General features: G+C 63.4%; 7 protein-coding genes across 12 annotated transcripts; 4 read left to right on the top strand and 3 right to left on the bottom strand.

Moving 5' to 3' along the window:
* Nucleotides 1–31880: 31880 nt before the first annotated feature.
* Nucleotides 31881–52080, top strand: EFNA3 (ephrin A3). The gene is made up of 5 exons (XM_038382940.2): nucleotides 31881–32133; nucleotides 49271–49560; nucleotides 49950–50015; nucleotides 50248–50325; nucleotides 50966–52080. The coding sequence occupies exons 1-5, from the start codon at nucleotides 32018–32020 to the stop codon at nucleotides 51085–51087; spliced, it is 672 nt and encodes a 223-aa protein (XP_038238868.1). The 5' UTR covers nucleotides 31881–32017; the 3' UTR covers nucleotides 51088–52080.
* An 8478-nt stretch (nucleotides 52081–60558) lies between these two features.
* Nucleotides 60559–66438, top strand: EFNA1 (ephrin A1). 2 transcript variants are annotated; one of them, XM_038383439.2, is made up of 5 exons: nucleotides 60559–60704; nucleotides 63254–63549; nucleotides 64039–64104; nucleotides 64517–64567; nucleotides 65008–66438. In XM_038383439.2, the coding sequence occupies exons 1-5, from the start codon at nucleotides 60613–60615 to the stop codon at nucleotides 65121–65123; spliced, it is 621 nt and encodes a 206-aa protein (XP_038239367.1). In that variant the 5' UTR covers nucleotides 60559–60612; the 3' UTR covers nucleotides 65124–66438. The 2 variants fall into 2 exon arrangements, with proteins under 2 accessions (XP_038239367.1, XP_043357823.1); XM_043501888.1 differs by lacking the exon at nucleotides 64517–64567.
* A 6631-nt stretch (nucleotides 66439–73069) lies between these two features.
* On the top strand, nucleotides 73070–77119 carry SLC50A1 (solute carrier family 50 member 1). The gene is made up of 6 exons (XM_038383438.2): nucleotides 73070–73222; nucleotides 74774–74851; nucleotides 75108–75231; nucleotides 75455–75616; nucleotides 75958–76077; nucleotides 76426–77119. The coding sequence occupies exons 1-6, from the start codon at nucleotides 73152–73154 to the stop codon at nucleotides 76525–76527; spliced, it is 657 nt and encodes a 218-aa protein (XP_038239366.1). The 5' UTR covers nucleotides 73070–73151; the 3' UTR covers nucleotides 76528–77119.
* A 2021-nt stretch (nucleotides 77120–79140) lies between these two features.
* Nucleotides 79141–79983, bottom strand: DPM3 (dolichyl-phosphate mannosyltransferase subunit 3, regulatory). Its single transcript, XM_038383045.2, has 2 exons — nucleotides 79885–79983; nucleotides 79141–79535 (listed from the first exon to the last, which is right to left on the bottom strand). The coding sequence occupies exon 2, from the start codon at nucleotides 79500–79502 to the stop codon at nucleotides 79224–79226; it is 279 nt and encodes a 92-aa protein (XP_038238973.1). The 5' UTR covers nucleotides 79503–79535; nucleotides 79885–79983; the 3' UTR covers nucleotides 79141–79223.
* Nucleotides 79984–80166: 183 nt separating this feature from the next.
* TRIM46 (tripartite motif containing 46) lies at nucleotides 80167–103790 on the top strand. Of its 5 annotated transcripts, none has more exons than XM_043501886.1 (10): nucleotides 80167–80427; nucleotides 93911–94166; nucleotides 94629–94972; nucleotides 95519–95662; nucleotides 96275–96370; nucleotides 96587–96840; nucleotides 97184–97305; nucleotides 99628–99927; nucleotides 101606–101903; nucleotides 102272–103790. In XM_043501886.1, the coding sequence occupies exons 2-10, from the start codon at nucleotides 93917–93919 to the stop codon at nucleotides 102645–102647; spliced, it is 2184 nt and encodes a 727-aa protein (XP_043357821.1). In that variant the 5' UTR covers nucleotides 80167–80427; nucleotides 93911–93916; the 3' UTR covers nucleotides 102648–103790. The 5 variants fall into 5 exon arrangements, with proteins under 5 accessions (XP_043357821.1, XP_043357820.1, XP_043357822.1 ...); XM_043501885.1 differs by having other exon boundaries at nucleotides 80167–80574; XM_043501887.1 differs by lacking the exon at nucleotides 80167–80427 and adding an exon at nucleotides 90202–90295.
* KRTCAP2 (keratinocyte associated protein 2) lies at nucleotides 86881–90263 on the bottom strand. The gene is made up of 5 exons (XM_038383465.2): nucleotides 90135–90263; nucleotides 88208–88362; nucleotides 88031–88094; nucleotides 87545–87611; nucleotides 86881–87070 (listed from the first exon to the last, which is right to left on the bottom strand). The coding sequence occupies exons 1-5, from the start codon at nucleotides 90136–90138 to the stop codon at nucleotides 86950–86952; spliced, it is 411 nt and encodes a 136-aa protein (XP_038239393.1). The 5' UTR covers nucleotides 90139–90263; the 3' UTR covers nucleotides 86881–86949.
* Nucleotides 103791–112760: 8970 nt separating the features above from the next.
* On the bottom strand, nucleotides 112761–119417 carry LOC119847990 (mucin-1-like). The gene is made up of 6 exons (XM_038383305.2): nucleotides 119148–119417; nucleotides 118555–118628; nucleotides 117875–118017; nucleotides 117254–117378; nucleotides 115822–115968; nucleotides 112761–112900 (listed from the first exon to the last, which is right to left on the bottom strand). The coding sequence occupies exons 1-6, from the start codon at nucleotides 119394–119396 to the stop codon at nucleotides 112883–112885; spliced, it is 756 nt and encodes a 251-aa protein (XP_038239233.1). The 5' UTR covers nucleotides 119397–119417; the 3' UTR covers nucleotides 112761–112882.
* Nucleotides 119418–120731: the final 1314 nt, after the last annotated feature.

The raw sequence follows: 120731 nt of genomic DNA, 5'->3' as shown, positions 1-120731 counted from the left end.
CCCCCACACTATTCAGAGGAAACATTAAGAACAGTCCCGCTTCATCACATCTCTCCCCCCTTCGAGACCGAACTGAGCAGGGTCACTTTAGCCGATGACCTGGGGAAGTTTGAAGCCACCAGCGTTCCCATGGATGCCCCAGCATCTCTCCCGTTCCTTGGTGGGAGTTACACCAGGCCCTTCCAGTTTCACGCCCTCCCTTAGGTCGGGGGTGGTCGATAACACTCACATGCCGCATGTGGGAAGGTTTATGCCCGTGCCCTTTTGCCACCCCAAAACCCCCGGGGATCAAATTGGGATGGGGTCTTCTCCCAGCGCTCCAGTCTGGAGGCCTGCGATTCAGGCTCTCTTGGTTAAGAGCCCCCATCTTGGCCTGGGCCACATACTGTTCACTTAGAGAACTAGCATGGAGACATCCCTTTCTCAACAACCTTGTCTCCCCAACTAGCTGGCCAAACACAGCCACTTGGTTATAGGACGGTTTAACTTTCTTAACAGCTTTCACTTCATCTGAGACCTTCTCAAAGCCATCCACACTGGATCCTTCAACAGGAAAGTCAGTGGCTTCATTCACAACCGAAAATTTCTGGCTGTTAGGAACTGAAACTTCCTTGATTAAATCACTTTCACACCCTTCAGTGGCAGTGAACTGCTTGCAAAGACTCCAGGAGGATTCCTTTCCCCAGGGGCTTTTCTATGCAACAATTCACCCTTCACAGAAATTCTGCCCTTGCTCTAGAGGGCTTGCTCTAGAGGAACACTTTCCTGAGCAACAACAGACTCTTTCTGGGTCTCATTTACATCCAGAATCACTCTGGCCCATCAGGTGGATTTCTACACAGTCCCCTTTCAGGCAAACTTACAGACTTCCTAGATAAAAGGTTAGAAGCATTCGCCTTCCCTTTGCCACACACAAGTTCAGGAATCTTTTCCTTCTTGCTACAGGTTTCCACACCCTCAGTAGGTAACAGGGTCAAATCACTTTTCTGCTCTCCTTGTGCCCTGGCTAGGATCTCACCCTGATTAGACAGAGTTGCTACACCCTTTCCCAGCCACACACTAGCAACAGGCAAAATACAAGCACCAGAATTGTCTGGTCTCTGGGATTTTACATAGACACTAACTGGATGCGACCTAGTTACAGGGCCATTCTCCCCAGCAGACACAAATTTAGGGCCATTCCCTTCCTGGGTTTTAGCTGAATCCAGAACCAACTCTGAGACAACTTCACTATTCTCAACCATCACAGGCTGAAAGGCACCTTCTGCCTGCTCCACAGACAAAAAAAAGCCGGACACACTTTGTCCTTTCCCAGACACACAGCTCGGGATCCCATTCCCCTGGTCCCAGCACACAGGGCTGTTCACAGACAACTGCTTGGAGACCGGGGTAGCTCCCTCCACAGGCAAGTCAATACCCCTGACAGACACAGGCACGTTCCTTCCCTGTCCCAATTCTCCACCCAGCTGACAGGTAAGGTCCAGGGACACTCGTCTTCCACTCTCCTCGCCTTCCCACGCTGCTGACTAGACACAGCCATCAGCTCACAAGGCTGCCTAGGCTCATCCAAACTTTCCTTACCAAGCACCTTGCCACTCCCGACAGATCCCCTGCCCTGCCTGTGTCTCCCCCCACTCAGCTGGGGTCTCAGCTCCCACTGTGCTCAGCGCTGCCCTTGCTGTCCCCGTGGGGGTAGGCAGCGAGCTCGCTGCTTTCCTCACTGCATCAGAGCCAGCGTGAGCCACAGTGAGCTCCTTGAGCCCCGTGTGCAAGGGCTGGGGAGCATCTCTCTGTCCCAGGATCTTGCCACCCCAGGAATGTCTCCCCATCGACCATCACCTTCCGCTCCCACTGGGGGTCCAAGGGGCCTGACCCCAGGAAACTCCACATAGACTTATAGGTTGGGGTCAGGAGTGGGAGCCTGTCCATCTCCCCACCCATCTGGCTGACAGAGTCTATGGCCTTGGGACCCAGCAAGGGAGCTAGACACTGGGGCTTCTCCACAGGGTCCCCCTCAATCAAATCACCAGACTGCTCAAAGGCAGTGAGGGGGCATCCACACCCCCCCCCCTTAACCAGGGGAAACAATTTAGTGTTGAGATTCCCTGCAGAACTGGCACCCCGGGTTCTATTCCCGCTCACCCCTGGGAGGTCCCCTCTGCCTCTCCGCTCCACCATCGCCAGTTCATGCTGCTGCTGCGTCTCCTACAGCTCTTTCTCGGGCTCTCGCTGTCTCTCACAGTCCTCTTGCTCTCTCGGACTCAGCTCCAATCTCATCCGTCTCCGATCCCCCGAGGGGGAACCCGATCGTGAAGACCCTCGTCTGGTCGGGGACAGGAGTCTTGGGGTTGCCTGGCTACCACTCCAACTGCTCCCAAATACTGCTATAACCCCATTTGGAGTCAGGAATCTGTTCCTTAGGGCGGTCATCCTCCTCCAGCTGCACGATTAACTGTGCTTTGGGGAACTTTCCAATGCTCAGCCCTCTCTTTTTGCACAGGGCTACAATGTCCTTCTTAAGGAGATGGTGACAGGCCCTCACTCTGCTCTTCCCAAGTTGTTGTGGACTCACAGGCCTGTGTGCTCTCAGCTCCCCACAGTTTCCAGGGAGAACCCCTAGTGTGCCAGCCCTTCTCGAGGTCACCACCTCTTTGCCAGGGTTGAGCTGGCTCCAAGAGCATGCCCCCACCTGCCGACCTTGGCCTGACACAACACTCCCCCTCCCTGGCATCTTCTGGCTGGGTTGCCAGGCCCTGTGCAGGGAGGCCATTAGCAGCTGGTCTGTGCCCCCTGTGCAGGGAGACGCTCTCAGGCCAGGGGCTCCAGGAGCCAAGGGCAGGGCAGATGAGGAGGGGGCACATGGGGTTCTGGGGGCATGGGGGCAACACAGACCTTTCCTCGCTGTCTGTCGTGGCTCTGGCTTGGACCAGGGGTGCTTGGCACTGGCTCTGCCCCTTTGCCCCGCCTGGCCCTGGAGTCCAACTCTCTCCTCCCTCTTCCAGGTGAGCATCTGGCCAGAAAGCCACACCTGTGCCCCACTCCCAGCCTGGGCACTGGATGGAGCTGGGAGCCTTCTGCATGGTGCCAGCCCCTCCCTGCTCGCCGGGCTGACCTACAAAGAGCAGCTCTGCACAGCCTCAGCTGGCTTTGTGCTGGTTCAGCATGTTCCTGTGGAGAAGCACCGGGAAGGGCACTTGTGTGCGTATGTGGAGGGGGCAGGGCAGGGAGTGTGTCTGGGTGGGCTGTGGACACCCCCCTCCCAGGAGGTTGAGCCTCCTGGGCCCAGCTGGTCATGGGGCTGATTGGTTCCCTCCCCAACTGCTGGGACAGGGGCAGGCCCTCCAGCCATTCCCATGGCACTCCCCAGCTGAATTTTCCATGTCCCAGCACGGGGGTTCCCTGGGCCTCACACACATCCTGGTCAGGAAACGTTTCCTCACCAGCCCCCTGGCTCTCTGCGACCCCTCACCCGCCAGCCCTGTCTGCCCTGCCCCATCTGGTTCACCTCCTAAGCGCAAGACCCCAGAGCAGGGGTTCTGGAGCTCTGCCCCATGCCTGGGGGGGATGCTGCAGCCAGCAGGGGTCAGACTGTCTCTGCTCTCCTGCCTCCCCTCCATGTCCAGGATTCACCCCCGAGGCCGTTAGCTGGGTTCTTGGGCAGGGGCTGTCTCCTCTTGGCTCAGGGTTAGCCAGCGCAACCCGGCATTCCCAGCCCCTGGCTCAGCATGGGCAGCCCACGGGATTAACCAGCCCCACTGTGGGGACAGGGAACTGCCCCACGGCCCCTCTTGGCATCTCACCTGCTGCTGCCCACTCAGCGAGTGCTGGGGAGCATGAGCCCCATCCCGCCCTGGGTGGCAGCACCCTGGCATGAGGCTCAGGGGATGACAGGGACACCTGGGGGAGCAGAGTCGAGGGTAAAGGGGGTGGCAGCTGAGCCCATTGGGGCTGGGATGGGGGGGTATGTGGGGCTGAACCCAGACAGTGAAGGTGCTGGGGCTGGGCGGTGCCTAGAGTGGGCTCAGTGCTAGGAGCCGGGCCCAGGGCTCTGGGCCAGTCGTCAGGTTTGGGGCAGTGGCCATGGTCCAGCTCAGAGCCAGTTGCTGGTTGCTGGAGTGCGGGTGAGACCCACATCCAACTCCCCGACCTGTGGGCCCACACCCAGGATGAAGGGCTGGACAGGGCGGTGCTGGCCAGGACCCCGAGCTGCCTGGCTACAGCATGGCTGCAGGGGAGGCACCTGCTGGTGATTCTCTCTGGGGCTGGTGCCACTGGAAGGGGCCTGAGTCCACTAGCACTGGGGCATGCAGAGCCTGGGGGGTGGGGTGGGGGGTGCAGAGCCTCCTGAGGACCTAGATCCAAAACACCTGCTATCATCCGACACACCAGTGGGGCAGCTGCTGGGGGCCACGAGGGGCTGAACCCCCCCAGAGCCTGGGTGTGGCTCCTGCTGCCTGCTCCAAATGCTCCCTTGAGCCCCACAGGAGCTTTTGGGATGAGAACAAAGAGCCACAAGCTTCCCACTGGGTGCTGGCCCCACTCTGGACATGGGGCAGCCCCAGAGGGCTCAGCAGGGAGCACTGTGTGTCGGGGCATGGCTGGCCGCCAGACACAAGGCGAGCAGGAGTTTGTGCCCAGAGGCCTGGTGAGACAGTGCCCCCAGACACACCTGTCCACACGCACACGGTGCCCCATGCCCAGCCACCTGGCACTCGCACTCCAAGGGTGACGTCAGCCCTTGGCCCGTTACCCTGCTGTGCTAACGATGCGCGACAGCTAATTGCATGAGGGCGGCACGGAGGGAATTGACTCGCTGGCTCCAATCAGATTTTCAGCTCAACCCACGCGGGTGCAGCTCTCCCAGCTGCTGAAACTGAGCCTGCAACCGCTGCCCGTGTGTAAGCGACCAATCCCCATTGAACCTGCAAGGAGCCTGGGCCGCAGAAGTGTGCTGCCAGTGGGCATACAGTGGGCACACTGCAGGGTGAATACAAGACCCCCCCCAGGGGGCTGCATGGATCCGAGCCCCTGCCAGGACCCTGCAAACTGCTTCTCCCCTGCTCCAGCCTGGCTGCCGCACCCACCTGCCTGGCACGCCACAGCCGGGTCCTTGTGCGACGTGGCAGGAAGCAGCCTCCCCCCACCCACTGCCCCCGGCCCCACTGTCCCATGTGCTGGCTGCAGCGCGGACACAAAGGGTAGGAACCGATGGCCCGGCCAAGCGTGGTGCCCTTTGGGCTGCCCGGGCGATGCAGTGATGTCAGGCCATAGCTGTCAGGGTGTGTTTTCCGCCCCGGCCCTGAGCCCCTTTGCCTGTGGGGCCGGAACATGCGTCTTTGTCCGGGAATTAATGCTACTTGTCGGGGCCTTTTCTCTCGCTGCTTCCATGTGAGATGGGAATTGGCAGGTCAACAAGAGGCGCTGGCCTCTCCGGCGCAGCTGGCATGCTGCGGGGTGCTGCAGGCCGGCAACCTGACCTCCTTGACTGACAGGCAGCAGGACAGCTGGACAAGGGAGCTCAGCCACTCAAGGGGAGCCCTGACAGCACCGTGCTGGCAAGGCCAGGGCTCTCAGCCACTCTGCCAGCAGGGGAGGGCTGGGGGCTGGCACCCACAAAGAGCTCAAAGTCCTGGGATTCAATAGGCAAAGAACAGCCCCTCGCTTCTTGGAGACAGGCCTGACTGCGCTGGGGGGCCGCCGGCGGACAAGGGGCTGAGCCGACTATGGCCGCTCCAGGGAGTCCTGGAGCAGAGTCTGGAATGGGGGGGTTGGGAAAGAACTTGGGATGGGGCAGGGGAGACTCGGGAGATGGGGCCCAGGGGGAGCAGAAATGAGGGAGGGGCAGCCCTCCTGAAGCAGCCCCATGTAGTGCTTGCCACTCCCCACCTCAGCACTAGCAGCCCCAGGGTTGGAGGGCAGCTGTCACCATGGTGGGGCAGAACCCACCCTGGCACTAAGTGGCCCCTTGGTGCCCCCCAGCATGGAGCCAGGAGCACGCAGGCCATGGCACAGGGCTGCCCTCTGTCCCCCAGGCACCCCCGGGCAGGGTGAGGTGCCAGGCAGATGCTGGGGGGCAGCAACCCCTGCAGCTGCCCAGGATGTGCCCGCCCCAGGGCGTCTGTCTGGAGGGGAAGGGGGGGGCTGTGTCACACTGCCTGCGACTGCCAGGAGATGGGGAAATGGCTCCGTGTCACTATGGAAACTGGAAACTGGCTCCGTCACCCACCGAGGGGAGCTGAGGAGTGTTATGAGTCCCGAGGGGGGATCACAATGAGCACAGCCCCCTGCCCGCCGTGCCTCCCTCCTGGTGTTCCTAGTGCATCAGTCGACCCCACCTGGTGTGCACGTCTGGATGTGAGAGTGTGCACAAGTGTGTGTGGGAGTGAAGGTGGCACTGCGTGTTCATGTTCCTGAGGTCTGAGTGTGCACATGCAAAGAGGGGTGAACAAGCATGTGCACAACTGTATGCTTGTGTGAGTGTCTCTGTAGAAGCATGTGCATGTGTGTATCTGCAGTGGGTGTGCACACACGGGTGAGTCTATGTGCACGCATTTGTGTCTATGCATGTCTCTGCATCTGTGGACATACCTGTGTGTCTGCCTGTCTGAGTGTCTGCCTGTCCGGGTGCATGCCCAGGTGCTGAGGCTGCTCTCAGCTCCCTGCGCTCCCTGCTCTAAGTCTGATGAACAATAATCCTGCCGTGCCGGAGCTTGATCCGCATTAACTGCCCTTGGTGGTGGAGCCCTCGTCAGCCCTGCTGGTGCTACTGCATGCCAAGGGCCCCGGAGAGGCTGCTCTGCAGGGAACCAGGGCTCTCCTCCCTGCAGATGGCCCTGGCGAGCTGCACCAGAGCAGCGTGGAGGAGCTGGGACTGAGTTTCTGGGATGGGGGGGTCACCTTGCATTACCCCACGCTATCCCACTGGCCCTACATGCTTTCTAATCCCTGTGTGGAACAGGCGGGGCCGTGCCCCATCATGGAACGCCGAGCACAGAAACAGGGCTAGCCTAAGGTAACCCAGCAAGTCAGTGTCAGCTGAGATAGAACCCAGGAGTCCTGGCTCCCAGAGCCCCCCTCTCACTCTAACCCACTAGACCCCCCTCCCCTCCTGTGACGAAGTGGGACTGTTCTTAATGTTTCCTCTGAATAGTGTGAGGATGCCTCAGTTTCCCCTAGGCAGTTCTTAAGTATCTAGGTGGTGGGATAAGGGGATATGATCACTGCAGAGTCCTAGAGGGCAGGTGTGTGCAGGGGTCTGGACACAGAAAATGGCCGACACCCTGTTTCCTGGCAACTGATGGCCTGGCCCTTCCCCCCTGCAAGGTGAGAGCGAAAGGGTTGGAGAACAAAGGAATCAGGTGCCCTCCTGGCCCGGAGAAAGGGACAAAGCCCGGGGGGGGGGGGGGCTGGAGAGAGTTTCAGTTTGGGGCTGGCTGGGGACATGGAGTGAAGTGCAGACGTGGTTGTCTGGCTCACTGACCCCCAAAATGGACCTAGCTGAGGGGTCCTGTTCTCTGCACCTACAAGCTCTGTGTTAGACCATGTTTCTGTCGCTAATAAACCTTCTGTTTTACTCTCTGGCTGAGAGTCCCGTCTGACTGCGGAGTTGGGGGGCAGGACCCTCTGGCATCCCCAGAACCCCGCCTGGGCAGACTCGCTGTGGGAAGCGCACGGAGGGGCAGAGGATGCTGGATGCTCCGAGGTCAGACCCAGGAAGGGGGGAGCCGGGTGAGCTGTGTGTCCTGCAGACAGGCTGCTCCCAGAGAGGAGACTCCCCAGAGTCCTGACTGGCTTCATGGGGAGCAGTTCCAGAGCATCACCCGGGGGCTCCGTGACACCTCCTAGATCCCACCTTCAGAGGCCTGCTGGTGCAATGTGTCTCTCCTCTCCAGCCCCTGCTCTTGTTCTGGAGTGGGGGGAGACCCTCCAGAGAACATGGGGGGGAAGTTGCTCTGAAGGGGGATGAGCCCCATGGGGGAGGGGGAATGGGCTGTGGTGGCTGCTGGCTCCTGGCTCCAGGGCGGGCGGATAAATGGGCTCTTCCCAGCGGGTGTGAAACAGCAAATGGAGTGTGGAGACACCATTTCCCTGCGAGTGTGAACGGCCCCGTCTGGCTGGAGTCGGCACGGGGGTGGGGCAGAGTGCCCTGACCCCCAACTCCCCTCAGTGCTGGAGGGCCTGACCTGACCCCCAACTCCCCTTGCTTAAGGGCAGTGCCAGGCCCCCCGGCCGCATTGGCTTAGAGAGCAGGAACCTGGTGCGCAGGCCAGCTGTGGGGCCTGGCCAGGCAGTGGGGTGGGCACATGTCCTGCTTTGGTCAGCAATGGGGGGTGCAGTGCAGCCCCTGCCCCGGAGAGGGTGGGGACTGGGAAGCCAGGCCAGGTCAGGGGGGAGGGGGCTTCCCCCCAGGGGTCCATTAGAGGCATTTTTGGTTAATTATTGACACCTGCTTCCTCTGGCAGCAGCACCTTCCCCTCCCAGGGCTGGGACCCAGGGCGGCTAATTGGCTCCTAATCCCTGGGCTGGGGAGTCGGGCTGTGGGCTGCAGAAAGGCCAGAGCTACGGTGACGGTGACGGTGACGGTGACGGCAGATTTCAGAGTAGCAGCCGTGTTAGTCTGTATCCGCAAAAAGAAAAGGAGTCACTGCAGAGCAGCCAGTGGGGTATGAACGGCCCTGCCCAGGGTGGGCTTTACAGGGGGCTGCTGGGGGCAGCTGTGCAGGGCCAGGGCCACGGCGGGAGTAGTGTGGAGCTGTGGAGGGGAGTGACACGGGGCTGGGGCCAGGGCCATGGCTGTAGGGGGGTGCACTGGCAGGGGGCCATGGCTGGGGGGGCTGCATCAGTGGGGGGCCGTGGCAGGAGGGTGTGCTGGGGGATCAGCAGGGGGCCATGGCTGGAGGAGCGCACCGGCGGGGGGTTGTGGCTTGGGGGGACAGCAGCGGGGGGCTGTGGCTGTTGGGGGGCTCACTGGTCGGGCCGTGGCTGTAGGGGGGCACATTGGCAGGGGTCCATGGCTGGGGGGTGTCACTGGGGTGGGGTCAGCGTGGGGCCATGGCTGGAGGGCACACCAGCAGGGGGCCGGGGCTGGGGTGGTCACTGGGGTGGGGTCACTGGGGGGCCATGGCTGGGGGGGTCACTGGGGTGGGGTCAGCGGGGGACTGTGACTGGGGGAGCACACTGGTGGGGGCCGTGGCTGTGGGGGGGGTGCATTGGCAGGTGGCCGTGGCTGGGAGGGGTCACTGTGGTGGGATCAGTGAGGGGGCCATGGCTGGGAGGCACACCGGCGGAGGGCTGTGGCTGGGGGGGCATCACTGGGGTAGGGTCAGCAGGGGGCCATGGCTGGAGGACCACACTGGCGGGTGACCGTGGCTAGGGGGGGCACACCGACAGGGGGCTGTGGCTGGGGTGGGTCACTGGGGTGGGGTCACTGGGGGGCCATGGCTGGGGGGGCACACTGGCAGGGGGCTGTGGCTGGGGGGGTCACTGGGGTGGGGTCAGCGGGGGACTATGACTGCGGGAGCACACTGGTGGGAGGCCGTGGCTGTGGGGGGGTGCATTGGCAGGGGGCTGTGGCTGGGAGGGGTCACTGCGGTGGGATCAGTGAGGGGGCCATGGCTGGGAGGCACACCAGCAGAGGGCTGTGGCTGGGGGGCATCACTGGGGTGGGATCAGCAGGGGGCCATGGCTGGGGGGCGCACCAGCAGGGGACCGTGGCTGGGGGGGTCACTGGGGTAGGATCAGTGGGGGGCCATGGTTGGGGGGCACACCGTGGAGGGCTGTGGCTGGGGGGGGTCACTGAGGTGGCGTCAGCAGGGAGCCATGGCTGGGGGGCGCACCAGCAGGGGGCCGTGGCTGGGGGGGGTCACTGGGGTGGAATCAGCAGGGGGCTGGGGGTGTGTCTCGCTGTGTTTACATCTCGGCTGGGGCGGGCCCTGTGCCAGGCTGGCGGGCACTGCAAGTTGGAATCGAGGGGCACCAGCACAGCTGATGGTGCTGGGCAGGGAGAGCTGGATCCCTGCTGGGGGCGGGGGCAGAGTCAGGGGCTGCCCAGGACACCAGCCCAGCTGGTGCCCATGACCCGCGACTCTGGCAGGGGCTGTGTGGCACTGAGAAGGATCCCACGGGGGCTGCAGCCTGCCTGACGCCTGCCCCAGCCTGGCTGCTCTGGGAACAGCCGCGGAGGTGCCTTGGGGCAGGTCTAGGCCTGAAGGCTGGGCCCCTTTGGAGTGGGGGCCGCGAGGACGGAGACGTGCCAAGCCACAGCACTGCTGGGCAGAGGGGTTGCTGGCTGGCTGGTCTAGTGGAAACAGGACATAGGGTGGATGGACCCACGACAAGTCCACTGCTCTGGGATTGTGGGGCATCAATCCCCACTCGCTAAAGGCAGGTGGGACCTGACCAGGGCGGGCAGAGGGATGGCATCTGCCCCCAGCGTGGCCTTCGGCACGGAATGGCCCCACCAGTTAGTGGGAGGGAGCAGCAGGTTGGGACTGGCTCTGTCTTGGGCCCTGTTGGGGGAAGGCAGGAGGGTTAGCAGGTCACTGATCTTTCTGAGTGGCCAAGGATGGAAGCCGGATGCTCCTGGCAGTGCTCTATTCCCCATGGCTCAGGCTGTGCACAGCCCCCAGGCCAGGGTGTGGGTACCTGAGTGTAGGGCATGTGACTGCATGTTGTGTGTGTGTGTGTGTGTGTGTATGTCCTGGGTCGCTGCGTGTCTGGGCACACGATTGGTGCCAGTGCACATGTGTGAGCGCCCCATGGCTGTTCCATGTATGTCTGGGAGTGCCGTGTGTATACGCTTGCATGGGTACTCGTGCGTGGCAAATGTGTCTGTGTGCGCTGTGTCTGCATGGGGAAGCACGTTCCCAGCCTGTGTTTGCTGGAGCCAGGCTCCGTCCTGCTTCATGACGGGCACTGTAGCAGGCGCTCGCCAGGCTGGAGGATCCCGGCTTTCATTAGCGGCACCCGCTGCTGTGCCGGGGGCTGGTGCCGCATCTCTCCGAGCCGGTTCTCCGCGTTCATTCATCAGGCTGCTGGTTCCGTTTGATCTTCCCCAGGCGCAGGAGCTGCTAACGAGCCTCCTTAGCCAACGGCAGCTACCCACTACCTGCCTCACCCAGCACCCCACTGCGTACTGGGGCCACACCAGCTCCAGGCTCCCTGACCCACACGGTGAGAGCTGGGCTCCAGGACCCCTCAGCCATTGGCAGCAGCGAGTGCTGCTGGTGAAGCCTTCCAGGTTCCCCCCAGCCCAGGTCTCCAGGTTAGTGCCTGAGGACCCTGGCTTTATCTCGGCGAAGGAGCCTCACTGCTGGGCACACTTGGAGACAGCAGCTGAGTTTCCCCCCCCCCAACCAAAGTGCTGGTGGGATGGTCGGGAGGCGCTGGGTGTCCCCAGTTGGCAGCTCTGCAGGGATTGTGTATCCAGCTGGGTCTGGGGAGCAGCCTGAGGGAGGAGGGGGGCAGTGGGGCCTACACTGGCCCTGAAGCCCAGATTCACCCAGTGACTTACAGCAGGCAAGTAAATCTAGGATGTCTCTGGGCTGAGCTGGGATTGCACCCGCGGCCACCCGTGGGCAGCAGACAGCAAGCAGGAGGAGGGGAGGCAGGTTTGTGCATAAGAGTCCCAGCCCTGGACTGGACCCACTACCTGCCACAGCGCCCCTTGGCCACCTGTGACCTGCACCCACTCCCATTCCTGCAGCAGCCCGCAGGCCTTGCAGGTGAGCGCAGTGACCCGGGCTGGCCTGTGGCCGGCAGCACTTAGAGCTGGCAGCCGATCAATGCGCTGAATTATTTAGCATGGGCGTGGGAGGCGCGGTGACAGCAGCTCCGTCCAGAGTGCCAGAGCCGGCCGCGGGCAGGGCTGCGCGGAGCTGCTCGCACATACAGGGTCACTCTCACCACACTGACTCTCTGTGAGACAGGGTGGTGACAGCGGGTGCGCGCCATGACCGCTGGCCGGGGAGCACATGCATGTTCAGACTGTCACGTGTGCTGCTGGGGAGCACACGGTGGCCCCTCTCTTTGGGAGGCAGGGCCAAGGCTGCTCCCCAGGCAGGGGCTGCTCAGACAGGTCCAGGGTGCACCCCTCATCATAACACAGCAACAGGGGGTGCCTCCCCTTGGCCTCTAAGCACCCCACCCTGCCCCGGGGACCCTCAGCCCTGGCATTAGCCTAACCGGCCACCAGAGGGCCACGTGGCCCCTGCCAAGCCTTGGCCCCACAACCGCTCCAAGGGGCGTCCCCCTCTACGGGGCAGCCCTGTGCCCCTTTCCTCCCCACACCCGCTTGGTGAGGCTGGGTGTCCGGGTTGGAGGCTGAGAAAGTGGCCTGGAGCTGCCTCCACCTCAGGCGGAGAATGGCCCGGTCCTGGCACCATGGGGCAGGGCAGCCCCCAGCCCCGGGCTCTGGCACCGCTGGGAGCCGTCTCAAGGCTGCCCTTGAGAGACCAGCGAAGGGCCTGTGAGCCTGCTACAGTCCAGGCGGGCACAGCCTCTGCTGAGCGGCTCCAGCTCAGTGCAGCTGGGCAGCAAAGGGGCCATTTGTTTTCATTTGGGCCCCCGCTGGGCTGCCCCGTTGACCAGGCGAGCGCTGATCTATGGCTGCCGTCCCCCAGTGCGCGGCAGGGCTCTCTAAAAAGCCTCTTATAAGCGCCGCATTATTAAAAATCCCTCGCGCCATCACTCACGGCCCGGCTCTGAGCCTGGTGCAGACGCTGGAGCACAGCGATTAATATGTCAGGGCCTGAAATCTCCCCCCAGCTTTATTTGTTATTTCCCAATCGCTCTCAGCCACGTAATCCTCCCCCTTCCCCCCTGGTATTTATTGGCTTGTTTGCCTCCTGGTGCCGCTGGTGGGGCCATGCCCAGCCCATGAACACTTGGACCCCTTAGCCTGGCCCCAGGACAGCTGCTCAGCTGGGCTGGATCCCAGAAACTCCTGGCCCTGCGGCCGCAGGGCACCAAAAAGGCCGGGGTTTTGGGACATATGGAGGTGGCACCAGCTAAAGGGCTTGGCTGGACAGCTCCAGGGGGCCGGGCAGAGACCCCCCCCAGCAGGCGCTGGAACCTTCTTGCCCTGGCTGGGGAAATATCACCCCCCAGGGAGAGGGGTGAGCTCAGAGCACATGGCAGGAAGGCCCAGAGGACACCTGGGTTCCAGGCCTTGTGCTGGTCACATGACCTCCTGGGTGCCTCAGTTTCCTCACAAGCCTCTGCCCACGGGGTGTGGTACTTGCGGATTAACGTGATGTTGGTGCTGCTCTTTGGAGGTGAACAGAGCCCTGTAACCACAGCGGGTCATCACCACAATGCAGTGCACCCACCTCCGGGTGCTCCACCGCCACCAAAGCCTTGGTCACTTGGAGAGGGCTCTGAACCGAGCCCCCATTTCCCCCCCCCCAGTCTGCCTGCCAGAACCCCAGAGCCTTGGTCTCATGCTGGGAGTGTGTGTCAAAGGCCTCAGGCATTGGGTGGGGGGGCCTTTACTGAGGATGTGGGGGGGGGATCTCCCAGGACCGGGGACAGGGCCCCAGCACTGGGGGAGGGGCTGTGAGCTGGGGCGGGTTTAGAAGCAGGGATGGGGCCCCAGCACTGGGACACTATTTGCCAGGGGAGAACCCCTGGCCATAGCCGGTCCTGCCCCAGCCTCTGGGCATTTCCAGGCAGTGGCACCCCCGGGTTCAGCTGGCGCTGGGTGAGGATGCCCATCCCTCTGCAATGTCCCAGGCCCTGGCACGGGGCCCACGCTGCCACCTCCCCACCCCCTCTCATCTAACCACCCCTTGTCTGTCTGTCTGTCTGTCTGGAGCCTGTGGCGGAGGCTCTAGGACAGTGATGTGGGAATCAGGGTCCCCAGACCCTGCAGGCATCTGGTCCTGGGGGGAGGTCTCCTGGCTACCCTGGCCTCTCCCAGCAGGGGGCGCTGTGGGGGGGCAGGGCAGGAGCCCCAGCTGTGGGGGGAGATCCCAGCTACTCCAGCGTGGCCTCTCCCAGCAGGGGGCGCTGTGGGGAGTGGGGCAGGAGCCCCGGCTGCGTGAGCACTCGCAGCTCCTCGCCTCTGCCAGCTGCCTGGCACAGGATGAGAACAGCCCCGGGCTGGGAATGGAGACGGGGCAGAGCTGACTGGCGCAGTCCCTGCTGGAGGGTCTCACACCCACACAGCCGCTCACACCCGGGTGTCCCTGATACCCTCAGCCCAGGCTGTGCCAGGTGGTGTCCTCAGCCCCATCTCTGCTCAGGACCCCACAGATGCTAATTGTGGCCTGTTCTCTGCACGGCTGGAGCGGTGTATTGATGCCGCCTGTCACCCACTGTCGGATTAACCGTCACTTAGGCGCCGGTGCCGGGCAGCTCACAGAGCTAAAGACTGGCACGGAGCAGGGCTCATGGCACAGCTGGGGCTCCAACTCTGCAGGGCTTGCTGGGGGGTAGGGGCTCTGTGTTACAAGAGGCAGGGCTCAGAGTCTGGCCCCCCTTGGAGTTGGTGTCTGGGGGGGACTGGTCTGCAGACACATGCTGCGGTGCTGTGCTCATAGCTGTGTCCACACAAGGGCCTGGAGCATGTTCCCAGAGTCCCCAGCTTTGCTGGCACTCCAAGTCCCCTGCCCACATTGGCCGAAGTGCTAGCAGGGGCTTGGTGGTTCATGGAAAACTGTATTAAAATTACAGGCGATTCCCCTTAAATTGTAAGGGGATTCCTGGTCCTGCTTGCAGGCTAGGGTGCTCATAGGGAAGCCCTGGGTTGGGGCAGTCTGCAGAGGGCCAGTCTGGAGCGAGCTGGGGCAAGTTGGGAGCAGCCTGCTTTGTCTCTCTCTGTTGGCGTTGTTGTGAATTCTCGATCTGGATAAAGACAGATTCTGTTGCCACCTTCGAGCACAGCATGTGGGGATTTTTTTCTAATTGCTGTTTGTATGCAGTGCACAAAACAGGTTTCAGACCAAGAGTCCCCCGGCTCTTCTTGTCCTTTGTGTCAGATCTACCCTCAATCCTGACCTGCTGACCCCCGCTACGCTACTCCAGCCCTGCCACTGCCCCTCAGTCCTGCCCCTTGCTGCCCAGCATGGCTGCCCCTGATTGCTAGTCCAGAGACGCCCGGCTCTCTCAGTCACTCCTTGCTGGGTTCTGCAGTGGGAGGGTGATAGTCTGGGAGCTGGTTATGTGTCAGAGAGGGAGGGCAGCTCTCAGGGCACCTGCCAGGCAGCTCCGGACTCTTTCCCTCATTCCTCCTGGCAAGCCCAGCCGAGTCCCTGCGGCTTCTCCAGAGTGGGGGCTGAGGGAAGCTCTGGCTGCGGCTCCATCACTCTTCACACCTTGCCTGGCATTTTCTTGGAAGCGCTCACAGCTGTGCCCGCCCGGCACCTGGCCCTGCACTTCCCCACCCCTCCCGATGCCTGGTTCGGCTTCAATCTCATGCTTGTGGGCGGCACCCACCCAGAGACAGTGCGGGGGTGCTGGCCCCGGGGGTGTGACGAAGCGGGACTGTTCTTAATGTTTCCTCTGAATATTGTGGGGGTGCCTCAGTTTCCCCTAGGCAGTTCTTAAGTATCTAGGGGGTGGGATAAGGGGGTATGATCCTTGCAGAGCCCTAGAGGGCAGGTGTGTGCAGGGGTCTGGACACAGAGAAGGGCCAACACCCTGTTTCCTGGCAGCTGATGGCCTGGCCCTTCCCCCCTGCAAGGTGAGAGCTAAAGGGTTGGAGAACAAAGGAATCAGGTGCCCTCCTGGCCCGGGAAAGGGACAAAGCCCAGAGGAGGGGGGGGCAGGAGGGGGAGGCAGTTTGGGGCTGGCTGGGGACATGGAGTGAAGGGCAGATGTGGTTGTCTGGCTCACTGCCCCCCCAAAATGGACGCAGCTGAGGGGTCTTGTTCTCTGCGCCTTCAAGCTCTGGTTTAGACCATGTTCCTGTCGTCTAATAAACCTTCTGTTTTACTGGCTGGCTGAGAGTCCCGTCTGACTGCGGAGTTGGGGGGCAGGACCCTCTGGCTTCCCCAGGACCCCGCCTGGGCGGACTCGCTGTGGGAAGCGCGTGGAGGGGCAGAGGATGCTGGATGCTCCGAGGTCAGCCCCAGGAAGGGGGAAGCCGGGTGAGCTGTGTGTCCTGCAGACAGGCTGCTCACAGAGAGGAGACTCCCCCAAGTCCTGACTGGCTTCGTAGGGAGCAGTTCCAGAGCATCGCCTGGGGACTCCGTGACATCTGGCTAATTGATGTACCTAGGGTGGGGATAGATCTAGGGGCGGGGTACTGTGGGGGTGCAGGTTGGGGGGGAAGGTCTGGGGGTGCAGTCCCTGTGTGGGGGGGCAGGGTTGCAGACAGTCACCTTCCCCGTCTGGCAGTAGTGGGCATGTAGCTGACTCAGCCAGGTGCTGCAGCGGGATCGGGGGGTGGGGGGTAGAAGCTGGGGTGGGGTGTCAAGGACTGATCTGGCCCAACCCTACTGAGCCAGGGATTTCCCTCCCCTCTCCCCCGCGACCTGTAGCATGAGCATGGGGAGCAGCTGGAGCCCCAGCCTGGGCTCCCCTCCCGCAGGCTTCCCCCAGCCCGGGGTGCGCAGAGCTGCTGCAGTGCTGGGGGCACTGGCCTGGCTGTGAACTGCTGCTCCTGCGCCCAGGGCTGCGGAAAGCCGCAGGGCTGTGCGAGACGCATGCTGCTCTCGCTACGCCATGTTTATGGCTGCTCCTGGCCCAGCTGTGTGCGGTGCCCAGCCCTGGCAATCCATCACTGCTCGATCCACCGCTAGCCCTGCTCCTGTGAGACGGCCTAATTGGCTCCTGAGCGCTGAGCCCTGGCAAACACGCAACTTGTGGCCTTGCCCTGCTGGGGGACGTGCAGTGTGGGACAGGGCAGGTGGTGTCCTGCCCTCTCTGCAGGGGGCGCTGGCTGCCCTCCCAGCCCCTGGCAACATTGGTTCACCCACTGCCAGGGTGCTAAGCCTGCCCCACCCAGGCCCTGGCCGCAGCACCCCCAACCCTCACGTGATCCTCCATTGCGGCTCCCCTGCCCAGGCCTGGGGACTTCAGGCTGAATGGCCGGAGGAGAGGGGGTGGCAATCGCTGTGCCAATGGGACAGGAAGTGGTGGTCGAGCTGGGGCCATGGGAGCTGTGCTGGGCCTGCTGTGTGGGGTGTACACACGCAAATAGAGTGACGATGAAATACATGTCTCGTCCCTTTGCCCCCCATCTGCCCCACAGCTCCCTCCGTCTGTCTGTCTCCCCCATGTTCACCCCCAGCTGCCAGGCCTCTCCCATCACACCCATGTCCTGTGGGGGGCAGTGCCCTGTAGCCATGGCATGCCCATGCTGGGGGGGCAGTGCCCTGCGGCGTGTCTGTGCTGGGGAGCAGTGCCCCATGGCATGCCCGTGCTGGGGGACAGTGCCCTGCGGCCATGGTGTGTCTGTGCTAGGGGGACAGCGCCCTGTGGCATGCCCGTGTTGGGGGGGCGGTGCCCTGCGGCCATGGTGTCTCTGTGCTGGGGGGGGTGCCCTGTGGCATGCCCGTGTTGGGGGGGCGGTGCCCTGTGGCCATGGTGTGCCCATGCTGGGGGGGGCAGTGCCCTGTGATGTGTCTGTGCTGGGGGGCAGTGCCCCATGGCATGCCCATGCTGGGGGGGAGTGGTGCCCTGCGTCCCTGGTGTGTCTGTGCTGTGGGGGGGCAGTGCCCCCTGCATGGCTGTCTGTGGCGGGGGCGACACGCTCCCAGCCGGCGGCACGGCTGATAATCATCTCACATGCGCTCCCTTCCCGGACCTGTAATTTAGGGCTGTTGTCAAAAATCAAATTAGCAGCAGCAGCTGCTCGTGTTGCGGGGACAGGCTGGAGCCGGGCGCTGTGTTCTCCGCTCTGACAAGGCCCCGCACCCCGCCTCATCCATCACCCGCCTCCCCCCCGCCCTTCGCCGCTTAAAGGGGCAGCGCTGCCCTGCCCATCCCGTGCCCCCCACGCTGTCTGGCGCAGGGCATGTGTGAGCCTGGTTCATATTGCAGGAAGAGCCCATGTGCGATGAGCACTGATGCGGACGCAGTGCGGGGCAGGTTGGGTGGCAGGTGATAGTGGGGGCCGAAGGGGGACAGAAGGGATAATGGAGTTAGCAGGGGAGAGTGAATCCTGCACCCCCCTCTGTCCACCTCATCCCCTGCCCCACTGAAGCTGGGCCGGTTCATGTCCCTTACTCCATGTGTCCCATCTCTGCTCCTCGCCAGCCATGCATGGCACTGCCGGTGGGACTGGGTGGGCGGAGATGGGCTGGGCGGGCATGGTGTAGCAGGGTGGGCAGGAGTGGCTGGGTGGAGCCGGGTGGGTAGGGTGGAGCCAGGCAGGGCTGGGGGATCAGCTGGGATGGGGCTGCCAGTGGATGATAGTGGGGCTGGGCCGGAGGAAGCAGCCACTGCCCGTGTTCCAGGCCCGTGGGCTGCCACGGAGGAGGGACATGCTGAGAGAGGGCTGGGCACTCTGCCTGCAAAGCCAGCCACCCACAGGCCTCCACGCCTGCATGGCTAGCCCTAGCCAGTCCTGGGCCACTGCACTTGAGGGCAGGGCAATCCCAGCCTCCCCCCTGGACATAGCCAGGAACATACTGCCAGGCAGCTGCCAGGTGTATTGTGTTTTTCTTGCCCCCAGCTGGGGTCCAGCCCCTGCCCCAAGGAGCTTGCAGTCCCAGGAGCAAGGGAGAGGGACACATGCACAGGGCTTGTGATTGGTCCTGGAGCATGATGACCTGTGACTGGCTCCGCCCAAGGGCCTGGTGGCCTCTGATTGGCTAATCCTGGGGGGGGGGCGTGATGGTCTGCAATTGGTTATAACTACGGCTGTGGGTTGATGGTGCTGGCTTGGGGGCTCCTGCCCCTGTGACATGGGCACAGGCACCAGCACCTGTCATGCAGAGGCTCCTCCCAGCCCTTCCCGATGACTGTCCCCAAAGCATTGATGAGAGCAGTCTGGGGGGGGCTGGTTGAGTGGGGTGTGTTGGGACGGAAGCCCCTGAACGGGCCGCACTGGGTTCTGCAGGGCTGTTACTTTGGGTGAGATGGTGCCAAGGGGCCACTGGAGCCAGGTTGCCCCCAGCCATGCTCCAAGGCTGGGGACAGGGCTCTTAGTGCACGGGGCAGGTGCACTAGTGAAAGGATCCCTGTGCACAAGTGGCACATGCTCCCCTGGCCTCCAGATGCAGCGCCTCTCCCCCCTGAGGAAACAGAAGTGGCTAGATCCTGGTGAAGAACCTCCCGGCTCTGCAGCGATTCTGGAGTCAGGAAAATATGCATGATTGAATCCCAGAGCCCTGGTGGAGACTGATCTCCTCTGACAGGCCAGCACGCCGGCTGCGCTGCCACCCGACAAAGCACTCACATGGCGGGTGCAAAACTGGCAGGGCCGTTGGTAGCTTTTTTGCATCATTAATTAACCCTCCTCTGTGATTCTGCACTATTAAACTCCCCATCAATTAAGTCAAATCAGCGAGACGCTAATTAAGAAATCAAGCCGGCTTTTTCTCCAGGAGCAAAGCTCACCTACAGCCCGACCCACATACCCAGCCCCAACAGGCAAAGCCGGCTTCTCCCTCTGCTCAGCAGAGCCGGCCTGCACATGGCAGCTCACAGCCTGTCAGAGCTGGGGGGCAGGCTTCTGCCTGCAGCCCCAGTGGGGAAAACAGCCGTTTCACACGCACTGCTGGGTCAGCTGGACGTGGCCCCGAGTCCACAGGGACACGTACCCAGGGCTGGGTGCTGCTCGGTGACACTGCGGTGGGGCCTATGTGAACCCCCCTCCTGCTGGCCCCACACAAGTCCTGCAGAGGGTCTCGAATTCAGTGCAAGGGGCGTTAGTGGCCTGAGAAGGCAGGCCGGCACAGCCAAGGTGCAAGGGCCCCAAATCCTCTGCCTGAGGCCTGGCCTGAGGGTCTGGTGCCTTGCGGCCATGTGTGAGTAGCACCCATCCCTCAGCTGGTGGCAGGGCCCTCTCTCTTGTAGCCTCCCAGCCCTGGCAGTACCTAGGGCTTCTCCTGACTTCTGTGGATCAGCAAGCACTGTGCCCTGGTCAGGCTTCAGCCCCTGTGGACAGACAGACAGACACCTCTGCAGAGTCCCTGTGCCTCCCACTTGCTCTCCAGAACAGTCACTGCCCTACTGAGTCTGCAGGCAGCTCCCAAGGTGTGAAGTGCGAGCAGCTCCCGCCCGCTCTCCGGAGCATTACACTGCACAGGTCAACCCAGAAATACCCCCCAGCCCCTCGGCGGGGTCCCTGCACCTGAGCTGTGCCAGTGCCCCCAGACATCGCTCCCCCTGCTCAGCACCTCGCTGGGGTCCCCACTGTCACGGAGTCCCCGGCAATGCTCTGGAACTGTTCCCTATGAAGCCAGTCAGGACTCTGGGGGAGTCTCCTCTCTGGGAGCAGCCTATCTGCAGGACACACAGCTCCCCCAGCTCCCCCTTCCTGGGTCTGACCTTGGAGCATCCAGCATCCTCTGCCCCTCCGTGAGCTTCCGCCTGTGAGTCCGCCCAGGCGGGGTCCTGGGGAAGCCAGAGGGTCCTGCCCCCCAACTCCACAGTCAGACGTGACTCTCAACCAGACAGTAAAACAGAGGGTTTATTAGATGACAGGAACATGGTCTAAACCAGAGATTGTAGGTGCAGAGAACAGGACCCCTCAGCTGGGTCCATTTTGGGGGGCAGTGAACCAGACAACCACGTCTGCACTTCACTCTATGTCCCCAGCCAGCCCCAAACTGAAACTCTCCCCAGCCCCCCCCTCCTCTGGGCCTTGTCCCTTTCCCGGGCCAGGAGGGCACCTGATTCCTTTGTTCTCCAGCCCTTTAGCTCTCACCTTGCAGGGGGAAGGGCCAGGCCATCAGTTGCCAGGAGACAGAGTGTTGGCCAGTTAGGTACACTGGCTCTTTGCTCTGCATCAATTACACCCCCTTATCCCACCACTTATAGACTGAGGAAATGCCTAGGGGAAACTGAGGCACCCCTACAGTATTCAGAGGAAACATTAAGAACAGTCCCACTTCATCACACCCACACATGTGCTGTGCCAGTGCCCCCCACACACACTGCTCCCCCCAGCCCAGGCCCTTGCCCTGGTCCCCAGCCCCACACAGTTCTGTGTCCCCTACACATTGTCTGCACCTGCTGGGGCCTTCCCCTCCCCTCCAGTTTGCATCTGGTGTCTGTCAGGAAATGGCTCTGCTGTCTGGGTCGTGCACGCTGCACCGGGCGCGGGGCTAATGGAGCGTTCTGGATGGAGCTGACGTGCTCAGAGATTTCAGATGCTTCCTGATTTGCATTCTCGCTAAATCGCTCTGCAAAAACTTCCCTGCCAGGTGAAGGTGGCGCCTGCAGAGGGAGTGGAGGTGGCAGGGCTAGACTTTGGGGACCCAGGTCAGAGCTGCCAGCACCACATGGTCACCTGGTGAGTCTCCGTGCAGCCCCGTGCGCCCAGCATCCTTGTCCTCCCTCAGCCCCACACAACCTGAGCCACCCCATCTCTCCTTCAGCCTGGCATGGCCCTACCCCCGACCAGCCCAGCCCCAGGAGCCCAGCTGGGCCGGCACAAATGCCCTGGTGCCCTAGGAGCACCCCAGTGCCCTGGGTTTGGAGGTGCTACTGCCTCGTGCCCTCCGTCTCTGGGGCAGGCAGCGAGCAGGCCAGGCGGGGCAGGGTGGGTGTGTGTGTGTGACCAGAGCTGCAGAAATGTGAGGGGAGGCTGCAACTGGGCACTGGTCCCCACTGGTTGGGTTGTGAAATGGCAGAGCTCCAGGCTCCTCTTGTCAGCTCCGGAGCTTCCGGCCCTCCGCGGGCAGCTGCATAGCTGCCGAGAGTGTGTGCATGGAAGAGTCGGCACCGGTTCAAGGTGCAGCCAGGATGGGGCAGCGCTGGGCTTTGAGTGGGTCTGCAGTGCCCTGGGCCGGGAGAAACAGCATATCCCCAGCCACCAGGGTCCCACACAGAGCACTCGCCCAGCACTCTCATACAGCTACCTCTGGGGTGCAGCATGGGAGCTTACCAGGTGCTGAGATGCAGCCATGTCTGGGGTGTGGCATGGGGCTGGACTGGGGTTCATGAGGGACCGGCTTTGCTCTAGAGTCCCAAGCTCTGGGGCCGTCGGGGTTGGGAATAGCCCTGGCTCATCCTGGGCCCCTGTGGATCCAGGGGGCTCCTGGATAAGGGGTCCACCCCCCAGGGGTCCCAGGGCAGAGTCTGCAATGGGCTTACGGGTAGGAGGGCTCATGCGGCCCAGGACAGCCTCTGCAGGCTTGAGCTCATAAGTAAGAGGACAGCTCAGCTCTAGAAGCCTGCATGGCCCTTGTGAACCATGCACAACTGCCTCTCCCACGCTCCCCTTGCACACCTGTGCCAGTTGTTTCTGTCTCTGGTTGGAGCTGTGCTGGGGACTCTGAAAGGCACCTGGGTAGCCGGGCTCAGGGTGTTCAGCCCTTGCCATACACAGGAGCAGGGGCCCTGTGGCCTTGAAGCCCTTATGGGGGAGTGACCAGGAGGTTCCTTTACCCCACGCTGCGTAGCTTGTGAATGCTCTGAATTGACCTCAGCTATTTGTCAGCTCTCGGGGACTATTGATTGCACCCCTGCCACCGGCTGCAGCTCAGGGCTCGGCTCCGCTCCGATAAACACTCCCCTCCGCCTGACTCTGATCTGTTCTCACGGCCACGGGCTGGATGGGAGATGAAAGTCCCAGGCCTGTGCGCGGGATTCAGGGAATGAGCCACACTCACCCCAGCCCTTCTGCTTTTGCCAACGCACTCCCAGTGTCCCTCGCTCCAAAACGTCCTGCCCGGGCTGCCCCAGGCTGGGCACCACCCCTCCCAGTTTTGTACTCTCCCTCGCCAAGCCTGCCACAAGCTGTCTGGGGAGCTCCGTGGCCACAGCGCCACCTCGCCCAGGAACTTCTCAAATGGGGGCTGGCGCCAGCTGCTTTGGAGGAAAGTGCCAGAAAGGCAGGGATGGGATACCCTCCCCTGGGGAAAGTTCCCACCCATCAGTGGCTGGCTTTGGCCCCTTCCAAAAGGCCTGGGTCACTTTCACCCTTGCCGTTCCCCTTTCCCTTAGAAAGGTTTGAGCCTTGTTTTGAGTCCTGCTGAGCTCTTGGCCTGCATAAACCCTGTGGCCATGAGTTCCACAAGTCAATTGTGGGCCAAGTGATTAAATCTTCCATTTCGCTGCGCTGTGCTGGGTGTCTCTCCAGGCTGCTCCCCACCCCCATGGGAACATTCCCGTTGCTGCTCCTTGCACCAGCGTTCACCACTCTCTTGGGTTTTCACCAGGGGGGCTGGGCCAGCCCCAGGGTTTGCTCCTGCATTAATGGTACCTCCTGTGGAAGCTCCTTGCAGAGAATGCTACTGACCCAGCCCTGCTCCCCACAGCACAGCGCCCCCTAGTGCTGCACTGGGGTCAGCACTGACTGCCAGGGGAGAGCGCCCCCTGCTGACCCGGTGCTGTACCTTGCAGCACTGTAGCTGCTCTTGCAGATCTCGAGGGGAAGCAGCAGGGCCCAGAGACCCTCTTTAGCCCCACCCCATGAGGGGTCTGCCTCTGTCCATCTCACCCTCAGAGCCCCTAGTTCCGGGCTGTGCCCCTGCCCTCCTCCAGCGCGCTGGTGGGTCGGGGTGCTCTCAGGATGGGCCGGGGGGGCTGAGCGGGAGCAAGCTGTGATGCGATTAGCTCTGGGGAGGAGTGGTGCCCTTGTGGCTCTGTTCAGTGTGCCAGGCTGGGCGCTCCTGATGCTGAGGAGCTCTGTGTGGCATTATGTGTGCGCCGCGCTCCCTCTCTAATAACTAACCCCATTGAAATGCAGATTCCCTGGGCGCGCTCTCAATGCTCCGGCTATTGAAAGAGAACAGAGGAGCTGGGGCACCCTAACGGCCCCTGGGACATAATCCCCAACCTCTGCACTGCTTTCCATAATCCCCTTTGATTGCTGGGCTCGGGCGAGGTGGCGCTTGGCTCGGCTCTCTCAGGACGGCCTGTGAATCCCCGCGGCCGGGCTGTGGGGTTGCGGGGAGCGAGCCCAGCTGGCAGGGTGTGCGGGACTGCAGACTCCCCATCCCGTGCCCATGCAGGAGGCTGTGTGCTCCCACGCTCTCAGCTGGCCTGGTGCAGAGATGCCCAGCTCCTCCCAGACCCAGCAATGACAGGGACCTGGGGGAGCAGTCACTAAAGTAGGGGTGCTATATAAAAATAGAGATGGGTGTGGTCAGGACTCCTGGGTTCTATCTCCAGCTGTGGGGGGAGGGAGTATCGGTTAGCATGGGGGTGGTGGGGGCGACTGGGGATCATGGGTGCTGCTGTTCCCAGCTGTGGAAGGGAATCTCAGGACATTCCCAGGCTTGAGACCCCGGTGGCCGGGGTCCATTCCCCTTTGCCAGATGTTGGAGAGGGCCAAGACCCCAGTGCTTTGGCTGCCGGCCCGCCGGCCAGTTCTGAGACACTGACGCGGCACGACCAGCCATGAGGCCTTCATTCAAAGACTGGCACATGAAGAAAAAAGGACCCAGGAAGTGTGGAGGACGCTGAGCCCAGAGCACTGGGTTCAAAGGGGACTGCAGGCTGGCTGGGGTGTGGGGAGGAAGGGGGCGGTGGGAGTCAGATTCCACTGCAATGGCTGAGTTCCCTGGTTCTGCTGTCACTGCAGCAGTGCAGTGTGAGAAAGGCTTCTGTGTCCCCCTCTGACAGTGTGGCGGGGGGGGTCTCACCCTGCAAGAGGAGGACCTGGGGTCTGACACACCCAGGGTAGCTCCTTGCAGCCTCTGTCGGTGGATGGGCTGTGTGTCTGAGCATGTCAGCCAGTATGCGTGCCTTCTGTGGGATGGCGGCGTGCACGCATGTTGTGGCATGCCTGTATGCTTGTGTTTTCATGTTGCTGGTGTGACTGCACATTTGCACACGAGTCTTGGTCCTGGGTGCCTGCATGTGTTGTGTCTACCTGCATGTGAGTGGCCAGGCATGTGTCTCGACATGTTTGCACGTTATTTTCATGATGCTCTTGTGTCAGTGCGTGACCCCCTGTCCCAGCCTGCTTGGAGTGCCCTCCCCCCAAACGTGTAACTAGCATGTTTCCCCGTGTCCTGCTTGACACGCCCTGGCAGGCTGGAAAGGCCAAGCTCAGCATGTTCTGGGATTTGTGGGCGTGGCTGGTGAATATTTCATGCCCCCATTTACTGAGCCTGGTCTTGGTTACACTCCTACCTTCTCCTCTCGCATTCGCTCCATGTTTATTTATTTAATGAATTATTTATCCCCCCTTGCTCCGCTGCTCCTGATCGCGGCACAGTCAGCTCCTCTGTCAGCCCACCCCCCACCCCCCCGCTCCTCAGGACCAGCGCGATGATTTATTGAATGCTGTCTCTGCTTTGCCGTTGCAATATTCTGTCACCGGAAGCTGTGGTTAAATATTAACCAGGGCAGGAGCCAGCAGCTCCCTGGACGGCAGCATCTCCCAGGTGTGAGGGGGGATCCCAGCATGGAGGTGCCACAGCTCCGGCCCCGCTGTGGTAATGCCACGCTGCCGTCTGGCAGGGCAGGGCAGCCTGTGCCAGGCAGGGGACTCCCCTCTCACCCCACAACGCCAAGAGCTAAGAATCTACCACGCGGGGGGCCAGTGGGGCCCTGCGGCCAACAGGGGAGCGCTGAGCTGGGCCCAGGGCTGCTGGCCCCTCTGCATGCTCGGGCGTGTCTGCCCCCCTGCTCCCGCCTGGGACTCACTCTGGCCTTGTCTGACACGGACGATGGTGCGAGCCAGGCCTGGCGCAGGCAGGAGCAGGGCTGAGTGCGGCACGGGGGGGGGGCAGGGCAGGGCCCTGTGGCCATGCGGTGAGCTCCGGCAAGCCAAGAAGCCCCACAGCTTGTTGGGTCGCCCGGCAACCCAGCTCCCCATGGGGCCAATTTGGGAGCGAATGCCACAGAGAAACAGCCTCTAATGAGGGGCTGGGAGGAGCAGCTGGCGGGGGCCCCTGGGATCCCAGCCTGGCCCCGGGACCAGGCTGCCCCAGGCGGGAATAACAGCAAGGCCCCAGGGTTGTGCAGGAACCAGCAGGATGGAGCCGGCTGGGCCGTCCCGGGTGCACCCTCAGAGCCTCGAGGAGGGCCCTGCTGCCGGGGAATCCTCAGGTCCCGGGTTTGGATTCTGGGGCCTTTCCACAAGTCAGACCCAGCGGCCATGTCTGTGGAGCTTGGCCACCCTGCCCTCTCCATGAGACATGCTCGGGGCCATGATCCAGGCGAGGGGCCCCTCCCGGGAGTAGCCAGTTCTCACCAAGGGGTCCGGGCCCAATTGGGACCTAATTCCCCCCTGGGCCCGGCCCCTTGGTCCTCCTGTGGGCAGCCCGTGGAGGCCCAGTTCCCTGCCCACTCAGCCTCATACGGGCCAGACTCCACCCCTATTCCCAGAGCCCCAGTTGCCCCTTTGGCTGCTGAGTAGGAAGCCGTGGGGCCAGCTGTTCTTCCCTCACCCCCAGGGCCCGAGGCCCACTCTAAGGACCCTGGCCCAGGGCTCTGTGCCCTTCTATGGCTGCCCTGGGAGACGCGGCCTCCTGGGGGTGGGTGGCAGGATCTTGGCTCCAGGCCACAGGTGGGAGGTGTAGCCCCAGGATGCAGCAGCCCCAGCACAGGGTCTCGCCCAGCCCCACCCCACCCCGAGTCCCACGTGCGCTGCCATGTGCGTGGGGTGGGCCCAGAGATGAGGAGTGGGGAGAGGTTTTCTGACATCACTGACTGGCAGGGGGGGAAGTGGGGGAGGAAGGGAGGTAGAGGGAGAGGTCAGAGAGCCGCATTCCAAGCAGGGGGGACCGCAGAGGGCAGGCGGGAGGGGCATCCAAGCCGGGGATGGGGAAGCCCTGTGGCTCATATGGAGAAACCCCCAACCCCACAGGGCCATGGCAACAGCCCCTTCCCTCTCCCCCAGCTCCTCCCCAGGGCTGGCCAAACCAGGGGCTGCAGGGCCCGAGGGCATGGCCAGCCAGGGGCACGCCAGGGGCTGGTGCTGGGAGCTCTCCCGCAGGAGAGGGAGCCAGGGACAGCGCCTGGAAACCCTCCCTGCACGTGGGAATGGGAGCCGCCTGCCACAGACGTGGGGAAGTGACTCAGTGCCGAGTGACAAACAGCCTCCCCCTCACGCTGAGGCCAGACACATGGGCACCTGGGCTCCCTCCCCACTAGGTGCCAGCTGCTCCGCCCCGACCTGCAGGGACCCACCCAAGCAGTGCCCAGCCACCTCCTGCAGCCTGCCAGGGAGTGTGCTGGGCAGCGGGCAGGGAGCAGGGCTGGCCCTGCTGCCAGTGGGTGTGTTTGTGGTTGGCCAGGCTTAGGGGTGCGCGTGTTGTGGTGTGCGGTTGGCTCTGGGTGGAGGGAGCAGGTTTTTGTGTGTGTGTGTGTATGTGTGTGTTTCCGGTGTAGATGTGCTTTTGCTGGCTCTCTCCCTCTGTAGGTGTGAGTGTGTCTGTGTGTGTGTGAGCTGGGAGAGCGAGAGATTTCTGTACAGACAGGCGTGTTTGTGTGTCTCTGTGCAGAGGCACGTGCAGTGCTGTGTGGGGGCGTTTCCATGTGTGTCACCATGCAGGGGGTTCCATGGGGAGGCGTGTTGCTCAGTGTTTGTGGCATTTCCTTGGGGAGGCATGTGTGTTGCCATAGGTGTGGGGTGTTTCTACATGGAAACACTGCACACAACAGTTCCCAGCCCCTGACTGACAGAGGCTGGGACTGGACAATGGGATGGATCATAGATTCATAGATTCATAGATAGATTCATAGATACTAAGGTCAGAAGGGACCATTCTGATCATCTAGTCCGACCTCCTGCACAGCACAGGCCACAGAATCTCACCCACCCACTCCTACGAAAAACCTCACCTATGTCTGAGCTATTGAAGTCCTCAAATCGTGGTTTAAAGACTTCAAGGAGCAGAGAAGCCTCCCTCAAGTCACCCCATGCCCCATGCTACAGAGGAAGGCGAAAAACCTCCAGGGCCTCTCCAATCTGCCCTGGAGGAAAATTCCTTCCCGACCCCAAACACGGTGATCAGCCAAACCCCGAGCACACGGGCAAGATTCACCAGCCAGACACCACAGAAAATTCTTTCCTGGGTAACTCAGATCCCATCCATCTAATATCCCATCTCAGGGGATTAGTCCTATTTACCCTGAATATTTAAAGATCAATTACTTACCAAAATCCCATTATCCCATCATACCATCTCCTCCATAAACTTATCGAGTAGAATCTTAAAACCAGATAGATCTTTTGCCCCCACTGCTTCCCTTGGAAGGCTATTCCAAAACTTCACTCCTCTGATGGTTAGAAACCTTCGTCTGATTTCAAGTCTAAACTTCCTGGTGGCCAGTTTATACCCATTTGTTCTTGTGTCCACATTGGTGCTGAGCTGAAATAATTCCTCTCCCTCTCCTGTATTTATCCCTCTGATATATTTATAGAGAGCAATCCTATCTCCCCTCAACCTTCTTTTAGTTAGGCTAAACAAGCCAAGCTCCTTAAGTCTCCTTTCTCCCAGAGCCTGCTTTCTGGCTGGGTGGCAGAAGGGCCCCGGGTGGTGGTTCCAAGCCCCAATAACTCTGCTGCAGAGACCCCTGGATGGAGAGTTCCTGGAGTCAGCCCCGGTCCTGCTGTCAGCCCAAGTGTTTCCGGCTATGGCTGCCATGCAGCATAAGCCCAGGATTAGTAGAACTCAAGTTAGCAGCCCCTGGGTTTATCTAAAGGGACGTCTCCAATGCATGTCCTGGCCCGCTGCCTTGGGCTCACGGGGCACAGGCTAAAGGTCTGTGCAATTGTGGCATAGACCTTTGGGCTCGGGCGGCAGTTCTGGGACCCTCCTGCCGTATCTACATGCATTCGTAACCCAGCTTAGGAGTTGTTCAACCCTGGATTCCAATCTGGGGACCCAGCATCTGCACTGTGATAATGTGGGCCTGAGTCCAGCCCCCCATAGCCCCGACTTCCTAGCACCCTCCCAAAATGTGGCTGCTCCAGCCCTTTGTGAGAAAACTTGACTGTCCAGAGGACAAAGAAAGTTTGCCTGTGGTATTATCGGATACTTTTGGCGGACTCTTGGAGCAGGAGTCAAGTGGGGCTGCATCTTCACAGCAAAGCAAGAGGGCTTGAACCCTGGGTTCCAGCTTGACTCAGGCTCAGACCTTCCACCCCCCGGGTGCTGGGACCCTGTGTTTAACCCTGGGTTTGCACGATTTGTGCGTAGACGGAAGGAGCTAGGCTTGAGCCTGAGTGCGACCCTGGGGCTTACATTGTAGTGTATGCTTCCGATGAAGTGAGCTGTAGCTCACGAAAGCTTATGCTCAAATTTGTTAGTCTCTAAGGTGCCACAAGTCCTCCTGCTCTTTTTGCAGTGTAGATGTACTCTCAGCATTCCAATTCCCAGTGCGCATGCAGAGGGAGGGCCCCTCCACCTGTCCCTCCTGGTACCCCGTGGAGAGAGGTGGCATCGGAAGCTTCCTACCGTCACATTGCTCTCAACGAAGCACCAGCCCAGCCTCCTGCATCCCCCTCCTCCAGCATCCCCACCCTGCAGGCAGACTGGAGCCAGGTCCCCCCTCCTCATGGGAAAGGTGCCATGTCCCATCCCAGTCCCACTGAGCCAGCCAGTCCCTCTGCCCTGGGGCCAGATGGGAGCCAGCGCCCCCAACAGGGGCCGTGCAGCTGCTCCTCCCCTGACCTAGGCCGTTTCACAGTGTGGATCCGCGACTGCAGAGAACAGGAAGAGTCGTGGGAGGTGACACTCCTGGGCTGGATACCGTCCCTCACCGCCCAGGGCCATTAGAGGCGGCAAGCAGGAATGGCCCAGCACCCCTAGGGGCCTGGCCCAGCTGAGGCAGCCCAGACACCCTCACCCCTTCCCTCCTCTCTGCCCCCTCTCCCTGCCCCATGCTCCCCACTCCCATCCTGTTCCCTTCCCTCCCGCCCCCTCCCCCAACGGCCATTGGGAGCCTCTTGCACATGGTGTATTTTCTTCACTTCACTTCTTCAGATGAATAATTAATAGAGGCTTTTTTGGTCTTTCTTGTTTCACCAGCTGCCTTCCACCGCCCGGCGGGGCTCCTGCCAACACCTCACCCCCTCCCCACTCTGGAGGTGGGGTGTCCTTCTCCGCTCGTGGGCTGGGGGCTCCAAGGGCTGGGGACAGAGCTGGGCTTGTGGCTCACAGCTGCTGGAGGAAGAGGTGGCCCTGGCTCTGAACTGCCGGCCATGGAACCAGCAGGAAGGTACATCTCTCCCAGCCCACGACTGACACAGCCTCCCGGCCACCCACTGCACAGAACGGGAAACTGAGGCTGGGAGAAAGGCAGGGACTCACAGGGCGGCGGAGCTAGGAACTGGGTCCGAGGGGCCTGGCAGGTGCATTTGGAAGGATGAGCCCGACACTGGGGAGTCAAGGAACCGGCCCCAAGGGGCAGCCACCCCACACCCTTGCTTGCCTGCGGCCCCATTAGACTGGGGGAGGGGGATGCAGCATCTGCTCAGCCTGGTTTCCAGGGCTCTGAGTTCCTGCGGTGCCCCGGACTCTGAATGGACTCGAGTGCCCAGCACGGCACAGAACCAGGCCCCTTTGCTGTGTCCCGGGCTGGGCAGCCCAGGCCAGGGAGCACTGTGGGGCAGCCCCCCGTTGGAATGGGCACAATGCACTGTGGGGTGCTGGGAAATCGCATTGGCCTTCTCAGCTCCCCAGGGTTGTGCCATGTCAGTTGCCAATCCAGCGCTGGCCCGGGGCCAGGAAGCCTTCCTGTTGTAAGGAGGTGTCGTAACCCGGCGGGATGGGCAGCGGAGGAGGGGAGGGAGAGCCAGGCACCAGGAGGAGTAAAGTGCTGAAGTTTACTTCTTCCCGTTCCAGTGCCTGGTGTTCCAGGGAGCCACCGCTCCTGGGGCTCGCCAGCCCGCCAGAGCTGCCCATGGCGATGCAGGGCTTAGATCCTTCAGCAGCAAAGGGGTTTATTACCTTGATTTTAGTTTTTGAAGCCGAGATTTGCAGCCTGTGATGGAGCCTGGGACAAGGGATTGGGGGAAAGAGGCGGCCTGAGCCAGTGGGCAGGGAACTGGTCTGGGACTCAGGACACCTGGGTTCTGGTTCTGCCACTGAGCTGCTGGATGCCTGGGGAAATCACCTCTCACTCTGGGCCGCCCCCCAGCCATCTGTCTGTTCGGGTAGAGGGTGAGCTCTTGGGGCAGTGGCTGGCTCCCCTCTGCGTGTAGCACCCAGCACAATGGAGCCTTGGAGCCGCTGCATGACAGATGATTAATAATAAAGCGTCACAAACGAAGCAGTTATGGAATTGGGCACAAACCCGGCCAGGAAGGAAATGTGTGAAGACAAACAAATGCCTCTCTCTCTCTCTCCTGTCCTGCAGGGGAAAGTGCCGGTGGGAGCTGCAGTGGGATGTGGGGAAAGCAGTGAATAAGAATAGAACCCAGAGCATCCTGGTGACCTGCTGCGACCCAGGGACCATCCCTGTTTTAAAGATGGGGAAACTGAGGCAGTGGGAGGGGGCATGGTTCACCCAAGGCACAGCTCAGGCCATCAGTTGCTCCAGGCCACGGCCCAGAGCAGGGGGCCCAGAGGGACCCTGCGGTGGGGGGTCAGGAGGGTGCTGTCAGCACGCCCAGCAGCTGGCCCCACAGGCAGCCCAGCTCAGGTCATGGCCCCCTGGCACAGCGGGGAAGCTGAGCCAGGCCCTCAGGGCTCCAGCCCAAGGTGCGCCCCATGGGCGGGGGAGAAGGGTAGAACTGTGTGAAGGAGGCGCCCCGCTCTAGGCGGGAGGGGGCAGCACAGACCCCGGCCCCAGCCGTGGGCGCAAGGCAGCGCGCGCGGGAGGCCCCCCGCCGGGAACGCGCCACGGGAGCGCGCGGGGAAGGGGCGGGCCCGGGAGCGCGCAGGGGGCGGAGCTCGGCGCCGCGCTCAGGAGCTGGCGGCTCCGGCTCGGTTCCATTCATTGGGTCGCGCTGGGCGCCGCGGAGGACGTGGGGGTTTAGCGCCGCTGCAGGGGCAGGATGGCTGCTCGGCTGGCCGCGCTCCTGTCTCTGCTCCCGCTGCTCCTCCTCAGCCAGGGGCCGGCGGGGACCGTCTGCAACCGGCACGCCGTGCACTGGAACAGCTCCAACCCGCAGTGAGTCCCGGGGGCCGGGGCGCGTGCAGCGCGGGGCTCTGGGGGCGGCTGCGAGAATCGCGCTGGAAGGGTCCTGCTCCGAGAACGTTGCTGGGGTCCATGCACTGGGGGCTGGGGCGGCTCTTGGGGGCGCGTGTATTTGGGGAGTGGCGTTTGCGCGCGCCGGGGCGCTCCAGGACACCCCCCGGTGGAGCTGGTAGCAGGATGGGGGGAACCGTCGGGCTGGGAGGAAGCGGCTCCCCGTGTGGGCCGGGGGAAGCCTCGGGGTGTCCTGAGTCGCCCCCTGTCCCTGGCTGGCCTCTGCCCTGCCTCCCCTCCCCCCGTTGCTCTTAATGCTGCCCCCCTCCCTCCTACGAAGGGGCCGGAGCCCGGGGTGATGGGGCTGCGAGGGGCCGGGGGCCGTGCGCGGAGAGGCAGGGGGCGGCCCCGCAGCGCCCGGGCATGATGCGTGGCGCGCCCAGCGCCGGGGCGAGCTGTGCTAAGGGCCCCCCCCGGCTATGGCGCTTGTGTCCCCCACCCGGGCCTCGACGTTCTGCTCATTGCAGGGCTGGACTGTCCGGGTGGGGGGCTGGTCTGGGGCGCCCCCCGCGGGCGGGTGGAGGGCCCCAGCGGCGCCTGTGGGTTTAGTCGCTGCCTGTTCTCTGCGGAGTTGGGGGGGGGGTGTTTATTGCAAACGGAAGGTGCCTGGGGAGCTGGTGCCAGAGGACCCGGAGCATCCGCAGGGTCTGTCGCCTGGGCGGTGTCTGGGGAGCGTGGGGTGTCACTAAACGGCCTCGCTTCCCAGGGGTGAGCTGGGGCTGGACTCGCGGCCCCCTGGCCCTGCTGTCCCGAGCCGTTCCCCTGGCTGGGGAGAAGGGGTGCGGCTGGGAGAGAGCCCAGGGCCGGGGTCCCCTCTGCTGGGCTGTCACTGAGCCCTACCTAGCATGGATGGCCCTGTCTGAACATGCCCCGGGAGGCCGGGCTGCGTGGATCCCGCAGGTGAGTCAAAGCCACGCGCCAGCCCACGCCTGCCTGGGGGAGTCTCTGCGCCCGTGTGTCCGGCCGTCTGTCCCCTGTGCGCACAGACAGACGGCGTCTCGCTCCCTGACTGTCTGGGGGGGCGACACCCACTGGCTGCAGGCGGCCTGTTTGCCCTGCGGGCCGGGCAGGGCACTGGAGCGGTCCTGGCCTCCACAGGGCTGCTGGCGTGGCCCCTGGGCAGCGTAGGCGAGACCCTGGAAGCGAGCTATCTGCAGATACCAGCTGATAGAATGGGGTCTGGGGGGCCACCCCCACTCTCAGCTGGTCTGGGCTGTGCTGAGGCTGGCTGCTTCCCTCTGCCATGCACAGGTGACCTTTAGGCTCGACTCCTGGGGCCCAGCTGCCCTGTCCCCCAGACGTGGCTCCGTGGGGCGGGATGCAGGCGGCCCGGGCAGCTGGAGGGGTCACGAAGCCAGCGCTTCACACCAGTCAATAGGATTTGTAAGTGAAGATCTGACGATTGTTGGTGTGTTCGGAGCTTCAGGGAGCCCAGCTGATCGATGGCCGGGAGCAAAGCAACTCCCCCACCCCCGCCGTATGGTTCACACCCTGTCGCTCGGGGCTGGTGGGCAGCTGGCAGGTTGCAACCGGGAAAGCCCGGGTCCTGCACTCCCATGGTAGAGCCAGTGGCTAGTCCAGGCCCCAGTGGTGCAGGGATGGGCAGCGCAGCGGGGGCTTTGATGGAGATGTGAAATGGGCACAGGCTGGCTGGGTGTTTGGGGGTTTCCCACTAGCCTGGCCAGGGAGGGGCTGGAGGTGCACAGACCCAGCCACCTTGCCCTGCACTGGGGGGGCAGGAGGGGACACTGGCTCTTAGCGAAACACACCCTCCGCCATCCTGGTTCTCTTTGCAGGGGGAATCGACAATGAACGGGAGAGGAATCCGGGTCCAATCGGAACGTCTCTCTGCTGTGCCAGTTCTGGGGGTGCCCCCCAGTCTGTCTGGCACTCCCCCACTCTCTGTGTCTCTTTGTCCAAGGAGGGAGCGTTCCCTGGGTAGCGCCTTCCCTTCCCATTCAGATTGTGTCGTGAGGCGGAAGTGCAGGCCCCATAAATTGCGCGTGTGTGTGAGACGTGCAGAGCTGAGGAGTAGCACAATGGCGAAGTGGCTGGCTCACGCCGGCACGGGCGCCTTTCACAGGGACCTTCCCGCTCGCCCCTCCCTTAGCCGGGCCCTGGTGAGCCCGTCCCAGGGCTAATGCCAGGGTACCCAGCACCAGATTTCCCAGCTCTGCCTGTCCGGTGTCCCTGGAAGTTCCCTTGGTGTGACAGGCTCGGCCTGGTGCATCCTCAGTGGGACTGTGCCCATGGGGTTCTCCCTGCCTCTGAGCTGCCTGGGCTGGAGGGATCTGGGCTGTCCACCTCGGTGATGACATGCCTGTCGGGAGAGACAGCGCTGGCCCTTCCGCCCCTCCGAGCCCCAGGGGAGGGGGAGGAAGGTACCCCAAAGCGATCTGGTCAGCCCCTCTCTCGCAACCCCTGCACCCCATAGGACCCAGCGTGGGGCATGACAGGAGCCAGCTCCCAGGCTGGGGTGGCTGCGGCAGTCCCATTCCTGGGCGCGCTGAAGCGCTGATATTTATGGCCAGGGAGTGCGGCAGGTCGGACTCGGTTACAACTGTGCGGCAAAGCGTCAGGATTAGAGAGAAATAATGGGGGGCATTTGGCTTCCTGGGCTGCGGTGCACAAATCCTGGCACCCCTGGTGGGATCATCTCCTTGCGGGGCCTGCAAGCCCCTCCTTCCAGGGGAGAGTGCCAGCTGCAGCTGGTGCCCTGCTATCCTTCCAGCCCCCTGGTCCTGGCACGCCAGAGCTGCCGCGGCTCCTGCATCCCGGGTTGCCGAGACGGTGAGCTGTGGGGTGTGACTCCCCGAATTCAGCACTCATCCCATCCCGAGGCCCCTGGTTCTTCAGACCACCAGCAGCCGTGCTTATGTGTCCTTTGGGGGGGGTTACTCCCTCTGCTCCTCCCCCTGCCCCCCAGGCTGGTGTGTCTCCCTCCACGGGGGCATGAGGGGGTTATCGGCTTCAGCATCCAATGCCCTGCCCTGACCCCATCCTCAGCAGCATCACAGACCCCCGGGGCATCAGCCCCTCCCTTCGGGTCCTGACCACGCCCGCTCTGAGCGGGACCAATTGCTCGTGCCCCTGCTGGGCACCTGCTGCCCTCTCCTCTGCTCACCCAGCTGGATCTAGGTCCAGGAGTGGCCAAGTCAGAATCCAGCTCCTCTTGGCTCCTGGGCAGGGCGGGCTCTGCTCTTCCTGGTCCCTCTGCTGGGGCTGCCCACCTCGAGGGCCCACCCCTCAGAGCCCCCAAGGGAGAGGGGGTGACTCCTCACTGCACTTCCCCCCCAACCACCCCAGAGCCTTAACAAACAATGCTGGGGACCCCACGATGGGGGCTGGGGTGATGGTGCTGGGATGGGAGACCCCAACCTCTGCTACCTGTGCCCAGGAATTGAGGAGGGTGTGGCACAGCATACTCTGTCACATTCTCTGCTTGGGGGCGGTTCTCTGCCTGCATCTCACCCTCTGGCCCAGCTGGGCTGGGCATTCGGTCTCTCAGCCTGCATTGCCCCAGCTGGTGCTTGGGTTTGCTGCCCCCTCATCTCCCTGCCTGGGCAGATGGGTTTGACTTGTCTGTCCCCCACCCTCCCTAGGCAGAGGCCTGTGTGTGGCTGGCGCAGTGCTGGGCAGGCTGTGACTGCAGGTGCAGAACGAGCCTGGAAGCTGTGGGGCTGCTCCTGAGTGTGGAGGGGAGGCTTTGTGGGGGAGGGGAGATGCACACCCCTGCCCCTCCCCCCCGGCCATCGTGCCAGCCCGCAGGTTCCCACCCTGTTGACTTTGCTGGGGGTTGAATCCGTTGTGGGGGGTGGAATTGGCTCCTGGGGGCTCCTCCTTTTGCAGCGTTTCTGGGGTCCCTGGTGCAGAGCAGTGGGGAAGAGCTGCGCGTCACGGAGCGGCTGGGTTGGACCCAGCTCTGTCTGGGTGAGATGCACATGGGGAGCGGGGTACGGCTGCCTGGGGGCTCCATCTCGGGCCGAGGCAGGTGTATGCTCCCTGGGGCAGTGGCCAGGGCCAGGCAGGGCATAAACGCAGCTGAACCCTGTGAGTGGCCAGACCGTGCGGGGCTTGATCCCAGTTCAGGGAGCAGACACTCCCCCCCCTCCCCCCAGGCCCCGAGCAGGCAACTGGCACCAGATGGAGTTGGATGAACTGGAGCCCCTGGGGGCTAAAGGCTGAGCCCCAGCCAGCCAAGGGGGGCAGCCCATGCTAGACACAAATATTGGGGTATGGGGATTCCAGCCACTGGGGGGCTGGGCTGGGGGAGGCATCTCTCAGGACACAGGAACCCCAGTGCTGTGGGCGGGGGCTGAGCCGGGGAAGAGGGTTCCCAGGGTTTGGGATGCAGGGATGGCGGGCTCTGGCACATAAGGGTGGGTGTGTCTCTTGCTGGTGTCCTAGAGGACCCCAAAAGGCCATTGAGTGCAGTTCCCGCACTTGAGCAGGGCCAAGGAAACCTGGAGCATCCCTGGCAGAGCTTTGTCTGGGGGTTGGGGGGGGTCCCCAGCCTCCCAGCTCCAGAGCATAATTCACCTTCAAGCCTGATGCCTGCCCTGCATCTCCTTGACTGCTGGTCAGCACCTCCCTGGCGTGTCCTAGCTCTTCATTGTGACAGCCCTTCCCGGATCTGCAGGCTGCTCACCCATCCCCCCCAGCCCGAACGTGCCCCGTTTTCTTGTCAAGGGCCCCAGACCATTGGGCCCATCTGTCAGCCTCGCTCCCTGCCGTAGGCGTGTATGTGGGAGTGGGGTGTGGTGCTGTCATAGGCAGGGCAATGGGGCAAAGGTGGCCGTTGGGGGCAGGCCTGTGGGGTTCTGGGAAGGGGACAAGCTGTGCTGCTAGCAGAAGGGGGGCACTGCCCCAGCAGGCTGGGGGGTGCCCTAACTAGGAGTACATGGCACGCCCGGAGCCCAGAGGCTTCCCCCGGGTGCGTCTGGGTCAGCCGAGTTGCTGTCTCTCTCACCTCCTGGCGCCCCTGGCTCCTGCCATTGGGACACGCCCCTCTCCTCCCCTGGGTGCAGCCCCTGCCTGCCCCATACTTGCTTGGGGGGTTTGCTGTGGGGCTCTGCCAGCCCCGCCCCACAGTGGGAGCACAGGCAGCCTGCGTCCAAGGCAGCTGTCCTGGAGTGGGTGTTGTGCAGGACTGGGGGTCCCTCTGCTCCAGGGTGCTCCTGAGAGCAGGGCTGGGCCAGCCCCAGAGCCAGGCTTTAATCTCCCCTCGTCTAGGCTGCCAGACATGGCTGCATCCGCCCCAAAGGCAGGGCTAGGGGGCGTCATTGGACAGCCCATCTGCACCCCCCCCAGTATTTCCATCATTTCACCTCCATGGGGGAGGGGAACCAAGCTCACCCCAAACAGCCACTCAGAGGGGAGGCCTGGTGCAGGCAGGGACTGTCCCCATCTCCCTGTGCAGCCGGGTCCCTGGGGCTCCCCACCCCAGCCAGCTGTGTGGAGCCCCCTGACAGCAAAGCAGCCCCTCCTGCCCGTGTCTGTCAGTCTGGGCTGTTCGTACCCCTGCAGCGACCCCTCCCCTCCCCCAACTGCATGATGCCCTGGGCAGACGCCCCATGTGCCAGGAGGCAGCAGCTCGCCGTGCATGGCGGGTGTCGATCCCACCATCCTGAGGCCCACATGAGAACGGGGGATGGGGATCTAGCTGCGCAGGGCCAGGGGGCAGACACATGGAGGGGGAGAGCCCAGTGACCCTGGGCATCCAAGTGTTGGGTGGCTTGGGCTGAGCGGGAGGCTGGTTGTGGAGTCCTGCCGGGCAGGGGGCGGGGGACGGCTTGGGCCTTGTGTGCAGCCCCCCAGCAGCGGTTCAAGGTAGCTTCTCTCTGGCTGGTTCTGTGCTGAAGGCAGCAGGAGCGAGCGAGGGAGACCTGGAGAGAGCCCTTGAGAGCAGCAGCCTCTCCACCCTTGGGGTGGGAGGGGGCTGCTCTCCCCGCTAGCCCCCTGGCAGCACTGTGCCTGCTGGGGGGCAAGGGGGCTCCTCTACTTGGAAATGGAGCTCGTGGGTCAGACCAGTGACTCGGGAGCCAGGACTCCTGGGTTCTATTCCCCAGCTTGGAGGAGGGTGTGGGGTCAGGGGACTCCTGGGTCCGATGAACGTGCAAAGCATCCTCCGGCATGAGCCCCCAGCGGATTGGGTTGGCTGGTGGCTCCAGTCCGGAGACCGTCCCAGCAGTGAAGGGCAGGCGCTGGGGAAGGGCCAGTGAGAGGATCCCTTCCCAGAGGAGGGGCGCGGGCAGGCAGCCAGGGTTACCGTCACAGTGGCTGGCCGTGCGCCCTGCATCACAGGGACCCCTGGGGGGAACTACGGGTGCTGGGGGCTGCTGCACCCCCTGGCTGGAGTGAGAGCCCTCTGCCCCTTCCTGGGCGCCAGCCTGCCCTGTACTCCAACTCAGTGCCACAGATCATTGCCCTGTGCAGCACCGGGGGGGAGGGGGGAACAGCTGTGGGGGGAGCTCCTGGCTACTTCACGGTTGGCCTTTCCCAGTGTGGGGCACTGTGGGGAGTTGGTTGGGGGTGCTGGCTGTTGGGGGAGCTGTCAGGAGAGGACCTGCTGGGGAGCAGAGTGTCCTGGCTGTGGGGTGGCTGTTCCCAGCAGCGGGCCCTGTGGTGCAGGATACTGGCTGTGGGGTGCGCTCCAGTGGGGGAGGGGGGGCTGTGGGGCACGCTCTAGTGGGGGAAGCCTGTGGGGAGATGGCTGTGCGATGTGCTCCGGCGGGGGCGGGCTGTGGGGCAAACTCTAGTGGGATGCTGTGAGGTGCTGGCTGTGGGGCGCACTCCAGCGGGGCAGGGGAGGGCTCTAGTGGTGCGGGGGCTGGCTGTGGGGCACATTCTAGCAGGGGGAGAGTGGCTGTGGGGCACGCTCGGGAGGGGAGGGGGGCTGTGGGGCGCTACTGTGCAGCCCCAGGGAGGGGAGGGTGATGTTTTCCACGTTACAGCCTGTAATTACCTGGCCTGGCCGCGTGGCCCATCCCTGGGATCCCACGCACGGTGGGTGTGGCTCGGTCCTTGACTCAGGGCAGCTCCGGCATGGAGCCAGGCTCCTTTCCCTTCCCGGGCTCCCACAGCTTGGAGGGGACTGAACGGCACTTGGCCAGGTGGGCAGCTCTGAGGTGCCTTATGCTGGCATCCCTGTGGGGCACTGATCCCTTCCTGAGGCAGCCTGAGTGCTCCCTCCCGTGGCCGGATCCGAGGGCTGTGGTGCCCTGGCTGCTCTGGCACCGCCTGGCCTGACAGGCGGGAGTGGGGGTGTGCTGGGTGCCAGGCTGTGGGAGGAGCTGGTGCCCCTGGGGTTAAGGGTGTTCACCGAAAGTGCCCAGTGAGTCACGGCATGTTTGCAGGGCTTGGTGGGGGGAGGAGGGTGCTGCTGCATGGCAGGGGGTGGGGTCTGAGACCAGGGCAGGCTGCAGGCTGATGACCCCCGGGGGTTGGGGGCATCTTATGCTCGGGGCTGGTGGGGAGGGGGCTGGTGTCACACCTGGGAGGGACGTCCTTGCCTCGTGTGAGCAGTGGCAGGGTGCAGTGGGCATGGGGCAAGCTGTGAGGGGGCACGTGGTGCCAGGATGCTGTGGGTATGGAGTGGGTTGCGAGGGGGTGCACGGTGCCAGGGTGCCATGGGCAGGTTGCAAGGGCGCCTGTGCCAGTGCCATGGGTGTGGGGTGGGTTGCAAGGGGGTATGTCGTGGCAGGGTGCCATAGGCATGGGGCTGCTTGGGAGAGGGTGTGCAGTGCCAGGGTGCTATGGGCATGGGGCATGTTGAGAAGGGCCACATGGTGCCAGGGTTCTATGGGCATGGGGCCTGTTGTGATGGGGGCACATGGTGCCAGGGTGCTATGGGCATGGGGCGTGTTGTGAAGGAGGTATGCAGTGCCAGGGTGCTATGGGCATGGGGCGTGTTGTGAAGGGGGTATGCAGTGCCAGGGTGCTATGGGCATGGGGCGTGTTGTGAAGGGTATGCAGTGCCAGGATGCTATGGGCATGGGGCGTGTTGAGAAGGGGCACATGGTGCCAGGGTGCTATGGGCATGGGGCGTGTTGAGAAGGGGCACATGGTGCCAGGGTGCTATGGGCATGAGGCATGTTGAGAAGGGGCACATGGTGCCAGGGAGCTATGGGCATAGGGCGTGTTGTGAAGGGGGCACATGGTGCCAGGGTGCTATGGGCATAGGGCGTGCTGTGAAGGGGGCATGCGGTGCCAGGGTGCTATGGGCATGGGGTGTGTTGAGAAGGGGCACATGGTGCTAGGGTGCTATGGGCATAGGGCGTGTTGTGAAGGGGGCACACGGTGCCAGGGTGCTATGGGCATGGGGCGTGTTGTGAAGGGGGCATGCGGTGCCAGGGTGCTATGGGAATGGGGCATGTTGTGAAGGGGCACATGGTGCCAGGGTGCTATGGGCATAGGGTGTGTTAAGGGGGCATGCAGTGCCAGGGTTCTATGGGCATGGGGCGTGTTGAGAAGGGACACATGGTGCCAGGGAGCTATGGGCATAGGGCATGTTGTGAAGGGGGCACACGGTGCCAGGGAGCTATGGGCATAGGGCGTGTTTTGAAGGGGGCACTCGGTGCCAGGTTTCTATGGCCATGGGGCATATTGTGAAGGGGCACATGGTGCCAGGGAGCTATGGGCATAGGGCATGTTGTGAAGGGGGCACATGGTGCCAGGGTTCTATGGGCATGGGGCGTGTTGTGAAGGGGGTATGCGGTGCCAGGGTGCTATGGGCATGGGGCATCTTGTGTAGGGGGCATGTGGTGCCAGGGTGCCATGGACAAGGGGCGGGTTGCAAGGGGGCGTGCGGTGCTGGGGTGGATCTGCTTGCTCCTGTCCAGGCCAGTAATTGAGTCACTGCCTGTGGATTGATCCTTTAATTAAAACCCAATTAAAAAGCTCATTGATCTTGTTAGCGAAGCCGGGAAGGTTTGGGCTTTACCAGAGATTAAAAGGATTGTAGGGCGCTGGGGGAACTGGTGGGCTCTGGGGAGCTGGGTGGGCGGGCGGCGCTGCTCTCTTCACACCCAGCCTCGACCCCCCCACCCCCAGCACCTCGGCACCCCCACCACCAACACCTCAGCCAAGTGTCAGGGAAGCCTGGGATGTGGCAGCCGGGGGTGGGGGGAGAGGCCCTTGGGGGAGCGTGGCCATTGTGCATGCGCGGGGCGTGTGACTTGAAGATGGGCCAGGAGCGTGTCCGTGTGCTCGCGGGGGGCTCTGCGTGTGCACGGCTCTGCGGTGACAACGCGTGTTGCATGCACAGTGTGTCTGGAGCACCGTGCGCGTGTGTGTGGCTCTGCCTGCCCCGGGTGTGTGGCTGGACATGTGGGCGGAGGGGTGTCTGGGGGGGGGCTGCTCCCTCAGCGAGGGCGGGGGGCTGCTGGCGACTGGCGTGTCTGTCTGTCTGTCTGGCAGCAGGTCTGTGCTGCCGGCTTCACCTGGCCCTGTTGGTCGATGCGGCTTTGCCTCTCGCTGCCGCAGGACATGGCTGAAAGGGGCACGTAAATCAGTGGCACTTTTTTGTTCACCAGCCAATCGATGAGCCCTGGCTGCACCGACAGGACCCAGCTCCCAGAGCCAGACAAAGGGGCTGCCTGGCTGGGGAGGGGCCACCCGGTGTCTCCAAGGGGCCTGAGCTGGGCCCTGCAAGAGGGGGGGCGCCCGGGGTCTCCTGGCCCCAGGGAAATGAGTGCTTCCGGTGCCACCCAGGCCCCTCCTAGCTGTGCCACTGCTCCTTGGCTTCGGTGAGTAGCCGCCACCAGGATGACATGCCAGGGCCAGCAGGGTGCGTGGTGCTGGCCCGGTCCCCGGGTCTGGTCCCGCTGGGGTGGCCCGGCTGCTGGGAGCGCTGCACTGCACCAAGCGTTAGCCAGCGTGTAGTCATCAGCCCGTGTTTATCGCAGCAGGTGGGAGCAGAGCAGCCGCTGGGCTGTGGCTGCCGGGTAGCCAGTGTCCTGTCGGTGCCAGGCTGGGAAGGGTCCACCAGGGGAATTCATCTGCCCGGCTCCGACAGGATGACGGAGGGTGCCCCGGCCTCGCAAAGCTCTGGTCTAGAAACGCAGTCGTGCAGAAGTGATGCAGCCCATTCCGCTCCTGCGCTTAACCCTTTGGGAGCCGCGCTCTGGGAGCTGGCAGAGCCCGCGTGCTGCCAGCAGCTGTGGCCTCCCGGAGACGGTCAGTCAAGATCGATCATGGCCTGGGGGGCAGGCCCTGGAATGGCAGCCGTGGTTTGTGCAGTGTCTGGGGCTGCCCGCCCCGAGGGTGGGGGTCCTGTGTGGGAAGGGGCTGGGGCACCCCTTCCACACCAGGCCAGAAGCCGGAGCAGGATGGGGCTGAAAGTGGAGCCTGAGGATGCTGCCTTCTTGGATTGGGACACCCCGGGCCCATGTGCCCTTGGCTGCCCGGGCTGGGCCGGGCTCTTGCTGAGTGTGTCTGTCTGTCCCATGCACTCCCCGGTCGTGCTGTGGGTGCAAAGCTGGAGGGCAAGTAGGGGAGAACTTGCCGCTGCTGGGACAGCTCACGGAGCCGGGACTCGGCGCAGCATGACCCATGGTGAGAAGCAGCCTGCTCGTTCCAGATTCCCGCCCAGCTCGTTCAGCTTCCTGGCCACTCACCTGCTGGGGCTCGGGGTGCGGGGAGATGGACCAGTGCGGGAGGGAGGGGGCGAGTCCGCCGGTGGGACCTGTGATTCCAGGGACATAGGGCTGTGGAGTCGGCTGCTGGGTGCAGAGCCCTGCTGGGGCTGCGGCATTCATGGGGGCAGATGGTGGCTGGGGCAGCAGCTTCTCAGCGTCTGTGCGACGTGCCCAGGATGCGTCACCGAATTTGGTCCCTGGTCGGCTCATGAGCTGGGCCGGGCCGGGTGCTGGCGGGGGGCGTGACATGAGCCCTAGTCCGTGCCCCCAGCAGCAACAGCCGCTTGGTGTGAGCCGCTCAGCGCCAAAAGAGTGACCTAGAACGTGGGGCAGGGGGAGAGCCAGGCGAGCCGAGCCCTTCGCAGCAGGGGGCGCTGTGGAGAACGGGGGGGGACGTGCTGGCGGCAGGGGGCGATCCCAGCCACTCCCAGCAGGGGGCGCTGTGGAGAACGGGGGGGGGAGTGCTGGTGGCAGCGGGAGATCCCAGCCACTCCCAGCAGGGGGCGCTGTGGGAGTGGGGGGAGATCCCAGTGCCTCCATTATGTGCAGGAGCTCTCACCCTTGCTGCCCCATTGAACCCCAGCGGACTCTCCCCAGCCCTGTGAGGGGCTTGCCCACAGGGAGGACCACACTGTGCCGGGGCACTTGGAAGCGCCCCAGCCTCGCCCCCGGTGCACCATAGCAGTGTTGTCAGCACAGAGCCAGTGAGACACCTGCCCCCCCCCACACCTGGCAGCCCGTCTCTCCAGCAGCCTCAGCTGGAGGCAGATGGCACCTGAGAAATGCCCCCTCCCCCTCCAGGGACCGTGGCCTCCCTGCAGGGCTAGCGGAGGGGCTCCTTAACGAGGCTGTTTATCAGGAGCTGGCTCTAATGGGCCCCGGTGGGAGGGGCGCTCTCGGGCAGAGTGGGGAGAGGCTGGGCTGCTGTGGTGCCGTCCTCCCGGGGCAGCCCATGATGGAGGCTGTTGTTCCTGCTCACGGTGGCTCCGTCCTGGGCTGTGGGGCCCTGGGGGCTTGTTCCACGGCTGGGCCCGGGCAGGGGCCCTGGGCTCTGGGGGCCGCCAGCCAAGACATGCAGTGAACCCTGTGGGGGAGCGGGGCTCCTTGAGCCGGATGGTGTCAGCACAGGGGGCTGATCCAGCAGGACCCCTGGCTGGTCAGTTGGGCTGGCGGGCTCCCGCCTACCGCCCCGGGTCCCACGCAGAGTTAATTACACGATTCTCTCCGGGCTCGGGGCTGTTTCTTTAATAACGAGCCTTTTTCTCATTTCACACTACATCAAAGGCAGCACACGAAAGGTCTCTGGCTCCACGCTGGGGCGTCACCTCGCTGGCTGGCGCTGGGGGAGGAATTACCCATCAGCGCCGGGCCTGGCTTCGGGCCCTTGCTCGGTGGGGACTGGCAGGGTTGTACAGGCAGCGCGCGGGCGGGGCTGTGGGGTCTTTGCACCGTGTGGCATTCACAGGGCCAGGCCCTGCTCCTGCTGCCCAGCCGCCCCCTGGTCCCTATTGCTTCGCTAGGGACTGTCCCGCTGCTGGGCCAGATGGGGTCGCACAGGGTGAGCCAAAGCCCCCCTGGTCCCCTCTCCCCAATAACTGCTGCCTGCCTCTGTGCCCTCATCTGGCTGCTGCTGCTCAGCAGTGTCCCCTGCTGGCCACCTTCCCTGGGCTGAGCTGCTTCTGCGGCTGGTAGCTGGGGCCAGTGGGGACGGGGGTCTGCCTCCGCCCCAGAGGGGAGCACCCCGGGTAACCAGGCACTGCCATGGGAGCTAGGGGAGGTGGGTGATCGATGACTGGGGGGCAGTTGCTTGGGAAGTTGGAGGGGGTACAGCTGGGTCCCTGTGTCTCCCCAGAGCTCTGGTGTGTCCTGGGCAGGGCACCCATCCAACGATGTTGGCATGAGTCTGGCTTCCACAGGCCATGGCTTGCTGCTGAACACACAAGACTCCTGGTTCTCCTAATGCCTCCTGTGCTGTGGGGGTGTTCACCATCTGCCCCCTTGCATCTGTGGTGGCTTGGGGCTCACATGACATCCGGGGTGGGGGAGGGGATCCAGCCTAGTGCCCGTCTCGGGGTGTCAGGCCCCAGCTCCGGGCTGTGCAGCCCATGGGGTATGGCTCCCAACTAGGTCACTCCATAGTAGTCAGCATCCAGCACGCTGGGTTTCGGGGAGCAGAGATGGGCAGGGATTGCAGGGGATGGAGCCATCCGTTTGGCACTTGGCATTGCTGCTCAGAGAGACTCTTTCTTCCCCACTCCCTTCACGGGCTCAGGGAGATAAGAACGGCCATCCTGGGTCCAGCTAACTCCGGGTTCTGTCTCTGACAGCGGCCAGTGCCAGATGGTTCCCAGGAGTGAACAGAACAGGGCGTTATCCAGTGATCCATCCCTTGTCGTCCAGTCCCCGCCTCTGGCAGTCACAAGTTGAGGGACTCCCAGAGCATGGGGGTGCGTTCTTGACTGTCTTGGCTAACAGCCATTGATGGACCTATCTTCCAGGAACTTGTCCAGTCTTTTCTGAAGCCAGTTGTACTTTAGGCCTACACAACATCCCCTGGCAATGAGTTCCACAGGTGCGTTGTGTGAAGTACTTCCTTGTGTGTTTTAAACCTGCTCCATGGTTCTCATGTTAGGTGAAGGGTTAAATAACATTTCCCTCTTTGCTTTCCCCACACCAGTCGTGATTTACAGCCCTCTGTCATATCCCCCTTGGTCAGCTCTTTTCCAAGATGAACCAGTCCCAGATTTAATCTCTGCTCATACGGAAGCTGTTCCATCCCCCTGATGGTTTTTGTGGCCCTTCTCTGCACCTTTTCCAATTCTAATGCATCGTTCTGTGATGGGATGTGCCTTCTGGGCATGGAGAAGGGCTCCAGGTGGGCTTGGCCCAGGTGTTGCTGGGAGGTGGTGAGCCGGCCGTTTGAGGTGGGAACCTGCCCTGACATCCATTGCAGAGCGCCAGAGACGGCAGCAGGGTGGGTCGCCCTGGGGATCAAGGAAGTCAGGACAGTTCTACCAGGGCCAGAGGCAGCTGGTCTGCTGGAGCAGGCAGAGAGGAAAGAGCATGAGGGGTGTTTGGGAGCCACTGCCCCTGTGCCAGCTGGGCATGGGGTATGGAGGTTCGGCCCCTTTTGTTTGAGCTGCTAGGGCCTGTGTGCATGTCCCTGTCCCTGTCGCTGGCCAAGCTGCATGGAGGGTTCTCCCCATCCCTCAGTGGGGCACGGGGACCTGGGCAGGGGCTGGTACAAGCGTGGAAGCCCCGAGTGCTACTGGGCTCGATGGATGCACCGTGGCTCCTGGGACGAAGTGGGAGGGTGGAGGGGGAGGCTTGCAGGGACCTGGGAGCCGTTTGCAGCAGCCAGATTGATAGCTCCGGTGTCCCACTCCTCTCTGCCCAGTGCACCTGGGGAGCAGCAGGAGCAGGGAATGGAGGGAATGGACGCAGTGGGTGAACCAAGGGTAGGGCTCTGACTTGCCCCTTCCCAACCATAGGCTGGGCACCCCACCTGACAGCACCCCCAGGAAAAGCCAGCCTGGCCCCCTGCTTGCATGTGCAGAGCAGGGACACACGGCTAGATGCTGGCTGGCCGGACACACCCTGCTTTGTGCCCAGCGCTGCCTAGAATATTCCCATTCCCTTCCGGCCATCTCGCTAGCAGGGCGACAGAGACAGAGTGGAAGGTGCTGCGATAAGAGCCAGGGCTAGAGCGATCCCACACCGGAGTGGTGAAGAACCCAGGAGCTGCCCTGAACTAGACACTGGCTTGGGCCGATGGTCAGAGTCCCCGTGAGCTAGGAGGGGCCCGGTGCTGGGTGGGATGAGACGTAGTTCTGGTGGTACCGGGGGGGGGCATAGCCTGGGCAGGACGCGAAGGAGCCGCTTGGAATGGGGAGAGCATGGGGGTTGTGCCAGCATCTCCTTGCCTGGCCAGGAAGCCTCACCAGCGATCCAAGCCCTGGGCCTGCTCCATGGGGCAGCATTCAGGATGGGTGGATCTGTGCCCCTCCAGGAGCTGGGCTTTGTGGACTCAGTCCCCTCTATCCTTCTTGTCCCATTTCTGGCAGCCCCTACTCTCACCTGGGCCGGGTGGTGCCCGGGCATGCACCAGCCTGCAGGAGCAAATTGCCATGTTTTGGGGGGTCAGTGCCTGTCGGAGAGTTGTGGAGCCCTGATGGGTGGATTTGAAATTCCATTGCACGGCCCGGCTCTGTTTGGGACTTGGATGCAGCTGGGACAGAGCGCGGGATGGGATTGAGCAGGTGGGGGGCCGGGGTGCGGGAGGCAAGCAGCAAATGCTCCGGTGTCCCCAGATGGGCCCCAGGGCAGTCAGGACCATGGTGTAAATGAACCAGCCTTCGGCCCCATTGGTCGAGCTCCCAGGCTCCTGCTCGGACTCAGCCAGCATGCGCTGCAGCCAGGACTGCGGGGTTCCATCCATCTGGCCCCCGCTCAGCCCAGAGCAGGGAGCAGGATCGTGGCCTGAGCCCAGTGCCAGGGCTCCGGTCTGTGTGCAGAGCCAGCACCTCGCATCGCCTGTTACCGGTGGAGTGCGGGAGTGGCGGGTCAGCGTGTTAGCTGGGAGGATTATCACAGGCCGGGGTTTCAGTCAGGCCCGGATTAGGAGTGCCGGAGCCTCTCCTGAGTGGATCTGAGGGGATTGCCGCTGTAATCGATGTAAATGAGGCTCCCGCAGGGCCACCCTTTACGGGATTAACACAGTAACGGGATTAGCTGAAACAGGGTGAAAAATCCTTTCTCTGAGCCGGGGCGTGTGGCAGGGCCCGGAACCCCCCCCCCGTGCTGCGCTGCACTCCAGAGTGGGGGCTGGCAGTCAGGGGCCACCCTCCACGCCTCACCAGCTGGTGGAGGGCAGGAGAGGTCTGGGGTGTAGCCCGTTGGGCTAACGTCCCTTTATGTTCCCTGCTTTGCATTCTGTTCGGGCTTGGTTTGGTTCTGTTCAGTAGCGATGCAAAGCACCTCCAGGCCTGTCTCCTGGCTACATGAGTTAGCCCCAGGCACGAGGCCTGTACGGCCCAACAGACACCCCAAGTACTGGGGAGCTGGGAACAGAGGGTGTCATTCCTCTATCATCCGTAGACTGGGCTCCAGGGGTAAATGGAGGGGACAGCCCCAGGCAGGCGCAGGGGTGGGGGCAGCGGTGCCTGCTGGGGGTCATGGGGGGACACTGAGCTGGGGCTGGATGGGCCAGGGGCTTTGGGGGGCTCTGATACCCCTGCCCATGACTAGGTGGGCAGATGCTGCCCAGAGGTGTCCCCTGGGCACAGACAGAACCTCCTCCCCAGAGAGCCCAGCTCCATTCCCATCCCTCGGCACCTGCTGCAGGGGGCTGAGGACCCTCCAGCCTGGGTGGGGGCTGGGAGTCAGGGGGCTGGATGGAGCCTGCACTGTGGGGTCTGTGCAAAGAATTGGGGGGCCTTGGAGGTCATGGCATTGGGGGAGGGGATCACTTCTGGCACCGGTGCCCAGCATCCCTCTCTCACATGGTGCTGGGCCGCGTTAATCTCTGTTCCGGGTCAGCCTCCCACCAAGACCCTGGTAGCCGCAGTGCGGGCACCACGGAGGCAGCCCCTGTAGGTCTGGTCGGGGGCGAGAGGGGGTCTGTGTGTAGACTTGCCTGGGGGAGCTGCCTGGGGGCTGCTTTAGTGTAGGGGGAGCCTTACCGAGACCTTGGTCTTCTGCTGTCGGAGCCGATGCAGGGGGGCAGGGAGGAATTGTACAGACTCAACCCCCGCCAGTCTCTGCCTGCCGGAGCCCCTCAATTCCGACCCCCAGACCCCTGCTCCCCCAGCCCTGGGCTCCCCTTGACAGCTCTGCCAGTGCCCCTCAATCCCAACCTGCAGCCCCTCTCCTGAGTCCCCGCTCAGACGGATCATGGTGGTTTTGAGGCTGATTGTGATTCAGTGTCTGGAGGGGCAGGCAGGTGCCTGAGCCGCTCCCCCCACTTTGCTCGCCTGCGGGGGGGATGGGGGGAGTTTCCCAACTCTATGAATGTGAGGATCGGTGCTGCCTCCAGTGGCAGCTGGGAAAATGGCCCCCATGTAGGCCCCCCCTTCCCCACCCTGCCCTGTGGCAAGGCCCTGACACTGGAAAGGGCGAAGCCCTGGCCTGGGAGAAACCCCTGGGGCCTTGTACAAAGCCAGGGGTCTGGGCAGCTGAAGTTCACAGCTGGGTCCCTGCCCCTGTCTGAGATCTGTCTGGGTGGAGGTGGTTTGTACAGACGGCGCGGGGGGGGGGGTTGGGCACAAGGATGTGGGTGAGAGTCCCTTTCCTGCAGGTGTGGGGCAGGGCCTAGGGTGGCACAGCTGGAGGCTAGGCCAGGGGCCCTGGGTGGGGGGTAGTATGGCAGGGTGGGGGTCCTGAGGGGTCCTGCCTGCCCCCTGACACTCGCGCTCTCCCCCCAGCCTGCACCAGGAGGGCTACACGGTGCAGGTGAATGTCAACGACTACCTGGACATCTACTGCCCACACTACAACGACTCGGTGCCCACGCACAGGATGGAGCAGTACGTGCTCTACATGGTGAACTCGGAGGGCTACCGCACCTGCAACACCAGCCAGGGCTTCAAGCGCTGGGAGTGCAACCGTCCTCATGCGCCCCACAGCCCCATCAAGTTCTCGGAGAAGTTCCAGCGCTACAGCGCCTTCTCACTGGGCTACGAATTCCACGCCGGCCATGAGTACTACTATATCTGTATGTGGGGGCCAAGGGGGTTCTGATGGGGAGGTGGGGATCAGCACCACCCCAGGAGTTGCACAGGGAAGGGGGGTCAGCCAGGAAGCCCCATCCCCTGGGCAGCTGCAAGACCAGAGCTGCCTCTGCAAAGCAACAGGTTCTGCATTTTATTCAGCACTCCCTCCCCAGCCTCAGCCTGCAGCCCCAGGGAGTGGGGGGGAGCAGGATCTGAGGGGGGTTGTATTGCTGCCCATGAGGGTGGGAGCGAATCCACAGCTGTGGTGTTGCCCCGTGGCACCCCAGCAGCCTCCCTAAAGCAATGCCAGGCTCCCCCTAGGGGCAGCAGCCCCCTGCCCTGGCTGGTGGGGGAGCAGATGTGATCTCAGGGCTCCCTCATTCTCTTGCAGCAACCCCGACGCACAATCACCGCCGGGCCTGTCTGAAGATGAAGGTGTTCGTATGCTGTGCCTCCAGTGAGTACAGCCTTGCACGTGTGTGTGCAAATGCCCAGGGGGGTGGGGGCGGGTGAAGGGGCAGCGTGTCCGTGTCCAGCAGGGGCTCTTGGGAGGGAGTTTTGGGAGTGGGGGTGGCCCCAGAGGCAGCGGCTCCCCTGGTTCATTAGTGTAGGGGCTGGGGGTGAGCCCCTGAAAGCTCCCGGGGTGTCCCCCTGGGCTGTGACTCTTCTCCCCTCTCTCCTGCCTGCAGCCTCACACTCTGGGGAGAAGTCGGTGCCCACCCTCCCGCAGTTCACCATGGGGCCCGAGGTGAAGATTGAGGACTTGGGTGAGTGCAGGGCACCAACGCAGCAGTACAGCATGGGGTACTGCCCCCCACAGCCAGCACCCCCAGGCCACCCCCACAGCACCCCCTGCTGGGAGAGGCCAGGACTGGAATAGTCAGGAGCTCCCCCAGCCAGGGCTCACGCCCTGCCCCCTGTATAGCGCTCTATATACACACACACACACACACACACACACACACACACACACACACACACACGCGCACACACACACACACAGCCAGTGCTGACACCCTGCCCCTGAGACAACGTTCTATACACACACACACACACACACACACACACACACACAGAGCCAGTGCTCACACCCTGCCCCTGGTACAGCGCTACACGTTCACACACACACATACGCACAGCCAGTGCTCTCACCCTGCCCCCCCATATAGCGCTACATGCACACAGCCAGTGCTCATACCCTGCCTCCTGAACAGCGCTGCGCACACGCACATGCGCACACACACGCACACCCCCGAACTCCCTTGTAGGGTCCCAGGCCCAGTGGGAACTCGTCCACGCTGCGCGGAGCTTAGCTCTGATCCTGCCAGCTGCGGGGTGGGCGGGGGGTTGACTGCCCCATCCAGTGTGGCCCCAGCCGCGCCCCCCTCACTCTCTCTCTCTTCACAGATAACTTTAACCCCGAGAACCCCAAGCTGGAGAAGAGCATCAGCGGCACCAGCCCCAAGCGGGAACACTTGCCCCTGGCCGTGGCTGCTGCATTTTTCCTAATGTCACTCTTGGCCTCCTAGCCTGGTGTCGGCCGGCCTCGGGGTCTGGGCGCGGCGCCATACAGTAGCTGCCCTCGCCCCCGGCGCTGGGACTCTGGCAGCAGCTGTTTGGAAAAGACGGAAGGGGGCAAGTCGGGGGGGAAGCCGGGCCCCCCACCACCCTGACACAGAACCGTGAGGCCCTGCTGCAGCCGGAGAGCCACTGGAGCCCCCCCACTGCGGGGCTGTGGCAGCAGACACCAGCCTGAGCGCCGGAGGGATGTAGACTGGCCTGGGAGCTGCTGCATGAGGACAAGGAAGGAGCCTGCCCTGCCCCCTCACCCACTTGAGCACGGGATCTGCCCCCGGACTCCAGCGACTGGCTCCTGTGGAGACTCAACTCCGCCCTTCTGGGAGTCGGGCACCCTGCATGGCACTGTCCTCCAGCACCGAGCCTCCGTGTCACAGCCCACACCACGTACACCGCGCCCTGGCTGCCTCCTGCCCCGATGGCAAATGCACGGGGCGTCTGTGCCCGCAGCCCTGTTGAGCCATCCCATTGCCTGGTGGCTCCACGCGGCTGGGCCGGGGGTTCTATGGTGCCAGCAGGCCCCGGATGTGGTTCAGGAATGCCCATGCTGTGGGCTCCCTCCAGACGTTGGGCCTGGTCTGTGTAGCCAGCCATGGGCAATGGACGAGCAGCGCTGGCCCCAGTGCGTGGGCTGTGGGGGGCAGGGCTCCCCAGGCATGGGGGCTGTACATACCTATATAGAGATCTATACATCCTGTACAGAGAGCAGCTATCGAGATAGATCTGTCTATAAGGCCCGTAGGCAACAGCGTGGGCCCTGGACCGGCCTGTACATAGTCAGAAAGTGTTGGATTCTCCTTGTCTTCTGTGAAGACCCAACCTATGCAAACGCACAGACACTTTTTGGGGGACAAAAAAGCAACTCGCCCTTTTTTCAAGTGCTTTGGCTGGTGATTTTCATATTCTGCTCTTAGTCTATAAAAAATAAAAGGATAAAAAACCCATCCCCTGGGCTGCTTGGATTGGGGCCACAGGGTCAGGCGCCCTTGGGCGCAGCTGGCAAAGGCCTTTGTCAAGCACTGCCAACTTCCTAGACCCAAGGCAGGCCCACCCCCCTGGCTGGGCCCTCTCACCTCTATAGCTCCCCTTGCACACTTGTGTGTGACAGCCCTGTGCACATGACCTCCTAGTGCATCTGCCACCTGGGTCTGACCCTGGCATTCCAGGATCTGGATGCCCTGAAGTCTGAATGGGTCCAGGAGGTGCTGTCGCCCCCAGCTCTCTGGGGGCTCTTGCTGGCTGCGTTCCCTGGGCCCTGCCAGGGGGAGCGGGTTCAGTCCAGGGCAGGGCCCTCCCTGTGCAAACAGCAGCTCAAAGGGCTGCTCGCCTGCTTTGTCTGTGCACAAAGGGGCCATTCATGCCCCTGCACTATGTGCTGGGCGCCTGGGGCTGGCTGGCAGCGGGAGGTGACTCCACCACCCCGGTACCTGCTCCCCTCCTTGCCGTGCAGGGGGTGGGGGCGTGTGCCTGCTCCAGCTCCCTGACCCTCTTGGCTCCTCCCCAGTGCAGTGGGCTGGGGGTGTCTCCAGGCCTGGGGAAGGCAGGAGTGGGGGCGGGGGCTGGGCTGGCTCAGGGGCAGAGTGGGCTTGGGGCAGGACACTCATACCAAGCGCCCACAGTCTCCTGTCACCAGGGCCTTGCCAATTCCTGGCCCAGGAGCCCAGAGCCCAGCATGGGAGCACCAGCCTCAGGTAATGCTGGGGGGCAGGGAAGGTGGAGCTGGCCCCACCAGGTAATGGGGAGGGAGGTGCAGCCCCCGGGGAGAGGCATAGGATGTGGGTGGGGGCTGGGACGGTGACCCATGGCACCTCCATTGGGCCCGTGCTCCATCCTCATTGCCCCAGATCCTGACATGTGGCAGGGGTGCTGGCTGGTTGCAGGGTACAACAGCCTGGGTCGGACTGGCCCCAGCGCCCCAGGGCAGAGCTCCCTTGAGCTGTGTGGCTGGTGCCAGGCCGGGTGCCATGCGGTGTGGGTGGGGCTGGCTGATAATGGCAGAGTCGGGAGAGCTGGGGCCCAGGTAAACCAGGCCCTTCAAGTCCAGCAGGGCCCCGCCTGGGTGGCGTGCCGCTCCCCCCACCCGCCCCTGGCCTGGAGAGCTGGGGGGAGGGGAGGGGCAAAGCCAGCCTAAGACCTGCCCCCCTGCAGTGGGGTAGGGGGGGCTGGAGCCCTGGTTAGCCCCTGGGTATGTAAGTGCTGAAACTGGGGGGTGGGGAGGTGCTGCACCCCCGGCTTGAAGTGGTTCCCATCATATCCAGGGTTACTTTGGTTCAGTGGCTCTCAGCGCCCCTGCCTAGGTATGTCCGTGCGTGTGGCCACTCATCTGTGTGTGAGCTTTATGTTGTCATGCAGACGAGCATGCGTGTGATTGCGTGTCCCTGCACAGGACCAGTGCTCTCCCTCACCTAACCCCCTCCAGCGACCCCAGGCCTGGCAGAGACAAGAGACACCCCCTCTGGATAAGAGCTGGCACCTGATCCATGGGTGCCACCAGGTAAGTGGCCCCTCCACCCCAGAGGGGCTCAACCCAGCTGGGGTTAAGTGAATGCACCAGGCATCTCCTCCTGCTGTGCTTGGGAGTCCTGGTGCTGGCAGTGCCCATGGCAGAGGGGCCCAGGTGCTGACTCACAGCTCCATGCCCGCTATGCCTGGCACCCCTCGCTGGGGCAGTTGGGTCCCATGGGGAATCCAGAACTCGCCACCAGCTCCCCACCCCTGCTGGCCACACTCCCTGTCTGGGCCAGTCTGTTGAGCTCCGGGGGTATCTTGCTCCTCCCTGGGTCTGGGCAGCAGCATCCCTCACATGCCCCAGCTTTTCCCTGCTTTTCTGCTAGCACAGGACCCCCTGCAGTCAGAGGACCTCTGAGTAAGACATGCCCAGCCTGGCTGGGGCTCCCTACCTCCTGGGAGGGGGGGGCAGGAATGGGAGGGCAGGGAGTGGATCTGGGTTTATAGTTTGCAACCCAAATCCCTCTTCCTGCCTCTTTGCCCCACAGTGTGTGTGGGGATGGCACGGGGGGGAGCTGCCACCACACTCCCCTTCAGAATGGCTTGGGCAGGAGGGGGATTGGGCCAGGCCCTGCACACCCGGCCCTGCTGCCCCAGCTGTCTCCATCCGGGGCTTAGCACCAGCTTGGTCCAACCTGTTTAAACTCCCCCCTTGAATGCAGATTAGGCCTGGAGGAGCGGAGCAGGGTTCAACCCCTGGAGGAGCCCTGGACCCCCAGTGCAGGCCCCCGTTCCCAGCTGCAGCTCTAGGGGCTCCCAGCCAGCTGCCTTGGCTAGCCCCACAGCTCTGACACCCTCCCCTGCCCAGGGCAAGGGCATTTGAGGGACAGCGGCTCCTGGAGCAGGGCGGGAGATGCCTCTGTTGGGAAGCTCAATCCAACCCCAGGGTCTGAGCCCTGCCTGTGCTCCTGCCCTGCCCCCCACAGCACCCCCAGCTGGGAGAGGTGATGGCTGGAGGAGGCAGGGGCTATGGCTAATGTGTCCTGACACTGTTCCCCAGTAACACAGTAACCTGGTGGGAGGAATCTCACATCACCCCACTGACTGACACGGACCTGGCAGTATGCTGGGCCCCTGCTCCTGTGCTGAGCCCCCTGCAGCCCCCTCCACTGCCTGACAGACCCTGGAGGGATGCAGGGCCCTGGCCCAGGGCTGAGCCCCCAGCAGCCCCCTTTGGCAGAGGAACTTGGTCAGAGCAGCAGATGGCGAAGGGGAAATCTGGTCCCAGGATCCCAGCTCCTGCAGTTGGTAATTCACTAAGTGAGACTACAAAACCATTACTGCATCCAACCAGCGCCTGGCTGGGCATGGGGGCAGTACTGGCCTGATCCTGGGGACAGCTCTGGCCCGGCTTGATCCCAGCTGGTATATCGGGGCAGAGGGTGCCCAAGTGCTGTCATGGGTGCCCTGTGCTGTCCAGTGGGTGGTGCTCGCTGGAGCCTGCCACCCCATAGCTCCCCACACGCAGCAGCTGGGTGTGCAGGCAGCTGCCTCTGTGGGGCCAGCCTAGGCTTGTCTGGGGCGTGGGGAAGAGCCGGCAAACCTGCCAGACGGGTCCTGCGGGCGGGTGCTCCAGCCATGAAAGGAGTTTACCTCTGGCTCAGCTGGGGAGCTTGGCGTTTACTCACACCTGGCTGCATGGCCACCCTGCTTGCCCTGAGCCTCCTGGACTGGCTCGGCCTTGCAGCCGGCACAGGCCTTGTGACCTGTAAAAACCTGCACCCAGCCAGGCGGTGCTGCGTCAGGCCTGGCGTGTTTGCCAGCCCTAAAGCACAAAGCGTTTGTTGTCTGCACCTTTACGTACTAGCCTGACCCAATTCCCAGTTAGGGGGTCTCTGCATCTTGGTGCTGGCCAGGCCTGGAACACCACAAACGTCTTTCCCACCCCTGGCTCCTCCAGCAAACAGGCGCTGAGCGCTGCTGGGGCTTATGAGTGTGGGGCGCACCCCAGCCTTGTTGTGGGGCTGGGGGCTTTGCTGCCCCTGTTGCTCCAATGAACCTAACCCCATCCCTGCCCAGAAGCACCCCTTCCCCCAAGCAGGCTAGCCCTGCTGCTCCCTGCCCCACGACTGGGATAGCCCTGCACCTGGGAGCTCAGTTATAGCAGGGGGGTGCCCAGTGCTCAGCGCTCAGCGGGGGAGCAGCCTGTTGAGGGTCTGGAAGACCCATCTTCCCCTGGGAGCAAAGTCAAAGGAGCAAGTGTGGATCCAGCACCCCCCAAGCCAGCCCGTTACCCAAGCCAGGCTGGGCATGCAGCCATCTGTCCGTCCACGGGCCAGGCTGGGAGCTGCTGACGTAACCAGGGGGGTCATTTCACAAAGGAGAGGCACGCGCTTTCCTCCCTGCTGCTGGCCCCTCGGCCTCCGCCATTCTCTGCTTCCCGTCCATCCGTCCCACTCTCCTCCCGGCTGGCATGGGGCTCCCCTTCCCTATCCCCACCTGGCCTGGGGTGGAGAGGCCTCCCAGGGGGAAAAGCTAGGCAATTTGCAGTGTGTGTGTGTGTGGGGGGGTTGCCTTGGTGCTGGGGGGGGAGGGGGAGCTGAGTCACAGGCCCTGGGGGGAGTATTAGCTCCACTTGCAAAATCCCTTTTGCAACATGCCTGGAACTTGGCTCCTTTCCCCGCCCTGGCCCAGCGTCCCCTGGCCATGGGGCAGCCCCATGTGCTCTGCAGGACTCGGGACTCCAGGGCAGGTTCCAGCCAGTGGTAGGGCCCTGCTGGGCTCCGTGGCCTCCAGGAAATCAGTGGCACTGCACTTCCTGTATGGGTATGAGCTGGGTATGGAAATTGCAAGTCCTTCCAGACCAGGGGCTGCACGGGAACTCCAAGGAGTCACCTCCCTGAATGCTGCGCCCACTGGGAGTGGCCCAGTGGGGCCCTGAGGAGCTCTGAGCCCCCATGGCACCATGCTGGCACCATGCACACATGCCCGAGCCTCGCTCTCATTGGGAGGGGCAGCCCCTAGCTGGAACCTGCCTTACTAGAGAGCCTGAGAGAAGAGCTGGGGGGAGGAGGCCTTGGGAAGCTGGTCCCAGGTTCCTCTCTGGTTGTGGGGGCAGGGAGCCACAGACCCACCCGGACTGGGACCCTGGCAGGAGATGAGGAATGTTTTGCACAAGGGCCTTGCTGGTACCAGGCTGGCAGCAGGGCCTGTAGGGCAGTTTGGGCACCAAGCCACCAGTTAAACCTCCAGCACGTCAAGGAGCCTGCCCCCGCCCCCTGCCTCCCTGGGCCCGCCCCCTGCACCGGCTTCCGTGTGGTGCCACCCCCAGGTCTCAGCTACCTGCCTGGCTGCACGGATCACACAGCAGCCCTGGCCTTTGCTCCCGAATTAGGCGCTGGGCCAGCCGCCTCCCCCATGTTCCCCAGACCCAGTCACGTCACCGCTGGCAGGGGCCAGCTGCCACCTGGGCACTCTGCTCTACCTGCTCAGCTATAAATAGCCTGCAAGGTGTGGGTCCTGGCCCCTTGGGCACCGCCCGCTGCATGCGCCACCCACCATCTTTGTCTCACCATGTTTACACCTTGCAAGCTCACCTTTGTCCTGCACACGTCACCTACCATGTGAAGGGAGAGTCATGCCTGAGTGGGCATTGCCCTGCCCTGGCACTGACCTCATCCCTGCCCTCGCTTCACCCCCCAGCCAGGTCGGGCCCCCAGCACGGTGGTGACCCTAAACCAACCCTGCCTCCATCCCTGTCCCGCTCCTGTGCTTTGCCCAGTGCTGCTTCTGCCCTGCCAGCATTGTGGAGAGACACCCCTGCCCTGCCAGCACCCAGGATCCTGGCCCCTGGATTGGGGGAGCTCATCACACACCCCAAACCTCACCTGTATTGGAAAACCAGGGGCTGACAATACGATCACCCCCTTGATCTGCCAGCTATGGGGCACGGGCCTCGCCATGAGGCCCTGAGCCCCCACCCCATATGGCCATCCCTACTTCACTCAGGGCTTTGTCCCTCCACCCCCAGCACTCAATCCTTCACCCCACTCCCCACAGAGCAAATGACGAGGCCCCCGGGTACGCCAGCTACCCCCACCCCCACCCCCCGCATGCATGCATGGGGTGATGTCCTTGAAGTGAAATCATAGCCATAAATCCTGTTATCACCAGGCTACTGCTAGCCATGGGGGAAGGTCGCCCCAGCACAACTGGGGGAGGGACAGCTGGGAACCAGCTGGGTTATGCCTAGCCTCAGCTCACCCGTTGTTTGTGCCAGTGCTGGCCGTGCTGGTGGGGGCCTGGCTGCTCCTTGTCCCAGGAATAGGGTATCCCAGTGGTCTTCAGGTGGGAAGGGGCCTGTCCTGGCTTGGTGTGTCTGGCTCTTTCCTGGGGCAGAGGCCCAGGGAGCTGGGCAAAGGCTGGCATGACAGGTCGTCTCACAACTCCCTTTGCCCACTGCTTCAATTCCTGCCAGGCTCGGCAGCTCCGGAGCCTGGGGCAGGGGGTGTCTCAGAAGGTGCCTCATGAACTGTTATCACCACCAGGGCATCAGGGCTGTCAGTGGTTTGTGGGGAGGAGCTGGGAGTCAGGACTCCTGGGTTCTATGCTTTATTGTGACCCTGACTCTCTGTGTGATCCTGTCTGCACTTTGTGCCTCAGTTTCCCCTGTTAGCTGTACAGTGGGGCTAACCCTGCCTTCACCCTGGAGGCTGTAGGATTAAAGCATTTTGTGCCCCATGGGGGCCACCCCAAAGGTCATTACTGGGAGATTATGAATGCATGCAAGCAGTGGCTGCCCAAGCCAAGCCAGCTTGGTGGGAGCCGGAGTCCTGCTAATGCAGTAATTAGAAGTTATGGGCTGGTTTCAGGGCTGGCTGTGAAGAGGGAAGATGAAAGAGACCATGGTGAGGGCCCCCCACCACCACAGGAAGGAGCAGCCAGCAATAGTAGCTGGGTGCAGATGCAGATGGGGCAGGTGCTGGGGTCTTGGCAGGCAGCGGGGGCCTATCTGGGGGATCTGGCACCTCACTGACCCAATGGACCCAGGGTAGTGGAAGGAAGGCCTGGCCTCATTCTGTGGTCATCGCATCCAGCTGCCCATGTGACATGCACATTTGAGGCATGCCCTGGGGGTCTGGGTGCTTGACCCTGACCGGGGCATGGCCCAGTGGGAGGTGACTGGTGTGGGAAGGTGTGTCAGGACCCACTGCCCTAGAGAGCCCGGTGACAGCCATGGTGCCAAGACTCAGAGGTGAAGTTGTCTTACCAAGACCTTCTAGTGGCTCCAGGGACCAATCCCAGCATGGCTGCAGCCAGCTCCAGGCCGCCTGTACCACGTGGGGCATGCAACATTACCCACAATCAATGGCTCATTATGTAATAAACAAGGGGAAAGTTGTTTTGCAAACGTGGCTGAGTTATCAGCTCACAAGACTCCAGTGAAGCATCGCTCGCGAGGCTTAACAAGAATGGAGCGGTGTTCGGGGCAGATGCGAGGCAATAGTGCGCTGCCATGCGCCATTCAGCTGGCTAAGGAGACATGGCTCTGGCCTGGCTGCGGGAATGGCTCTCCCAAGGGCCCCAGCGCTGCAAAGCCCCAGCCCTGGCTGGAGCAATCTCCCTTTGGCAAAGCAATTCTACTGGGAAGGTATTTCACAATATCAAACAAACGGAGAGCAAATAGGAGTGGGGGTGGGGGAGCTGGGCATGTTTGTGGCTGGTGCAAAGCCCTGGGAGAATAGACGTGGCTGATAAGGGGGAAAGGAGGTGGGTGCCTGTTATCCAGCTGCCTGCCTATCAGAATCTCCGCTTTGTCCCCTACATCTTATCAGCTGCTCCCCAAGCCCCACTTGTCCAGATGTTTTTGATGTCCCCAAAACACACCAGATAAAGCAGGTTCTCTGGGAGGTGTGTAGGGACAGCATTGCCTGCAGGCCAGCTGGCTGCTCTCCAGGATCCCTTCACCCATCACTGACATGCAGCCACCTCAGGGCCAGGGAGGGGTAGCAGTTCTAAGGCCGCCTGCCTGCAGTCCACAGCTTAGACAAACCCCTGGCAAAATTCCCACTGGCTTCGGTGGGACAGGAGTTTGGCCTTAATCTATGCCCAGCACCAGACCAGGACTCTTTGGCCAGGAAGTGAGGAGCCCTGTATCCCTGCAGTGAGCAAGGGCTGCCAGGGCACCTCAGAGCGGGTGCTCAGCCCTGGCTGAGTGGCTGGCAGGCTGCCTGCACCAGGACAGGCTTGTGCCAAGTGACACCAACATGAGCCAGGGCTCACTCGCGTGCTGTCTAATAACACAGGGGAGCCGTGTGGGCACCAGTACAGGACACAAACCCACCCCCAGAGATGGGACCCAGCTCCTGGGGCAGTGTTCCCAGGTGCCTGGTTTGTGTTGCTGTGTGGGCTGCTGTGTTGCCTTGTGTTGTACGTGTGTTATTGTGGTACTGCTGTTTGTGTGTGTCACTCTCTAGGTTGTTTTGCCATATGTGACTCTGTGTGTTGTCCTTTTGCTGTTGGCTTGTTGTCTAGTGTGCTGTTGTTCTTTAGCTCTGTGTGTGACTCAGTGCATTATCATTGTGTTGTGTGTTCTGTGGCTGTGCGTATGTGTTGTTATGTTGCTCCATACTGTGACTGTGTTTCTCCATGGGCTATTGTGTTACTCTGTGTTGTTTTTGTTTTGCTTTGTATGGGTGTATTGCTCTGTGTTGCTGCTCTGAGTATAGGGCCCCAGGTGGTGGTGGTGTGTTGTTCTGTGTTGGGTTGCTCTAAGTGTTCTCCTTCAGGGGTTGCTGTGTGGCTCTGTGCGGTGATGAGGAGGCGTTGTTTTGTCCTGCTGCCCAGGGATCGCTCTGTGTGGTTGTTGTGGTTCTTTGTGTAGCATTGTGCTGCTCTGATTGTACAGCCCCGTGTTGTTGTCTCTGCGCTGGGGGCGGGCCGGTTCCTCCCGCCCAGGGCGGGCCCCGTATATAAGGCGGAGCGCTGGGGCGCCCTGCCCGGCACACAACGACCCACTGACCAGCCCCATGGCGCTGCTCTGGGTGCCTCTGCTGGGGCTTTGCTGCTGGCTAGCGGCCGCGGACCGGCACCCGGTGTTCTGGAACAGCTCCAACCCCAAGTGAGTGCGTCCCGCCTGCCCCCCTCCGCCAGAGAACCCCGGGTAGCCCCCAGCCCTGCTCCAGCCTGCCTGCCCTCCGCCGGCGCCCGGCCCCGGGACCCCTGAGCCGCCCACCAGCCGGGCTCCAGCGCGCCCAGGAAGGAGCCAAACGAAACTGGCCTGGGAATAACCCGAGGGTGCCCGGCTACGCCCGACCCGTGCTCCGGTCACGCGTGGGGGGATCTCGGCTCAGGCTCCGGCGGGTGCCGGGCTCTGGGACCGGCCGCGCTCTCTGGTCTCCCCCGCGCCCCACGGCAGAGTTTGTAAAGACGTGGGGGCGGCCCCCGAGACAGGCTGGGAGGCGAACGGGGAGCCCGGGGAGGTTCGGCCTTTGTTTGCGGCGCGCAGGGCTGAGAGCTGAGCCGGGCTCGCCAGGGGTTCCCGGTAACGATCCTTCGCCCAAGCGGCGCCTCCCTCCCCACTTCGCCCCCGGCTGTGACCGGCCCCTGCCAGCGCGGCTCCGCGACGGGACCTGGCCTGAGCCGGGTAGGTCCGGGAGCCCCGGGGCGGGGAGCTGAGGGCTCCCCAGTACTGGGGCCGATGGGGGGGGAGCGGGCTGGCTCAGTCTCCAGACTCAGCTCTTGCATTGGCACGGGAGGAGCCGAGTAAAGTCCCCCCCAGAGCGGGCTCGCCCCACGGGCTGCGGGAAGGGGGCAGCCCTGGCTCTGGCAAACCCTCTCCCGGCTCAGTGTTTAATCCCGGCCGCTGCAGCTGGCAGGGCTGAAGTTCACCCGCCACGGGCTGTTTGTGCCAAGCGCTGGGGGGGACCCAGCTGGCTTTTCCTTTCCCAGGACCAGCTCCCTGCTGGACATGAGCCTCTTCCTTCCCGGGGCTGGCGGGGGGCCAGGGGAAGGCGCCAGGGGCACGGGGAAGCGCGTGCACCGGCAGGAAGCCTGTTGACAAACACATCGGTGGGGCAGCTGCAGCAGGCAGGATGTGGGGCTGGCCGTGGCCAGGCTGTGCGGAATCTGCCCCCGAGTCAGCGCCAGGTGTGGGGCTGATGGGGCAGGCGGGTCCCAGGGGATTTGGGACCCTCTGTCCGTGCCAGGCGCTTGCCCTCGGCCCGGGTCAGCTGGGGGCCGGGGCGCTGGTGTCCCCTTCCCAGGGAAGATGGGAGCGAAGCTCCTGGCTCTGACAGGCTGGTGAGCGGGGGAAGTCCGGGCTCCGCCGGTGGAATTACCCGCTGGAGACGCGCCTGGTGGATGCTCGCTGAGAGCCACCCCCAAAACTCCCCAGCAGGAGGGGCCGATGCCCTCCCCCGGTGCCGGAGCTCTCCACCTGGGCACTGGAACCAGACAGGGGGGCCTCCCCAGTTGCGTGGGGCAGGCGGGGGGCTGTTGCTCTTGAACCACTCAGCTGCCAGCCCCAGCTTGCCTCGGGGTGCGAGGTCGCCAGCTCACTGGCCCCAGGAGTGGGCCCCAGGAGAGAAGCTGCTTCCCACCCCTGCCCCAGCCCTTGTGCTGTCTGCTGCACCCTGCCCCAGAGGTGGCTGCAATTCTGGGGGTGTCTGTGAGGTACCTGGACTGCAGGGGCTGGAGCAGGGTTAGGGGCTAGCTAGTTTGGGAGAGGGGAGCTGCTGCCCCCCCCGTGGTCTCTCAGGGAGCAGAACCCAGTCCCCCCCTCCCTCCCCGTGTCACCATGTCCCAGAGCCTGCCTGCAGCGGGAGGGGCAGCTCTTGTCTGCCCCAGGCATGGGAAGAGGAGCCCTAATTAGGTGATGAGATGGGGGACCAGCATGGAGTGGAGACTGGCTGTCTGCCCTGGCTAATGGGGCAGCTGTAACAGCTGCTCAGACTCCTGGCTCCCAGGGGATGAGCAACAGGGCACCGAGGGGGGGGGCAGTTATTCTCTGGGACATGCCTCCCCCCCAGGGGGTGTCTCCCTCCTCCACAACCCCCAGCCGCCCCCCCGCAGCATCTCCACTGAGCAAAGACAGCGGCTCTGTGACATCATGGGGCAGGTTTGGGGTGGGCCCAGTGCCCACTGGGGGGAGAGATGGGCCTGCCTGGGGGACAGGGTGATCTGTTCCCAGGAATCTCCCCTGGCAGAACCTGGAGATCCCAGGGCAGCATTCAGTTCTTCCCTGCTCCAAGGCTCCTGGCTTGGCACCATGGGGAGCAGTGGGGCTTGGGGGTCTCGGAACCCATGCTGGGCACTGGAGGGTTTAACAGGTTGTCAAACCAGGGCACATTATTTTCCCATCTGTTTCTTCACCTCATAAAATGCCCCAGATGGTGTGTATATGTGTCGGGGAGGCAGATAGAGTGCTGGGAAATCAACCCCCAATCCAGTGGCTGCTCTGTTACCCCCATCCCCACAATCTGCACTGGCCCCTCTGCATCTGGGGCATCTGCCCCTTCCCTCCCCCCTCCCTGGATGTCTGTCCCCCATGGTGCGGGCTGGGTGGGAGCAGAGGGCTGAATTCTTGTCAGCACAGTCTCACCCTGCCTGCTCTGTGCTGGCCGCCCTGACCCCTGCGTGCTGACCGCTGACTGCTCCTCCTGGCCCCAGGTTCCTGTTGGATGACTACACAGTGGAGGTCCGGCTCAACGACTACCTGGACATCATCTGTCCGCACTACGAGGAGGGCAGTGCGCCGGCCCGCACCATGGAGCGCTACACTCTCTACCTGGTGGAGTATAAGGAGTACATGGCCTGCAAACCCCACTCCAAGGAGCAGATCCGCTGGGAGTGCAACAAGCCAGCCGCCCTGCATGGCCCCGAGCGGTTCTCAGAGAAGTTCCAGCGCTTCACGCCCTTCACCCTGGGGAAGGAGTTCAAGGAGGGACACAGCTACTACTACATCTGTGAGTGCCCAGGGAGCAGGGCCTGGCTGGGGCTATGGTGGGGGGCACAGGGGCTGGCAGGGGTGGGGCCTGACTGGGGACACGGCCTGGTGTGTGTGGGCCTGGCCAGGGCTATGGGTGGGTGCACTGGGGCTGGGGGTTGGGTCTGGCTGGGGATATGGGTGGGCACAGTGGGGCTGGGGGGTATGAGGCCTGGCCGGGACAATGGTGAGACACATGGGCTGGGGCGGCCTGGCCAGGGCTGTGGTGGAGGATGGAGGCCAACGGGGAAGGGGAGTGCACTGGTTCATGGGAGGCGGGGAATGATGTGAGGGTGACATGGTCTTTAAGGTGTTGCGTGTCCTCCACCCCTCAAGGGTCTGCTCTCTGGCCCCAGCTCTGATTGGCCCGGGAGAGACCCTGACTCCATGGGCCTCTCCTGGCAGCAGAAGAAATAGCCCCTGTGGGCATGGAGAGCACAGCTCTGACCCACCTGTCTCTTGTTTCCAGCAAAACCAATTCACCACCATGGTGACGGCTGCCTGAAGCTGAAAGTGACTGTGGCTGGCAAAGCCAGTGAGTATCTCTGGGGTCTTGGTCCCGCCCTGCCAGGCACGGAGCCCTCCCAGCAGCCTGGCTGCACCACCATGCCCTGTGTGTCCTCCAGGTGTCCAGGGAAGGGCAGCCTGAGTCACTGGGACCCTCGCTCCCTGCAGCTCTGGGGGGAGGGTCACAGCCCTGCGTGGGTATAAAATGTGTATCCCCATCGGATCTGCCAACATGGTCCGTGGCTAGAAAGTGGCTCCCTGCGGATTTGCAGGGCTCTAGGCATGGGCTCTGCAGATAGCAGGGAATGGGAACAACTCAGGCTGCATGCAGAGAAGGGGTGAGGCCACACCTGGGGCACGGGTTGGCTGCTGGGGCATGCGGTCAGTAATGGGCCTTCGGCGCTGCCCTTCACCTGCTTGTCTCTGCGTTTGCTTTGCAGCTGGGACACCGCCCGTCCACACCCCGATGCAGAAGGGGGGGATCCAGGCAGGTACGTTACTGGCTCTGACCAACAGACCCTAAAGGGCTGGTGTGGTCTCTGCCATACCAGAGGGGCTGTGGGGAGCAGCAGGCAGCTGGGCAAGGACGTTCCCCATGGAGCTGTGCGTCTGGCAGCCTCAGTCCAGATTCTTGAGATCCCCTCCCACTATAGTACAGGGAAGAGCCTGCTCCAGGGCCTAGGTCTGGACTGCCAGGGCTGCGGGGGGCTGCAGGCCAGGCAGAAGGGAGCAATGCGGGATTGAGGGTCAGGATGAAGGGCAGGCACAAACTGCGGGAGGGAGCTTGCACAACATGTGCCTGGCCGGGTTGCCGTTGGCTTGCGGCTCACATGTGACCCCAGTTGCTGGGTGTCAGCCACTGGCTGCAACTCAGGCCCCGGATACCCACGTCTGAGAGCTCCTGCGGCTCCTGCTTTCTCTCCTCTTGCAGACGACGCGGACATGCAGGTCCTGAGGAGCGTGGGCCAGAACTCGGCACTGCGGAGTGGCAGCCCTGTCACCTTGATCAGCCTCCTGCTGCCCCTGATGGTGCCGCAAGGCCTGTGAGGTGGGAGCCTGGCTGAGCCGCTGGATGGCTACTGCTGCCAGGAATGGACCCTGTGGCCGAAAGAGATGCAGGCCCCTGGCTGGGCTGTTGCAAACACTCACGTGAGCAGCTCTCGCGTGTGCACACCCAGCTGGGGTCTCAGCCAGGCATGCGTTGGCAGCCTAATGACTTATTATGGGTCGAATGACCCAAAGTGGTCAGTATTACGGGTCAAATGACCCACAGCTGAGCTGAGCAACCAAAGCCGCCACAGCCCTGTGGGGAGCGGCCCTGCAGGAGGGGCCTCTCCTCCTTACCACCAAAGAACAGACCGCCAGAACTTTCCACCACTCGCTTTGAGAGCAGATGACAGCGGCTGCTGCCCTGGCTGGATGGCTGGCCAGTGGCTCTGGACTCAGAAGGGGTGGGGTGCTGGCACCTCTGGCCGGCTGAGCCAGCCTCCGCGGAGTGTGCAGGATGGACAGGCCTTGTGGGCTGGTGGCATGGAAGTGTCCTGCAGGCGGAGGCACATGTGCTGCCCACACAAACGGCCCATAGACAGCCTGTGTCGGTAGGGCTGAGCACATCTCAGGCTGGAGCAGGACCTTCTGGAGCAATATTTCTTCTGGTGCAGGACCCTAGTGTCAGTGACATGGGGTGTTGGGATTCCGGATGGTGTGACACCTGGAAAATAATTTATAGACATGTCTGGAGCAGGTGCCCCCTCCCCAAATTCTGATCTCCCATGGCAGTTCTGCTGATTGCACATTGGCCAGGGGCCTGGGGCTGTCAGGCCTGAAGCAGGGAGCTGGGCTGCAGACTCCCCAAAGGAGATGAACACGTCCTCCACAATCGCCTGAGGATGGAATGAGCTGGCAACCCCAAACCCATGACACCCCCATTCCCTCTACCCACCCCAGCCTGGCCTCTCCAGAAACACTGAGAGCTGGAGTTCCTTTGGCACTAACTCCCAGCCCCATTCCTTTCTGCCTAGGCTCATTGCCACAGGAGCTCTTCCTCCTCTCCTTGCCCCACCCAGGACTCCCTGTCCTCTGTAAAGCAGCCACCTGTAAAGGAAACAGGGTGGGGCAGAGGCTGAGTGTAGCTGCTACCTGGCTGGAGTTCCCACCTCCTGCAGGTCTCTAGACTTCCTGTATTCCCTTGTCTCCATGGCCTGTGTGCACCTCGGTGCCTGGATGGGGTGAGGGGCTCATTCACCCACACACCTGCTGGGCCCTGCACAGAGCAGTGTATATAATGTGTCTCGATTTGTAAAGCTTCCTTTTTACGACTGAAATTTTTATACAAAGGGTCTTGAATAAATACTTTTGGATACAGCTGGGCTGCTGCTGCTGGAGAAGGGGTGGAGGAAGGTGCCAACTGCACTTGTCCAACAGTCCTGGCAGGACAGTACCATAGCACCTCTGGGACTCCCGCAACCCGGGCAACAGGACGGCTCAAACATCTCCACCTCCTCCCAAGCTTCCAGCTCAGATCCAGGCCCCCATGAAGGGGCAGCACCCAGGCCCCAGCTGGATCTCCCTGCCTAGAGCCACAGAAAGAAAAGGAGTACTTGTGGCACCTTAGAGACTAACAAATTTGTTAGTCTCTAAGGTGCCACAAGTACTCCTTTTCTTTTTGCGAATACAGACTAACACGGCTGCTACTCTGAAATAGAGCCACAGAGAAGGTGACAGGCAGAGAGAGCGACGCCTGGTCCAAACCTTCCCTGTCCAGGGCTGCCCTCTCCTATCAACAAGGCCTCCTGGGGGTTCAAGACCCTCCAGGGGCAGCCTGTCCCCTTCCCAGCCTTCTCCACTCCTGGAAAAATGGCTGGCCGGGTCCTGCTGGCCAAGTGGGTTGAGCCTCTTGGGGTGAGGTGGGTTGAGCAGTGGGCTCTTGGTTACATGGCTGTTGTAATTAGTTAATTAACTGGCTGGGTTTGCAGAGAGCTTTGCAGTGGAAAAGGACAAAGCCCCTGTGGCTGATGCTATCCATTATTTCGATCTAGATTCACAAATGCTTCCTGAGCAGGGTGGAGGAGAGGGGAGGGGACTCACTCTGAACGGGTGGGCTGAGTTGGGCCATGAATGCCCCTGACCATCTCTCACTACGCCCCCACCGAGCTGTGCTGTGTTTCCAGGCCTCTGGCGGCTGCAGCCCCACTGGGACAGACGTGGCTGGCAGCAATGAATGAAAATCAAACAGACTCATCCAGGGCCATGCAGCATCTCTTTGGCTCCCGCTCCCCAGAGCGGCCAGGCTCGGCTCCTCTCCCCTTTCCCAACCTTGGGCCGAGGGGCGACTCCTGTCCTGGGGAAGAGGAAATGCCTTCAAAACCCTGCTCCACGAGGCAACTCCCAGGCCAACTCCCCCTTTGTGCACCAGAGCCAGAACTGTCCTGGGAGCAGAGATGTGAGCACCGCAGCCCTGAATGTATTTATTCCCCTCCCTTAGGTACCAGGGCTGCACTGTTACCCCATTGCAGAGATGGGAACTGAGGCCCAGAAAGGCTGCGTGGCTGTGGCAGAGCAGGGATTGAACCTGTGTATCTGATGCCCAAAGCGCTCGGCTATCCGTCCCCTCCAGGGTCCTCCTAGCCAGGCACTTGGATGGGCCCATTCCCCACAGCACCTGATGCTGCACCACTAGGCAATCAACTGCTCCACAGGGAGACCCGCAGCAGAGCCAATACCGAGCCCAGCTACTGACACAAAAACTGTCCCTTCATGCTCACAGGCAGCTAACCCCTCGCCCCACTCAGCTGGGGAACCCCAGGAAACCTGGTTCCAAACCAGGCCATCTGTTGGTGGCCTGTGGCTGGCAGCTGGTCCGACCGGTGCAGGCTGCAATGAGTCAAGGGAGAGACTGGCACATCCGGAGCCTAATTACCATCCGCTGGAGACAGGCAGAGATGCAACATCCAGGCAGATGTGCAGGCATCACCCCAAGCCCAGCTGATGACCAGAACTGGATCTGAAGCACAGGTGCTGACACACAGCCACTCACCCTGCCAAAGTCACAGGAGGCTCGCCAGTGTCCTGGGCAAGGAGGGACACAGTCCCCAAGCACCTGCAGTGGCCAGGCATGGCAGCCTAGCTCCTCTCTGCCCACCTGGGAATGGGAAGGGAACCCCCAGCAGCCTAGGCCGGAGCCTGAGCAGCCTTCACAAGCCCTTGAGCTGGCCTCCTGCAGCAACTAGCCCCTTCCCAAAGAGGCAGACCCCAGGAGATGGAGTTAAGCTGGAGCCAAACTCTACAGGCCCATCAGCCCAAAGCAACAGCCTCAGCCGAGTTCTGGAAGCTGGGCACAGATTGAACAGGAAATGCCATGCCTTTCAATTCCCCTAACAGGTGCTGCCCGCCCAATCTCGCCACCTGGTTAACGCACTGGCCCTGCCACAACCCTGCTGTTCCACTCCAACAACCAACCCCACGTCCTTGGGCTGGGGGGAGACGACAAGCTACTGCGCCCTGCCCCTGTTCATTCTGTGATGTGCCCACTCACGGCCAGGGACACTGTCACGGGAGGAATGGGGCGCAGGGGGGCAGCCAGGCCCACGCAGAGCAGCAGCAGCCAGTGGGATGGGAGACCGCCATGGTGGATCCACGGGGCAGCGGGCCCAGGGAATGTGCAGCAATGACCCCAGGCCCTGGCTCCGGCTCCCAACTTCCATTCAGGGAACCCATCTAGCTACTTTTGTGGCTCCGGGTGTGCAGACAGGGCTGTGGCTCCCAGCCCGGGAGGTAGGTGAGTCAGGCTCCGCCTCCCCCACTTCACAGACAGGCTGGGAAACTTGGGAAAGGGGCAGTGAGTCACCCAAGGCTGCACAGGGAGTCGCAGACAGGAACTGAACCCAGGAGTCCTGGCTCCAATTAAACACAGCCTGAGCCAACAGTGCCCCCTGCCCTAGGGACATCACCCCCTCTCTGGACCAGCCTGCACCTGGGGTCATGGGGGACAATTCCCCCAAAGCCCAGGGCCACAGGGTTCCCCGCTGTTTCCCTCTGTCCCTGGGGACAGATCTGAGGGTGATATTGGGGGGCTGGGATGGCAATACCTGGGAGTACCCAGGGAGGGTTGTTATGGGTGGCAGTGATTTTGGGGGGTAGGCGAGAATTGGGGGAATATCTGGGAGTGTCAGGGGATGGAAGTACAGGGGGTATAAGTGGGGAGCATTGGGGTGGTAATGCCCTGGGAGAGCAACTGCAGACGGTGGTGGTGGGGTGACAGTGGGGAGGGGTGGTTGCTGGGTGCGTGTGAGATACCAGGGGTGTTTGTGGGCAATGGTGGGTGCTGGAGGAGTGACGGGGACTGGGTGTGTGACAGGGGGCTGTGGGGGGATTGTTGGAGGGCTGTTATTCTGTGATACTGAGTGGGACTGGGGGGTGTTGAGGGCTGTTGGGGAGTTGGGGGGTGCCGAGGGGTGTCACTGTAGGGGATTATTGGGGGTGACATGCGGTGTTCGGAGGGGTTGGGGCACTATGGTGTCATACCAAAGGGGCTGAGGGGTGACACGGGGAGCCATGGGGGGGTCCAAGGGGTGACATGGAGGCTGTGGAAGAATTGGGGGGCCCCGGACGCTGCACGGGGATACTGAGGGGGGCGCTGGGAGGTGACACAGGGGTTGTGGGGAAGTTGGGGGGCCCCGAACACTGTGCTGGGGGGCCAAGGGGTAACACAAGGGCTGGGGGGAGTTGGGGGGGCCCCGGGTGCTGCGCTGGGGGGCTGGGGGATGACATGGGGGCTTGGGGGAGTTGGGGGTCCCTGGGCACTGTGCTGGGGGCTGAGGGGTGACACGGGGGGCCGTGGGGTGACAGGAGGCTGTGAAGGAGTTGGGGGGCCCCAGGCACTGCACGGGGGGGTGGAAGGGGGTTATGGGGGCGGTGGCTTGAGACGGGGGCTGGGGGGGAGTTGGGGGGCCCAAGGCACTGCGCTGGGGGGCCGAGGGGGTGTTTGCGGACCCCAGGAGCTATGCTGGGGGGGCCGAGGGTGGCTGTAGGGGCCGTGGGGTGGAACAGGGCTGGGGGGGAGTTGAGGGGCCCCAGACGCTGTGCTGGGGACCGAGGGGGGCTGGTGGGGAGTTGGGGGGCCCCGGACACTGCTCTGGGGTGGCCGAGGGGTGACACGGGGGCTGGGGGGGAGTTGGGAGGCCCCAGGCACTGCACAGGGATACCAATGGGGGGGCTGTGGGGTGAGATGTGGGCTGTGGGGTGAGATGGGGGGCTCTGGGTGCTGCGCTGGGGGGATGTGGGGGACTGGGGGGCCCGTGGGGTGAGACGAGGGCTGGGGGGTGAAAGGGGGCTGTGGAGGAGTTGGGGGACCCCAGGCGCTGTGCTAGGGGGCCGAGGAGTGACATGGGGGCTGGGGGGAGTTGGGGGGCCCCGGGCGCTGCGCTGGGGGGGCCGTGGGGGCCGTGGGGTCACACGGGGCTGGGGGGGAGTTGGGAGCCCCAGGTGCTGCGCTGGGGGGTCGAGGGGGGCAGTGGGGTAGGACGGGGCTGGGGGGGAGTTGGGGGCCCCAGGCACTGTGCTGGGGGGCCGAGGGGGGCTGGGGGGGGAGTTGGGGGCCCTGGGCGCTGCGGGGGAGTTGGGCCCCGGGCGCTGCGCTGGGGGCTGAGGGGGGCTGTGGGGTGGGACGGGGCTGGGGGGGAGTTGGGAGCCCCAGGTGCTGTGCTGGAGGGGAGTTGGGGGGCCCGGGCGCTGCGCTGGGGGCCGAGGGGGGCTGGGGGGGAGTTGGGGGCCCCGGGCGCTGCGCTGGGGGCCGGGGGGGGCTGGGGGGGAGTTGGGGGCCCCGGGCGCTGCGCTGGGGGGGCCGAGGGGGTGTTTGCGGACCCCAGGAGCTATGCTGGGGGGGCCGAGGGTGGCTGTAGGGGCCGTGGGGTGGAACAGGGCTGGGGGGGAGTTGAGGGGCCCCAGACGCTGTGCTGGGGACCGAGGGGGGCTGGTGGGGAGTTGGGGGGCCCCGGACACTGCTCTGGGGGCCGAGGGGGCTGGGGGGGAGTTGGGGGCCCCGGGCGCTGCGCTGGGGGCCGGGGGGGCTGGGGGGGAGTTGGGGGCCCCGGGCGCTGCGCTGGGGGCCGAGGGGGGCTGGGGGGGAGTTGGGGGCCCCGGGCGCTGCGCTGGGGGCCGGGGGGGGCTGGGGGGGAGTTGGGGGCCCCGGGCGCTGCGCTGGGGGCCGAGGGGGCTGGGGGGGAGTTGGGGGCCCCGGGCGCTGCGCTGGGGGCCGAGGGGGGCTGGGGGGGAGTTGGGGGCCCTGGGCGCTGCGGGGGAGTTGGGCCCCGGGCGCTGCGCTGGGGGCCAAGGGGGGCTGTGGGGTGGGACGGGGCTGGGGGGGAGTTGGGAGCCCCAGGTGCTGTGCTGGGGGGCTGGGGGGGAGTTGGGGGGCCCCGGGCGCTGCGCTGGGGGCCGGGGGGGGCTGGGGGGGAGTTGGGGGCCCTGGGCGCTGCGCTGGTGGCCGAGGGGGCTGGGGGGAGTTGGGGGCCCCGGGCGCTGTGCTGGGGGCCGGGGGGGCTGGGGAGGAGTTGGGGGGCCCCGGGCGCTGCGCTGGGGGCTGGGGGGGGGCTGGGGGGGAGTTGGGGGCCCCGGGCGCTGCGCTGGGGGCCGAGGGGGCTGGGGGGGAGTTGGGGGCCCTGGGCGCTGCGGGGGAGTTGGGCCCCGGGCGCTGCGCTGGGGGCCGAGGGGGGCTGTGGGTGGGACGGGGCTGGGGGGAGTTGGGAGCCCCAGGTGCTGTGCTGGGGGGCTGGGGGGGAGTTGGGGGGCCCGGGCGCTGCGCTGGGGGCCGGGGAGGCTGGGGAGGAGTTGGGGGGCCCCGGGCGCTGCGCTGGGGGCCAAGGGGGCTGGGGGGGAGTTGGGGGCCCCGGGCGCTGCGCTGGGGGCCGAGGGGGGCTGGGGGGGAGTTGGGGGCCCCGGGCGCTGCGCTGGGGGCCGAGGGGGGCTGGGGGGGAGTTGGGGGCCCCGGGCGCTGCGCTGGGGGCCGAGGGGGGCTGTGGGGTGGGACGGGGCTGGGGGGGAGTTGGGAGCCCCAGGTGCTGTGCTGGGGGGCTGGGGGGGAGTTGGGGGGCCCGGGCGCTGCGCTGGGGGACGGGGAGGCTGGGGGGGAGTTGGGGGCCCCGGGCGCTGCGCTGGGGGCCGGGGGGGCTGGGGGGGAGTTGGGGGCCCTGGGCGCTGCGCTGGGGGCCGAGGGGGAGTTGGGGGCCCCGGGCGCTGTGCTGGGGGCCGGGGGGGCTGGGGGGGAGTTGGGGGGCCCGGGCGCTGCGCTGGGGGACGGGGAGGCTGGGGGGGAGTTGGGGGCCCCGGGCGCTGCGCTGGGGGCCGAGGGGGGCTGGGGGGGAGTTGGGGGCCCTGGGCGCTGCGGGGGAGTTGGGCCCCGGGCGCTGCGCTGGGGGCCGAGGGGGGGCTGTGGGGTGGGACGGGGCTGGGGGGGAGTTGGGAGCCCCAGGTGCTGTGCTGGGGGGCTGGGGGGGAGTTGGGGGGCCCGGGCGCTGCGCTGGGGGCCGAGGGGGCTGGGGGGGAGTTGGGGGGCCCCGGGCGCTGCGCTGGGGGCCGGGGGGGGCTGGGGGGGAGTTGGGGGCCCCGGGCGCTGCGCTGGGGGCCGAGGGGGCTGGGGGGGGAGTTGGGGGCCCCGGGCGCTGCGCTGGGGGCCGAGGGGGGCTGGGGGGGAGTTGGGGGGCCCCGGGCGCTGCGCTGGGGGCCGGGGGGGGCTGGGGGGGGAGTTGGGGGCCCCGGGCGCTGCGCTGGGGGCCGAGGGGGCTGGGGGGGAGTTGGGGGCCCCGGGCGCTGCGCTGGGGGCCGAGGGGGGCTGGGGGGGAGTTGGGGGGCCCCGGGCGCTGCGCTGGGGGCCGGGGGGGGCTGGGGGGGAGTTGGGGGCCCCGGGCGCTGCGCTGGGGGCCGGGGAGGCTGGGGGGGAGTTGGGGGCCCCGGGCGCTGCGCTGGGGGCCGAGGGGGGTGGGGCCGGCGGGCCCCGGCGTGTCCGGCTCGGGGAGGTGCCGGGGGCGGGTCCCGGCGGGTCCCGGCCACAGTCTCGGTCCCCGCCGGCCGCAGCCCGGGATGGAGCCGCCGCTGCCGCTGCTCTCGGGGGCCTGCGTCGCCTGCACCCTCGGCATGTTCGCCACGGGCCTGTGAGTGCGGCCGAGCCGAGCCGAGCCGAGCCGGGCCGCTTCCGGGTCCAGATCCGGGCGGCGGCTGGGTTGGGGGGCGGCGGCGGCGGCGGCGGCGAGCCAGGGGCTGGGTTGGGGGGCTGTGGGTTACGGGGGGGAGCCAGGGGCTGGGTTGGGGGGCTGTGGGTTACGGGGGGGGGAGCTAGGGGCTGGGTTGGGGGGCTGTGGGGTACGGGGGGAGCCAGGAGCTGGGTTGGGGGCTGTGGGGTACGGGGGGGGAGCCAGGGGCTGGGTTGGGGGCTGTGGGTTACGGGGGGGAGCCAGGGGCTGGGTTGGGGGGCTGTGGGTTACGGGGGGGAGCTAGGGGCTGGGTTGGGGGGCTGTGGGTTACGGGGGGGAGCTAGGGGCTGGGTTGGGGGCTGTGGGTTACGGGGGGTAGCTAGGGGCTGGGTTGGGGGGCTGTGGGGTATGGGGGGGAGCCAGGGGCTGGGTTGGGGGGCTGTGGGTTACGGGGGGGAGCTAGAGGCTGGGTTGGGGGGCTGTGGGGTACGGGGGGAGCCAGGGGCTGGGTTGGGGGGCTGTGGGTTACTGCTGGTTGAGGGTGTTTGTGGGTTGCTGGGGGACTGGGCTGGGAAGAGCTATGGGTTACTAGAGGCTGGGGGGCTGCATTGGGGTGCTCGGGGTTGCTGGGGGTTGGGGTGCTGTGGGTTACTAGGGGGCTGCGCTGGGGAGAGCTATGGGTTACCAGAGGCTGGGGGTTGCTGGGGGCTGGGCTGGGGGGCTATGGATTACTAGGGACTGGGTGGGCCTGGGCATCTCTGTGGGTTGGCAGCGCAGGTGCCAGCCCCTCTCAGCTCTATGGATACAGGAACTTACCCCTGGAGGCTTCTCCTTTCCCAGTGGCTACCCTGCCCCCAGCCCTGTGGGGTAGGCCGTGACTCGCATGGGCAGCTCCTGGCATGGCTGGGCCTCTACAGTTTGGCCAACTCCGAGCTGTCATCAATCACGAGGATTTTTAAAAGAGCGACATCCTCGGGACCATCAGGGCTGGGGGGGAGGCGGGTTCCATTTGCCAGCGTTTCTCTGCAGTCGAGGGCTGGGAATTTCCGCCTTGCCGGCGCTAGGAAGTTACCCCGGTTTATCCATCCCACCGCAGCTGGTTCACGCAGCCCGAGTGCGGACGCAGCACTAACGGGTGGAGGCGCTGCCAGCGCTGGATGTATCCCGTCAGGGGAGGGGTGAGCTGGCTGGGGAGGACGCCCCATCACACCAGGGGGACTGGCCCGTCCCTGGGGGTGCACCAGTCACTAGAGCAGTATTAAATCCTAACGCAACTGGGTGCTGCCCCTGTTCAACACTGAGTCCCGAGCAGGCCCCACCAGCCATGTAACCACCTGACACCAAGGCTGAAAAATGGCAAACGGCATCACTGCTTCTGGGTATCACCCTTGTCACAGCCTCTGCAGCAATGCCCTCTCAGACTCAGGGAGGGGGGGCTTGGGCCGGGATGGGGGGTTGGATCCCCTCAGACTTGGGGGGATGGGAGGCATTTCTCACCTGTCTTATCCCTAGGACTGACCTGCGCCAGATGTTTTGGATACGGAGTGTGGAGAATATCCAGTTCCTACCCTTCCTTACCACCGATGTAAAGTATGTTCAGCCCCTGCTGACATGAGGGGGACAGAGGGGGCGCAGGCAGGAGGATCATGTGGTTGATGGAGTTGGGGCTCAAGTGGAGGGGGGCTTGGACAATAGCTGGGCAGGGCACGTGCTCCAGCGGCTTGTACAGTGGTGGGGAGTACATGCTCTGGGAGGTTCACATACGGGGACATGCTCCAGTGCTGGGGGTCTCCCTAACCCACAGGCAGCAGTGCTGGTGACTACCCAGCCTGGTCTCCCCTTGCAGTAACCTGAGCTGGCTGAGCTACGGGTGCTTGAAGCAGGACTGGACACTGATCACCGTGAACACCATCGGGGCGGCGCTGCAGACCCTTTACATCCTGGTGTACTTCTACTTCAGCCACGAGAAGGTGGGTGGAGAGCAAGTCCCTCCTGCCTGCCAGGCTCCAGGGGCCTGGTGTAGGTGGGAGGTGCCCTGGGGGAACGGGTGGGCTCAGAGGGATTCCTGTGAAGGGAAGGAGTTGGTATGAGGGGGGAGGTGCCTGGGGCAGGGTCCAGCATTGGCATTTCTTAGGAGGGGGTTTCCTGAGCCATCGTGTTATTGGCCCTGACTGCCCTCTTCCCTTCTCCCAGCGCCGGGTTCTGCTGCAGAGCATGGCCCTGCTGGGGGTGCTGATCCTCGGCTACTGCTACTTCAACCTCCTGATCCCAGACGTGGACGTGCGCCTGGCACACCTGGGGCTCTTCTGCAGCGTCTTCACCATCAGCATGTACCTCTCGCCCCTGGCTGACCTGGTGCGTGTGGCTCCCCGGGGGAAGCATGCGGAGGGGAACCTGCCTAACTGGGGCGCTGGCCTGGGGCATGGGCTGTGTCACTGGCCTCTGGGGGGTGTTCTTGTGGTTTGGGGCAAAGCAGTGCATGCTGGGGCCTTTGGGCTCCTGCAGGTGAGGTGCCCAGTCCCTCAGCTTGGAGGCCTTGGGGTTGGGAGCCCAAAGGAGACCCCAGTGGGCCGCTCAGCTCTGGTTCTTCCTTGGTCTCGCAGGAGACAGCTGTTACTCTGGGAGGGGCCCTGGCTGGGATCTGCAGGAAGCTCCCCTCAGTGCCCTGAACTTAGCCCCTTCTGTGTTCCCTGCAGGCCAAGATCATCCGGACCAAGTCAACCCGGTGCCTGTCCTTCCCACTGACTGTGGCCACCTTCCTGGCCTCAGCCAGTTGGACGCTCTATGGCCTACAGCTCAATGACCTCTACATCATGGTGAGTGCCATTTGGCAGAGGGCCGGGGCCCCTCCCTTCCGCTCACTGCCACATGGGGGGGCTGCCCTGGGAATCGTGGGGTGCAGGCCCAGAGCCCCAGTGAGCGCGGTGCGCTGTTCCCGAGCCATCCCGTCGAGCCCCCTGTGCTGCCTTGTGACCCGCGCTCAGGGCGATGGATACTGATTTTAATTAATTGGCTGGGAGGCAGCCAATACAGCTTCCCCATGACACGAGGCTGATGGAGCAGCTTGTGAGGGGAGGGCATGGGAAGAATAAAACTGCTGCAGGATTTATAGCTCTCCTCTCTCTGTGCCCTCCCGCCCCCCACCCCATTCCCTTCCCACCCAGGTCCCTAACGTCCCCGGGATAGTCACCAGCATCCTGCGATTCTGGTTATTCTGGCAGTTCCCTCCGGACCAGGACAAGTTCTACAAGCCCCTGCAGGCCTGAGGCCTGGGGCAGGAAGGAGCATCACTGAGCCCTTGAGGTGGGGAGCCAGCGGCAGGTGCAGACCCAGCTCCTCAGCCCATGGGTTGAATGATTTCCCTCCTGCCCCCAGTACATTCACTGACCGATGAAGGGAGGAGGAGCCAATGCTCACACTGTGATTCTACTGCCCTTGCCCCTGCCCTGGTGGAGGGCCCGGCCAACCACCCCTTAGGCCTGCCTTAGCCAGAGAGCCTTGCACGGCACTACACGGGTACTGCCCCCTGCCTGGGGCTCTGCTGCTCCTGGGGGACTCTGAGGAGACATGGCTGCCTTGCCGCAAGGGATGCCCCCCCCCAGCCATTTTCATTTTTCATTACTTTGCTTTATTGGGAATAGTGCCTTTGACACTTCAGCAGTGCCCCTGCCTCTCCCATGCACCTGGCCAGCTCTGGGGACTCTCTTCCTCCCTGCTGTGCTCAACCATTCTAGGAGGGCTGTGGTGGGAGTCAAGTGCGGTGCTGGGGGGCTGCCCTCTTCTCTGTTGGATGTCTTGGTTTGTTCTGCTGTTTTGTATGAGCATAAGTGCCTTTTAATAAATCAAAGCCAGAGTGTGGTGCCTGTTTCCTCAGCTCTGGGCACACCCAGGCAGAGAGCAGGCCGGGGCTGTGGAGGGTCTGCACACCCTGGTGCCCCAGAACTTGGTGGGTACCTGTGAGGATACACCCAACAGCCCAGGTGCACTCAACCCCCCAGGCCCAATGGCGTTACTGGGAACTGGGGGCCCCTCCCAGATCGGTTTGAGGCAGAGAAGAAAGAGCAAGAGAGGGGCTACCCTAGGGCCTGATCCTGCAGGCCCCCCCACCCCTCAAGTCAATGGGTGCCCTGTCCCAGAAAGCCCTGGAGAGTCACACAGGGCATCATGTGCAAACAAGTGGACAGCATCTGGGAAACAGCCTGCTCCCACTTGGGGCTGAAGGGACAGCCACATTTGGATCAACCTGCTCCAAAGAGCAGCTCCCCCTCCCCTCAGGTCTGTACTGACCAACGGGGGTGAGGCTGTTCTGATCCTGCCTGTGCCCCCAGGGAGCTGAGAGATGGGGCGGCTTCTGGCGGAGCTGACCTCCTATTACCTGGTAACATGCAAGATGTACAGGATCATCCTGGCGAGGGCAGCTCCTCTCTGCCCTGGGCTGGAGCTCGACAGGGTGGCCTGCTACTGGGAGTCCCTATTGGGCTCCATCAAGCCCCCTCCCTCAGTATCTACCCTGCAAGGCCCCAGCCAGGGCCATGCTGGGAGCTGGGGAGTGTCCCTCAGCTGAGCCAGCTGCCCAAGGCCGTGGCTAGGCGCTGCCAGGCCATGACTGGCCACACATGGACGAGACTGCAACTAACTGGCTGTCTCGCCTTCCTTGCTGCCACTGTTGCTCAGGAAGCAGCTAATTAGTCGCTCCTGCTAATTAGCCCCATTCCTGCCTTTGATATCAACTGCTCCTTTTGCAGAAGGATGCACAGCCAATAATTAAGAACAAGAAAGTCCTTTGGCTGGTATGCAAGGAACCCAGGGAGTCTGCCAGGGAGGCAGGCCCCAGCATGAGTCACATAGGCAGCAGCCCTGCCCTTCTGGCTGCAGGGAGCCCCATGGGCCCTGCAGCAGGACCTGTGCCAGCCAGGGAGACAGCCCATGGATGGGGCTGTTGGGTTGCTCAGGAGCAAGGGATTCCCTGAAGGAAGCAGCCTCCCCCTTCACCTTCTGGAGGGCAGGGGGCTGTACAAAACCCCGCTGAACTTGCTCGTCGTCTTCAACCAGCGTGTGAAAGTCACTGTGCCACAGAAGCAAGGTTCTTGCTAGCATGGCATGGCCCAGCCCACCCTGGAAATGACAAGTCCTCCCACGTTCCTGGGCCAGCAGCGTCACCAGCGCCCAGATAGCATGCTGGAGCCTGAGCTGGGGGGGCTGCAGCCTTGGCATTCGGTCTGGTTGACAGCCCCCCACTGCCCTGATTTAATGCCCACTGACTGCCCAGAGCCAAGGAGAGGCCCTGGGGAGAGGGGAAGGTAGAGGAGTCAGAGGCAAGGCTCGGTCTCTGCAGCTTCCCACTACGAGTAACCAGGGGAGGCGGGGGATGGGATGTAGGCAGCTGAGGCTCAGACAGCTGCCTGGGGGGGGCTAGCCCGAGCAGTGCCACTCTTGGGGGACTGAAGGAGACAGTACAGAATTATCCACCTCCCTAGGACAGAGCTCAGGACCTCGCTTGCACCCTGCATCTGACATAGAGCAGCACAGTGTTCCCTGCCGCTAACTCAGAGGGAAGAGCATCGACCAGTGAGTCACCCCGGCAACACATGGGTGATTCCTGGGACTCTCTCATCCAAACCCTGGCCCAGTTTGGTTGTGAGAGCAGCTAGGAACCCCACCAAGGGGGCCTGGCTGCAGGAGTGAAGGGAGTCCCCTAGCAGCAAGCTGCCGCACTGACCACCTCTAGTTACCATCACCGTTGAGTCCCCACCCCTCTCGTGCACTCAGCGCCACGTGTCACCTGCCCCTGTTCTCCTGAGGGGATGGACCAGCCCCCTGCCGCAGCAGGAACCCACCCAGAGCCCACTCTGCGACCCAGGCTATCAGCAAGGCTCAGCTACATACACCGATTCTTTATTGTGCTAATCCAAGTGAGGTGAGCAGCCCAGCTCCCTGGGGTGCAGCCTCCCGACCCCGCGGGTCAGAATTTCAGCCCTCGCCGGCTCAGGTCCGCTCGGGCCTCTCTGATCTGCTCCTGGAGCTCCTTCGCCGCAGCCTTGCAGTCATTGAATGTAGCCAGGCGGTAGCCAATGGTTGCCAGGGAGTAGCAGCCGAACGCCACCAGCAGGTACATGGGGAATGGCCAGAGCACCTGCTGCCAGGGCAGAGGGAGATGGAGGCCCAGGGGGTCCAAGGCCAGGGTGGCCCAGGCAGTGCCCAGCAGGGCCAGTCCGCACATCCACTGCACCAGCTTGGTCATGGTGGGCGTGGCCGGGTCTCGGCGCAGGACGGGCTGCAAGAGAGGCAGGGAGAGCGGGTGAGCAACGGAGAGCGGGTCAGGGCTGAGATGCCGATACCCCCCCCGGGCCCCGATCCCCCCCAGCCGCCCCACAGCCCCGCCGGGCCCCGATCCCCCCCAGCCCCGCCGGGCCCCGATCCCCCCACAGCCCCGATGCCCCCCAGCCCCGCCGGGCCCCGATCCCCCACAGCCCCCCCCCGGGCCCCGATCCCCCCCAGCCCCGCCGGGCCCCGATCCCCCCACAGCCCCGATGCCCCCCAGCCCCGCCGGGCCCCGATCCCCCACAGCCCCCCCCGGGCCCCGATCCCCCCCAGGCCCGCCGGGCCCCGATCCACCCCCGCACCGGCCTCCCCGCTCTGCAGCCAGCGGCTTCTCCCGTCGCGGAGCTGACGTCATTCGCAGGCGCCGTGGCCCGCAGGCGGCGTGCGCGGCCCGCGGCCTTCTGGGAGTTGGAGTTCAGGAGCCTGGGCCAGCCTGAGCCACTAGGGATAGGCTCGCCCCTTGCCCTGCCCCCCGCCCCACCACCGGGTGTTCCCCTTGCCCTACTCCTTACCTCTGCGAGCCTCTTGCCCCCCCACCCCTGGGACCGGGTGCTCCCCTTACCCTGCCCCCCACCCCTGGGAGCCCCCTGCCCTGCCTCGCTCCACCCCTTCGCACTAGGTGCCACTGCACTGCAGCCTGCACCCCTTGGGCTGGGTGCTCCCCCTTTCCCCATCACTGGGACTGGGTGCCCCCCCTCGGATCAGGCGCCTCACCTGGTGCCCCGACTGGTCTGCTTTTGCAAGGAGCTCCACGCAGGGAAGGTGACAAAGGGATGCAGTGTTTGTGGGAGCCCCACACTGGCACATGCTTCTGAAACTTGGCAAATGCTGCAGGCTGCCAGTGGGTAAGTTAGCGTGTTCCATCCGAGAGACTCCCGGAGAGCACTGGGCGCCTTCTACGGGGTAAGTAGTTGACACTGGTGTTGCACGAGACTGGCCAGCAGACTGCAGAGACAATGATCTGAGAAAGAAGGCTGAAATGGCTTGGGCATGTAAAAAAAAAAAAGTGTATTTCTAGACAAGGCCTTGAATGGGTACCACTGGGGGGGACAGAAAAGAGGAGACAACCAGTGACATAAGGAAACCGGAGAGAAAGATGTTGCTGTCATGGAAACAGTCTACAAGAGAATTACAGAACTGAATTACAGAAATCAACAAGCTGAAATTCAATAAAGACAAGTGCCAAGTACTTCACTTAGGAAGGGAAATTAAAATGCCCAACTACAAAATGGGGACTAATTGCTTAAAAGGCAGGACTGCACAAAGGATCTCGGTGTCAGAGTGGGTCACAAATTGAAGGTGAGTCAACAATGTGAAGCAGTTGCAAAAAGGCTGCTTCTATTCTGGGCTGTATTAACCAGAGGTAATTGTCCTGCTCTCCTCAGCACTGCTAAGGTCTCAGCTGGAGAACTGTGTCCAGTTCTGAGCACCACATATCAGGAAAGATGGGGACAAATTGGGGAGAGGCCTGTGGAGAGCAACAAACCTGATTGAAGGTTAAAAAAAACAGACCTAGGATGGAGGAAAGATTTAAAACGGGGCCTGGTCAGTCTTGGGAAAAGTCGACTGAGGTGTGGGACCTGAGAACAGCCTTCATCTCCGTTAAGGCAGGAGCGCTCAAATGGGGTCGTAACCCATAAGGTGGTTACATGGGGGTCACCAGCTGTCAGGTCTGTGGGGCTTACAGCCCCAAGCCCCTATTAAATTAACCCTCCCCATATTGAATTTATAAGGGGGGGGTCACACTCAGAGTTTTGCTTTGTGGAAGGGCTCACCAATACAAAAAGTTTGAAAACCACTTTGTTAAAGGCTCTTATAAAGAGCTCGGAGTGGGCAATGGGCTGGATCGCTTGATGATTCCCTGTTCTGTTCATTCCCTCTGGGGCACCTGGCACTGGCCACTGTTGGAAGACAGGATACTGGGCTCGATGGACCTTTGGTCTGACCCAGTAGGGCCTTCTTATCAATTGTTCTCCACATCCACTGAAGGTACGACAAGCAGTGATGGGCTTAATCCACAGCAAGGGAGATTTAGGTTAGCTAGGAAAAACTTCCTAGCTCTCAGGGGAGTTAAGCTCTGGAACAAGTATCCGAGGGGGGTTGTTGAATCCCCATGACCAGGGAATTTTAAGAACAGGTTGGACAAACCCCTGTCAGAGATGGTCTAGGTTGACTTGGTCCTGCCTCAGCGCAGGGGCCTGGACTTGATGACTTTGTGAGGTCCCTTCCAGCTCCACATTTCTGTGGGTCTATGAAAGGAGCAAGAAATGTGGAAACACTGGGTTGTGTTGTGTCACAAGGCACTGGACCATCTAATCTAATAATTCCCCCACCTCTGGAACTGGGTGCCCAGCCTTGCCCCCACAGGTGTCCCTCCCTACGCCTCCACCCTGGAATTGGGTGGCCCGCCCACCCTGGGATTGGGTGCCCCACACTGGCCCCTCCTGCCTCACACTGCCCTCCCGTTCCCTGGCACTGGGTGACCCATCCTGCCCCCCAGATCTCTAACGCAGTACTGGATGCTCTTGCAAGTACCAGGTTTATAGCCTCAGCCTCCTGAGCTCAGGGTCCCCCAGCCCAGCACAGAGGCTGCCTGACTCCTTGGCACTGCAGAGAGTTGGTGGAACTGCCTGGCACCAGCTGTGTGTGGGGGTGGCTAGCGCCCTCCCTGCCCACCTCTCCCTGGGAAGCAAAGCCAGGCCCCGGTCACAGGGCACTGGGAACGGGTGCCTTGCGTGTTCTCACTGATACAGGGTAGAGTGACGCACAGGAAGTTCTGGGAGCCAAGGGCAGCAGCCGCCGCCATCCCAAGAGCAGGAACTGCAGGGAGATCTGCTGACGGGGTGCAGAGCTCCACAGCTCCTGCCCCTGCACAGACTCCACGGGGGCAGCACAGCCCCCACCAGAGACCCCAGCCCTGTGACCCTTTGGCGGAGAGATTGGGGGGGTTACAGCAGTGCCCTGCACCTGAGGCCCCACCATGCCCAGAGTGCTCGTGATGCCCTGGGCCCACGAGATCCTGCCCTGGGTTGCAGTGGTGCCTGTGCCTCTGGGTTCAGGGAGGGGGGACAAAGGGGGCCCTTAGCAGGACCTCTAGCTGCCTCCCCATCCCACATTGCCTGTTTTGCCTGCTTGTTTCCTGGGGCTCCCAGCCAGCCCCAGAGGAAGCAGCCGGATTCCTTGTTTGTCATGGCTGGGAGCAAAGAGGCAGCAGCAGCAGGAAACATCTGGTTTCCTCCTTGTCCGGTGAGAGCTAGGGATGGAGGGGACAGCAGCCATGGGGTGGGGGGGTGCACACCTGACCTGGGAGAGGGAGGGAGTCCTGGCAGGCAGAGACGGGGTGTTGGGATGGCGGCCCCTCCCTCCTGTCTGCAACTCACTCGTACAGATGTGAAATGCCCTCGGGGTATGTGGGTGAGGCCCCCTCCCCCCCACCGCAGTGCAGGGATGAGCCTAGTGCCTCCAGCCCTGATGGCTCCAAGGGTGCGTGTAACCCCCAGGCAGGGGGACTGAGTGGCTCACGCATCAGCAGCAATGGGGGGAGGGCTCCATCAGCTGCAGCCTGGCCCCTCACCTGGCCCCAGGGCATCTCCGCAAGAATGTGCAGCTAATTAGTGGGACAGAGCCCAGCCTCCCAGGCCAAAGGCAATGTCTCCTCCTGCAGCCTGGGACCCCCACTCACCCTCTGGCAGAGAGCATGAGCACAGATCCACCCACTCCTCCCCCCTCGCACAATTACCTTGTCCCCTCCAGCCCAAGACATTCCTGCAGTTCCCCAGCCTGCCTTGTGGGGCCCAGAGGGGGGGGGGAATCTCCCAGCACCAGGTAAAGGGACTGCCCATCCCTGATGAGGTATCGCTGCAGCACTGAAGCCCCAGTCAGGGTCCGGCTCCGCTGTGCCAGGTGCTGCACATGCAGCAGGAGACGGTCCCTGCTCAGAGAGCTAGGGGCATGGCCTAAAGTCCTGCTGGCTCTTGGCCCTCTCCCCCCATGCTCCCTCCCTTTGAGCCACCAGCACCTGAAGCTGAGCCTATGGCCCTGGGGCACAGCAGACCTCCCATCTGGCTGCATCTGAAGGGACTAGGGGGCTTGGATGGAACAACTCCCCTCAGTAGGACTGGGCTGCAGCTTGAGTGCCACCTGGCCATGCTCAGAGAAGGGCCAGAGGCACAGTAGGGGCCTGCCCCCATTCTCTCTGTTGCCAGCTGATAGCTGCCTGGGGCTGGCTAGGACCTCTGCCGCCCCCTCACCAGCCCCTGTGTAGGGGTCAGGTTGCTGCTGTCACCATAACTTCCCTGTTCCAACAGCTCCCCTGAGCCCCGGAGCTTGGCCCAGCCCAGGCTTCTGACAAACCAAACACGGGGGAGCGTGTCCAAGAGAGCAGGCCCAGGCCTGGCTCTGCTGTCTCTACACACCAGGCCTGGAACTGACACTGGGCTGCTCCTCCACTGGCCCGGGGACTCTGCTGGTGGGCCCAATTCACCCCCGATATAGGGGAGCAGGGGCCTGCATCAGTGACACTCCCCCAGCGTTGCTCCAGTCCTGCCCTAGGGCCTGCAGCACCCACTGGGCCTAGGCTGGAGTCCCTGCCCCCATCACTCAAGCCCCCTCCCCCAGGCACCGTGGCCCCAGCCCAGTGGGGAGAAGGATTGTTGGGTCTCTGCTCTCTTCCCCCTCAGCTTCGATGCCAAGCAAGAAGCCTCAGAGTAGGAGAAGTGAGCTAGTCCCCAGGGGAGAGTGTTGAGGCAAAAGGCCCCTGGCTGAGCTGTATAGCTTTGAGGGGATGGGGAGGGTCAGCTCCAGCCAGGCAGGGACACCCCTACTACCTGGAGATGCCAGGAACAGCTCCATGATCCCAGGACTGACAGCAGCTTAGGGCCTGGAAGTCTCCTGGCCTCCTGGATCCACCCTGCAGAGGGAGAGGCTCCCATCTGCCCCTGTGGGCCAGGGATATGGCAGGGCTGGGGAATGTGCTGGGAGGAAGGGGGTGGGAAGATGCCTTTGTTCTCCTGCCAAGTGCTGGCACAGGAGCCCGAGTATTTGCCTCTTGGAAGACGCTGGCATAGCAGCATCTCGTGGGCCTGGCCCAGCAGCTGGAGCAAAGCGGGACCAGGGACAGTGAGCGATATGCTCCTGAACAGGGTGTGGCACCTGGCCAGGGCAGGGAGATGAGGGTCCATCCCTCCTAGCCAATGGCCACACCTCTGCCCCGACAGAGAGGCTCTGGAGTCATCGTCCTGTGGCCCTGGAGGGACTCCAGCTCCTGGGGCCAGCCAGGAGCTCCCGTCCCCTGGACAAATGCAGGGGGCAGAGGCTCTGGGGAGCAACAGCTCAGCCCTGGGGGAATGGGCTCTCCAGGTGACTGGGAGCACTCGCCCGCCCTCTACCAGCTGCAGCCGTGACCCACTTGGAGACGCTGCACATATACACCAGCCACACACTAAACCCCTGCTGGAGCCAGGGCATGCGCCTACCTGCCCAGCCCTGCTGGGCTCTTCCTCACCTTGCAGGTCTAGACAGACAGCGTCAGCACATTCACACTACCTGCAGCTGGGCAAAGGGGGGCTGCCAGGCTCTGTCCCAACCCAGACAGTACTCAGCAGGACAGACCCGCTCCCCTCCCCCGGCTGAGTCACAGCCTGTCTGGGCTGTCCCAGGCAGACAGACTCTTTGTCCAGCAGGCCTGGTTCAGTCAGATGCCCCCCGCACCTCTCTGACTCAAGGAGAGAGGAAGGTTCAGCCTTATGCTGTCCTCTGCAAAGAGCCTGACTTGCAGGAGGCTGCCCACTGGCAGCTCCCATCCCAGCCCCTCTGGAACAGACTGTTAATCCCTACAGCCCCCCCGGGAGCGGGGTGAGAGCCTGTGATCGCTGCAGGTGGGTAGCAGACACAGGTGCAGCCAAGGCCTGGGGCCACACACTGAGTCAGCAGCAGCCAGTAGGGCTCAGCTGTTCCCAGCTCCCCTTGGGCACAGTAAGTGTGATTTGGCTCCCGTCTGCGGAATGGTTTCAATGCAGTTTATGGTACACAGTGTCTCTGCTACACCCCTAGGGTGACCATACATCCCATTCTGGCTGCCACAGTCCCTTCTTTAAGACCTATATCAGCCATCCTGACTTTTCTGGCAAAAGTGGGCATTTGTCCCGTTTGCCCTTGACAACTGATCAAGTTTTGTCAAAAACGTGAGGTGTGGAGGAACATGCAGGGGATGGAGGGAGCAAATCCAGCCCTGCCCGGGGAGAAGGCAGGGCTCGGACAATCGGCTCAGGCCAGCTCCTTGCAGGGAGAGGAGCTCAGGTCAGCACCATGCGGTGTCCCATTTTCCCTTTGGGAAATATGATCGCCCTAAACCAGTGGTTCTCAAACTTTTGTACTGGTGACCTCTTTCACACAGCAAGCCTCTGAGTGTGACCACCCCCTTATAAATTAAAAATATTTTTTTATATATTTAACGCCATTATAAATGCTGGAGGCAAAGTTCAGGCTAACAGCTCACGACCCCCCATGTAATAACCTCCCAACCCGCAGTTTGAGAACTCCTGCCCTATACACACTGCTTTGCAGAGGCTGGTAACAAGGAAGGGAGATGTCCCTAGAAGAGAACTAGAGGGGGAGGGGGGCTAGGACTGCCAATGGGTTTTGCAGCTGTTGGCTCAGGCTGCTGCTGGGATCCTAAACATCACAAGCTTGGAGCTAAAGATGGGGCAGCCCATCCTTGCTCCTGGGGAGGCGAGTCATAGGGGGGCAGTGCTGGCTCTTGGGAAGGTCCCAGTCATAAGGAACTTCACAGCCTGGGGCCCCTGCCTGCCTCCCAGGTAGAAGTGCTAGGTCTGGTAGAGAATAAACAGAGCAGGGACTGGATTCCCCCGGAATGCGATTAATTGCAGCCTAGAGGCAGTGACCTCCGCTGACCCCTCTTCTCCGGAGGAAAGGGCTGTTCCCAGGGGGCTGGAGGATTCATGGGGGGCAGGCGGAGCAGCCTGGGGTTTGCAGGGTGACAGAAGGCAGCGCCCCCCAGTGGCTGTGGCCCGTGCGTTCAACCAGTGTTTTGTGTCACTACCACAGTGCCCCCTGCTGGACACTGCTGGCTATTGCAGAGGATGAAGCAACCACGCTGTTAGCCATTTGTGTAGAGTGGTTCCTGCTGCCTGCGTGCACAAAGACAGACCTTGCCCTGTCACCCGCTGCCGGCACCTCGCCCTGGCGTGAACGTGCAGGGAGCTGGGCCCTGGGCAAGGGGAGCAGGCATGCCCACAGTCACCGAGGCCAAGGAACCCACAGGAGCTGCTGACCAGAGGTTACAAAGAGACCGTTTTATTGGGTACCCCAGAGTCCTGGGCAGGCTGGATGGGAGGGGTCAGGGGGCATCAATTCCTCTTCTTGCCTTTGCCAATGGCCTTGGCGGGCGCTGCCATGGGTGCTGCAGACTGGTAGAGCGTGGAGGAAATCTTATTGATGTAGTAGAGGCCAATCATGGAGAAGATGAAACTGGGAGGAGAGAGGACGGCAGGCCAGTGAGCATCATCCCTTGCCCATACCTGCTCCCCACATGAGCTCCAGCTATTAGAGACCAGGCTGGGGGCAGCTTATCCCACACCACCTTCCTCTGAAGCAACTGGCACTAGCCTGGTGGATACAGAATCCTGGGCAAGATGGCCCAGGAGTCAGAGCCAGTCATGCAATTCTTATGTGCTTTGTTACCAGCCGGGGAATGGACCTGCCAGCCCCATGCCCAGCCGGGGAGCAGCCCCGCTGGCCCCGCAACCCCTTGCCTAGTACAGGGGCAGCACCACCAGCTTGGGAAAGGAGCTCAGTAAGGCCCAGCAGGTCTCTTCAGCCCTGACAGCACCTTCTTAGAGGAGGGGCTGGATGTTGGTGCTCCCCAGGGCAATGCCCTCCCCCCACTTCAAGATTGAGGGTACCTGTTCCCTGCTACCACCCTGGAATAGGCTTTCTACATACCAGGTGGTCACACACACTCTGTGGATGAGGCCTGATGCAAAGAGAGCGAGTAAAAGACAGACGAGAACTGGAGCAAAAGAGAGAAGGGGAGAAATGTGAGAGGCAGTGAGTGTCTGCCCTGGGCATGCTGCGTTGGCCGGCCAGCCTCCCCCAAAGAGAGGAGCAGCAAGTGGGAACCCTCCCCTGGTAGAGCAGGGTTAGGGTCCCTTGGCGGGGAGCAGCACGTGGGAACCCCAGTTAGGGTCCCACTGGGAGTGCAGCATGGGGAGGATTTTCCCAGGGCAGGGCTGAGGTCCCAAAGGTGGGGCAGCGCGTCTGCTCAGTGCAGCACTGGACTCTCAGCAGGGCAGCTCCCTGCAAACCCAGGGTCTCAGGAATAATCAGACCCCCCCCTTGCATCCTCTTGGGTCTTACTGTTTCTTTTAATTACCTGGGAGCTATGGATGTGACACCCCCTCCCCCTCTCGGGCAGGGCTGGGCACTTACTCTCCGGGAATATTTTGGCTTGGAACCCTTTGCCGAAGACCAGACTCTCCAGGTTGTTGAAGGCCTGGAGCCGGAGTTAAGGAAAGGAAGGGAGGCAGCTGCCACCGAGGAGACAGCGCAGGGTCTGCCCCAGCTCAAGTCTCCCCCTATCCCACCCCTCCATGTCCCAAAGGATACGGTGAGGGAGAAGATGAAGAGCGCAGATCCCAGCAGCCCGCCCTGGATGGTCAGCCACTCGGTGGAAGCCAGCTGCTTGCTGTACATCTGCATCCCGGTGAAGAGCAGCAGGGAAAGGAGCGAGGAGAGTGCCAGGGACGTGCCTGTGCCCACGGCTGGGGACAGAGCAAGAACCACACAATGGGGCGCTGGGCCACTGCCGGGCCCTCTCCAGCAACCCGCAGCCACCCCTATGGGGCTGCTGCAGCCACGGGCCGGCTCATGCTACTGCGTGAGAGGCCATGTGGCGCCCAGTCGCTAGGGTGATGGGCGTCACACGAGCTGTCTGCTGTGCAGCAGCCCTGCCCTAGTGCCCGGGCAGCCAGGTGCCAGCAGCTCCCTGTGAGCGCAGGGGGCACCATGGGCACGAAGCTTCAGGGTGATCCCTGCCCACCTCCCCTGGCAGGCACCCCCAGACCTCCCCAGGGCACCACACACCACCACCCTGCCCCCCAGGAACCTCCCTGGCAGGCACCCCCAAATTCCCCCCACCTGGGGCACCTCACCCCCCCAGGGCACACCGCCTCACCCTGCACCCCCAGACCCCCCCCGGGCATCTCCCCTGGCAGGCACCCCCAGACCTCCCCAGGGCACCACACACCACCACCCTGCCCCCCAGGAACCTCCCTGGCAGGCACCCCCAAATTCCCCCCACCTGGGGCACCTCACCCCCCCAGGGCACACCGCCTCACCCTGCACCCCCAGACCCCCCCCGGGCATCTCCCCTGGCAGGCACCCCCAGACCTCCCCAGGGCACCACACACCACCACCCTGCCCCCCAGGAACCTCCCTGGCAGGCACCCCCAAATTCCCCCCACCTGGGGCACCTCACCCCCCAGGGCACACCGCCTCACCCTGCACCCCCAGACCCCCCCGGGCCTCGCCCCTGGCAGGCACCCCCAGACCGCCCCAGGGCACCACACACCACCACCCTGCCCCCCAGGAACCTCCCTGGCAGGCACCCCCAAATTCCCCCCACCTGGGGCACCTCACCCCCCAGGGCACACCGCCTCACCCTGCACCCCCAGACCCCCCCCGGGCATCTCCCCTGGCAGGCACCCCCAGACCTCCCCAGGGCACCACACACCACCACCCTGCCCCCCAGGAACCTCCCTGGCAGGCACCCCCAAATTCCCCCCACCTGGGGCACCTCACCCCCCCAGGGCACACCGCCTCACCCTGCACCCCCAGACCCCCCCCCGGGCATCTCCCCTGGCAGGCACCCCCAGACCTCCCCAGGGCACCACACACCACCACCCTGCCCCCCAGGAACCTCCCTGGCAGGCACCCCCAAATTCCCCCCACCTGGGGCACCTCACCCCCCCAGGGCACACCGCCTCACCCTGCCCCCCCAGACCCCCCCCGGGCATCTCCCCTGGCAGGCACCCCCAGACCTCCCAGGGCACCACACACCACCACCCTGCCCCCCAGGAACCTCCCTGGCAGGCACCCCCAAATTCCCCCCACCTGGGGCACCTCACCCCCCAGGGCACACCGCCTCACCCTGCACCCCCAGACCCCCCCGGGCATCTCCCCTGGCAGGCACCCCCAGACCTCCCCAGGGCACCACACACCACCACCCTGCCCCCCAGGAACCTCCCTGGCAGGCACCCCCAAATTCCCCCCACCTGGGGCACCTCACCCCCCCAGGGCACACCGCCTCACCCTGCACCCCCAGACCCCCCCCCGGGCATCTCCCCTGGCAGGCACCCCCAGACCTCCCCAGGGCACCACACACCACCACCCTGCCCCCCAGGAACCTCCCTGGCAGGCACCCCCAGACCTCCCCACCTGGGGCAACAAACCTCACCCTGCCCTGCCCCCCCAGGGCCCCCCCCGCCTGGGGCACCTCGTTCTCCCGGAGGCACCGCGCCCCCACCCCCGTTACCCATGGTGCCCCGCGAGGTGCCGCCGCCGACCCGTCCGCTCTGAGACCCACACCCGTCGACCCGGCTTAATGCGCACGCGCGGCCAACCCGGCGCGGAGAACCGCACTGCGCACGCGCGAGGCCGAGGCTACTCGGGAAGGGACGCGGCAGTGAGCGAGTGGTGAGTCTTTCGCGCATGCGCAGCCCCTGCGGGGTTCCAGTGATTGCCGAGTCCGCCTGGCGGCCGAGAGTCGACAATGCAACCCGCTTTGTGCGATTCCGTGCGCATGTGCAGAGCCTTGTAATGCAGCGCCCCCTGGAGGTTAGACGTAGACATTGCGGTTATCCTAAAGCGCCCCCATTCTACTAGCCTGGCAGGAGCTCCCTCCCCTCCGGCCCTTAGGGGTATAGGTGCTGGAAGGGGGGGTGCCGCACCCCCCATGCCTTGAAGTGGTTTCCATCATATCCTAGGGAGGTTTGGTTCAATGGCTCAGCACCGCACTGTACACATTGCTCCAGCACCCTGCTCTTGAAGGGGAGGGGTTTGGGGCTGTGGGGCCCTGTGCACTGGGGTGGGACTTGTCTGTGCTCACCGAGGCACAGTATGGACAGACAGACATAGACCAAGGGGTGGACAGACGGGTGGATAGAGACCTGTCTGCACTATCCATGGTAGTGGAGGGGGCACAGCAGTGGGGCTAGGAGCAAAGGGGTTGGGAGCAGCAGGCTGGGAGCAGCAGATCACATGCCTCATGCCTCCCATGCTGTGGCCAATGCCCTCAGCACCGAAGTGGTTTTCACCGACTCCCCATCCCCTCCCCTGTCCCCGTTTCTCCCCTTTTGGCCCTTTCTCAGGGTCTGGGCATTAACTGCTGCACTAAGAGGCCCATTAGGGCTCTCTGGTGACTCACTGTTCTAGCAGTGCCCCTGGGTGCTGGCATCTTCCAGCCCAGATAACTTGGCTATAACATGGAGCTTGTGCCATGACATCTGGACCCCAGAGCATGCCTCAAGTTTTCAATCCTCTCCTTACCGGGCCTGGGGTGCCAGTCACAGGGCCTTTTTCCTTCTGCTCTGGCTCTGCCCAGCCCGGGGCTGGAGAGACACACAGCCCAGCAGCTTGGCAGCCCCTAGGCCATGTCCACATTGGCAAACAGTGTCTAGCTTGTCTCATGTTCACAGTGCGGACGGACAGTCGTTGAGTGGGTCGAGGAAAAGCCCAGGGGGAGCCTAGGGCTAGGCACCAGGGGTTAAAACACACCCTTTTCTTAGGGAAGACAAGACCTGTGGAATCAAGAGAGATGAGGTGGGGGAGGGAATATCTTGTACTGGACCAGAGTCTGTGGGTGAGAAACAAGCTTCCCAGCTGCACAGAGCTCTTTGGCAGGTCTGGGGAACAAATCAGACTTGCTCCCAGCAAGATTCCCCGTTGTACCCAACCCCCACAACAGCGGGCACTACCCAGCGGCAGTGCTGGCAGCCAAACTCCCCTCTCCATTGGTGTGAGATCCCCAGCGGGGATGGGGGAGCCTGGCTCCCAGGCCAACGCTCAGGTCATACGTCTGGAGTCTTGCAGGGGTGTGGACCGTGGCAGGGAGGTGCTTTCACGGGGTCCCAGAGCCCCAAAGGGACTGAGCTGAGGGGGTGGGTGTCCTGGTGTTAGGGGATGTGCAGGTGATGGGCCAGTCTCCGTGATGCTGGGCTAGTAACCCCAGCCAGGCTGCCTCTGCCCGCTCTCCTCTCCCTGGCACTGGCTGCTGCCCCCGGCACACGAGGGGCAGCCCTACCCCGAGGGTGCCAGCCCCTCTTCTCTGTCTGCAGGCGCAGGGGGGCAGCCCTGCCCCCCCTGCACGTGCCAGCCCCTCGCCCCTACCCCGGGAGCATGCGCACCGCTCCCGGCCTCAGCTCGGCTCCTCCGTGCGCCCCCCCCGCCGCAGAGTGGGGTGTTCGCCGCCGCCGCGCTGCCGTCGGGACCGGAGCCCGGCCGGGGGCGGCCGGAGCCATGGCGGAGGGCGAGGAGCTGCAGACCTTCACCTCCATCATGGATGCGCTCGTCCGGATCAGTGTGAGCGGCTGGGGGCTGCCTGGGGGAGGAGGGCGGCTCCTCGGGCGGGGGGGCACGCCCCGTGATGGGGGGTATGGGTACGGGACGCACGGGGGTGTGCAATGCACGGGGGTGATCGGTGTGCATTGCACGGGGATGGGGTGTGCAGGGGCCGGGAGAATGAATGTGCAGTGCAAAGGATACTCGGGTGTGCAATGCACGGGGATCACTGGGTGTGTAGTGTATGGGGGATGGGCGTGCAATGCACGAGGTGGGGTAGAGAGATGGTGTGATGATGGTGGCACGGGAGGGGGCGAGCAGGAACCGGACCAGCTGCTTCTGGGGGTGAGATGCCCCCGCTCCCCATTCGCCTCCATCCCTGCCCTGGACCCTCCTTCGCCAGGGGCTGAGAAGGATCCCGAGCATCCATGCGGAGCTCAGTCTCCATGGCAACCCTATGCAGGAGCGCCCAGGGCTGGATGCCAGGCAGCAGCAGCAGTAGCAGGGCCCAGTCCAGCTTCTGTCTCTGCCCTGCCCCCTTCTCCCCCTGCCCCTCCCTTCACCATCTCCCCTCCTCCTCCCTCCCCCCCTCGCTTTGTGTCATCTGCGCCCCTTCTCCCAAGGCAGAGATGGCATCCAAGAGATGCAGCAAGGTGAGTGCGAGCCCTGGCCAGCTGCCGGGGGTGTGGGAGCAGGGGGACTGTCTGGGCTTTGTAATCGGCCCCTCCGTGGCCAGAGATGGATGGCCTGGCAGGCTGCAGACTTGCTGGTTGCCTCAATCCCCAGTGGAATAGTGCAGCAGCGAGGTAGGGGTGTGTGTGTGTGTTTGTGGTGCGCACTGAACTGGGCAGACGCACCTGGCACGTGCCAGCCACACAAGGGGCAGCCGCAGGGGCAGCCTAGCCAGGAGCAGAGGGCCCTTGAATGGGGCTTGGGGCAGAGGGAGCCGTGTGTTTTGGGCCAGGGGGAGGCTCTTTGCCCAGCTGGGGGAGTTGGCAGCTTGTGGGCTCCTCAGGACAATGCACCAGGACTTGGGGCCTGCCCTGGGACTGGATCTGGGGCCCGCATCAGGCCCTTCACTTGATTGCTTTGGGCCACAAGCAGAGCTGGGATTTCGCTTTTTCCGGTTTGGAACTGGACGGGTTTGGGGGCTGGGCGGGCGATTGCAGAGCAAACCCGCAGCAAACAGGCCCGGTGTGTGCAATGGGGGCGGGGAGGGGAGGTTAGGGGGAAGCAGCATGCCCCAGACCCTCTAATGAAGCAGCAAATTCTGCCACTGTTCTGAATGCAAAGTGCAGTGTGGAAACTAGGGTCCTTCTGGGAAATACCCCGAGCTCTGCTTTGAGGGCTGGGGAATGGAGAAGGAGCATCCTGGGGAACTGGGGTCAGAGCCCACAGGAGCGCGTGGCAGGCTGGCCAGACTGGAGGAATCTGGGACCATGCACCTAGCTGGGGGCTGGCTGGGCAGGTTCTGGAGCCAGCTGGGCACCTGCAGGGAACCTGGTACCTCTTGTTACCTGCTGAAAGCGGCCAGTTGGCAGCTGTTTCTGGGACGAGCGGCTGTGAGACTGGGGGGATGGGAGGGGCCCCCCGAGGAGTGGCTGTAATACCTGCCCAGTAAAGGCTCCCCCATGCGGCTGCCAGCATGGAGCTCCTGGGTCAGGACTGAGCCCCAGCACCCCCTCTGGTTGGGGTGGGGAAAGGCAGTTCCTAGGGGGGCAGATGTGACCTTTCTCCTTGGCCCCTCTCCAGACCAGCATGAAGAACATGGAGCGGGAGCTGATCTGTCCTGTCTGCAAGGAGATGTACAAGCAGCCGCTGGCCCTGCCCTGCATGCACAATGTCTGCCATGTCTGTGCCAGTGAGATCCTCGTGCAGCATGGCTACATCTGCTGTGATCCCAGTTCAGAGCCCACCTCGCCTGCCTCCACGCCGGCCACCCGCAGCCCCCGCATGGGCCGCAGGGTCGTCCCCAAACCCGACCGCCTGGATCGGCTCCTCAAGTCAGGTGGGGACAGAGCGGTAGGTCCTGGGATCCCCAGCCCTGCCACAGGAGGACCCTGCTTCTAGGGTCTGGGGGATGCAGCTTCCACATCCTCTGAGCCCTGGAAAACCCCCAGAGTGCACTGGGAGCAGAAGGCTCCTGATCCCCCTTGGCAGAGTGGGAGGAGTCTGTGCATCTCAGTGCAGGAATTCATTGGGGAAGCTCAGTCAGGGGCCAGGGGCCAGGAGGAGGCGGCGGGGCCTGGGAGGGTAACCAGGCCTAAGGTCTCTGTGCAAGGGGCAGAGGATGCAGGCACCCTGTGGCTGGGGTGGCGTCCATGGCGGGGGGGTAGGTGACGGCCATGGCAGGGGGTGATGGTCGTGGCAGGGTGATGGCGGCCATGGCGGGAGGATTAATGGCTGTGGCGGGGAGGGGTCGGCCGTGGCAGGGCTGAATGTCATGTGACAGGCTTCTGGGTTCCCCCAGGGTTTGGCACCTACCCGGGCCGGAAGCGGGGGGCTGTGTACCCCCAGACCATCAGCTTCCCGTGCCCGTCCTGCCAGCGGGATGTGGACCTGGGTGAGCGGGGCCTGGGCAACCTGTTCCGGAACCTGACGCTGGAGCGGGTCGTGGAGCGGTACCGCCAGACCATCAACATCAGTACCGCCATCATGTGCCAGTTCTGCAAACCCCCCCAGCTGGAGGCCACCAAGGGCTGCACCGAGTGCAAGTCGAGCTTCTGCAACGAGTGCTTCAAGCTCTACCATCCCTGGGGCACCCAGAAGGCCCAGCACGAGCCCACGCCGCCCACCCTCAACTTCCGGCCCAAGGTAGGGGCTGCCCAGGCGTCCCGGGCCAGGCCTGGATGTGAGCAGGCTGGGCCCTGTGCCGTGGGCATGACTGGGGAGAGGTCTGGGCGCTGGGACTTTGGGGGGGAGGGGATGGTGTGTCTGGGCCCAGCGTCACCCGCTGTGCCCAGAGCAGGGCCAGCGGGCACCTGAACATGGCTTCAAGGTGAAAGGGCCTCTGGTCGCTGCTGCACAGGCGGCTGGGGTGGAGACAGGTGGGGGGTTCTATGCATCTTGTCCATCTGGAGGCGTGCAGGGTGGTGCTAGCCCCCGTGTTGCACCCATGTGGTGTCTGCACGTGCTGACAGGGGGCCTGATACCAGGGACAGTGGATGGGGGTGCCGAGATCTGGGGGGCACGTGGATGGAAGGGGGATGCTGAGGCAGCTGGGAAGGGAGAGGGGTCATTGAATGGCACCTAGGGCACGATGTGGGGAGGGGGATGCTGACACACACTGGCTGGGTGGGGGGTGCTGGCTGGAAAGCAGGGCGCCAACCACTGTTGCTGAACGTGGGTCTTGCTGCGCAGGGTCTGATGTGTCCGGAGCACAAGGAGGAGGTAACTCACTACTGCAAGACCTGCCAGCGGCTGGTGTGCCAGCTCTGTCGTGTGCGCCGCACTCACACCAGCCACAAGATCACGCCTGTGCTGAGCGCTTACCAGGCACTGCGGGTAAGAGATGTACCAGGGTTTCCCAGGCCAGAGCTTGGGGGTGCAGATGGAGTATGGATGGTGGGGAGCTTTGTGCTGGCACTTGGGGCATGGGGTGGGTGGGGCACGGGTCTCCATGTCAGAGATGGTCAGCTACAGATGGGGGATTGGCAGGAAGGGATGACTATCACTCTGTCAGAGCTGGGCAACACAAGTGGGATGTACCCTGAGGGGAATCCCATCCCAGAGCTGGGGGCGTGCAGATCAATAGGGCATGCACAGGGTGGGGGTCCAGTACCAGCAGTGGAGGGTGCAGATGAGACATGCAGTGAGCATGCAGTGGGGGGGGATGCAGTGAATGGGGTACATGCCCTAGGGGGGAATCAGTGAACGAGGTGCATGCAGTGAGGGATGCAGTGAGTGGGGTGCATGCAGTGTCAGGGAGTCAGGTCCCTTTGTAAACCCACCACCATCCTCATGGATTGTGCATGTTGGCCCAGGTGTGGGGTCCGGCTTGTTCAATGTGCACACCCAGGTGGCTGGGTTCAGAGCCCCCCCCAACCCCATCCCCGTGCACTGGACGGTGCGAGGTGAGCGGCCTGTGTGTCTCATTTGCCCATGCTGCCCGTGTAGGAGAAGCTGACGAAGAGCCTCACCTACATCCTGAGCAGCCAGGACACGGTGCAGATGCAGATCACGGAGCTGGAGGAGACGGTGAAGCACACCGAGGTGAGCGGGGGGCGCCAGCAAGGGGCACTGCCAGGGCCGGGGGAGGGGACGCTGCTTCACCCCTCTGGGGCGAGGGCAGGAGGTGTCCGGGCACTGTGCCGCCATCCGGGCTGTGCTCCATCCCCAGGGTGCCCCCAGGCCAGGTGCCAAAGCCCCGGGGCAGCGGGGCCCCCATGTGGAGGGAGGCCACATGGTGACTCTACTCTGGTCGGGCAGGTGAATGGGTCCCTGGCCAAGGAGGAGGTTTCCCAGCTGATACGGGGCCTGTGCACGGTGCTGGAGGAGAAGCAGGCGGCCCTGCTGCAGGCCCTCCAGGAGTCCCAGCAGGAGCGGCTGGCCAGCCTGCACCACCAGATCCAGGAGCACCGGGCCATGCTGGAGAGCTCGGGCATGGTGGGCTACGCCCAGGAGGTGCTGAAGGAGACTGACCACCCCTGCTTTGTCCAGGCAGCCAAGCAGCTGCACAGCAGGTGCCGTTCCCTCTCATTTAGTTGGGGTTGGTCCTGCCTTGAGCAGGGGGTGGGACTAGGTGACCTCCTGAGGTCCCTTCCAGCCCTGAGAGTCCATGATTCTATGGGCACCGCAGGGGGTCTCCCGGGGCCGGGGATCTGGCTGATGCACTGTCCCCGTCTCCCAGTGCAGTGAGACACATGCAGGAGGAGCCTTCCACCTCTGTGGGCTAGCGGGAGGGACTCGGGCCTCAATTGCTGGGAGCCCCCCATGCTGGTGCATGAGTAGGACTGGGCACTGGTGGCACCGGGAGCCCCTTACCGGGGCCTGTTGCACCAACGCCTGAATCTCCTGTCGCCGCAGGATCGTCAGGGCCACAGACTCACTGCAGAGCTTCCGTCCTGCTGCCACTTCATCCTTCAGCCGCTTCCAGCTGGACCTCAGCAGAGAGATGAAGCTGCTCACGGACCTGACCTTTATCAAAGGTAAACATGACAGCTGGAGACGTGCAGCCAGCCATAGGGGAGGAGCTCTGGGCCGAGGGGGAGGAGCTTCCTCTGTGGCTTCCTTTAGGAGGAGGAGCTCTGGGCTGTGTGGGAGGAGTTCTGGAATGAGGGGAGGGGCTTCCTGGATGGGGAGGGGCTCTATGCTGAGAGGGCGGAGCTTTCTCTCTGGCTTCCTGGAGAGGGAGGAGCTCTGTGCAGAGTGGAAGGAGCTTCCTGCCAAGCACCCTGCAACAGGAGAAGCTCTGTCTGGCACCCTGCAGGGGGAGGAGTCCTGTGTGGAGCGGGAGGAGCTCCCTGCCTGGCAGCTGGAGTGGGAGGAGCTCTGTCTGGAGGGGGAGGAGCTCCTGTCTGGAGTGGGAGGAGCTCTGTCTGGAGTGGGAGGAGCTCCTGTCTGGCAGCCTGACCCCCACACCTCCCTTCTGTGTGGAGCTGGGTCAGGGGCTGGCAGCTGCTGGAGAGAGACCTGTGGGGGAAGTGGCCTCATGGGCTCCCGCAAAGCCTCCCACACTTCGTGTGCTGCCCCCAGATACCCCCTGTCTGGCCCTGCCCAGGGGGCCCCTCCTGGCAGGAAGCTGCTCGCTCTGGGGACAGGCAGTGTACGTGAAATACCCAGGGAGGTTCGGGGCTCCCTGTAGAGTAAGGAGACGGGTCCCCTGGCCCAGCAGCCCACAGAGTCCCCTGCAAACGGCCCCAGAGTCCATGGGACTCAGCCAGCATCAGTCCCCACTCTGTGCTCCAGGCTCCCTGCAGGCAGGGCAGGGGCAGAGGGCAGGAAGCTGGGGGTCAAGGGCCTGTGCGGTGGGACTTGGATGTGAGAAGACAGGACCAGGACCCCGTGCCAGATGCAGAAGGGTGAGTAGCCAGCCAGGCCAGGACTCCCTGCGGGGAAGCGCTCCCATGGGCAGGTGCCCTCCCCCACTGGCAGGTGCCCACCCCGGGCCCTGCACTGCACCGGCTGGGGACTCTTTTCAGACTCGCTTCTACCTCTGTTTGTTTATAGGCTATGGCCGCTGCTGAGTCGTCACTGAAGTACCCGAGGCAAGTCACGCTGCCGCCCCTAGAGCTGCCCCTGCTCTCTCTGCCCAGCCCTCTGTCCTCTTCCCCCCATTCATCACCTCATCCCTCACTTCTGTGCCCACCTCCCATCCACCCCCATCCCTTGCTTCTGTGCCCGCCCCCCATCTGCCCTCCATCCCTCGCTTCTGTGCCCATCTCCCATCTGCTCCCTATCCCTCCATCCCTCGCTTCTGTGCCCATCTCCCATCTGCTCCCCATCCCTCCATCCCTCGCTTCTGTGCCCGCCCCCATCCACCCCCATCCCTTGCTTCTGTGCCCGCCCCCCATCTGCCCTCCATCCCTCGCTTCTGTGCCCGCCCCATCTCTCGCTTCTGTGCCCATCCCCCATCTGCCCCCTATCCACCCCATCCCTCACTTCTGTGCCTGCCCCCCATGTGCCCCCCATCCCTCCATCCCTCGCTTCTGTGCCCATCCCCCATCTGCCCCCATCCCTCCATCCCTCGCTTCTGTGCCCGCCCCCATCTGCCTTCCATCCCTCACTTCTGTGCCCATCCCCCATCTGCCCTCCATCCCTCACTTCTGTGCCCATCCCCCCATCCCTCACTTCTGTGCCCGCCTCACATCTGCCCCCCATCCCTCTCTTCTGTGCCCATCCCCCCATCCACCCCCATCCCTCACTTCTGTGCCCATCCCACATCTGTCCCCCATCCCTTCATCCCTCGCTTCTGTGCCCATCCCCCATCTCCCCTGCATCCCTCCATCCCTTGCTTCTGTCTCCATCCCCCCATCTGCCACCCTATCCCTCTCTGCCCATCCCTCACTTCCCACCCATCCCTGTCCCTATTCCTCCATCCCTGTGTCTCCATCCCCCACTATCCTCGTCCCATCCCTCCATCCTTTCTCTCCTCTGTCCCAGTTCCCCACCCCTCACCGCCCAGTTCCCGCCACCACCCTCCATCACGCTGTGCCCGGTTCCATCCCCAGCTCCATCCTTCAGTTCCCTGCTCCCCCTCATCCTCTCCTGTGTCTCCAGCCTCTGCTCCCCCCTACCTCTCTCTCCCCCCACTTGCACTCAGCCCGTCTGGTCCCTGGAGCCTCTCAGCAGCCCCGTCCCCGTCTCCCTGACTCTCCCCCTGGTGCCCACACGAGCTCTCGGCAGTCAGATTCCCCTAGCCTCCTGCTGGTTGTGCGTCCATCCGTCCGGAATGCCCCCTTCCTGCGTCTGGCCGCTCTCCTGCCCCGCAAGTGGGGCCCGCTCGCTTATGCCTGTGTCTCTCCCTGCAGCCCCTGAGGCGCCGGTGATCGACACGCAGCGCACCTACGCCTACGACCAGATCTTCTTATGCTGGCGCCTGCCCCAGCACTCGCCGCCCGCCTGGCACTTCACCGTGGAGTACCGCAAGAGCGACAGCAAGGCCAAAGCACTCAAGCTGTGGCAGCGGCGCGAGGAGGTGCGGGGCACCAGCGCCCTGGTGGAGTACCTGGACACGGACAGTGTCTACGTGCTGAGAGTGAAGGGCTGCAACAAGGCCGGCTTCGGGGAGTACAGCGAAGATATCTACCTGCACACGCCGCCCGCACCAGGTGAGGGGGGAATCTACTTGCACACGCCGCCCGCACCAGCTGAGGGGATATCCCCTCCTGTTCTGCCTGCACCAGGTGTGGGGGGACCTACCTGCACACACCGCCCACACCAGGTGAGGGATATTTATATGAGGAAAGATTAATAAGACTTGGAATTTTCAGCTTGGAAAAGAGACGACTAAGGGCGGATAGGATCGAGGTCTATAAAATCATGACAGTGGTGGAGAAGTGAATAAGGACGTGTTATTTACTCCTTCTCATAACACAAGAACTAGGGGTCGCCAAATGAAATTAATGGGCAGCAGGTTTAAAACAAACAAAAGGAAGTATTTCTTCACACAACGCCCAGTCAATCTGTGGAACTCCTTGCCAGAGGATGTTGTGAAGGCCAAGACATTACCAGGGTTCAAAAAAGAACTAGATAAATTCATGGAGGATAGGCCAATCAATGGCTATTAGCTAGGAAGGGCAGGGATGGTGTCCCCAGCCGCTATTTGCCAGAAGCTGGAAAAGGGCGACAGGGGATGGATCACTGGGTGATTCCCTGTTCTATTCATTCCCTCTGGGGCACCTGGCATTGGCCACCGTCGGAAGACAGGATACTGAGCTGGATGGACCTTTGGTCTGACCCAGTCTGGTTGTTCTTATGAGATTATAGGAATTTCCTGTTTTCACAATATTTTTCTGACACTTTTTAAATCAATCTTTCATTCACTATATACTGTACTCCCTCCTGTCCCTCACCTGCTTTAACCAAAAACCTGAGTTTTTTCTAAGTGAAATAATGCAATTAAATTTTTTTGCAAAAGACTTTGATATACATTTAAACATCTGATGAGTCCCACCCCAGAGATGGCTGCATTTCAGCACTGGGTGAGCAAATGCCGCACAGGGTTGCTATCTGGCTATCAACCAGCTGCTGCACCCAACCCCAGAGGCACCTATATTTCAGTCCTTGGCAAGCAAACCCTGGGCAATGTTGCTGCATGACTGTTACCAGATGCCCCAACCCAGAGGTGGTTGCATTTCATGCACTGGGGCTGTGATACACCACAGGGATTAGGAAAGATGAGGACTCAGAAACAGGCCTAAAACCTCAGTATCTAGATACTATGGGAACTGATGATCTTTAACCCACCTTTCCTCCCTTCTGTTTGCCAGAAGCTGGGAATGGCCGACAGGGGATGGATCACTTGATGATTTTCTGTTCTGTTCGTTCCCTCTGGGGCACATGGCACTGGCCACTGTGGAAGACAGGATACTGGGCTAGATGGCACCTTGGTCTGACCCAATGTGGCCATTCTTATGATACCCCCCCTGTGCTGCCTGTGCCAGGTTGGGGGGACCTACCTGCCCACACCTCCCATGGCACACATCTATGACCTGGAGACGGAGGGCTCTAGGCCAGCCCTGGAGATCTCCATGGGGATGCACCTTGGGAGTCGCCCCAGCCCCAGAGCCGCAGCACAGGGAAGAGTGGTGAGTGGTCAGTGTCTGTGATTCCCATGCCCTCGACCCAGGGTTGTGGGGACTCCCAGCAAGGGGGAAGCCCAGGTTGCTGCGCCCCTGAGGAGTCCCACGTGCCCCTGCGTCCCTCCAGGAGAGGAGCCTGTGGAGGTGTGGGGCCACCCCTTGTCTTTCAGCCCCTCCCCACCCTCTGTTCTCTCCCGCTTCTCAGTCCTGAGCTTCTTCCTCGATAACCGGTGGGGCTTCAACCGGGAGCGGCTGGCCATCAGCAAGGACCAGCGGGCCGTGCGTAGCGTCCCTGGCCTGCCCATGCTCTTTGCCACCGAGCGCCTCATGACCAGCTGCCACCTCTCCATCGACCTGCTCATCGGCGACGTGGCCGTCACGCAGGGCCGCAGGTCCTGGGCCTGCTGCGTGGACCCCAGCTCCTACCTGGTCAAGGTGGGCGTGGGGCTGGAGAGCAAGCTGCAGGAGTGGTTCCAGGTGCCGCAGGACGTGGTGAGCCCCAGGTGAGGGCAGAAGCTGGGCCACCCATGCTGGTGGGGAGGCAGGGCCCGGCGATGCTCCCAGATCTGTGGGTCTTGGGCTGCAGCTCCCATCACACCGCTGGGCCCTTGGGCAGGTTCCCTGGAGCTCCCAGCATCCCTTCGGGCCCCTCCCTCTGTCGCACCCCACACCCGGCTAAGCCCTTGGCATGCTTTACTGCTCCCTGAGGGAGGGGCCTGGATGCGAACTGGGCAGAGGGGCAGAGACCGTGGGGGGCTTCAGCCCCCTCTGTCTGAGGCTGCCGTGCCCCAGGGGATGGGATCTTCTCAGGGCGGATCCATCTGTGTGTCTGTCCACACCATGCGCTCACGCTCCCCCTCCCACCGGGCAGGTACGACCCAGACAGCGGGCATGACAGTGGGGCGGAGGATGCCACTGTGGATGCGCCCCCCCCATACGCCTTCCTGACCATCGGCATGGGCAAGATCCTGCTGCCCCACGGCTCGGCCCTCACCTCCCGCGACCCCAGCGGCTGCACCATCCCCCTGCCCCCCCGCATCGGCGTCTGCCTGGACTACGAGCGGGGCAAGGTGAGCTTCTACGATGCTGTCTCCTTCCGTGGCCTGTGGGAGTGCAGCGTGGACTGCTCGGGCCCCGTCTGCCCGGCCTTCTGCTTCATCGGGGGCGGGGCCCTGCAGCTGCAGGAGCTGGTGGCCAGCAAACAGGAGCGCAAAGTGACCATCGGGGGCCTCTCCAAGCTGGACTGAGCTGGCCCTGGCACACACCGGCCAGGGATTGGCCCCGGGGCCAGCTGTCAGCAGTGGGATTGCGCACCATGGACACGCCACCAGAAGGAGCCACCTGAGCCCTGCCCTCCGACCGGCGTGGGAGTTTGGCTCTGGGGAGCACTGAGCTCCGGCCTGTGGGGTTAATGAGGGGGGACACAGAGCGAGGCTCTGACATGGGGCCGGTTTAGGGCCTCAGCCCCTGGGCCCGGAGCACAGGCTGCAGCGATGGCAGAAGGGCGGCGTAGGGCAGACCCCTGCCATCGTGGGACCCAGCCATGAGCTGAGGCCTTGGGGGCCAGGAGAGCCCTGCTCTGCTCCCCAGCGTTTCCATGCTGGGCTTGTGAATCCTTCCTGTTCTGTTGGATTGTGGGGGGAGGGTTGGGGCCTGCTGCTCCCCCTCACTCCCCTCCCACCAAAACCTCTCCCCTCCCACCCCCAGCTCCTCTCCAGGGCCTGCCAGGGGCTCCCACCTGAAATGATTCCCTCTCCAGCATGTTTAACCCTGGAGTCTGAGCTCTGGGCGCTGAGGGCACCGGGCAGAGCCTGGCAGTGCCCCTGAACCAACCCCCATCCTGCCAGGCTCTGGACTGAGGATGGGCCGGGCCTGGCTGAGTGTCACGTTCCTGAGATCCTCCTTCCACAAGGACCAGAGCGCAGCAGCCAGCCACTGGCCCTGGCCCTGAGAGGGGGAGCTGGTGGGGCCGAGCTGCCAGAGCCCCGGGCTGGGCCCTGGGCTGGGGGAGGTTGGGTTGGGCAGAGGGTGATTGTAGACGTGGCTTGTTGACCCAGCCAGCCCCGCTGCTGCCCAGAGCCAGGGCTCATACTGCCCCCCACATCTGGGCTCATCCTGCCGCTCCCTCAGCATGGTTCTGCAGAGGCAGCGGGTGACGGCAGAGGGGTGCAGAGAGCCCCGCTCACTGGGAGGGCACCAGGCTGCAGAATGAAGCTCCCTCCCCAGGCTGGGGCCTGCTGGAAACATCCCGTCATGTGAGAGGGAGGATGGGAGAGCACGGAGGAGGTCTCACCCCGACCCCCACGCTGCCATGCAGGGAGCTCCCCATGTGGGCCCAGCCCTGCCCTGCTGCACCTGTCCTGCGATGCCCCTACAGCACCGGCATGAAGTGCGCCCACCACCTCCCTGCCCATGATGTCTGCACCCGCTGCCCTGCACGCGCCTCCTTCCGGGGGACGGGGGGGCTAGTGCAGCTTCACCTCCACAAACAGCAAAGTGCCAAGGAGCAAATCCACCTACTTTTATTCTTCCCCAGCCTGTGCCATGGGCAGGGGGCAGGCGTTGGGCTGGGTGGGGAGACAGGGCCAAGGCCTCTCAGGGCCTGGGCTCCGGTACTGGGAGCCCCCAGAGTTTCTGTGGGGTCTCATGGGATCTGTACTGTGCAATCGCTGTATTTTCATGGTTTCCTACAATAAACTGCAATGCCAGAGACTCCAGGAGCAGCAATTCTCACTGGGCTGCGCCACCCCTGCTGCAGGACGCAGCCCTGAAGGAGGCACCCAGGCAGCTCTTGAGGGCTGTACGCATCTGGGCCCCTCTCCTGCGTACAAATCTTTGGCCTTTGTGTAGCACCTTCTAGCAGCTGCCCCAGAGACCTTGGACATCCCAACCGCCCTAGGGAGAAGCCCGTGGGGGTTAAGAGATTTGCCCAAGTCAATCAGTGGCAGAAGGGGAACAGAACCCACAACTCCTAACCACTGCTCTCACCACTAGGCCATGGTGCCTGTTGAAGAATTGCTGGTAGGTGCTGGGGGAGTGTCCAGAGCCCACGCCTGGCCTGCGTTTCACTACACTGGCCCCCCTCCCCCCGTTAGCAGGGGGCCCTGGCCCTGGGGGGTGAAAGTGGCTTCCCTGGGGTCACAGCTGCTGCTCCCTGGTCTGTGCAGTCAGGAGTCCACCTGAACAGGCCTGTGGGTGGCAGACACTGTGCTGCACCACTGCTGACGGCCGGCAGAGGGCAATGCCAGCCCAGGGATGGACACCGGGAGCCAGGAAAGGGGCTGCTGTACAGACAGCTCCGTGCGCTGCCGTGCCAACCCTACACTCCAGCCGTGTGTCCCGATGCCGTGGGCAGCAGGGGGCCGCCTCACGCCGGGCACGGTGCGGGGCTGAGGCCCAGGGGCGTGCAGGGCTGTGGACACGTAGCTGGGAGTGCGCTGCCTGCTCGCCCGGCCCTCGGACGGCCCCAGACACGGGCTCTGCAGGCAGCGGCTGGGTGGGACATCTGGGGCACCACTTCCTCCTCCCTGCCCAGCCTTCCCATAAGGAGGTGGCATGTCCTTGCGGTGGGGACTGTAAAGGTTTATGAACAGTATAAAGGGTCATAAAAGATCATTGTTTGGGCTGGGAACACCAGAGTCACACAGGGGGCTGGGAGAGGGGAAGGGGGGGCAGGGAGGGGGTGGGAGAGGGCTGCGCAGATTCCCCGGGGGGACTCTTCCCCACTAGCGAGAGCTGGATGCGTGTCTTGGTGTTACGGGCCCCCCTGCACCCCGCACAACCCACAAACTCCAGCCCGGCTCAGCCATGGGCCTGCTAGGAGCCAGCTGCTAGCCCTGGGCATCCAGCTGCCTGAGCGGGGCCTGGTTTGGGGCCCCAGGGGCTGAGTGTGACTGGCTCCATGCCAGGGGATTTCCAGCTGAGCCCAGGGAGGCGAGGAGGCTCATGCCCCGGCAGGGGCTGGCTGGCACCCCAGGGAGCCCATCCAGCTCTGATGCCTCGAAGCCCCCTGGGCGAGAGGAGCAGGGGCCCTCCCAGGGGGTGGGGGGCTGTGATGCAAAAGGACACGCACACCCCCGCCCATTCCCTGTCTGCCTGATCCCCTCACACACCCCTGGCCCATCCCCCGCTGCCTCGTCCCCTCACACCCCCCTCCCGCCCATCCCCCGCTGCCTGAGCCCCTCACACCCCCCCAGCCCATCCCCCGCCTGCCGGGCCCCCACCACATCCCCGCCCATCCCCCGCTGCCTCGTCCCCTCACACTCTCCCCGCCCATCCCCCGCCTGCCGGATCCCTTCTCACGCACCCCGCCCATCCCCCGCCTGCTGGGTCCTTTCTCACCCCCCCACCCATCCCCCGCTGCCTCGTCCCCTCACCCACACCCTGCCCATCCCCCGCCTGCCGGGCCCCCACCACATCCCCGCCCATCCCCCGCTGCCTCGTCCCCTCACACTCTCCCCGCCCATCCCCCGCCTGCCGGATCCCTTCTCACGCACCCCGCCCATCCCCCGCCTGCTGGGTCCTTTCTCACCCCCCCACCCATCCCCCGCTGCCTCGTCCCCTCACACACCCCCCCGCCCGACCCCCGCCCTGCCGGGTCCCCTCAAACGCCCCCGCCCGACCCCCGCCCTGCCGGGTCCCCTCAAACACCCCCGCCCAACCCCCGCCTGCCGGATCCCGTCACACGCCCCCCCCCCAGCCCCCTGCTGCTGGGTCCCCCCCCACACACCCCTGCCCATCCCCCGCCTGCTGGGTCCTTTCTCACTTCTCCCGCCCATCCCCCGCTGCCTCGTCCCCTCACACCTCGCCCAACCCCCGCCCTGCCAGGTCCCCTCAAACACCCCCCGCCCAACCCCCGCCCTGCCGGGTCCCCTCAAACGCCCCGCCCAACCCCCGCCCTGCCGGGTCCCCTCAAACGCCCCCGCCCAACCCCCGCCCTGCCGGGTCCCCTCAAACGCCCCCCGTCCAACCCCCGCCCTGCCGGGTCCCCTCAAACGCCCCGCCCGACCCCCGCCCTGCCGGGTCCCCTCAAACACCCCCCGCCCGACCCCCGCCCTGCCGGGTCCCCTCACTCTCCTCCCATACGCAGCCTGAGAGGGAAGAAGCGGGTGGATTCCTGGGGCACGTCCCTGTACCGCAGGTGGGGCAGGAACTTGTCCCCGTCCTGCAGATGCTGATTCATAAAAGTCCCCAGCGTCATCCCCAGGGCCCCATAGACTCTCTCCACCAGCCCGTGGGATGGAGGGTGACCTGCAGAGACCCAGGTGGGTCAGACCCCCCCATCTCTCCACCAGCCCGGAGCCGGGCTGACAGGACATTGGACCCCTGGTCTGTAAGGACCCCGCTGGGGACCCCCCCCTCTGGTGAAGATGGTCAGCGGCACGTCTGCCCTGGTGTCTGCCTCGGTGGAGGACGGAGCCCCCGCCCCTGGGTAGCGGGTGGCGAGATCCATCCCCCCCAGGACGTATTTCTCCCCCGACTGGGTCGCCTTGCTGGGGGCCCCACTGTGTCTAGAGCCCCCTTCTGGAAAGGCTCCTCTGTGATGGGCCGGGGTCTCAAGGGGGCTTCACCCTTAACCCCCCTTCCCCCCCCGGCCAGGGTCGCAGGACCTGCCGGGCCGCCGGGCCGCGTCCCAGACTCCGGGCCGGTCACAGTTCTGCAGCCGCTGCGCGGGGCCTGGATCCCCTGGCGTCCCGAGAGAGGGACATCGTGGGCCAGGTACGACAGCCGGCGGCGACACTTCTGGGGCACCCCCAGCGGCCTCCTGATCCCCACAGTTCTGCTTCCCCTGGGGGAGCCCCTTCCCGGTCCAGGAATCCCCTCTCCCACGGGGATCTGCCCCTGCAGCCTTCCCCACGGGGGTTTGCAGCCTGTGGCCAGCAAGTCCCCTCAGCTCCTCCAAGGAGGGATCCTCCTGCGGCTCGGTCTGGAATTTGGCGGCTGGGGCAGGGAGCGGGACCTGCTCCCTCTCGCGGGCTGGGCCTGGGGTCACAGCCCCGCTGAGTCCTGTCCCTGGTCGCTCCCTCCCCGCCGTGGATTCACTTCCCAGCAGCGCCTCTGGACCAGGCAAACCTGGTTGGGAGCCGACCTGCCCTGCCTGTGGGTCCCCCCATTCATCTGGGATCTCAGCTCCCCCCTTGCTCAGCGCTGCCCTTGCTGTCCCAGTGGGGGCAGGCAGTGAGCTCTCTGCTCTCCTCACTGCATCAGAGCCAGTGGGAACCCCCCTCTCCTGAGCCCCCTCTCCAGTGTGCAAGGGGGCGGGGGGCATCTCTCTGTCCCACCCAGCCCAGGGGTCTGGTTACAGGCAGGCAGGTATCCTGAGCCTAGCAGCTCCTCCCTGCTGCCAGCCAGGTCAGCTGCATTTTCAGTGACCATTTCCCTCTCCGCTGATTGGATCAGGGCCTAGATCCTGTCCCAAAGAGACACAGTCACCCCCCAACAGGACCTCACAGCCAATATCCTGGAGAACCCCAACGACCAGCCAGCCCGACTCCCTCCTGTATCTGCTCAGGGATCTGGGCCATAGGCAGGGTGAGGGGTTTCATCCCTGGGACCCTCACCCAGCTCACCCAACCCTTCAGCATCTGAAGCTGCACCACCAAGGGCCTGACAACAGGTGTCTCTGTCCCAGGATCTCGCCACCCCAGGAATGTCTCCCCATTGACCATCCCCTTCCGCTCCCACTGGGGAGTCTGAGACCGAGGGGCATGAACTCAGGACACTCCACGCAGACATATAGGTTGGGGTCAGGAGCGGGAGCCTGTCCACCACCCCATCCATCGGGCCGATGGAGTCTATGGCCTTGGGACCCAGCAAGGGAGCTAGACACTGGGGCTTTTCCGCAGAGTCCCCCTGATTCAAATTGCCAGCCTGCTCAAAGGCAGTGTTAGGTGGGCATCCACATTCCCCCCACTCCTTAACCAGGGGAACTAATTTAGTGTTGAGATTCCCTGCAGAACTGGCACCCTGGGGTGTATCCCCACTCACACCGGGGGGGGGGTCCACTATGCCTCTCCACTCCACCATCGCCAGTTCACGCCGCTGCTGCGTCTCCTGCAGCTCTTTCTTGGGCTCTCACTGTCCTCTTGCTCTCTTGGACTCAGCTCCAATCCTGTCCATCTCCAATCCCCCGATGGGGAACCTGATCATGAAGACCCCCATCTGGTCAGGAACAGGACTCTTGGGGATGCCTGGCTACCACTCCAGCTGCTCCCAGATCCTGCTATAGCCCCATTTGGGGTCAGGAATCTGCTCCTTAGGGCGGTCACCCTCCTACAGCTGCACAATTAACTGTGCTTTGGGGAACTTTCCAATGCGCAACCCTCTCTTTCTGCACAGGGTTACAATGTCCTTCTTAAGGAGACGGTGATAGGCCCTCACTCCGCTCTTCCCAAGTTGTTGTGGACTCACAGGCCTGTGTGCTCTCAGCTCCCCATGGTTTCCAGGGAGAACCCCTCGTGTGCCAGCCCTTCTCGAGGTCACTACCTCTTTGCCAGGGTCGAGTTGCAGACTCCTCTGCCCCGGGTCTGCTCGCTGCAATCCCCAGGGGAACCCTGTTACTGCAAAAGTCCTTCTCTCTCCCAGGGCCAAGCCGCAGGCTCCTCCACCCCTGAGACTGCTCACCGCAGTCCCCAGGGGGACCCCATTACTGCACAGTCCCTCTCGCTGTCACACACTCCCAGGGGTTAACCGCCCCCCGAAACTGCTCCTCTCTGAGCCTTCAGCACGCCTGGTCCTCGTCAATCCCCCTTCGTTTTACTGCTTCCCAGTCACTTACTGCAGAAAGCACCATCCACGGGGTGCACTACATCCCACCGCTGCCATGAAGCCAGTCAGGACTTTGGGGAAGTCTACCCTCTGTGAGCAGACTGTCTGCAGGGCAAAAAGCTCACACAGCTTCCACCTTCCTAGGTCTGACCTAGGAGCATTCAGCATCCTCTGCCCCTCCATGCACTTCCCACAGCGAGTCCGCCCAGGTGGGGTCCTGGGGAAGCCAGAGAGTCCTGCCCCCCAACTCCACAGTCAGACGTGACTCTCAACCAGACATAATCACAGGTTTCACAGAGGGTTTATTAGATGACAGGAACATGGTCTAACACAGAGCTTGTAGGTATAGAGAACAGGAGCCCTCAGCCGGGTCCATTTTGGGGGGCAGTGAGCCAGACAACCCCGTCTGCACTTCACTCCATGTCCCCAGCCAGCCCCAAACTGAAACTCTCTCCAGCCCCCCCCCCTGGGCTTTGTCCCTTTCCCGGGCCAGGAGGGCACCAGATTCCTTTGTTCTCCAACCCCTTTAGCTCTCACCTTGCAGGGGGGAAGGGCCCAGGTCATCAGTTGCCAGGGGACAGAGTGTTGGCCAGTTATGTACACTGACCCTTTGCTCTGCAACAATTACACCCCCTTATCCCACCACCTAGAGATTTAATAAATTAATAGGGGAAACTGAGGCACACACACAGAATTCAGAGGAAACATTAAGAACAGTCCCACTTCATCAGTCAGCCTGCCACTCTTGCCCCCAAGTCACCTGCACTCCCATCTCTGCCCCCCCACCTCCAAAGCCCTCTTCTGACAGCTCCTCTTGCAGGTCCGAGCCCTTCTGCCCTGGAAAGGAAGCTGGGCTCTGGGGTGTGGGAGGGGGCAGGCTGTTTCAGCCCCAGGAGTGAGGGGGTGGCCAAGGGAGGGGTGGGGGCTGTGAATGGAAGTGGGCAGGGAAGCGGGGGTTTCTCTCTGGGGATCACTAGGCTCCCTTCCCACCCACTTAGCTTTGGTTGAACTGGAATATTTTGGTTGCTTTATTGGCTTGTCCACTCATCCCACCTGACTGTTTATGGGCAGAAGGGACAGGGCAGCATTTCCTGCTGTCTCCTCCCCAACCACAGGCCAGGCGTTCCATACCCTTGGGGTGTGATGATGGCTGTGGGCCACAGCCCCTCCTGGGTGTGGAGGGTGGGGTGGGCTCCAGGGCAGCAGACCGGCTTCATGTCTTCCCTGGGGCAGCAGGGTTTGGGTTTGGGGCTCTAGCTGCAATATTCCTGCGTCAGGAGCTGGGGAGCCCAGTAACCTGCATCGGTAGCTCAGGGGCCCAGGCACCTGAGGCTCCGGCTGGCACCGTGCCCTTGACTGTGTCTGGAGGGTTTCCAGGAGTCTGCCTAGCCCCATGCCAGGGCCCGTCCAGGGCTCCCTGGCCCCTACCTTCAAAAAAGAACTAGATAAGTTCCCGGAGGACAGGTTCATCAATGGCTATTAGCTAGGATGGGCAGGGAGGGTGTCCCTGGCCTCTGTTTGCCAGATGCTGGGAATGGGCGACAGGGAAAGGATCACTAGATGATCACCTGTTCTGTTCATACCCTCTGGGGCACCTGGCATTGGCCACTGTCAGTAGATAGTATACTGGGCTGGATGGACCTTTGGTCTGACCCAGTCTGGCCGCTCTTATGTACCTGGGGTGGTGCTGCCTGGCCCTGTGCCCTGGGCCTAGCCCCACTGTCAGTTCTTTACATAACTATTCACTTTTATTGCCTTGTTTTCTGGCGTTTCTGTGTTTGCCCAGTGCCTTGCCCAGCCCGTCCCATGAGTTTCAGCTTCTCTCAGGCTGGGCCCCTGGATCCACACCTCTGCACACAGCCGGAGGGAGGAGGGCAGTGGCAGGTGGTTTCTCCCCGTCACACGTGGTGAGCCAGTAAGAAATGGCACTAAAGGGCAGCTCCGGCATAGGCCCCGATCCCCAGCAAGAGCCCCTGAGAACTCCAGCTGCCCTGCAGAACGAGAGCTCAGGACTGGCACAGCCCCACCCAGCTCCATCCCAGGGCCAGGGCAGCCACTGCTCCCACCCTTCCCCAGGGACTGGCCTGTGAGCCAGCGGTGTCCAGTACCAGGAACAGGGCTGGATCAACGCCTACGCACACTAGACATGTGCCTGGGGCCCACACATTGGGGGAGGGATTTGGGGGCCGACAAACAGCCACATGGTGCGCTCTATGACCTAGGAAATTTGAGTGGAGGTGCGACACCCCCCAGCTATGATGAACAGCAACAGGCCTTGCAGCCGGGCCCAGGGCAGCCACAGCACGGCCAGCCCAGCTGCAGGGAGTGCGCTGTCTGGTGCTGTGCTGTTATGTATCACTGGGTAGGGCCCCTCCGTGAGTTTTGCCTAGGACCCCAATGGGTTAATCCAGCCCTGGCCAGGAAGTCTGGCTACCAGCTGTCACCTTCCCTGTGTGTCTGTCCCTGCCCTCTCCCACGACACTGCCCGTGCCCGTCACAGGAACAAGCAGCGCTGCCCAAGCAGGCCCACGCCCCCAGGCCACGGAAAGGTGTCTCAGCGTATGAGCATCGAAACAACTGGGTACTGGGCAGCCCTTGAAGAGCCCTCCTGGAGACGCTGGGCTCAGGAAGATCAATGCACTAGCCCAGGTTAAAGCAAGGGGCAGCTGGGTCTGTTCTGGCCCCTCATGATGGTTTTATGGCCCCTGCCTCCTTTGGTGACATTGCAGGTTATGTGTCGCTGCCATGAAACCCCATTTACTGCAGTTCAGTCCCACTGAAATACCAGACAGAGCGCTGGTGCTGATGAGAGGATTCTGGATAACACCCGGGGGAATTCTGGGTACTGCCAACGTGCTGCCCCTCCAGATTCTGGGTTCTGCCAGGGTTCTTGGTCACACCAAGGCCAGTCTCAGAGCCAGACTTTTCTTTGAGTCCATTTTACACCTGCCCAGCCATTTCCTTGGTGTGTTTTTGCTGCCCTACTGCTCTCACCTGGCTGGAGGGGAGGAATTTGCAGGGGCTGAGCTCCCCTTTGTCGGAGCAGGAGAGGGCACCGGGTACCTTGGCCCTAGATGGCAGGATGACTTGCTGGGCTGTGAGCTGTGTGCTGGGCGGTGCTGGCTCTGAGGGATGCTGGTCCCACAGCCCCCTGCACATGGACCGTGGTACTGATTCTCCTGCCCTGCGGGCAGCGTTGCCAAAGCAGAGGTCCAAGAGGTGCAGAAGAAAACCAAGCTAGAGCCTGACTCATCACAGATCCCTTTATTGTGCATCCCTATAAATACAGACCTACCCAAGGACGCTGTGACTCCCCCTCCTCCATCACAGCAGGGCAGCCATCATAGAACTGCGTGGTTACAAGTACAAAACCAGAGCCCCAGGTCAGCAGTGCAGGCCAACGCAACCCCTGGGGAGTCCCTGCCCCACTCCCTGCACTGCCCAGGCTGGTTGGCTTGGCGGAGGGATATATGGGGCAGCCCCTTTTCCCTCCCTTATGGAGCAGAGGAGGAATTTGCCCCATTAGTGCTCGCCCCACGTGGCCCAATCACAGGGGTGGAGGGGCAGTCACCCCTCCCCAATTGTGCATCCAACCCCCTCCCCCCATTGCAGCAAACCCCTGCCCTGCCCCCTGGAGTCCAGCTGCAGGAAGCACACGGCGATGCTGGGAGCTCTGCTCCAGCCGGTCCTCGGGGTGGCGCCCCTAGAAATTCCCCTAGTTGCCAGCGGCGATCTGGGAGGAAGCAGAGGGGATGGGGTTAGAGCCAGGTTGGGCCAATCCACCGTTACCTGGCAACAGGACCCCAACCAGGCAACCACCACGTACCCCTGTCGACATGGAAACCGGGGCTCTGGGGCTGGGGAGGGGCTCACTGGGCCGAGCCCTGGCAAACAGACCCCAGTCACATTCGATCCCGGCCACCCCGTCCCTGGCAGCAGGGAGAGACCTCAGGGACCGCGCCAGCTCTGCCGCCCCACGGCAGCATGGGGGGCACGTGATGGGGCCAGGGCCAAGTCATCCCTCCCATTTAGGGCTTGGTACGCTGGTACCCTGGGGCTCTGGGGCTGACCTGGTACCCTGCTGGGCCTAGGGTTGCCAACTTTCTAATCACACAAAAGCTAACGGCCTTGCCCTGTCCCCTTCTCCGAGGCCCTGTCCCTGCTCACTCCATGCCCCCTCTGTCGCTCGCTCTCCCCGACCCTCACTCACTCATTTTTACCAGGCTGGGGCAGGGGGTTGGGGTACAGAGGGCGTGAGGGCTCCAGCTGGGGGGTGCGGTTCCAGGGTGGGGCCAGAAATGAGGGCTTCAGGGTGTGGGAGGGGGTTTCAGGCTGGGATGGAGTCGAGGGGTTGGGAGTGTGGGAGGGGGCTCCGGGCTGGGGTACGGGGTTGGGGTGTGGCAGGAGGTGCCTAGGAGCTGAGGGGTGTGTCACTGCTTCCGGGGAGCTGCGTGGAGCCGGGCAGGGATCCTGCCCACCCCGCTGTACTGCCAACTGCCCTTTAATGGACCCGTCAGCAGTGCTGACCAGAACCGCCCGTGTCCCTTTTCGACCAGGCATAAAACTGGATATGCCTGGCCACCCTCGCTGGGCCTGGGCCTGGCCTGGCTCAGGCCATTGACCAGCAGAGTGACCCCGTGCCCTGACAGCCCCCCCGGTCTCTGGCCAGCGTCCGTCAGGGCAGGCGTCCCCCAGCCGGGAGCCTCCCGCCAGGCGTGAGAGTGACACTAACCCCCCTCCCGGGGCCGCCCGGGATCCATGGGCAGGGGGCAGGGGGCAGGGGGCAGCCAAGCCGCCCCGGGCCAGGGGCCCAGCCAGCGCTGCCAAGGAGGCCACTTGTAGAGAGCCTTGTCTCAGAGCCAGGCATCAACCCACCTCCACGCCCCACCCTGCCTGCCCCACCGCCTCGCTCTGCGACCCCCCACCCCCCTCTGCGACCCCACCCCCTCCCTGCCTGCCCCACCGCCTCCCTCTGCAACCCCCCACCCCCCCGGCCTGTCCCATCGCCTCCCTCTGCGACCCCACCCCCCTCCCCGCCTGCCCCACCGCCTCGCTCTGCGACCCCACCCCCTCCCCGCCTGCCCCACCGCCTCGCTCTGCGACCCCACCCCCCTCCCCGCCTGCCCCACCGCCTCCCTCTGCGACCCCCCACCCCCCGCCTGCCCCACCGCCTCCCTCTGCGACCCCCCACCCCCTCCCTGCCTGCCCCACCGCCTCCCTCTGCGACCCCACCCCCCTCCCTGCCTGCCCCACCGCCTCGCTCTGCGACCCCACCCCCCCGCCTGCCCCACCGCCTCGCTCTGCGACCCCACCCCCCCGCCTGCCCCACCGCCTCGCTCTGCGACCCCACCCCCCTCCCTGCCTGCCCCACCGCCTCGCTCTGCGACCCCACCCCCCCGCCTCTGCCCACCGCCTCGCTCTGCGACCCCACCCCCTCCTGCCTGCCCCACCGCCTCGCTCTGCGACCCACCCCCCCCCGCCTGCCCCACCGCCTCGCTCTGCGACCCCACTCCCTCCCTGCCTGCCCCCCCGCCTCGCTCTGCGACCCACCCCTCCCTGCCTGCCCGCCGCTCGCTCTGCGACCCCACCCCCTCCCGCTGCCCCTGCCTCCCTCTGTGACCCCACACTCTCCCCGCCTGCCCCACCGCCTCGCTCTGTGACCCCCCACCCCCCCACCTGCCCCATTGCCTCCCTCTGCGACCCCCCACCCCCCGCCTGCCCCACCGCCTCCCTCTGCGACCCCCCACCCCCCGTCTGCCCCACCGCCTCCCTCTGCGACCCCACCCCCTCCCTGCCTGCCCCACCGCCTCCCTCTGCGACCCCACCCCCTCCCCGCCTGCCCAATCGCCTCCCTCTGTGACCCTCCACCCTCCCCGCCTGCCCCACCGCCTCCCTCTGTGACCCCCCACCCTCCCTGCCTGCCCCACCACCTCCCTCTGTGACCCCCCACCCTCCCTGCCTGCCCCACCACCTCCCTCTGTGACCCTCACCCCCTCCCTGCCTGCCCCAGCACCTCGCTCTGCGACCCCACCCCGCTCCCTGCCTGCCCCATCGCCTCCCTCTGCGACCCCACCCCCCTCTCTGCCTGCCCCACCGCCTCCCTCTGTGACCCACCCCCCCGCCTCACAACCTCGCTCTGCGACCCCACCCCCTTCCCTGCCTGCCCCATAACCTCGCTCCCACATTGCATCACCCCAGCACATCCCCCCTGATGAGCTGTATAGTGCAGCAGGGCCCCGTGCTCTCATTCCTGGCTCTGGGACTTTCTGTGCTCTTGACCCTCCCCCTTGGCTCTCTCATGGGGTGTGCATTGAGTGGGACACAGTTAGGACCATGGGAAGCACCATGCCACCATCGCACACTAGCCCCCCCTCCGCCCTCCCCGGGTTTGTGTTCTTCTCTCTGGTGAAATTTTCTGGGATGAGCTGACAAACCCCCATCTCCGCCCAAAACTTCCCTTCAGTGATCAATGTGTGTGGTGGGGCGTCTGTCATCAGTGTCAGGCACTGGCACACCCAGCGTGTGCCTGGCAGGGCTGCCATGTACTGGGGACCAGCGTCCAGGGGTGCACCCAGGCAGTGTACAGGGGACAGGTATTGGGGCACACGCTGGGCGAGGGGGCATCCCAGGGCAGGACCAGGCCCTATTGCTTACGTCACTGTAGGGGTTCTGCTTCTTGCTGGGGGCGCTGAAGCGCCCGTGGGTGTGGTAGGTGGGGTACTCGCTCCTGGGCTGGTACGAGGTATGTGAGCTGAGCAGATCCAGCTTCCCACGGCTCCTCCTGTGGTATGAGCAGACGATCTAGAGAGATGGGAGGAGGCTAGTGAGCAGAGGGGGATGCAAAGGGGATGGTGGGTGTGACACCCTGGCACCCCAAAATTCAGCACTGTCATGTAATTAGGCTTGAACAAAGTGTGCCTTGTGAGGTGTCATTCTAAAAGTCTTGATCTGCTTGACAGTAATATCTCATTGGATTGTGTGTGTTATCATCGTGAGTGAAGTTATGAAGTTTGGCTATGTGTGTGTTACTGGAACGAACATGTTGTAAGGGTGAAAACACCCCCAAGCAGCCTTTCAGGTACAACAGTAAAAAGGCCAAACAATGTTAATGGCTCATGGAGGAAATACACACAGGCACCAGGGCTACCCCAGGGACTGTGGACAATAGAAATCTCTCAGAGACAGCACCACACAATGGGAACTGTTTGACCCAGGTCACAGCAAAAGAGCTTTCCAGCAAGTGGGGAGAAGATTTCAAAGGGGGGAAATGACATCATGAGGGGACCTCACTCTCCCTGCAACAACACACCTGGAAACACCTGAGGGGCAAGGACTGAACTGTGGGAAGTGATGGTCCCAGAATAGAGGGATTTCTAGCCTGTGTATGAAAACCTGGGAAACCCAAGCTGCAAAACAAAAGCAGCTTGTGCCTTAAGGATCGACCAGACTGTTTATCACCCAAGGAGAGAATTTGCTAATTCATACCCTACCTATCTAGTGTGGTAAACTCAGTTTGTGGTATTGTTTATTTACTAGGTAATCTGCTTTGATCTGTTTGTTATCACTTATAATCATGTAAAATCTATTTTTTGTAGTTCATAAACTGTTTTTTGTTTTGTCTAAAACCAGTGTGTGAGGAAATCATAACTTGGGGCAGAATCCAGTGTATATTCCTCTCCACATTGAGGGAGGGAGAAAATTTCATAAATTTACACTGTACAGTTCTCTTTGCAATGCAAGATGGAATAATTTTGGGTTTACACTCCAGAGCAGGGTGTGCACTTGAGTAGTTGGGTAGTTCTTTAGCTGAGCCTTCCCACTGATCTCAGCATCCGTGTGTGAAGCTGCAGCTGGGTATGTCCCTACCGGTGTGAATGCTGGTGAAAGAGCAAGCTTGGAGAGCTTAGCAACTTCTCACAGCAGCATAGTGTGAGAGGGAGCCCAGCTGGTGGGCCAGGCGGGTTCAGTGGTACCCCAGGTCCAGATGGCACCCTGAAGAGTGGGGGGGAACACATCTCAGTGGGGTCAGGAGGGCGAAGGAGAGAGGCTGGAGGGGCCGGAGGGATGGGCAGCGGGGGGCACTCACCACCAGGATGAAGAGGAGAATGCTCAGCACCAGCCCAATGCAGACCAGGACCAGCAGGGCGATGCCCCAGCTGGGCACCAGGGGTGCTGGCGCCGAGGGGGCCAGGGGAGAGCTGCCAGAGTTGGCTGAAACACAAGTAGGAGCAGTCAGGGGCTGGGGAGGACCTAGAGGTGAGGGGAGGGGAGGGGAAGGGGCCCAGGCCAGGGGACGCAGCTGGCCAGGCAGAAGAGCCAGGGACAGAGTCAGAGGCTGTCGGAAAGGAGCTGGCCCAGGGGTGCTGGGAAGAGGCTGAGTTGATGGCCGGGGGCCCAACCTCAGGGTCACCGAGGACGACTCTGAATGGGTGCGCTGCCAGGGGGCCCAGAAGCCCTCCCTCCCTGGGACAGATGCAGGCTGGGCTGGCAGGGCAGGCACCCTCCACAGACACGCCCCAAAGCAGCCCAGCCAGGGGGCTCTTCCTGGAGCTGGAGGAGCCCACAAGGGCAGACCCGTCTCCACAGAGCTCTGCACAAGGGCCAAGGACACCAGCTCCCCTCAGCCATGGGCTGAGCCCCCCCAGCACAGGAACCCCCAGACACGTGGCTGTGGCCACACTGTGGGGCCCGGCCAGAGCCTGCTCACCGCGGATATTGTCCAGCTGGAGCCCATCAAAGCTGTTACTGCCATCCAGTCTTTGTGTCAGCTGCTGCTCAATGTCAGTGGCGCTGATGCTGGTGTTGCTCACTCGGTACAGCAGGACGGACTCTGTCGCCACCGAGCCCTGGCTGCCGAGCGTGCCGGAGAGGGGGCGTTAACTGGGTCTGGCCCCGGCCCTTCCCACACCCCTGCACCAGCTCCCCCATTCCCACCCGTCCCTGCCCTGGCTCCTCCATTCCCACCTGCCCCTGACCCACCTCCCCCATTCCCACCTGCTCTGGCTCCCCCATTCCCACCTGCCCCTGCACTGGCCTCCCCACACCATCCATCTGCCCCACACCTGCCACCTGGCCCTCCACCGATTTCCCCATACTACCCACTGGGCCCTGCACAACCTGCCCCACCCACAACCCCCTTGAACCGTCCTCCTTATGCCCCCATCTGCCCCTGCCCCAGCACCTCCGCCCCCTCCCCAGGGCAGCACACCTGCCCAGCACGGCCTCAGGCAGCCAAAGCTCTGGGCTGCTCAGACGTGGCACCCCCAGAGTCACATGCTCACAGATTTAGCCTCTCTCTCCTCACCTTTCTCCCCCACCCCAGCCCAGGAGCAGCAGGCTGCCCCCTCCCCGCCTACAGCTGGGGCAGCCCCATGGCACACACTGTACCTGAAACGCAGATCAGTCAATCCCAGGTAGTTCTGCCCATTCGGGCACGTTGGGCAGCCATAGATCTTGCTGTACTGTCACAGACAGAGGGGAACAGGGTCACTGCCAGCTCCCCAGCCGGCTCGGGGAGGCAGGGAGCACCCAGCTTGGCCGATCTGCCCCGGCCCCTGCCAACCTTCCTTGCTCTGCTCTGTGCTCTTCACTGGGGTGCAGGGGCACGGGGTGTCTCCCCGGAGCTGGCTGGAGAGGGGCAGAGGGGCCCAGAGCCAAGTGCAGGGTCCCGGGGGGTTGATGTCTCCCCAGACAGGATTGAGGGTCTCTCCCTTCACTGCTCCAGGACAGGAGACTCTGGGGCTGAGGGCTCTGGTGCCCTGGGCTGGGCCTGCGGGTGGGGTGGGGGTATCTCCCGTCCTTGCTCCATGGGATCTCTGTGTGTGGAGCCCAAATGGCAGCAGCTACCAGAGGCCCGAAGGCTCATCACTTGGCAGCTCAATGTAGCTTCCCAGGAAGCCTCTAGCCTGGGGCTGGCAGCCACCCCCAGCTGGCAGGCAGGGGCAGGGTGCCGGGAGGGGAGGAAGGGCTGCTGTGCTCACCATGATCTGGATTTTGGAATATAACTCCTTGTAGTAACTGGTGCTGGGGTTGAGAAGGGAGTTGTTGAAGTTCCAGTTCACGATGTGGAAGGCGAGAAATAAATGGATCGGGGCTGGGGTCGTTATGAAGGTGCTGGGGGATGGGGTGGTCGTATTCCCGGAGTGAGGTGTGGTTGTGCTAGTGGGGGGCAGGGTGGTCGGATTGCTGGAGTGAGGGGTGCTTGTGCTGGTTGGGGGAGGGGTGGTCATGCTCCCGGGGGGCGGGGTGGTCAGATTGCTGGAGTGAGGGGTGGTTGTGCTGATGGGGGGTGGGGTGGTCTTGCTGGTGGGGGGCAGGGTGGTCAGATTGCTGGAGTGAGGGGTGCTTGTGCTGGCTGGGGGCGGGGTGGTCGTGCTCCCGGGGGGCGGCGTGGTCGCGTTGCTGGGGGGCGGGACGGTCGCGTTGCCGGGGGGCGGGACGGTCGTGCCAGTGCCGCCAATGGTGGTTGTGCTGGTGGGGGGCGGGGTGGTCGGGCTGGTGGGGGGCAGGGTGGTCAGATTGCTGGAGTGAGGGGTGGTTGTGCTGGTGGGGGGCGGGGTGGTCAGATTGCTGGAGAGAGGGGTGGTCGTGCTGGTGGGGGACGGGGTGGTCTTGCTGGTGGGGGGCAGGGTGGTCAGATTGCTGGAGTGAGGGGTGGTTGTGCTGGTGGGGGACGGGGTGGTCGTGCTGGCGGGGTGCGGGGTGGTCGGATTGCTGGAGTGAGGGGTGGTCGTGCTGATGGGGGGTGGGGTGGTCTTGCTGGTGGGGGGCAGGGTGGTCAGATTGCTGGAGTGAAGGGTGGTTGTGCTGGTGGGGGACGGGGTGGTCGTGCTGGCGGGGTGCGGGGTGGTCGGATTGCTGGAGTGAGGGGTGGCTGTGCTGGTGAGGGGCGGGGTGGTCGGATTCCTGGAGTGAGGGGTGGTCGTGTTCCTGGGGGGCGGGGTGGTCGGGCTGGTGGGGGGCAGGGTGGTCGGCTTGCTGGAGTGAGGGGTGGTTGTGCTGATGGGGGTTGGGGTGGTCATGCTGGTGGGGGGCAGGATGGTCGGATTGCTGGAGTGAGGGATGGTCGTGCTGGTGGGGGGCGGGGTGGTCGGATTGCTGGAGTGAGGGGTGGTCGTGTTCCTGGGGGGGCGGGATGGTCGGGCTGGTGGGGGGCAGGGTGGTCACCCTGCTGGAGTGAGGGGTGGTTGTGCTGATGGGGGGTGGGGTGGTCGTGCTGGTGGGTGGCGGGGTGGTCGGATTGCTGGAGTGAGGGGTGGTTGTGCTGGTGGGGGGCGGGGTGGTCGTGCGGGAGTGAGGGGTGGTTGTGCTGGTGGGGGGCGGGGTGGTCGGATTGCTGGAGTGAGGGGTGGTTGTGCTGGTGGGGGGTGGGGTGGTCGTGCTGGAGTGAGGGGTGGTTGTGCTGGTGGAGGGCGGGGTGGTCGGATTGCTGGAGTGAGGGGTGGTTGTGCTGGTGGGGGGCGGGGTGGTCGGATTGCTGGAGTGAGGGGTGGTTGTGCTGGTGGGGGGCGGGGTGGTTGTGCTGGAGTGAGGGGTGGTTGTGCTGGTGGGGGGTGGGGTGGTCG

Source organism: Dermochelys coriacea, chromosome 24 (assembly GCF_009764565.3).
Source record: "Dermochelys coriacea isolate rDerCor1 chromosome 24, rDerCor1.pri.v4, whole genome shotgun sequence".
NCBI classification, from domain to species: Eukaryota; Metazoa; Chordata; order Testudines; family Dermochelyidae; genus Dermochelys; species Dermochelys coriacea.
Note: the sequence above shows the minus strand (reverse complement) of the source record. Positions and strands in the feature narration are given on the sequence as shown.

Bases quoted from the DNA above. Each gene is read 5' to 3' on its own strand.
- EFNA3 (XM_038382940.2), top strand. From the start codon at position 32,018: ATGGCTGCTCGGCTGGCCGCGCTCCTGTCTCTGCTCCCGCTGCTCCTC. The intron at 32,134-49,270 runs GTGAGTCCCGGG...CTCTCCCCCCAG, and splicing joins TGGAACAGCTCCAACCCGCA to CCTGCACCAGGAGGGCTACA. The intron at 50,016-50,247 runs GTGAGTACAGCC...TCCTGCCTGCAG, and splicing joins GTTCGTATGCTGTGCCTCCA to CCTCACACTCTGGGGAGAAG.
- EFNA1 (XM_038383439.2), top strand. From the start codon at position 60,613: ATGGCGCTGCTCTGGGTGCCTCTGCTGGGGCTTTGCTGCTGGCTAGCG. The intron at 60,705-63,253 runs GTGAGTGCGTCC...TCCTGGCCCCAG, and splicing joins TGGAACAGCTCCAACCCCAA to GTTCCTGTTGGATGACTACA. The intron at 64,568-65,007 runs GTACGTTACTGG...CTCCTCTTGCAG, and splicing joins GAAGGGGGGGATCCAGGCAG to ACGACGCGGACATGCAGGTC.
- SLC50A1 (XM_038383438.2), top strand. From the start codon at position 73,152: ATGGAGCCGCCGCTGCCGCTGCTCTCGGGGGCCTGCGTCGCCTGCACC. The intron at 73,223-74,773 runs GTGAGTGCGGCC...TCTTATCCCTAG, and splicing joins GGCATGTTCGCCACGGGCCT to GACTGACCTGCGCCAGATGT. The intron at 74,852-75,107 runs GTATGTTCAGCC...CTCCCCTTGCAG, and splicing joins TTCCTTACCACCGATGTAAA to TAACCTGAGCTGGCTGAGCT.
- DPM3 (XM_038383045.2), bottom strand. From the start codon at position 79,502: ATGACCAAGCTGGTGCAGTGGATGTGCGGACTGGCCCTGCTGGGCACT.
- KRTCAP2 (XM_038383465.2), bottom strand. The intron at 88,095-88,207 runs GTATCCTTTGGG...CTCCGGCTCCAG, and splicing joins TCTTCATCTTCTCCCTCACC to GCCTTCAACAACCTGGAGAG. The intron at 87,071-87,544 runs GTATGTAGAAAG...CTCTCCTCCCAG, and splicing joins AGAGTGTGTGTGACCACCTG to TTTCATCTTCTCCATGATTG.
- TRIM46 (XM_038383460.2), top strand. From the start codon at position 92,587: ATGCGGAGCTCAGTCTCCATGGCAACCCTATGCAGGAGCGCCCAGGGC. The intron at 94,167-94,628 runs GTGGGGACAGAG...GGGTTCCCCCAG, and splicing joins GGATCGGCTCCTCAAGTCAG to GGTTTGGCACCTACCCGGGC. The intron at 97,306-99,627 runs GTAAACATGACA...CTCTCCCTGCAG, and splicing joins GGACCTGACCTTTATCAAAG to CCCCTGAGGCGCCGGTGATC.
- LOC119847990 (XM_038383305.2), bottom strand. From the start codon at position 119,396: ATGACCACCCCTCCCCCAACCAGCACAAGCACCCCTCACTCCAGCAAT. The intron at 118,629-119,147 runs GTGAGCACAGCA...TGTCTGTGACAG, and splicing joins ATTCCAAAATCCAGATCATG to TACAGCAAGATCTATGGCTG. The intron at 115,969-117,253 runs GTGAGTGCCCCC...CCATCTCTCTAG, and splicing joins TTCTCCTCTTCATCCTGGTG to ATCGTCTGCTCATACCACAG.